Here is a 141,320-nt window from a genome sequence, read left to right on the forward strand (position 1 = left end):
TTCTTAGAAATTAACTATCCTTCAAAGCCCTTGAAAGAACCTTTTCTATTTGCCTAGCTCCTTTCTGCCACTGAAATATATTTTAACCTTCCTGACTGTAAACTTTTGGGAAGCACAGGCTGTTACTGGAGACCATTTCCCTTGGTCCATGATGTGAACCCAAGTGTGAGCCTCTCCCTCCTGGAATGCTACTCCTGCCTTATACTTAGATTGTATCCCCCATAACTCTATAAAATACCTTGCCTGTGTTATATGCTCAACAGAATTTTAATTAAATTAAAATCTTTAGAACAGATGTATAGTAAGTTCCTCCTTCAAACAAGTCTCCTCCTCTAGGATATTATCTTTTTAAAAATTTTTTATTTTTATTTTATTTTTTTCTGAAGATTTATTTTTTATTTATTTTTAAAAATTTTATTTATTTATTTATTTATTTATTTATTTAACATCTTTATTGGAGTATAATTGCTTTACAATGGTGTGTTAGCTTCTGCTGTATAACAAAGTGAATCAGCTATACATATACATATATCCCCATATCTCCCTGCTCTTGCGTCTCCCTCCCACCCTCCCTATCCCACCCCTCTAGGTGGTCACAAAGCACCAAGCTGATCTCCTTGTGCCATGAGGCTGCTTCCCACTAGCTATCTGTTTTACATTTGGTAGTGTATATATGTCCATGCTACTCTCTCACTTTGTCCCAGCTTACCTTTCCCCCTCCCTGTGTCCTCAAGTCCATTCTCTACTTCTGCATCTTTATTCCAGTCCTGCCCCTAGGTTTTTCAGAACCAATTTTTTCTTTTTTTTTTTTTTTTAGATTCCATATATATGTGTTAGCATATGGTATTTGTTTTTCTCTTTCTGACTTACTTCACTCTGTATGACAGACTCTAGGTCCATAGGATATTATCTTCCTTGAGAGAACGGACCTTGTCAGTTCCTGCAAAGAGCTTACATTCTAGAGTAGGGCCACACATTCTCCTTTGGTGCTGTATCTCCAGCACCTAGAACTGCCATGCATATAGTACGCATGCTCATTTTAAGTTATTGATGTATATGCCTTTATATTTCCAGAATCTTTCCTTAGATTTTATATAAATGTTATGATCAGGACTTCTAATTTGCCAACCCCCAATTTGGTTTTTTAAAGGGTGTTTCCATTTTAGCCTAAATACTTATCTTACACTGTTGGTAAAATAACTACCTTCCACATTTTTATGATTTATGTACTATTTAGTATTGGATTTAGGTAATAGTAGTCAACAAGGTACTGGTACTATAAAAGATTTTTATTGCAATGTTTTCAGATTATTTTTCACTTTGTGAAGTATTTTTCTAATCGTAATCATGAGGTTTGGTTAACTGATTAAAGACAAGATAAAATTTCTGGTATATAGAAGGAATTGATTTATAGAAAAATATTAAAATGCATTTAATCAAACAGTCTCTGGAATTGATGTATCTTAAGCTTTAGTATAGCAAGAAGAGCTATAATTAAAGACGATCTGGAAGATATGTGATGTTGAATACTGAGGGCTAATGCCCTAGGAAGGAACATAGACTACAGTCTTTAAAGAACTTCATCATCACTGCTAGATATTACAATAGGGCTAATGACTGGTGAGGCTAAGTAAAGACCTTAATCTAACCAGGGCCAGTTTTCAATCAAGAAAACATTGCTGCATGTTCTTTGATTTAATGCCTGGCAGGGAGAACAAAGACCTGGATGTATGCAAACCCTAACAAAAACTTAATAATTTTCACTCCAATCTTAGAGTTATGAGGAATCATTGTAAAAGGTTGGCAGAAGTACTATTTTGGAACTCTGAGAGTTTTGTGCTTCAGAACAATTCACTTAATTTAAAGGAAATAGATATTTTTTATTGCATTTTTTTATTTCAACAAAGGATATACTTAGGCTGGTGACTCTAATATGGTATAAAAAGGAGAAATTAAGATCAGTGAGAATACAGTAGCAGCCCAGGTTGTCTAATATAAGAGAGAATAGATGGTTGTATTGGATAAACTGATCTGAATAAAAGAGGAAATGAGTAATTCTGTGCTTAGGATGCCTAGACTAGTCAACTGAATTCAGTCACATTAGAGCAAAGGCTGAATTATTAAAATAATACAATTTAGACCTACAGGAATTAACAAAGAGGTTTAAGTGAATTTTAATAAAAATGTAAAAATGTGACCTAAGTCTATACTACTTTGGATTTCTCATCAGCTTTCCCGTGAGAGTTGCACCTGCTCTACTTTGTGCATTTGTTTGTATGCAATTTAATTAAAAAATCCAAGTTGTGTTTATGTTCTTTCCTTCCTCTTTTTATTTTTAAAATAAAAGCATTTGTGAAAAATGCTTTGAAAAATGCTTTGTGTATGTGTTTTAAGAAATTATAAGTATCTGCTTTTTCCTCCGTATCTGGGGTAGAAGTTCTGTTTGTGACAACAGGGATATATGAATATTGATATTACTATTTTGGAGATTTCAGGTCTTTGATATGGTGGAAAGAGACTTAGATGGGGATTGAGGTATTCAGAATTTTGTTCTGGCTCTCCTGTAACAAATTATGTGTCTTTTGATTAAATAACTTCTTTTATCTGGGTTATAGCTTCCTCAAATGTGAAATATTAAACTGCATGATTTCTGTGGTTGCTTATGGTTCTATAATGTGAGTTTTCCATCCTTTTGTCAGTAGTATCTGCAGCAACTCACTTTTTTTTTTAATGGAAAAGGGCAAGTTGCCTAAAAATTTGGTAAATAATATTATTTTGAAGTAGTTTAGATAAAGAGGAGTTAAGCAAAATAAAATTTCATAACACTGTGTTCAGATGAGTATTTTATATCTCACTTATATCAGGAGATGGTATATCATTGGGTACTTAGTAGGTACAAAGAACCTCACTTGCCACAGTGGAAGGAAGAAGATAAAGTTGAATAAGATGTGGTTTTATCTTTAGGAAAAATTTTCTTCTCTGGCTTCAACTCACTATTATTAATTTATGATCAGAATAACAAAGATTTATCATCCATATAATTTACATTTTAGCTAGTATAACTGAAGCCATCACTACTAGTATATTGCCATTTTTGCCCTCCAGGTTCTGATTTGCGGGGAGAAACATACTGTAGAAGTTGATGCAGAAACAAACTACGGAAGATCTTATTTTCATAAAAAAAGTATTCCAGTATGAAGAGAAGCAGAAGAAAGTGTAGTATCAGCAGACTAAATATAATCCTTTCCACAATTTCCATGAGTCAGATGGTGCTTAATGCCGGGTAATTATGGAAAGGCTTCTAAAGACAACTTGCCAGGGGGTTCATTTGCAGCACTAAAATGTCGAGAGGCTAAATTTGGCACTGTCACTTTGTGGTCTCCTTGTCTTGCAAAAATTTCGTTATCTTTAAAATTAAAAGTGCTATTCACTATTAATTGGTGAACATACCTATTCCTTTCCAGACTGCCATTTACTTTGCAAAGACATTATCCAGTTACATATTACTTAAAATATAATTTTAGAGTTACAGAATGCCCTTTAATATCTTCCCACTCCACTCCACCTGTTCTCTTCTTTTACAGAGTAGATGTTTCAAAGTGGAAACTTGTTATTGATACCTAGTGATAATCTCACATAAATTTTGGTTTGCTTCTGAGGTTATAATCATGCCACAAATGGATGAATATCGCAATTGGTTGACATTTTAGTTGTATTAAAAATTAGTCTGTATTAAAAGGCCAGAGTAAGAGAAGACAAACTCTTAAAATTATGTAAAGAAAACTTAGAAACAACTTATGTCTTCACCTATTCCTTCTAATTAGAAATTGACTATGTGTCTTCTATTCCTATTTCTTTTCCTCAGATTAGTTAAGATTTAATCATTATACACGTGGCATTATATTTCTATATATGACTCCAAAGAATATTTGTTGAGATTTCCAGTTTAAATCATGCTACGTATTTGTAAACAAAATAGAAACCCATCCCATTTTTAGAATATTAACCTGATGGAAAAATTTGGAGGTCATCTTTGAAATATGTGTATGTTTAATTAAACAAAAGCAAAATTATTTTAAAATACAATAAGTTTCACTATATTTAACAACATTAAAAAATACTTTGGTATAGTGTTTTTCCAGCTTTATTGAGATATAATTTACATATAATATTGTATAAGTTTAAGGTGTACAACATGATGATTTAACACATGATAATTTTGATATGTGAAATGATTACCACAATAAGGTTAGTTGGTTAACATAACCATCATACTACACAGTTATCTTTTTTTTTTTGTGGTGAAAACTTTAAAAATGTATTCTCTTAGTAACTTTCAAGTGTACAATATGGTACTGTTAACTATAGTCACTATGTTGTATTTTAGATCCCAGAACTTATTAATCTTATAACTGCAAGTTTGTACCCTCCGTTCACCTTCATTCTTTTCTCCCATCCCCACCCGACCCTAGCAACTACCAATCTACTCTCATAATAGCATTTTTAACATCCATGTTCCATTTACAACTTTTTACAGGAAGCTGGAGCAAAGTGACTGGGGGTCTTTCTAGTTTCCTAATATCTCACCTTCCATCTGTAAATGAGAACACCCAACCTGTCAGCAACAGGTGCTAAGATACGGGAAAGCTGAGGTAAACAGTAATGAACTGCCAAGGTCAAAAGTCTTGATGAACTAGCTCTGATGTGTGCCTCTCACCCCCTCTTCTGGCTACCGAAGGGCTGTGAAGGGCAATATGAGAATCACCCTTATATTGACCACTCTTAACCTCATATCCTTAAGAGCAAAAAAGGTTCCTTTTCACATTCTTGGAAACAGCAACTTCCCCTTTATAAACAGGAGGTAGTTTAGGATATGGTTAACACAGTTGACTCTGGATTTGGCCTGCTAGGTTATATCCTAGCTCTGTCACATACTTGTTATTTGATCATGGGCCTGACATTGAACCTCATTTAGGCTCAGTTTCTTTTCTTGCAAAATGAGGCTAAAAACAACCTTAGTGTAATGTTTTGTGGATTAAGTAAGATAATAAGGCACAGAGTAAATTCATAATAGCTATTGATTATTATATTACAAAAAACTTTATAATTTTCAAAGCCTTTCATGAGCCATGACCTCATTTGGTTTTTCCAACAGTCCTTCTAAGTAGGACTGGGTTTGTATTAGCTTTGTTAGAGATGAGAAAAAATAATTTATAGATTAACACAAAAAGTCCTATACCTGGACAAGAACAAGTCAGGTGTTGCAATGAATACATAATATTTGCCTCCACTGAATACTCATCAGTAAGTAGATGTATTCATTGGGAATACTATATTTCCACCTTATTAACTGAAAGTTTAAATCTTCCCAAGCATGTGGTCAATTGTTGCTGTGAGATTTGTTATTTGATGAGTTTCTGTCAATGCATTTTGTACCTTTACCACTTTTTGTAATGTCGCCCGCAGTATCTGGTCAGGGATGAGCTGACTAAGTGGTGAATACAACGAGAATTACAATTTAAGCAGCACAATGACAGACATGATTCAAAGTCCCATCACCTCAGAGCAATCCTGACATATCAGCTAAGGCATGCATCGTGCAAAAAATTTGCTTAAACATTGAAGATCTTTTAAAATCTAAGTATGGTCATCTCATACTTATTTACTTTTGTTATTTCATTTGGTTACAGTTTTGGGCAACAGGTGTTAATTCTTTTGTTTGTACTTGAAACTAAACTTATGGTGGGTTTTACTTCCCACACTTGGCGATTCTGTCATCTGGGCATTATTGCTGGAAGTATCAGCTCTCTGAAAGCAAAGAGTGCTTAGAACCACCCAGGACAGTAGCTTTAATGTTCAGATATCAGCAGTATTTGTGTTTTTGAAAAGGATTTTCATAGAAAATCCATGGGGCTAGGACATCAGGTAAGCATTCCCTCAGAAAATATAAAAGGTTTTATGTCAGAACAACCAAAGAAATGTTCTAAAGAAATAACCAATAAAGCAGGAAATCAGGTTGGAAAACACATTTAAGAAACTGATAAAACTCATTCATATTATTCAGAGTTTATGCAGAGTCAAATATATGGCTAGTAACATAGTATATTATAATATGGAACATAGGTATTAACTGGGATAGTATTGAGGGATTAAATACTATGATTGTAATGACTATAATACTACACTAAAATAGTTCCACTTAAACTTCAGCCCTACTCAAGGTGTAAAGAACAGCTAGATTTCTAATCTCATATGATTTAAGAAAGAAAGTGTAAAATCCAATTAAGTTTTGTTCTTTATCGAGTTTTCAGAAAGTTAATGAACACATATAACAGCTCGATTAATTTCTTTAAAGTTCATTTTCTCTGCTTGAAAAAAGTTTATAACTTATATGAGGTAATATATCTAGAAATATCATTACATGATTAAAAACATCATAATATGAAATGTTTTAATGCACATTTTAATTAGTCTTCTTACCTATTGGGATGAAATTAGATTTTATAAAGTTCTCAAGTTGCATCACATTCTTTGGCTATGTTATAATATCTATAAATATGCACTGATTTCATATTGTTGAATGCATATCATTAAAGCCATTTAAATTCTTTTGCAAAAATATACTTCAGTTCTTTTCTTTGTTCTCTTTCCATTAGGAATGGGCTCTCTGAATGAAAGATAATCTGTTTCTTCTAGATTCATTTAACTTCTCCTTTTTTGGTTTGTGTCCCTTATCAACATCCATCACATCTTTCATTCTACAATGAAATAGTGAAGATGGAGCATATCCCATCTTTACAGAGACTCTCTAGGAGTATTTCCTTCTTTTGCTTAGCTGTACTAGTTCACACTAGCATTAATTCAAGATATAGATGAAAGGATAAACCAGTTTTCAAGATACAGAAAAGCATCACTTCTCTGCTATGAAGAAACAATCAGTTTATTTTTTGGATTTAAAAAGTGATTTTTTGTCTTTTCTTGGAGACTTCTTACCTGCCAAACTAAATTTTTATTTATATACTTATTCTTACTCTGTTCCTTGGGGAAGAAAATTAATGCCTCTTTTCATTACTGGGATACTTCTTTTTCTCCTTTCCAAATGCTTGTAGTCCCAGATACAAAGGGATGATATTGTCTTATAAATCACAGTAAATATAAAGAGGAATAGCTTTGACACTGATTCATATCTCTAGTGTTAATGTAAAATGGGGAGTCAAAGAATAGAGGCAATTGGAATTATTGCAGTGGCTATAATCATGCTTATTGTATAATGTAGTCAGTATGCATCTATAAGATATATTAACTAGTATTGCTGGAGATGAAAATTTTGATTTCCTCATAATGAACTGTATGCATGCAGTCCTCAAGACAGAAAAACATTTACTGGAAGATATGACATTCATTTTTTTCTCCTAAGTGGATATAAATTAAGAATAGTTCCTGGCCAATATTAGATTCTACGACCAACTATTTTCCATATATGACTTCAGTTACCTACTAACTCAAGAGACAATGTCTGTGATGATCTACTTCTACTCTGAAACATAAAATTTCATGTTTAATTGGAATGCTATAAAAATTTGGAATATATTTAATATCATCATATACATCTAAGGGTGATCTGATTCAATATTTATGTCAGGAATATTTTTAAGAATCTACAGTTATACTAAAATAGTCAATGAATTATTTATTTATTGGTTAGCTTGGCTGTTGCAAGTAAACAGCATATTAAATGTCAGCAAGTATTAAGTTAGCAAAATTCAGATTTATTAAGCACAGAAATATTGGCTTAAGTGAAATGATCACCTCCTAGGCACTTTCACCCACTAGTTTTCCATATAAGGCAGGGTTCCCTAGGTGAAGATTTTCAAACTGTCATTCGGACCAATCAGAGCCCAATGAATGAGGAGACGGTGCACATTTGATGGGTCACATTGCCGAGAGGATACAGGCACATCCATAGCGTCATTCTTCCAGAAGCAGATAATCTTTTGGCAGTGGGGAACTTTGATCACAGCAAAGTGTTGACATGAAAATCAATCACATTCTCTTTAGTTCAAGATCAGTATGCAAGAGCTCAAAGACATAAGCTCAAAGCCATATAACTAGCAAGTTTTACAATATTTGGGGGGGGGGTTAGTTTCATTTAGAAGCAACTCACATTCTGAATTAAATAACGTATATATAAATAAACAAGATGACAGTTATAGTCACTGAAACACTTGAGTGCGTAGTTGTCTGCACTGGGATGTCATTTAGTGTGGTATCAAATTTTATTAAGCAAAGCTGGAGGGGGAATTGAATTGCAAAAATCTCTTTTTCAGATGAAATAAAGCAGCTGTCAAATAAATACATCTAGGACAACTGGGTCATCAGCTGTTTTTAAACTTTTGGAAACAAGTAGGGACTAAAACATTCCTTTTGATGTAGCTTTAAGGAAGAGACCCAGTTTCCATAGAGATTTTATTAAAAAAAAAAAAAAAGAAACCACTGGTTTAAATGTTTATAAAATGTATACATTTTGCACTTTGACAATTTAGGGAAAAAAGGAAGCAGAAAACAAAAAGTAGAGCAAATACAGGTTCCAAATATAATGCCATACTCATAATAATTTTAGTGAAATTATATGCTACAGTTTATTTACTTTTTAAATCAAGATTCTCTTCTACCCAAATCCACCAGTTTGCTTAGTAATTCCATTCCTCTCAATGAAAAATATGCCCCTCTGAAAGTTCCTAGTGTTCCCTACTGTTGAAAGATGTTTCAGTGACCGAACAGTTCACCCTTTTCATTACCTTAATGGCAGAGAGGTCAATCTTTTTTTCTTTGGGTGGGGCAGGTGCAGGTGCAGGTTCATGTACCGGGGCAGGCGCAGGGGCAGGGGCTGGGGCAGCAGCAGCAGCAGGTTTCTTCACGTCCTTCTTTGGTGCCATTGTGTTTAAAAGGATGGGTTAAAAAAAGAGAAGGAGAGCCTCCTAAAGAACCTGTCAAACTGATTGCTGGAAGAGGAGTGGTGGTTCGCCTGATCCACAGACCAGTGTCTTGAAGGTGGACCCAGAGCATTCAATGGTATAAGGGCATGCATATATATTTCACTTAGTGCCTAACAGCATCTTGACACTTGAGGCTGGATTGGACAGTTTGCTATTCCAGGGGGATGGCATTACGGCTCAGACTATAAATGGAATCTAAAGGGTCATGGCTTCATCAATTTTTTTAACTCCTCGTGCGCCATTTTTTCCCCCTCCCTCTACCTCCATGTATAAAGGAGAAAGAAGTATGACAAAGCCAGCCAGATTCAGATCCTTTGGTGAAAGTAAAGTAGATTGACTGATCCTTTCTTTCTCTTGGTAGAATTACAGTTCTGCTGAAGTTGTAAATCTTTTTTTCCCCCTGTGCCTAAGAAACTTTCCTGAAGGATTTGATTTCAACTTGGAGTTTTGGCAGGGAGTATCACCAGCTTTCACCCAGCTTATTTGCTCATGCTCCTCCTCCCTTGCCATAATATGCAAGAAAATGTTTGTCAGCAAAGAGGTGGTGGTGTTTAAAAATAAAAAGCAGACGTATAAGGAAAGCCCATTAAGTCTTAAAGTGGCTTCCCTTCTAGGGAGCACAAACTCTGACTCTCTCTCTCTCTTAAATTGTGGTGAATTGTATGCTAAGAAAAATAATTAAAAACTCCTTCCTATCACTTAACTTTTTTCTATAATGAAAAATATCGAATGGGATGGAAATAACAGGAAGATTTACCCTCTTGCCAAACACTTTTTCTAAGAGTTAAGTAACTTTCAATCACAGTAGATATTTATCCATTTGACTTCCTAAATGGAAGTCTATATTAAATAAGTCTAATTATTTATCACCTAAATTTTTTATCCATACTAGGGATATAAGATAAAATTTTAAATTTACCTAAGTGGCCAGAGAGATAAAGAGAGAAAAGGACTTTATCATTAGGTGGAAATTTTGGTGAGTAACTTGAAAGTTTTTCCTTTTCTGTCCTTGGCTTTCTCAGTTTGCAAGACTAGACTCTCATATTAAGAAACATGTGATTAGCCAGTGTGCCACCCTCACTTCTGTTCTGTTAACTTGTGAGATATATGATTACTGAGTAGTCGTTAATCAGTAAAAAACCAACAAACAAAAAGAAAACCAAAAAAACCCAGTAGCAAGTTTGGGATTTTAAAAGAGCATATTTACACATTACATATATAAGAATATATAAACATTATATATATGTTTACTTATACATATAAAGTATACATATATAAGTATATATGTGTAAACACACACATTATATATTCTAATTGTTGAATATAATTGTGTTGAAAGATATAGTTATATTAACCATTTTCTTTTGGTCTGATATAAAAGCATTCCCCAACTTGGGGAAGGTCACTGTTCCTCTCCATACATTATAGCTAAGAGGGGTTAAGACTCATATGAGCAATAATTCGTTAAGTCACCACTGACCCGCAGTTAGTCTGATCTCACATGGTGACCTGATCTACTGGATTATGTTATCCACATAGGTTCAGGAGAAGCTTTTTTATTAGCTCCCTCCCCTATGCTACCCCACATCAAGGGCTCAATCATTACCTAAATTAGCTGCTGATACTCATTTCTGACATGTAAGACAGTCATGAGAATCAAAACATATTTCACCTAAGCATATTCCTTGTCTCAAATTTAAATAATTAGAATTAAAAAAATAATGCAGTGTTTTATAATAGAAACTCTGTTTTTGTAAATAGCAGAAATTTGTCCACCAGCTTGTTTTCCTTTGGATTATCAAAGGAACTACTGAGTGATGGCTATGCTCTAACTTTAACTCACAGCCTATATTAATACTTTGCTCCATGTGCAGACATCCCTTAATATCTGTGACAGGCTTACCAGTAAAAGAGCTTTATGTCTTCTGAGCAAAACGATTTAAAATTGGAACACTTTATTTCATATTAAGGGGGAAATGGCTTGATCTCACTATATGTCTAAATCCTTTGTGTTACGAAATATGTATCATGGATTTATAAATTCACAGAGGAAAAATATGTTGGTGTGGAGTTTTCTTCTTGAAAAGTGGAAATCACAAAGGTACAGTGCCATTCATATCTTATCGAGGGTACATGCTGTCAACATGACATTACTCTTGATATTAACCTTGACCTTGAGGCTGAGGTGGTGTTTGACAGGCTCCTCGTCAAAACCCACAACATAGTCTAATCATGTGAAAAACACCAAACTGAAATTGAGGGACATTTTACAAAATTCCTGAGGAGCACTTTAAAAAATAGTCAAGATTATCAAAAACAAGGAAAGTCTAAGAAACTTTCACAGCCTAGAGGAGCCTAAGGAAACATGATGAGTAAATGTGGTATCCGAGATGGAATCCTAGAAGAAAAAAGGGACATTAGGTAGAAACTAAGGAAATTTGAATAAAGCATGGACTTTAGCTAATATTAGTGTATCACTATTGGTTCATTAATTATGACAAATGTACCATATTAAAGTCAGATGATAAGAATAGAGGAAACTGGGTGTGGAGTACATGGGATCTCCCCTCAACTTTTCTATAAATCTACAACTATCCTGAAATAAATAATTTACTTAAAAAACCCAAGAACTAAAAAAAGTAAAACTAATTCACCCTGAAACTTCAAAGAAAGGAGGTGTAAGATCTCATTCCTACTTAGTCAACAATCTTTATGTTTTGGCCAAGCATATTATAGAAGGAAAGTCTAAAGGTGTACACAATTTATAGCAGTGAGGCCTTTTTTGAAATGGTTAGTCCTATTGGACACAATATATCACTATATGTTACTTTGTTAGGTGTTACTAGTTACACACAGAAACTATATGCAGAGAAAGAAGAATTTAGAGCCTTTCTGCCACTATGATCCTAAGTAATTTAATATAATAATCAGAATCAAAGTGAAATTTCTCTCTTGACCCTTCCTTTTTATAGGCCCATGTGACAAGTCTTACTTGTGAGGAGAAAGAAGGGTAACAGCTGGGGAATCATGTTCTCAGTGACAGCTGATTTGCCCTGTGCTCAGATCTCCAAGTGTTTCTCATGCTTAACTGTACCATTTACTGTATACATTTTTTAGAGTCTTACCAAAGCGCAGGGGAATGGCAGAGAAAGGACAAATTCACTACTAAAGGTGGTTCATCACATTCTACATTCTAATCCCTTTGTATTTTTTTTTTTTACTACATGGTCAAGATTCAACACACATCAGTCTTTTTCTTAAATGATTGTGTAGGTTTTTAGTTTCTTTTTGGCTAAGATAAAATATTTGTTTTCTATTTGAAAAGTTTGGGCCTGGAAAATGAGAGCAAACAGTATTTCCCCTTCACTTCCTTATCACAACCTAACATGCTTATCCACTGACCAGGCAACCACAGGGATTTATTTATCACACATATTGACCACCTATAATACACTAGGCCCTGTTATAATAGCATTAGGCTTACTGGGTGAACAATATGGATTTGGTTCCTGTTCTCTTGGAGTTCTGCTGAAGATTGGGGGCTGTGAAAGACAGTAATCAACTAAATGAAATGATGGCAGATTGTCACAAGTGATAAAGAAAGCCAACCAAGTGTTGTGAAAATATTTATTTGAGATGGGGTGGACACCCACTTTAGATCTCTGGGGAGCTACCATTTTAGCTGAAAAGGAGACCCTTTCCTAGTACTTGGTTTATACTTTTAGATTTTCTGAGACTTAGAGCAGAAGAAGTAATGATAGTACAAAACTTGCAATTATATGGAATTTAACCATTTGTAAAATGAGTTCAAAATGTGAAATGTATATATCCTTCAAGTCAGCAATTCTAATTCTTGACAATTAGTAATGACTCTCTACCCTGGTTGGATATTAAAATTACTTAGGGAGATTTTATTAAATCCCCATGCTTGGGTTCCACTTTCAGAAATTCTGATCTAACTGGTCTGGTTGGGGAGGGGCTGGGGACCATGGGCAGCAGTAGTTTTAAAAGCTCCACAGATGATTCTTATGTAAAGCCAGTTTTGAGAAACATTAGCCATAATGAAACACTCATGCCTATGAGACAGGATCCTGTACAAGGGTGTTACTACAGCGTTTTTTCTAATAGGCATTTTTGTTGTGATCTTTTTCCTGTCAATGAATGCTGGTTAAAATGACATGGTACATGTGTTTTTTTCTATGCAATTCTATGGAATAATGAGGTAGGTAAAAATATACTGATATGGAAAGATCTCTAAGACGTGAAAACAGCAAGTTGCAGAATATGATATATAGTATGACACCATGTATATAAATATACCCACAAAAATCTACATAATTCCATATGCATGTATGAATACAAGTCTAAGTTGGCTACTGTTCAGACAGGCGAGAAAGGAGTTATGGGAACTTCAGAAAGATCCAAGCTGAGTGTCGATCGAGAGATCATAGGGAAAGATTAGGAAGACTACCTCCCATGCTGCATCAGAACACTGAAGCATGATATCATGATTTAGGATATGAATTTGAAAAATGATGTTACTGTGCTTCTCAAAATGCTCATGGCTGTGTATGTTGCAACAGAAAGGTGATAGAATAGAATAAAGGTGATAGATAGAATAAAGGGGCTTGGGATTTGGAAAAAGAAGCTATCAGGACTAACTTTCACATTCTCACTTGTGATGCTCTCTCTTTGATGGCACTGTCCCTTCCTCTCCACTCTTTCTTATTTGTGCCCGAGCTGTGGATCTCTGGGACACATACCCAACACACACACACACACACACACACGCACCCCTATAATGACACACAGACTCACTGACACACACACATACACACACACACACCTTTTTTCAGTAACCAAGTTACTGAAGAATTAGATCATGCTAAGAGCTTCTTACTATTTATCAAAGGAGATGAGTTTTGAGTGCTTATAAACTATAATAGGAGTGAAAGAGAGAGAGGGAGAGACTTGGGAATTTTGAAGTACTAGAGAATGAGATGATAAAAAATTGTGATAAAGGTTGTAGTGAACTAAGTTCTTGGACTCTTGATGTTTTAGAGAACGAGAAGTGAATAAAATGTAGAAACTGTTGTCTAGGCTGGATTTCTTTAATTGTGCCAACACTCAGTGTTGTGGCTGATTTACATTAGATGCTCAAAGTTTATGATGAATAGATAATTTTGGATAATAACATGTAATTGTATTAATGAGTTTTATTTGAAACCACAAGGAAAAGCAAGATGATTTTTATAAAGTCAATTTAAATTAAAAATGTGTCAACTAGCAAGTGAATAAATGGCAACAACTTTTAATAGAATTTTTAGATTCCTCTTTTATATCAGGGCCGTGAGCTAATTTGGTACTCCTATTTCTTAGGTATAAGATAAATCATTGCTAAATTCAGAGTCAGATCTTTCCATAAGCCATGGACAGAGAGTAAAGATTTACTCTATATTCCTGTTTTGGTGATAATACAGGATACAGAGCCTATTGTATGTACTGCTATGACTGAACCAGGTTTAGAGCAAGCTGTTCTTGTTAAAAAGGGATTACTCACTTTAGATGTAGAATGGGTAAAAAGATATTACTTATGAATCTTGAAAAATTATAGTAATGCAAATGTGTAGTAGTTCCTTAGTGTCGACTTATTGAAAGCCATGCACTTAGCACATGCTACATCTGCCTTATAGACAGCACTGAATAAAGGTTGGGGATGCAATCAAATTAGGTAAAAAAAAAAGTATCTGTTGTCTCAGGAAATTTTATCAAACAAACATTTGTTAAATATTTCCATGTCCTGTGCACTGCGCTGGACACTGCAAATACAGTTGTGAGCAAAAACTTGAGCTTATAGTCTGGTGAGGGAGAAAAGCACTAGTGAATCATCACCCAAATCTAAAATTACACTGAGATGAGAATTTGAGAGAGTATATAAATGGGGCTATGAGACCATGAAGTTGGAAAATCTTGAGGGCATCAACGAAGTCCTCCCTGAGGAAAGGATAATTGGGTTCAGAACAGGAAGACAGGAGGTAATAGGTGAAGGGGAGGGGATGAGGATTCCAGCCAATGGGAGCAGCAGTGCATAGGACATCTTAACAAGGGTTGCCATATACAATAAAACAAATAAATATTAAAGCAAATTAGAAAAAATTAAATGGAGGTTAAAATTAAAAAGAGACTGAAAGTGGCTGCATCAATTGCCCTTCATGACAAATCAAAAAGACATTTAAAATTTAAAGATTTGCCTTCTTGGTTGAGTCTGTATCTGCAAAATAACTTAGAAAACCCATCTGTCCAGCAAACTGGGATAAAAAGTAGGTGATAGAAAACTCAGAAAAATCTTGAGAATGCAAAGTGTGTAATGGATTTTACACACTATCTTTCCTCTTGTGAGGAAAGGGGGAGAAGGTAGTATTATTCCGACTTCATAGCTAAGACTTTGAAAAAGATGGACCTTGACCTCATCAGCTCCAGAAACTCAATGTGTTTTTCTTACCCCTTACCAATTATTCTGCCCAAATAATTGAGGTTTGTGTGTGTGTGTGTGTGTGTGTTCCCTGCAGATATATTTCCTCAAAAGCATAGACAGTTATTTTGTATTTCCCCACATATTGGGATCATTAAAAGTTTTCAGTGAAGTCTTACTGAATTAGAATGGAATTTGTTGTCATAACCCCTTTATACATTCCTGAAGAAAAGGAGTTGTTAATCAGTTGAGTACAGTTGGCTCTCCATATCCGTGGGTTCTGAATCCTCGGATTCAACCGTGGATCAAAAATGTTTGAAAAAAAATTCCAGAAAGTTCCAAAAAGCAAAAGTTGAATTTGCTGCATGCCAGCAACAATTTACATAGCATTTACATTGAATTAGGTATTATAAGTAATCTAGAGATGATTTAAAGTATACAAGAGCATGCACATAGATTACAGGCAAATACTACATCATTTTATAGTGGGGATTGAGCATCTGCAGATTTTGGTATCTTTGGAGAAGGAGGGGTTCCTGAACCAATCTCCCTTGGTGACTGAGGGATGACTATGTAGTAAACAATAACTGAAAATTTGAAGTTCTCCATATGAAATGTGTTTTTCATTTGTGATAATTATTTTTTTTTTGGTGCAACAAAGTACTATATAAGGTTTAGAAATTCATCTCAATTTCCTTTGATATATCTCTTTAGGTAAAATAAGAATTAACTTGAATGTGTGAAGAATTAATGTATATATGTGTGTGGGTAAAGAGCATGATGTTAATAATTGTTATTTCTGAGTGGTAAAAGTATGAATGAATTTCGTTTTGCTAATCTATACTTTGTTTTTCTTCTGTGGTTGCCGTTTGCTTATGTAATAAATAAATAATAAAATAATATAAAAAGCCAGCAATAAGGATTCGATATGTGTACAATACACAGAGTTAATGTAAAAGCCCACTTGTTAAACTTTCACTAAAGGTTCAGGATTTTTTCCCTTAACGCTTATATAGCTAAGTTCATGTCTGTGTGATAACTATGTGAAAACTTGCCAGTGACAGGCACTTGGAATAAGTGGGCTTCACATAATTCCATGCCCCAACAGCTACTTCTCTAGATGTTAGCCCTTAGTTGACATATCCACAAAGCCCTAATATTTGCTTACTACAGCTCTTCTATCTCCTACAATTTATTTCCTTGTCTGAGTTGTGTCTATAAATTACAGTCCACATTTGGTGGGTAAGATCTGTGTGGAAATCACATCATCTTATTGTCTTTTCCCACTTAACAAATTGAATAAAAAGTAGAGTTCATGGTTCTGAGTCTCTCAAGCTTTAATGAGTAGCATTTATTAAATCATACACTACTTCAATCACAATTTACCCCATCAGTAATAAGACTGTATCTGTGATTTATTTAAGTAATGACTGTGTAGTTCATATAGCCCAACCTCAAAGCTAAAGCCAGCAGTGAATAGTTGAATTATTTCTCCATGAGAATATTGGCTAGGGAAATCTGGTTTACTTCTAAGGAAGGAAGGAAGGAAGTTACCACTGACAGTTATTTTAGTTTCAGAAAGGCTTAAATACAAAATGAGAGAAATTGATAAGGTAAGATCCATCATCTCTTTTTACTGCAAAGTTCTGTGGTTTTTGCTTGTTGAACAGCATTATTATTAGTGGCCATCTGTTGAGGATTACTGTCTATTATCTCCATCAAAACTTACAATTCTGAGGTAGGGATATATCCTACTATCCATTTTTCAGACCAAAAAACTCAGACAGATAAAGTAATGCACTGGTTACACACAGTAAAAGTGTAAAAAACAGAAATAGAACATGGTTTTGATAATCTAAAGCCTAAGCTCTTAACTATTGCTTCCTATTGGCCAAGAGAAGAATAATTACATGTGAAAAACTATGTGGATTGCACCTCGGCTGTTCAGTTATGTTAGAATTAAATCTTGCCTTGTAAAAAATGATTGATTTGAACATTATGTTTCAGAAGAAGAGCTCAAAGATGGAAGAGAACTACCAGGGGGCTAGAGATGCCAATGGCAGAGAGACCTTGGGAATACTGGAAACCACAAAGTGGAAGAGAGTACACAATAGTGATAGGATCAGATAGGATCATACTCTTGGCATTTACTCTCCAGGGAAAAACATATATACGATCTTTCATTAGTGGAATACATTACCCTATGGAACTTGCAAGATGAACTCCTAACAATGTTCAACAGGTGGATTTGATCTGGTTCCCATCTGCCTCCCCTCACTGCTCTCTTATCTTTGCAGATCAAGCTGTAGTCACACTGACCTTCTCATCTCAGGGCTGTATCCTGTTGTACGTAGGCTGTATCCTTTGCCTGGAATACTTTTCCACACACCTTTTCATGTCTGCCTCCTGAGATCAGTTAGAGTTCAGTCTAAGTGTTACCTCTTCAGAAAGACTTTCCCCAGTCATGTTATCTTAAGCAGTCCCTATCCCAGTCCATTATTTAGGCCAGCATTTGGTTTTATTTTCCTCTTAGCCTTTATAAGTTTCACATTTAAATCTGTCTTCTAATATATTTTAGGAAGTGTGCTCCATGAGATGAGGGACTCATCTGTCTGGTTCTACTCTGAATCTCAAGCTCTCAACTCATAGTAAGTTCAAAACATTTGTTTGTTTGTTTGTTTACTTATTTATTTATGCCTGCGTTGGGTCTTCATTGCTGTGCATAGGCTTTCTCTAGTTGCAGTGAGCGGGGGCTACTCTTTGTTGCGGTACGCGGGCTTCTCACTGCAGTGGCTTCTCTTACTGCGGAGCACGAACTCTAGGTGTGCGGGTTTCAGTACTTGTGGCACGTGGGCTCTAGAGCGCAGACTCAGTAGTTGTGATGCACAGGCTTAGTTGCTCCGCGGCATGTGGGATTTCCCGGACCAGGGCTTGAACCCATGTCCCCTGCATTGGCAGGCGGATTCTTAACCACTGTGCCACCAGGGAAGTCCCAAAACATTTCATTTATTTATTGAATGAATGAATAAATAAATGAGTGGTATGGGTTTTGGTGTTGGTTAATTATAATTAAATGACTCAAGACAATTTGGAGCTCTGATTTTGAGAGCTAGGAAGAACTTGGATAGCTAGATTAGAAGAATGGCAATGAGTAGATAATTGACTACTAGAACCCATTCTGAGATGATAAAGACTTTGGCATTATTTAGTGGAAGGAAGGGAAAACAGTGGCTTAAAAGCAATTTTAATTATGTAAGATGCTACTATTATGAGACTATTCATCAGTGGTTCTTAATATGAGACTAAGTGGGATGAGTGAAGAGATTTTCTGTTAAAAATGAATAATTTACCAACTGGGGATTATGAGATACTCTAAAAGTGTTCTGAGATGTTGTAAACTGTTTCTTCTTAAGAGTAAATAGGTATTTAAGTGCAGGTTTGCTAAGGGATTAGGGGTGGATAATAAAGATAATTTTTTTTTTTTTGATATTTACACTAAGTTTTTAACCAGTGTTATTTATTTAACAGTCAGTAAATCCCACCCTTGTGTAAGTAGAAGCTGGTGTTTTTTTCTCCTTCTGCTCTTAGAGTTACCTTCTTAGAGGTCATGCCCCATCCAGGGCAAGCTGGGGTCAGTGCTTAGGAATCCTGTCTTCAGAGGGAGATGGTGAGCCATGTGGAAACGGAGTCAGCGTGATTCTTTACATGGTTAGCATGCTGCTTCCCTTGGAGGTAGGGTGTAATGTTTCTTAAGGAAGGACATTTATAGTGATTAAAATTGCTCAGAGCTTGCTTCATTGTGTAATTCTGATACTGCAGTATGTGATTTCAGTAAGAGGGGAGTATGAAAGGGACAGAAAATCGCAGAGGGTAAGGTCATGGAAGGGCACATGGTATGGATGCTACCTCAAGCAAAGGGGCTGTGGCAGCAGGAGAACACTCGCTGATCAGACGACTCCCGGTCAGAAATGCCTCATGGTTATCTCCTGAGAAGGACAGCTGAGAACACAGATGCCCAAGGACAAGGACTGTCTGTTAGCTCACTACCATTCTGTAATATTGAGCATAGCTCCAAGAACAAACTGGCCAAAGAGGAGGCATTTGAGAGTTGATGTTTTTCTGGGAAATAAAGTGCAAAGTATCTTCCAGGGCAAAAATGTTAAGAAGAAATTCTAATTATGTGCATACCTTAAAAGCCAGTAGTTCTACTCCTATGCACATGCCTTACAACAATGTCTACATATGTGTGTAAACATTCTTAGCAACATTATCAAAATAGCACAAAGCTGAAAACAATTCAGATGTCCATCAACAGTAGGAAGGATAAGTAAAGTGCGGTATATTCACATAATGATAACATTACACAGCAATAAGAAGGAACAAACTACAGGTACGTATAATAACGCAGATCAGTCTCACATAGTGTTGAGTTAAAGAACCCAGATTAAAAAACAGTATGTAAAATATGATTCCATTTATATAAAGTTCAAAACCAAGTGAAAGTAACTGATGGCATTAGAAGATAGGGTGGTGGTTAACTCTGAGAAGAGAGTGGGGTAGTGATGATGAGTAAAGAGGCCAGTGGTTACATGACTATGTTCACTTTGTGGTTATTCGTCAACCTGTACACTTAAGATTTTTGCACTGTCCCAAATGTATGTTATAACTTAATAAAAGGCTCAATAAGGAAAAGAAGTAATACTGCCCTCCAAAGTAAAGTGAGTGACAGTAGATGGAATCAGAGGGACTGAGGGACCCTGTTTTCAGGTGTGTTTTAGGGGCGTCAGGTGGCATGTGTGTGGCTGTCTCCATTTGGAGGGTGGGCAGCAACTGCAGGGACAGGAATAGCCCGTCGCTGACAGCGCATTTGCTACTTCTCATCCTGGTCAAGGTTTTTTAATTCGTGTCCAGGAGAGTATCCATATCTCCAGGAGGCCACACTGTGGCACGTTAAGCATTCTCTAGGGGCTGGCAGCCTCAGCCCATGCATTTGGAGCAGAAGCGAGGGCAGCACAAAGGGCATGCTGGTCCCACTGTAAACCAGCACCAGGATCTGAAAAATGCCAGACACCTGTTCCCCTGTAATTAGAAATTTCAACATGAGATTTCTGGCTTTTTAATTACCTCATACATTCTTGTATGTCAAATAATTGTGGGCTTTTCTGACATGGGGGAAGTTAGGACCAGGAAAGAAGGCAAAATGGAGCTGCCGGCTTCTTTCTCAGCTTGTAATGAACTATTTGTAGTCAAGACTAAGCACCCGCGTATTGATTCTCATCAAGTGAGATTCTTTAGAGTGAAAGCGTCGCCCGCCCTGGAGGTGAGCCCCATGGGACCGTTCCTGCTGCACTCTTTCAAATGAACAGATTAAACTCCTCATAAGATGCTTCTTCTGACACATCCGCACTGTATATATTAAAATCCCCCCAGTGCCCTTTTGGCAGTTAGGATGCTTGTAAGCTTCAGTGCACTGCAGCTTGTGTACCAGCTGGCAAGGTGATTTTTTTTTATCCTTCCCTGGAATGTGTAAAGGAAGAATTAGATTGCTGTTTGTTGAAATAGACTGTATAGCTCCCAAGTCCCATTTCAATAATCTTCTAGAGATGAGAATGAATTTGGGATTGGAAAGGGCATTACTGTGTGGCTAGATAAATAGCATGAGGCCCCTCAGCACCTGGCCAGCAAGCAGTGCTACAATGTGACTTCCAGCCTTTACATTTCACAGCCTCTTTCTTCAGCAAACAGAGTCTGAAAGGTCTTACAGAGAGACAGAATTTTAAGTCTGAACACTCAGGAAAATTGATCTTCAAACTCCAAAGCTGTCACACAATCCCCTGAGAAGTGCCAGGAACTTTCCAACTAAACTTTTTATGTCTCCAATAATTGCTAAATCCAGCATGCCTTAGGTTTCCCCTCACATTTAGTCTTTTGAGCTGTATACATATTCCTGTACATTTCTCCAGCATTAAGACTGGACTCCACCTTCATAGGGGTATGGAGACCTTCTATAGGGACGTGCATTGATATTGCAAGTCTAGAAATCCAAGATATCCTGGCAGAGGGACAAAGACCTTTGGTTGGGGCTTGGAGGAGTGGGAAATCTGAGTGCTCAAGTTTGATGTGTGGTTTGGTCCCATGTCTTACCTCAGTTTATATTTCTTTAGGTGTGAAGGAGAGGGACCATCTAAAGCAGGCCTTGTGTGTGAGTGGAATTATTTTCATAGTTGAAGAAAAATGGATGAGCTCCTACCTTACCTCGTGTTACTCTCCTCCTCACACATTGGACTCTGGTCATTCTGGCTTTTCAGTTCATTCATTATGTCTCTGTACCTCAGGACCTTTGGGTATGCTATTCTGTCTTCCTGGATTGACCTTCCCAGCTTTCTTTCAGTGACTATTTTTTCCTGTCCTTTAAGTGTTAGATGTCATCTCCTCAGAGAAGCCTTACCTATCGCACTATCTAAAGTATTTTATTTCTCCCATTCCACGTTGCAACACTTCATTTGATGGACTCATGGCACTTAAAAGAATTTGAGTTATTTATTTACTTGATTACTGTGCATTTTACCTATTATAATGTAAATTCCATGAGGCAGCATTCATGGCTCTCTTGTTTAGTGTTGTAGTTCTCTGACTTAGCATAGTGTCTGACATATATAGTATTATGCTCAATAAGTATTTGCTTTTTTTTTTTTTACACACACACACTGTATTTTATTTTTACAAGAGATAAATAGACCGACACCAAGCATTGTAAATGGATGACCACAACAAAAGCAGCAGTGATTGCAAGTACCAAACACGAAACACACTCATACTATGTCATAATATCGACATTCAGTCCAGTAATCCTCCACTGTAACTGCTCCTTTACTTTGCAGTGAAAACTGATTTGTATATTTTTTACCTCTGAGTCCTTGTGGGATTTTTTTTTTTATTCAAACAGAAAGTCACAAAAATTATAATCATCCTCATCAGTTCACTCAGTCCCATGTAATTAATTTTTTTTCATCTTGATCTTTTGTTAGCACTTTTATGAATTCATCAGTTTTCCATTAGAGTTCTGAAAATGCTTATTCATTCAGTTCAGCAGTACAGTCAGTTACCAGAAACCTGTACTTGTCAAAGTCTTTTCCATGGATTCCTTGAAGATGAAACCCCTTTATAGGAACATTTTTACGAAAGCATCAGAGTACACCCAGAACTGTCTGTAAATGACAAAAGACTTAAAAATGACCACAGTTAAAGATTTGATGAAAGTTCATAATAATGCAATTGACAAGGAAATTTAGTTATTTCTGAGATATATATTTTAAAGTAATAACTAGAATTATGACTTATAACATTATACCAGAACATATAAGATTTTTAGAAATTTCATGTAATGTCTGAAACATTTATATTAACATATTTCCATACAAATAACCCAAAGAAAGTTTAGTATTAGTTGTTTTTTATTGTTTGTTTTTTTATACTGCAGGTTCTTATTAGTCATCAATTTTATACACATCAGTGTATACATGTCAATCCCAATCGCCCAATTCAGCACACCACCATCCCCACCCCACCACGGTTTTCCCCCCTTGGTGTCCCTGTGTTTGTTCTCTACATCTGTGTCTCTACTTCTGCCCTGCAAACCGGTTCATCTGTACCATTTTTCTAGGTTCCACATACATGCGTTAATATACGATATTTGTTTTTCTCTTTCTGACTTACTTCACCCTGTATGACAGTCTCTAGAGCCATCCACGTCTCAACAAATGACTCAGTTTCGTTCCTTTTTATGGCTGAGTAATATTCCATTGTATATATGTACCACATCTTCTTTATCCATTCGTCTGTCGATGGGCATTTAGGTTGCTTCCATGACCTGCCTATTGTAAATAGAGCTGCAGTGAACATTGGGGTGCATGTGTCTTTTTGAATTATGGTTTTCTCTGGGTATATGCCCAGGACTGGGATTGCTGGATCATATGGTAATTCTATTTTTAGTTTTTTAAGGAACCTCCATACTGTTCTCCATAGTGGCTGTATCAATTTACATTCCCACCAACAGTGCAAGATGGTTCCCTTTACTCCACACCCTCTCCAGCATTTGTTGTTTGTAGATTTTCTGATGATGGCCATTCTAACTGGTGTGAGGTGATATACCTCATTGTAGTTTTGATTTGCATTTCTCTAATAATTAGTGATGTTGAGCAGCTTTTCATGTGCTTCTTGGCCATCTGTATGTCTTCTTTGGAGAAAGGTCTATTTAGGTCTTCTGCCCATTTTTGGATTGGGTTGTTTGTTTCTTTAATACTGAGCTGCATGCGCTGTTTATATATTTTGGAGATTAATCCTTTGTCCGTTGATTCATTTGCACATATTTTCTCCCATTCAGAGGATTGTCTTTTCACCTTGTTTATGGTTTCCTTTGCTGTGCAAAAGCTGTGAAGTTTCATTAGGTCCCATTTGTTTATTTTTGTTTTTATTTCCATTACTCTAGGAGATGGATCAAAAAAGATCTTGCTGTGATTTATGTCAAAGAGTGTTCTTCCTGTGTTTTCCTCTAAGAGTTTTATAGTGTCCGGTCTTACATTTAGGTCTCGAATCCATTTTGAGTTTATTTTTGTGTATGGTGTTAGGGAGTATTCTAATTTCATTCTTTTACATGTAGCTGTCCAGTTTTCCCAGCACCACTTATTGAAGAGACTGTCTTTTCTCCATTGTATATCTTTGCCTCCTTTGTCATAGATTAGTTGACCATAGGTGCGTGGGTTTATCTCTGGACTTTCTATCTTGTTCCATTGATCTATGTTTCTGTTTTTGTGCCAGTACCATATTGTCTTGATTACTGTAGCTTTGTAGTATCGTTTGAAGTCAGGGAGTCGGATTCCTCCAGTTCCGTTTTTTTCCCTCAAGACTTCTTTTGCTATTCGCGGTCTTTTGTGTCTCCATACAAATTTTAAGATGATTTGTTCTAGTCCCGTAAAAACTGCCATTGGTAATTTGATAGGGATTGCATTGAATCTGTAGCTTGCTTTGGGTAGTATAGTCATTTTCACAATATTGATTCTTCCAATCCAAGAACATGGTATATCTCTCCATCAGTTGGTATCATCTTTAATTTCTTTCATCAGTGTCTTATAGTTTTCTGCATACAGGTCTTTTGTCTCCCTAGGTAGGTTTATTCCTAGGTATTTTATTCTTTTTGTTGCAATGGTAAATGGGAGTGTTTCCATAATTTCTCTTTCAGATTTTTCATCATTAGTGTATAGGAATGCAAGAGATTTCTGTGCATTAATTCTGTATCCTGCTACTTTACCAAATTCATTGATTAGCTCTAGTAGTTTTCTGGTAGCATCTTTAGGATTCTCTATGTATAGTATCATGTGATCTGCAAACAGTGACAGTTTTCCTTCTTCTTTTCCGATTTGCATAGTTTTATTTCTTTTTCTTCTCTGAATGTCGTGACTAGGACTTCCAAAACTATGTTGAATAATAGTGGTGAGAGTGGACATCCTTGTCTCGTTCCTGATCTTAGACGAAATGCATTCAGTTTTTCACCATTGAGAATGATGTTTGCTGTGGGTTTGTCATATATGGCCTTTATTATGTTGAGGTAGGTTCCCTCTATGCCCACTTTCTGGAGAGTTTTTATCATAAGTGGGTGTTGAATTTTGTCAAAAGCTTTTTCTGCATCTATTGAGATGATCATATGGTTTTTATTCTTCAATTTAATATGGTGTATCACATTGATTGATTAGCATATATTGAAGAATCCTTGCATCCCTCGGATAAATCCCACTTAATCAAGGTGTATGATCCTTTTAATGTGTTGTTGGATTCTGTTAGCTCGTATTTCGTTGAGGATTTTTGCATGTATATTCATCAGTGATATTGGTCTGTAATTTTCTTTTTTTATTGTATTGTTCATCTCTGTTTGTTCTTAATTCTTCTAGGTCTTTGTTAAACATTTCTTTCATCTTCTCCACCTTTGCCTCCATTCTTTTTCCGGGGTCCTGGATCATCATTATTCTGAATTCTTTTTCTGGAAGGTTGCCTATCTCCACTTCATTTAGTTGTTTTTCTGAGGTTTTATATTGTTCCTTCATCTGGTATATAGCCTTCTACCTTTTCATCTTGTCTGTCTTTCTGTGAATGTGGTTTTCGTTCCACAGGCTGCAGGATTGTAGTTCTTCTTGCTTCTGCTGTCTGCCCTCTGGTGGATGAGGCTATCTAAGAGGCTTGATGGGAGGAACTGGTGGTGGGTAGAGCTGACTGTTGCTCTAGTGGGCAGAGCTCAGTAAAACTTTAATCCAGTTGACTGTTGATGGGTGGGGCTGGGTTCCCTCCCTGTTGGTTGTTTGGCCTGAGGCAACCCAACACTGGAGCCTACCTGGGCTCTTTGGTGGGGCTAATGACAGACTCTGGGAGGGCTCACGCCAAGGAGTACTTCCCAAAACTTCTGCTGCCAGTGTCCTTGTCCCCACGGTGAAACAGAGCCACCACCGCCCGCCTCTGCAGGAGACCCTCCAACACTAGCCGATAGGTCTGGTTCAGTCTCCCCTGGGGTCACTACTCCTTCCCCTGGGTCCCTATGCACACACTACTTTGTGTGTGCCCTCCAAGAGTGGAGTCTCTGTTTCCCCCAGTCCTGTCGAAGTCCTGCAATCAGTTCACACTAGGCTTCAAAGTCTGATTCTCTAGGAATTCGTCCTCCCATTGCCGGACCCCCAGGTTGGGAAGCCTGACGTGGGGCTCAGAACCTTCACTCCAGTGGGTGGACTTCTGTGGTATAAGTGTTCACCAGTCTGTGAGTCACCCACCCACCAGTTATGGGATTTGATTTTACTGTGATTGCGCCCCTCGTACCATCTCTTTGTGGCTTCTCCTTTTTCTCTGGATGTGGGGTATCTTTTTTGGTGAGTTCCAGTGTCTTCCTGTCGATGATTGTCCAGCAGCTAGTCGTGATTCTGGTGTTCTCACAAGAGGGAGTGAGAGCAAGTCCTTCTACTCCGCCATCTTGGTTCCTCCCTCAGTATTTGTTGAATAAATAAACGAATAAACTCATTTTGGGTGATACAGTTTTCTTTTTACTGTACAGGGTTTTCCTGAGGCAAGTGTCTTAGATGTTTTTCTCTCTTGGAGACTATTAAAGTCCTTTAAATAGAAAAAGTAAAGAGAAACATTTATTACAGGTTTGGAGAAAGGAAGAAGGAAAGTTGGTCTTATTTTCTCTTTCCAACCTTGTATTAGTCATCTATTGCTGCATCACAAACTACCCCAAAATGTAACAGCCTCAAGCAACAATAAACATTTATCTCACATAGTTTCCATGGATCAGGAACTCAGGGCCAGGTGAAATGAGTGATTCTGGCTCACAGACTCTCATGAGGTTGTAATTAAGATGTCATTCAGGGCTGCAGTCATCTGCAAAGGAGCTGGTGGTCCATGCAGGTGGCTAGCTGGTAGGGGCTGGATGGTGACAGGAGGACTCAGTTCCCTGCTATGTAGGTTTTTCTGTATGGCTGAATGAGTGTTTTCACAAGATGACTGCTGGCTTCCAGCAGAGCAAGTGATCCAAGGCAGCAAGCTGAAGTTGCAATGTCTTTCATGTCTTAGCCTCAGGTGTCACACACTTTTATTCTCAATATATTATTTGTTACTCATGTCAGTCTATTACTATTTGATATGGGAGGGGACTACATAAAGTGTGAATACCAGAAGGCAAGAATCACTGGAGGCCATTTTGGATGCTGGCTTCCTCAAATCCCTATGTGGTTGTGTTGTTGGGTTTCTGGGGTTTTTCATCCTGTTTCTCTCCCTCAGTCAGCTAATAGCAACATCAACCCTCTAATAAGGAGATACCTCAGGACACAGAGATAACATAATAGACATCTGTATGCAAGAAAATAACATTGTTTGTGCTTACTAAATCAATTTCTGTATGCACAGAGATCTCACTGTGCCTGCACAAAGAAAAAATACATAGAAGGTTCTCCACTAATATAATTTTTTTGAATGAGAGACTGAAAAAACAAAGGGATCTGTTTTTTTCCCTCATGAACCTGAGGTCTGGTTTTGTGCTGTGACTTACATACACAGTTTCCAGCCTTCAGAAATACCATCAATTTTAATCAAAAAGAATTAAACCTGCTATTAAACTTTTAATTTTCAGAGTCTGGGTAGATGCCCATCTGACTTGAAACCCATTCAACACAAACCAGACAATTCTTTCACTTTCACTCATGAGCAGTTTTATCCCTTTCTTCTTCTCTGGTTTTTAAAAAAAGTATTTGCATTTTGTGGAGTTTATTCTGACCATTAAATTTAATGACTAATACACAGAATGCATATTTTTAATCCTTTACCTACTTGCCTTAGTTATAATCAATCACCAAAACTATGCGATAAATGTTACCCCTATGGACTCGACTACTGTCATTAAATTTACATCCTACTTATTTATAAAATGTTTTGGGGATTAAAAAAATATCTATATTCCAATAATACCTACCCAAGTTATTTTTCCTTAAAAGGCTCAGAGACTGTAAGATCCTTCTTTAGCAATGGAGCATCAAGTGACATTTTATATCATAAGAATACCATTTATTATGATTCTCATTTAAGTGATTTGGTGGCTAGGCTTTGCTAAAGATAATTTTAGAGCACTGCCAGAAAATTAAAATTAGGAACTCTCATCCAGTGCTTGTGGGAGTATACATTTATGGGATAACTACTTGTAGATCAATTTAACAATATCTAGTGGAGTTGAAATTATATATTTTCTATGGACCAGTAATTCCAGTCCTGAGTATATGTATTAGTAACACTCAACCACATAAGCGTGAAAATGTGCATGGCAACATTGTTAGAGTGAAAATTTTGGAAAGTGTAAAAGGTAAAAGCACAAATGGATGACAACAGAAACCATTACAAATATGAAATATTGATATAATTCATACAACAAAATATACTACAGAAGCAAAAATCAATAGTACACACATCAACTTAGTTGAATCTCAGAAACATTACATTGAAAGATAAAAAGCAGGTTGTACAAGCATGCATAGTATATGATTCCATTTATACAGCCTAAAACATGCAAACCAATATTATATTATTTATGGTCTAAACAGACAATAAAAATACAACAATATTAATGAAAATTACAAACCTCAAATTTAATATAGAAATTTTCCTTCTAAGAAGGAGGGGAGGGTAAATAGGATCTGGGGTGGGTAGATAGAGGGATTTAATTGTAGTTGTAATGTTTTATTTCTTGAGCTAGATGGTAGATGAATGAATTTTTGTTTTATTATTTATATTTTGCAAAATAATTCATAATTTAAAAAATTCGAATGAAGTGCTGAAATATTCTGAGAACCATAAGCTTGGTTGCTTAATGGTGAAAATTGAGATAGAGTTATAACAATGGTCAGCATGTGTGCAAACAATATTTTATGTGATTTTTTAAATTGGAGTTTCCATATTTTTATATATACCTCTGCTGCTGCCAGTGTTGATTTCTCCTTTTGTCCAACTGATTACTTTTTGTAAAATCAAATGTACCCCTCTCTCACTTTCATCTGTAAAACTGCATTGGTTGCATTAAGTCATTTTTGGCCTAATGTATAGTTTGGCTGTAATGCTTGGTTTAAGTATAAAAATTTGAATATTAAAAATAAAGACCTTAAGAAATAAATCTAGGTTCGTAAAAGGGAGAATTAGCCTCTTAAAATTTTTTAAACTTCTTCCCCCACATATTCTAAATAATCTTTAAAATATAAACATTTAACAATTATTTGTACTTCTGCTCTTTCTGTTTCCTTTCTAGGGTTGCAGGAGGGCTCAGGAAAAGAAAGGGAGGAAACGATGAAGGAAGGGACACTCCGAGGGTGGCTAGCTTTTTTTTCTGTGTATGGTAGAGTTGCACTTCTATCACCTGGCAAGCGCTCAGAGACTTGAATTTCTGCAAGTGCTTTGGAAATTCCCTCATACAGTCTCTGAGCATTCTACCCTTAGTTGGAGAAATACGGGTTTTGACATGTGGCATTGGCTATCCTGGAATGGCCGTACTATTCTAAGTTCTAATAATCATATTTAAATCTCTATGATCTTAAAAAAAACAGCACCTCAGTATCACGAACTGAAATTTCCAGCATCCTAGCTGTCAGCAATATGGCAAACAAACAATCAAAACAAAAACCAAAACCCCACAAATGAAAAACCTAGGGAATAAGGAAAAATAAATCCCAGAATGCAAAGACATAGTTGTCCCAAGTTTCATTAAATGATTGGTTCTCAACCTTGACTGCACATTGGAATTACTTGGGGAGTTGTAAAAAAAAAAACACTGATGCTTGGTCTCTTTCCCAGAGATTATGATTTATGTAGTATGGATGCAGCCTGGGCAACAGGATTTTAAAGAACCTTCCAAGTGGTTCTAATGTAAAGTTTATGAACTACTGCATTAAATTAATTTTTTTTTTCTCTATGAGAGGGCCTGAAAGTGCGATTCAAAACTTATTGACTCTCAGTTCACATATATTACTAACCACCACTTAATCAGTTTATGCAGATTAAAGGTAACTTATTAAATGAATGCTATTAAGAGCCAGGCCCAATGCACACAGAAATGAGAACTGGCAGCCAGGATGCACGTAAGGAGAAGTAATGTCCATTTTTCCCTCTTATGTGAGTAGAAGCAGAAACTTATTATTAGAGTCCCTGGGTGTTAAGCACCTGTGAAATGGTATCATGAGTACTTAGCAATGCTTTGGACATAGTGAGCGTTGAATACATATTCATTGAATAGACAGATGAATACATGAATAAAAGAAGGGAACTTTAAATACAAGGAATACTCAGTGAAGGCATCACGCTGGTGAGAACTAAAATTACCTAGCGATTCTATAACATTTCTAAAACAAAGTTGAAAGTCCCACGTCTCTATTCTGTTTATTCCCTTGGCATTTGTTGAAAGGAACTGTATCTTTGTAATGTTGATTCTCCCTAATCCTAAACAGGATGGAGATTGCTGGTCATCTCAGTTCTGGTTTGAGTTCACCTATCATTCAGTTCCCTCCCAGGACGCTAGAAAAGGGAAACTCTTCACAGCTGTCCCAAGATCAAGAGGCTCCCAAAATAAAATTAAACACTGAACATTCAAGGACATTTCCCGATGAGATATGCTTCTTTTTCTACTTTCTCAGCAGTACCTTAAGTATTGAAAAGAACATTTGATGAATGATAGTTCTGGGGCTTTTTAATTTCCTTACCAGCTCAAGAAGCCTGTTAGGCTTCCCACTCCCCCAGGCTTGTGCCTGTGCCCTCTGCACCAAACTGCTGTAAACTGGTTCATAGAAGATGGACTTTCGCTTTGAGACAGCGGCTAGCTCCCTTCCATCAATTCTGTTAAAGGGGCTTCATCTCAGGATATTTACACCACTTCAGGTTGAATTAAGTTCTCCTTAACCTTCCCAAAGGAGGCAGGAAAATACTGAAGTGCTTCCCTTAACCCTCTGCTAAATCAGTACTGCACTTGACTGGTTTCCACTTGACTCATTATGTTAGTATGAGAGAAAAAATTTTTTTCAACTAACATCGAAGAGGAGGATTAGACCAAAAAGAAGTACCTAAGTTTGTCAGACTAATAAGGACAGAAAAAAAAAAACAAACCAGGAAATAATTTTGGTTGACTATTTTTGCGTTTTCTATGAGTCCTAATGTCCTGATTCCAGGTTGCTGTTTTCTTGGGGACTCCAATACAAAAGAGAAGAAAGGCATGGGAAGTGTTTGGGTTTATTTACTTTAACAATAGATTTACTGCCAGTCATTTACCTTCGGGAAAGTCTTATTTTTTATGCTAGGCAAAAGTAAAAATTTTAACATGAAAACAATAGTGGGCAAAAGACTCCATGACTCAAGACTCTTTGGGTTAGTTAATGTAGATTAAGAAAAATTTTATTGTTTTTCTGTTTGTAAAACTAACACCTGCTCATTGTAAAACATTTAAATACTGCAGAAGTCCATAATTTAGAAAAGATAAATTTTCCATAATTCCACTCTAAGCAATAATAGTTTAGCATATATTTTTCGCATTTTTTCTATACATAGCCTAACATTAATAATAATAACATGGTATTTTTTATAAAAACAAGATTATATTTTACATATTGTTGTGCAACTTTTTTTGTTTTGTTTCACAATATATCCTAGTTATCTTTTCATCTGGGCTATGTTGTATTGCCAATTTTGGGTCACTTAATTCAAAAAATATGTGTCAAGTTTTCATGTCTCAACTGGATTCGAAACCTTATCCTCAGGCACATGCCTGAGAAGGGATTTTGTCATCATGATTGTTTATTTGCATTATAGAAATAATAGCCTAGTTCCATTTGGAAAGGCAGCACAAGCATTAACTGAACATGTACCATATGTTATGTGTAGGGGTGATGCAAAAATGAATAAATTGTGTTCCCGTCTACTGCAGGTGACAGACGGGTAATTATTGTTTAAAGCCACTGAGTTTAGGTTCCCTAACAGTGGTCTAAGTAAACTTCCTTGGTAGAATAGAGGAGGGAGAAACTAATTCTGACTGAGGGGAATGGGTGAAAATTTGGGAAAGAAGTTTATTTTGCATTAGACCTCAAAGGTTGTATTGGATTTTGGAGAGTGGATAAGGAAAAAGCCTGGCGGGAACAGTGTGACATAAAGCATTTAATCCTGAAGGACATGATACGTTCAAGGAAATGTGAGAGTAAAGTACGTATGCAGAGGGAGGGGTAAAATATAAAGCTACAAAGACATCTCCAGGCTAGATCATGGAGGTCCTTAAATGGAAGGCTAAGGCATCTGGCATTTGACAAAAAAGGAATTGTAGGTCCGCTGATGATCTCTGATCAGGTGGTTGACTACATCTTTCATACATAGCTCAGTTACAGAACTTTCCAGGTTGTGCTGTGATTGTTTGCTTATATGGTTTGTAACTATCTTCCACACACAAAAAATGAGCTCTTCTGGAACAAGAGATCATTTTTTATTCACCTTTATAGCCCCAATACCTGGTAAAGGGACTGTTGTATTGAGCATTCATAGTTGTTAAATTGTTTTCTTAAAAAAAAATTTATTTATTTATTTGGCTGCACTGGGTCTTAGTTGTAGCACCCGGGCTCTTAGTTGTGGCATGTGGGATCTGGTTCCCATGCTCAGAGTGAATTTCTGAATTATGAGAGTGCCTTTATGTTAGAATATACTTATACTAGAAAATTATTTGTTGTTTATCTGAAATTCAATCTTAACTAAGCACCCAGTATTTTTATTTGCTAAATCTTGCAACCCTACTCACATATAGTTAGCCTTCTCCAGTTAGTCCAGCTGATTATCTTCTTTTCCTTTCTTTTGCTTTTTCTTTAACACTTCTAGATGCAGCCTCTAACAGTTTAGATGTGCCAGGAGATACTGTGATTCACTGTGCAAATTTAAAGGGATGTTACTGAGGCTTCTACATTACTTGGTTGCTTTTTTTTTTTTTTTAAGTTTCATTTTTATTTATTTTATTTATGGCTGTGTTGGGTCTTCGTTTCTGTGCGAGGGCTTTCTCTAGTTGCGGCAAGTGGGGGCCACTCTTCATTGCGGTGCGCGGGCCTCTAATTATCACGGCCTCTCTTGTTGCGGAGCACAGGCTCCAGACGTGCAGGCTCAGTGATTGTGGCTCACGGGCCTAGCTGCTCCATGGCATGTGGGATCTTCCCAGACCAGGGCTCGAACCCGTGTCCCCTGCATTGGCAGGCAGATTCTGAACCACTGCGCCACCAGGGAAGCCCTACTTGCTTGCTTTTAATGTTGTCAGACTCGAACCTTTTTTTTTTTTTTTTTAATGGATAACCACGTGTAAATATAAATGCCCTCTCAAGAGATTTTGGTTAACATAAGACCCATTGTGGACTTTGAGTTAACCCTGTGCCTAATATAGCTGCCATGGGGCACACTGAAAAGGGATACCAATTATCTGTTTACTGGTACTCATAATGAAAGTCTTTATTCTGTTTCCTGCCTATACAAATTATAAAGTATTTAATCCATATAAAAATATAGGAACTTATAATAAATTATGCATATACTTCTGTATCTCACTTCATACATTCAAAATTGTTTTTGAGATTTATCCATACTGATACATGTTGCTCTAATCAGTCATTTTTCATGACTGTATAATATTTCGCTGTACAAATACAACATAATTTATTTATCCATTCTCCTGTTGATGCCGTTTGAGCATTCTTGTATGTATGTCTTTGTATACCTGCAAGAGTTTCTTTAAGGTATATAGAATGGACTTGCTAGTCCATAGGATACAGGTATTAATTAACTTTGCTACATATTATTGGATTGATCTCCAAAGACAGAACTTAATTGTACATTCCTATTGTATTTGAGAGTTCCTGATGCTACAAGTTCTCACTAAAACGTGAAAAAAAAATTAGGCTTTAAAAATATATGTTAATCTGAATGGAATAAATTAATATCCTTACTTTAATTAGCATTTTAATTATTAATGAGGTTGAGCATTGCTACTAATATGCTTATTGGCCATTTAGAGTTACCTGTTGTGAACTGCCTGTATATAACCTTTGCCCATTTTATGACTAGGTTTTTTGTCTTTTTCTTATTCATTTGAATGAGCTCTTTATTCTGAATACAAATAATTTTTATATGGTTTGTAAATATGCTCTCTCTGTAATATATCTTTTTATTTATATATTGTTATATACAGGTTTTAAATTTTAAAGTTGTCAATTTTATTAATCTTTTCTTTTAGGGCTTGTGCTTTTTGTTTAAGAAATCATTCTAAAGAAATTTTTTCCTAATCCAAGTTCTTTAAGGTATTTTCCCATATTGTCTTCCATATTTCTGTGTTTTTGAGTATGATGTAAAATAGTGACTTTTTTTAAACATAGGAATAATAAAATGTCTCAAGGCTATGTATTGAACAGTTCTTCTTTTCCCCTACTGGTTTGTAACACTTCCTATAAACAACGTGTCCATATACCTGATAATCTGTTTCTGGAGTTTCTACTGTGCCCTTTTGGTCTTTTCTCTATGCCTGTGCTAAAATCTCAAGGGACAATCACTATAGTTGCACAATAACCATGCAATACAGAAGGATGATTTTCCCACTGAGTCCATTTTGGAGAAATATCATACTCAAGTGTGTTGATGGTTATGTTTAAAGTAAAATACATTTAGTGCTAATTGTATGATCAATAGAAGAAACTGAGCACCTCCTTATTCCCTCCAATTCTCTCATTTTTATATTGTAAAGAAGAAATTAGACTCTGGGCTATAAGATCTCTTTCTCTAAATTCAAGCTTTGCAAAGAGTTCTTAGCATGCTTGAAGTTCACTGCTGATGAACAGCTTGGAATCAGGCTATTAATATTCACAGAACAGGCCTATGCTAAGTGACATGATTGTAAAATATTCTGGAAGCCAACCTTGTAGTGCTTTCTGGTGGCATTAAGTGTTTCCAATAAAATCCCATTAAAGAAGGGAAATTAGTGTCACTAGTATCAACTTTGTATATTTCATCTTCTCACTATAATTTTATTTAAAAATGAATCTAGTGTACACAAACCTTTCTGTCTTTAAAAGTTGATCACATTTTCTTTATTTAATTTTTTGCCTTTTTTTACTACTTAGGAGTTTTACACCCACTGTTGGATAACTTTACATTGAAGATACAAATATACTTCACTATGAATTTTAACAATTAAGCAGTTTCTACTAACTTCCCCCCTAAGAAAGATGAACATTTAAGTACACATTTACCTTCTCCTCATTTCCTAGAATTTGTTGATGTAATCTGGAATTGTAGACCCAGAGCATTATTTATTTGATTATGAATCTTCCTCAAAAAACATTTTGATATTAACAATAATTATTTGCCTAATTCTAAAACTCACTTAAAATTTTGTCTTCCTCTTACTCAAATTATTTTTCATTATTGATCTATTTTAGTTTACTTTTTAAAAACAGCTTTAACAGGCTTAACTGGTATACAAGAGACTGAATGTGTTTAAAGTGTACAATTTGTTTATATGTATATATCTACCTATATCTGTATCTATGACACCATCACCTCAATCAATTTAATAAACATATCCATCACACCTAAGTTTCTTCATGCCCCCTCAAATCTTTATTAGGATTTGAATGGCTCATGTCCTTGAATGAAAATTTCGAAACAAGATTTCTAGCAATTTTACGTAACCATACAGCCTTAGCATGTGGGTTATAGAAAGTTCATGGATCCCCATTCAAGGTAGACTCCGGTAACAACCTGGAGATTCAGGCAAGATCAGGATTCTTCCCACAGTTACTGCTCGCTCTGCTTCTTCTCATTTCCATTTCATCTTCTGATTGAGGGAATTTTAATGAAAACGTCAGGGACAGGAGAAAATTCAATTTTTTCTTCTGGTTGGCTTCCTCCATGACTGTGATAAATAGTGACCAGTGTTGCTTCCCCACAGTTGCTATATTTCCCATGGAATTTACTCAGAATGTCATGTTTTTGGTGGGACTTCCCTCAGAGGTCGTAAGTGTCATTCATATAGTAAGGAAATGCCTCAGGTGTTTCCAGGTTTGGGTAAAGCTGTTGTCAAACTGGATTGTGGGTGTCAGAACTTGAATAGACCTGGCAGAAATGTTTAATGAATACTTTTTGAATAAATAATACATGAGTTCCAACTAGAGTAGGGGAAGAGGGCTAAACCACATCCTAGGGTTTCCTACACTGAGAAAACGCCAGCTCATGAGAAATCCTCAATTCAACTTTGCTGCTTTCCTTGTTGATGGGTTTCTGATTTTAGTGTTTTCTTAATTAATTTCATAATGGTTTTATAGTCAACAGTTGCAGGGTTTTTCTTTAATTAAAATTTAAATATCAGTTTAGTAAATGTTGCAAATCAAATAAGTAACTCATAATAAGAATTAATATGCACCCAGAATGGTTTAAATGTTTTTAAAATTTAGTGCTTTTAATAACTAAATTTAATGACAAATGTTTCTAAAAGTCAGAGGGTCTCTTTGAAATCATTAATACTTAACATTTTGCATGGAATTCTCTGGAGGCTCATGTTTTCTTTTCAATTGGAGCTTTTGAGGCAGTGCAAAGTTCTCTTTCAGATTCAGTACAGTTGCATTTAATTGAAGGCTATTGTAGAATATAATGGGGCTTAAGCTGGTATTTGTGTAATTAGTCCTGAAACACATCTTGTTGATTGTGTGAAGGATTCAAAGGGAAGGGGACAAAACTTCAGCTATGGTATTAAAATGAACACCAACAGAATATTTCTGCACTCTCTTCTCTGAGTCTTTTTATTCTCCATTCCCAGAGATTATGTGAACAATATTCTTTTCTCCTAAGCAGCTCAGAATAAAATGAATGAGGGAAAAAGTCCAAGAAAATGATGCTGGGAAATGTTCATATTAATAAGACATCTGGAACCAGGAAGACTTTCCAACTAGAAATCTAGATGGCTCAAAAATATAGTGTTTTATCTTAAGCACTCTTCAGTGTGGAGGCTATTAAGTGCCTGATCTCAGTGGAATATCTTTTGAAAGCTGATGTCACCCATTTTTTCATTGTTTTAACAAATGTAATGGTAATGTAACTGTAGAATCTGTAACATTTTGTAGTTGCCCTGGCAAGTCTGAGTATGAGTTTTATCAGCAGATATACCAGTTTATTTTTTTTTCTCTCTTCTTTCTTGTAACTCTTGCTCAGACAGATTTTAAACGGCAGAAACTATAAATAATTGACAGGAATGAGTGTCTAGGGTGTGTGTGGCACAGCTGTAGGCTGCAGATGCACACTTGGGTCTTGATGATACTGCATGGCCACTCTTGCTAGAATACTGAGAAATGCTCCAAGCATACATACAACTTATTAGTCTCTAGGGATTTGGTTCTGAATCCCTCTGAATCCCCCTGGTCTTTTACTTTGTCAGATCAATGTGAGTTTTGATGGCTCCTTTTACTCTTTTAAGATTTGATGCAGGTGAAAAGGACCTGCTTCTATTTTCCTTTTGCCTGGGTCTTTATGAGGCTTTGTAGCTTACCTTTTATTGCTAGAGAAGGAGGTAAGGAAACATACAGAAAAACCAGAGCAATATCCTTAACTCCCCAAACAGAACTGGCCTGAACCTTAAGTTTTCCTTCATCTGGTTCTACCAGGCCTTGTCTTGACATCCAAAGTGGGATGGGGGACACTTCCAGGCCCCATTTACCATACCAGCCAGCTGCAAGGGAGAGAGAGGAGAGATAGAAAGAACACCATATAAAGGAGAATTCCAGGAGGAACACAGGTCTACTAGAAAGTGTTTGCTCTAGTGCCTTTCCACTAAATCTTTATGATTTATGGGTTCATGTATATGTGTCTTATGACTCCATTTTGCCCAAGGCTTATATCTAAGCTTCTGCTCCTGGGGAGAAGGGTGGAGGAGGAGAGAATGGGATGTCAGTGTTGATCCTTGGAGGGTCACTTTTATTGCTGTTTCAACAGTCCAGGCTGTGTACTTGAATATGTAATGCAGAACACATATCAAGCCTATTGTCTGTAATTTAATTTTAAATAACTTAAATACTTTAAAACAGAGAATATGATATATATGTATATAGTTTATTTTACTATGTTCCCTAGGAGCAGGAAGGCTCCTTACATCAGTGATTCTTTAGCATTTGAAACTCCGAAGAGTGTGGACTCCAGAGACAGTAAGTCCTTCAGATGTGGCTCTCTGAATCCACATTAGAGAGTTCATTAACTTGCATGAGGGGAGTTAGAGATGCGTTTTCAGTGGTGAATTGAGTGGTGTTAAAGATACGTGGTTTGGCTGGAAATATAGAACAGGCATCTCTAGAAAGGGATTTATAAATATGGAAAAATCAACAATTCCACACCCTTTGGAAGGTGCTCTATTCCAGGGACTGATTTTTTGCCGGTTCCTACAACTTAACCAGGAATTCAGTTGACGGCCCTGATCACAAAATCGATAATCCTTCCTCTCCAGCATCACTGTGTCTGCCTTGGGACACCGTTTTGTGCAAGGTGCTCATTCGTGTGCCTGATGTCCAGTGAGCTGGACTTCACAAAGCTTCCCAGAACGGGCTGTATGCCTGTATGGATGCTTTTGTGACTGCTGATCAATTGATGCATGCATGAATGACAGAATTCTGTCTGAGATTTGCTTCTTCGATAATATTCCAACCTAGTAGCCAGGTTACCAAGAGATTTGGCTCTCACCTCTCTCTTTCACTGTTAGACTGATATCTACCGAAAGGACCAACCAGCTGTGAAGCTTCAATTGGTTTTTGTTTTCCTAATTTTCTTTTTTTATTGAGGAGTAATTTACTTAAAGTGCACAATGAATTTTTACTACCACCTAGATCAAGTTATAGAATACTCTCGACATCTCAGAAGGCCTCCTTATGCCTCCTTGGAAAGCCATTTTGAATGATTTTCAGGTAAAGCTGATTTTCAAGATTTGTTGTCAAGTTTTCTATCTGGTCTCAAATCCTTTAAATTCAAAGGCTTATGAAACTGCTATAGCAGCAGGGATTGGCAATTTCTTGCCATGACTCCAAGGAAGGTAGAAAAGAAGCAGAATGTGAAAGGCACAAACAGAAAGAGAGTGGGATAAAGATAGAAGAATAAACACTGCTCAGCTTTTTAAATTTTTTTTTAAATTTTATTTATTTATTTATTTATTTATGGCTGTGTTGGGTCTTCGTTTCTGTGCGGGCTTTCTCCAGTTGCGGCGAGCGGGGGCCACTCTTCATCGCGGTGCGCGGGCCTCTCACTATCGTGGCCTCTCTTGTTGGCGGAGCACAGGCTCCAGACGCGCAGGCTCAGTAATTGTGGCTCACGGGCCTAGTTGCTCCGCGGCATGTGGGATCTTCCCAGACCAGGGCTCGAACCCGTGTCCCCTGAATTGGCAGGCAGATTCTCAACCACTGTGCCACCAGGGAAGCCCTGCTCAGCTTTTCTTTCTCCTCACTCCTTCCAGAAAGGATATACAGCTAGCTGTCTGTGCCTTTAACATCATGCTCTAAAAGGAAGGAAGGGAGGGAGGGAGGGAGGGAGGAAGGGAGGAAGGGAGAGAAAAAGAAAGAAAGAAAATTCACGGAGTGCTCACCAGGAGCCTGGGGGCCAGGCATCGTACATTATCTTGTCGAACCCTTACAACTGCCTATAAAGTGGAAATCCGTGTCATTGTCCCCATTTTGCATTTGGGGAATCTGAAGTCCCAGAAATGTTAAGCAGTTTGTCCCAAATCACACGACTTGTAAGTACTGGAACCAGGATTGAAATCTTTTCTGCCATTATACCAATCTTCTGCTAGAAATGTAAATGCTATTCCAATGCCAATAGTTCATCTCTAAAATAAAAGATAGACTTATCATTGGTGAAATGACTTGATTGGCATAAGATTTTCTATAGTCAATAGCATGGGTTCACAGTTTATAGCTAACTAGGCAGATAGGAAGAGGGAGAAAACAAAACTAATGGCAATTAGTATTGTTTTCTTTTATTCCATATTCACCTGCCTGTATTTTATTTATTTATTTATTTATTTATTTATTTATTTATTTAGGCTGCGTTAGGTCTTCATTGCTGCACGTGGGCTTTCTCTAGTTGTGGCGAGCAGGGGCCACTCTTCGTTGTGGTGCATGGGCTTCTCATTGCGGTGGCTTCTCTTGTTGCAGAGCACGGGTTCTAGGCACGTGGGCTTCAGTAGTTGCAGCACGTGGGCTCAGTAGTTGTGGCACATGGGCTCAATAGTTGTGGCTCCCAGGTTCTAAAGCGCAGGCTCAGTAGTTGTAGTGCAGGGGCCCAGTTGCTCCGCGGCATGTGGGATCTTCTTGGACCAGAGCTTGAACCCACGTCCCGTGCATTGGCGGGCGGATTCTTAACCACTGTGCCACCAGGGATGTCCCTATTTTCTTTATATATATTTGAGGGCAATATATGAACTTACAAAGAGAAGCTGTTTCATGTCAGCACTGAATCAACTATAACTATAGAAGAAGGTTCCTAGTAACCCCAGAACAATGTCATTTGCAGTTTTTTGTGGTTTTGGGATTTTTCCTGCTATTAGGAATTCCAAGAGGTATCTACACAGGGAAGTAAAGGAGAGAGCTGAACCAATTATCTGAAGATACAAATACATATTTATGTGAACTATATAAAATTGTAGTTTTTTGTAGATCCAAACCAGTAGTTATCGTCAAAGTAATGTGATTCATCTGAATATTACTGCAATGGAGGAAAAACTGTGATTTGTGTAGTAACTCTCTTCAAAGATGAAATTAGGTATTATTCTTAAACTCTAACCTTATACTGTCTCTATAAACAGAGCCAGAGTCAATTTGCCCAAACTTTACATCCCAATCTTGAGAAACACCCTTTAACTCTAAAAATGCACCCAGTGTTCTCTCTCAAGAAGACTTCATAGTTTATTTTTGAAGGGTGATGATTTTAAGCATGTCAAAACAAAGAGATGGCCTCTGTCATGTTGCAGAACAGCTGCACAATTGGTTTGCTGGACCCTGGATGTCCCTCAGGATGAGTATGGCATGTGGTGCTTCTACTTAAGGAAGCTTCTCTCAGTGATAAGGCAGTATGGGCTTCGCCAGTGAGAAAGTGCCAGGCCTTAAAATGGGAGCAAGGGGACTTAGGGACTAAAATAAAACTAAACCAAACGGTGGAAACACGCTCAAATCCTTAATTTATCTGATTAGAGCCAACAGGCGCCACCGTGTAGAACATTTGCTCCCATCCCAAATGCCACTAAAGCAGCAGTGGAACTATTTCTAGGCTTGGCTCCAGATTGATGGGGGATGAACTAACAGTGGATTTGGTTTCAGCCTGGAGTCACTGTGAAATGGCGACAAACTGCAGTCACTGCAAAAGTCTGTGGGCATCGAGTGTTCCCTGGAACACACACCTGCCTGGAGGAGATTCCGCAGCCCCTAAGGAACATTCCTCTAACTCTAATCTCAACCCAACTCCAACTCCTACCCTATATTACTGTGCTTTATTCTCTTAATACAGCTGCATGGTTGCTTAGACTTTAGAGTTTTGCAAAGAGTTTGGTATACTAGGCTAGCTTAATATTTAATTGTCCTTTAAAGTTGCACTATGTTGTGTAAAGGGTCCAAAAAGGGGCAAAGCTATCTTTTACTATTCTGGGATAGTAGTTACCAGTAAGAGGAAAAAGTAGAAGACTTTGTTCTAGGGAATGTATAGAAATCCTGACAACCCTCCTCTGACCTTCAAAGTACTAAAATCAGTACTTTGTATACCTCCACCCCCAATCAATCTGCCACTAGCTGTGTGTCCTTGAATTGCTTAACCTCTTTGGGACTGACCGTTCACACATTTGCAAAAGGAAATGTTCAAAAATCTCTAAGGATTTTGAAAGTACTAACATGCTGTGAGTGTAAATGTAAAAGTACCTTTAAAGATGAAAGGTTTTGTATAGTGAATTGTTATTGTATAAAAATCTTTCCCAAATTAGTCCTTTCCAAGTCTGCTGTTAGGTGACTAATCAATATCATCAACTCCATTTTACAGAAGTGGGAGTCATTTTTCTAATAATTTAATTGAAATGTTTATTGAGCACCTGTGCTAGGTACAGAAGCTTATCCAGGTTTGTTGGAACTGGATCTTCTATGATTTGGGGGACCCACTTTACAAAAAGGCACTTATAAATACAAACTTAGGTGCAAAAGTGAATATTTATTTAGAGTGAGAAAAGAAATCATAACAAGTTACTGAAGCTTAGAGATTTAAGCCCATTTCTTCTGAGCTCTCTATAGGCAATTTACCAGAATTGCTTACGTAGAAATGCTTCTGAATGAAACCTGGCTTTCCCCCTGACCTAGATAGAACATTCAACAACTCCCAGCAACTCTTAGTGCTCCATGGGGCCTGTGCCATTGAGCAACTGTGACGTTTAATCCTCATGAAGCTTCAAAGTAAATCTGCCTCTAGTTCTTTAGGGAATCAAGAAACAAAGGGTAGAGTTCCCAGCCTCAAGATAATTGCAGTGGGTTGTAGCCATTAGACCTTCCAAGAAAAGAGCTATCTAGTGTTATTCACCTAACTGGATCAGTTCCACAGGTCAGCAAGAGGATTCAAATGATGGCAGTTATTTATTTTATTTAAAAATTTGATTTTGAAATAAATTTAGACTTACAGGAAGATTGTAAAAATAGTATGTAGAGCCCCCCATATAGTCTTCATCCACCTTCCCTTCATATTGAACCTTACAATATACAATTACTGACACCAGGAAATTAACACTCTTGCAATACTATTAACTAAAGTACAGACTTTCCTTAAAATTCACCTGTTTTTCACCAGATTTTCACCGCTAGTCTATTTCTGTTTTAGGATGAAGTTCAGGATCCCACACATTTCGTTGTCCTGTCCCTTTAGTCTCTTCCTATTTGTGACAGTCCCTCAGTCTCTCCTTTACTTTCATGACCTTGACACTTTTGAAGAGTACTGCTCAGGTATTTTGTAGAACGTTCTCAATTTGTGTTGTCTGATGTTTTCTCATAATAAGATTGAGGTTATATATATATTTTTGGCAATACTACAAAAGTGATGTGCTCCTGGGTCATCATCCAATACAGGCATACCTCATTTTATTGTGCTTTCGCTTTATTGCGATTTGCAGATATCGATTTTTTTACAAATTGAAGGTTTGTGGCAACCCAGCATCAAGCAAGTCTATTGGTGCCATTTTTCCAACAGCATTTGCTCACTTCTATTGGTAATCCTCACAGTATTTCACACTTTTAAGTTTTATTATTATCATTGTTATGGTGATCTGTGGTCAGTGAACTCTGATGTTACTACTATGACTTGCTGAAGGCTCAGATGGTGGTTAGCATTTTTCAGCAATAAAGTGTTTTTTAATTAAGGTATGTACATTGTTTTTTAGACACAATGCTACTGCACTTAATGGACTAGAGTATGGTGTAAACATAACTTTTATATGCACTGGAAAACCAAAAGAGTCGTGCGATTTGCTTTATTGTGATATTCGCCTTATTGCAGTCGCCTGGAACCAAACCCAGAATATCTCCGAGTTATACCTGTGCTATTATTTTCTTGCTAAACTGTTTCAGCATGTGGCCCTTAGGAGCTGCGGCTCCTGTGTCACGTCAACATTCCTCAACCTTTTTTCAAGCATTTCTTTGCTTCGTGGCACCAAAAGACGTTCCAGGCTCCTCTTGTATTTCCCCTCCCCCGACCCTGGAATCAGTCACTTCCACAAGAAGCCCAATATCAGGTTTTTTTGATTAGTATGTTCTTCTTTTTGTTCTTAAAGTCCCGGGTCTTGGATAGGCTGTTTCCTAAAGCAGCGCAAATATGTGCATTATCAATCACTGAGTGGGCCTATGTATTCCTTTTCTAAGCTGTAATTGTAGAAGAACCTGGAATGTGACTTCTGGCCACACTATCAAAAGCCAGGTGTGCTAGCCTCCACAGGGACTTCCTAACAAGACTCTTAAGGCAGTTACTAAAAAAAATAGGTCATCCTTTACATTTTCCTTCCCTCATCTCCCATGTCCAGCTGACTGCCACCCATCATTCTCACAAGTCCATCCCTTCTGCTCAACCTCACTGCTGCTTCTTGGGTCCTAGTCCTTCCCTGGGGCTTCCCTGGGAGACTCCTGATGGTCTTCCTGCCTCCAGCCTTTCCTTTCTACCACTCATCTTCCATGTGGAGCATAAAGCATCTTTCCATTGGCAAATCCAGCCTTTTCTTTCACTATGCTGAAGATAAAAGAAGATGGTTTTTCTGAAACTTTCATTGGTGATATGGCCCCCTAATATTGATGGCAGTGGTTTTCAAACTTTAGTGTAAATCAGGATCAGCTGGAGGGCTTGTTAAACTACAGATTGATAGGTTCCACCCCCTAGATTTCAGAGTTAGTCGGCCTGTGATGGGGTCCGAGAATGTGCACTTCCAACAGATTCCCAGGTGACGCTGGTGATGCCGGTTCAGATAACCACTGGCCGACAAGATGATATCCAAACTGCTTAACAAGAAACCCAAGACCCTTTCACAATTACATCCTTGGACTTAACCTCCCACCTTACCCTCTCCTTAAACGTGCCGCTCCTTTTCACATCTTTGCGTGGCCCCTGAAGATCCGAATCCCCCTGCCTGGTCTGCCCATGCCTCCTTGTCTTCCATAATTCTCCACATTTTGCGACAACTATCCTGGCTTCCCTTTCTGCAGTTGTCCTTATTCCTCCAGCCTCAGAAGGACTGTCTCTCTTCTGCAGTCTGATGGTACTTGATAATATTTACTGGGAGAATTACAACTTAGTGTTGGATTCGGTTGTTTACTCATTTGATTCTCCCAGTAGTTTATGAGTTCTCTAAAGGCAGGACAGTGCCAAAGTCAGCTTTTACTCTCTAGCACTCAGCTCTCACAGCATTAGCATAGACTAGGCACTGAATAAATGTTGTTGAATGAAACACGACCTTTTCAAGGATGGTGTTATGCTCTTTACAGTAAAGAAGGTGATAAAGAGTTTATAAGAACACTTCAAAATTTATTACTGCTACATTAACAGGTGAAAAGGGTATTGTAAATAAGAGAGTACCCTAAGATACAGAATTAGCTAAATGACTTAGGCACTCTGATCAGTTCTTTAAAACAGGTAATTAGAATCAGTCTAGGCTGGGCTACATGGCACGGAGTGAAACAGATTTGGCAGATTCTTCTGTGATCAGGACGGGTAATTTAGCCTTCATGTCTGCCCAGGCTGTTAATTAGCTAAGAAACTGCCAATCCCGCTTTGCATCCTGTTTTTGCTGTCAACACGTGCCAGTGAGCACCCCTTAGTCCTCTTAACTGCATCATAACCCACCTACTTAACTATAGAAACGGAGTTCTTAACCAGCCCTTGGTGGTCGTTAAACAGATCTGGTGGTCTAAAAACATGGATGGAAAACAATCACGTATTAATTTTCACTAAGTTCTAGCTGAAATTAAACATTTCCCTCAGTTGTTAATGTAGGCAACAAACACAGTTGTGTTTGCACTACCTGAGGCTTTATCATTGATAGAAATCACCCATATTTTTATATTACATGATAGCAGTTATTTCTATTCATCAGTGCTTTAATATTACATTAGTTTTTAGATGAATCACCAGATTTTGTTATTAGATGTCCTGATAAAGAAGCACATGTACTACATCACATTTAAAACTACTTTGTTATCTGTATTTCAATGTAGTTGATTTCCTTTGTAACCCTACATATCAAAATATTATTTACATATTTAAAACAAAAACCTTATGTATTTTATTTTATATATTTAAAATGTTATTCTGAGAAGGAATCCATAGCTTTCAACAGACTGTGAAAGGTGTCCATGACACCAGAAAGGTTAATGCCCCCGTTGTAGAAGGTAAGGTTAGGATTGAATTCTGTTGACATTTACTTTGCAGCATCAATTTGGTAGGAGAAGTTTTAAAAAGCAGCAAAAAAAATATTCAAGTACACTCTGGATGCTCACGTTTCCATTCAAGGACTTCATAAAAGAATAGAACGGTTAATGAGTTGTAGCGGAACGTTTTCTTCTATTAGTATGTACAAACTGCAAGTGAAACATTCTTTGATTTCTTGGGCCACATGCTCACAGTGCAGTAATAGTTAGATTAGTTTCTAATATGTCTCATCTCATTATAGACCTGTGTAATCGTCTCTTTCAATTTAAATTGAGCTTCAGGGAAGATTAAATGCTTAGGTATTTATTCCAGTTTGTATAAATTTTCTGGACCCATACAAATTAAACTTCTTCTGTCTAAATGACCCTAATCATTCTAATTTAACTAGATAGAGCTTATTTCCTTTTGACAGAGCTTGTCATGTTGAATCTTATCCATGGAGATGAACGGCATGCCAAATAGGTAATAAGTATTCCAGATGTTGCCTTGTCACTTTCCAGCAAAGTTATTAACAAAAGTCAGTTGCTTCCTGCCTTTCTTCATCCTCTAATATTGCTGAGAATATAAACTTCCTTTCTCCCCATTAAGATACGGTAATTTAAAAGTACAGTAACTGAGCTGCTGCAGAGGAAGTTGATTTTTATAAAATTACCTGTCTATTGTGCATGGTACATCAGGGACTCTTAGGGCAATTTGAGGCTTGGTGGGACTGTGGGTGGGAGAGAGTAAAGGGGGTTATGAAGAAAATTGTGACAGAGCTCTGAGTTTGACCGTGTGTGTGTGTGTGTGTGTGTGTGTGTGTGTGTCTGTGGGTGTCTGTGTGTATGCGTATTGCAGGGGACTGAGCATCAAGAAATCCATTTCATTTACTTTTGGCTGAGAATAAGCCAATAAAATAGGAAAGCTACCATAACATCCAGTGGATTAGAATGGACCTATCCTAGTTAAAGTGAGGCAGGATGCCTGAAGGACTCTTACTCCACCTTCTACCTAATAATACCTCTGCCCTATCCCTGTGGCAGCCCTGATAGACATCTAAGTAATGACCACCAAAGAAGTCCTTCCGTAGGATTTCATGTATCTGCCCTCAAGGCACTGAAAGGAAGGTGTGGTTGGAGTGCGGAGAGAAGAACACTGGAGGTTGGAAGGGGATAGGAGCCTGGAAAGAGAGTCAGAGGCCAAAAGATAGAAGGCCTGATTCCCATGCACAATGCTAGATAGAGATAGGCCTTCTACGGCTCACTAGAAAGATCTAACTTTCTTAGGTATAAACAAATTGGACATTCAGAGCTAAGAAAAGCCTAATAATACAAATGATAATTATAATAATTTTTCAGTGTGATGGCTTCATCAGTCTCTTTTGGGTTTGATGAATTTTAAGTGAATTTTCCTTCAATTAAAAAAAAATACAATACTTGCGGTTCCCTTTTACCTTGCCCTCTCTCCTTTTAAGTAAAGTCATGGAAAGACCTTTATATTTCTTAAAGTATAAGAGTATGGGTTAATATTACTCTCAAGAAAGAAGAGTGATCCAAATAACTAGTGAAGTGAAATAAAGTCTGATCTTCAGAGCCTCAGCCGGCATCATAACCACATTTATATAATCGTAAATATACAGCCTTGCACTTGCTTCATGTCTCACGATTTTGGCTCTGGTAAACAATAACTTAATGTCCAATTTAAACTGCTTTGAACTTCGAAGTGGAAGAAATTTACCATTAAGGCCATGTTTGTTTTAAAGTTAATACTTGCAGCATTTCCAAGATGCCTGAAATCCTGTGTGGATTTTTTGACGTAGATGCCATTTCCTCAAATGTCAACAACAAAAAAATGCTATTCTGGCTGCAAGTATTTTCTCCCTCCCATCATCTCCATTAATTTTTTAAGTTCATTAACAGTTGAAATTATTAAACTGAGCTCTACTGACATCTGCTGGACAAAATCTTGTTTTTCATTATATTATCAACTCATTAATACTCAGGTTTTACTAACTAGACTGTTACTATTAAATCAATCTAGCAAAGCTGTACTAAACAAAACAGAAAACAGAACTAAGTTAAACATAAGGTCATTAATCAGCATGTAATAAATCTAAGAAAAGGCTTCTAAGTCCATTTCTCCCGCTGGTCGAGCCATATTCAGTTTGGTAAACACGCACTTTCTGAGTGCCCTCTATGTGTCACCCTCTTTATATGCACAGTGGGTTCAGTACTTGGACAGGGCCCTTTGCAAGGAGTGGAGAGTCTGGTGGGGGAAGACATATATCTAAACAGGTTATTTCAGGAAGTATTCTATCCAGAGTGCTTCCTCTTTCAGCAGCAAGACCTATCTATTGTGCATGGTACATCAGGGGGTACCCATGGGGTACCCATTGTACCCATTAATGTGGGTACATGCACAATAGACCTATCTATTGTGGATGGTACATCAGGGGGTACCTATTGTTCCAAGAACATCTTTGTGGAGGGAATCAACCAGAGCAGTATCATTTTGCCCATTAGGTAATAACACAGTGCCTTGGGCCTAGGTATTTTTCATGGGCCTACAGATAGGTGTGTGTGTTCTAAAATACAAGAAAACAGAAAATTGAAACCACTAAATTTTAAATTAAATGTCTACAGAATATATAATGTTAACCTCATTATTTTTAAATGTAATTTTTCTCAAACTTGCCTGTGATCAGAATCACCTGGGGCTGTGAAAGCAGATTGCTTTCTATACCAGCATGTCTGACTTGGTTGGTCTTTGTTGGGTCCTGGAATTTGCATTTCTAACAAGTTCCAGGTAATGCTAATTAACATTGCTGGGCCAGAGACGGCACTTTGGAAACCAACAGTCTGAGAATAATTCACGTTTTTTGACTTGAGCACCCTGGTAGTTAGTAACATCATTAACTGAATTAGGAAACTCAGCAGAAGGGTCAACTTGAAGAAATGACAGGTAGAAAGATGATAAATTTGGCTTTTTCAAGGAAACGGAAGAAAAGACCATCAAAGCCAGACCTACAGAGGTTCTTTTAACATATTTCAATAATGTGTGAATGAAACTAATTTTTAACTGGGCAGGTGAGAACTGGTGAAAGATAAAACATGCTGTCCATTCACTGAAATAAGTGGTAGAAAATGCATTGGTTATGTGTGAATGAAACATTTTTAACTGGGCAGGTGAGAACTGGTGAAAGATAAAATAAAACATGCTGTCCATTCACTGAAATAAGTGGTAGAAAATGAATTGGTTATGTGAGTCATCTAATCTTGGATCAATTCCTAGTATAAAACATGCAGGGAATACGATTATGTGAACAAGAGTATCTGACCAGACTCACTTGTATAAGCCTTTCAGTTTAGGAGTTGAGAACTAATGGGTTTTTCCTATTTCTAATGATGTTTCTAAGCTTCCTGGTTGAGCCCTGTTCTTACGCACTGAAGTAGCCCTGTATAGATGACCTGTGCGGCACTATAGACCCACATCACTTTATGGAATTCTCATTTAGGAAACATGGCAAATGACAGATGATGGCAAGTAAGGGTAAATGACACCTCTGGTGTACATTTACTACTCAGAACATGCTAAGAAAAAAAATTGGAGAAAGAAATGGGATTGATCTGCTTTTGTATTCAAACACCTTTAACAATTGGCTGGCTAATCATGGCTCCTTCTAAATTCTAAACAAGGGCAGAAGGGTCTAATTTTCCTCATACAAGCATTGATTCCAGATGACTCAAATTAATTATTTAGTCTAGATTATCTTCCACATGATTCTCATATTACCAGAAGCTTATGACTCTTCGGATTGAAAGATTCCAAATCCTTGGCAATTTTTCCATTAAAATTATAAACACATATTTGTTCCAAGTCCATTTCTTTCACTTGCTACAGTCACCATCACAGAAAATTGACCACCTCAAGACTGTACTCTTTGCCTTGACATTATCTGGAATTGTGTCACATCAGAAATCAGACTCCAGTCATTCCAGCTCTTTCATGCTCTTGCTACTAGTGCATGTGCCCTTTGATCACAAACATCAATCAATTCTCTCGACTCATCATCCAACTCCTGACTTTCCTTCCTTCTTCTCTACTGAGTCGGGATTCCATGATGCACTGTCTAGTCCCGTGGTATCAAAGGCTCTATGGCCAGCAGCATGGGCATCGTCTGGGAGCTTGTTAGAAATGCAGACTCCTAGGCCCCATCACACTGGCATTTTAGAATCATTTTAACAAGATTCCCAATGATTTGTATGCATAGATGGTGGTGAAGCCCTGACCTCAATGTTTCTTTAAACAAGTTTACAGTGACTCTCACACACTATCTTTCCCCCTTTGATTACTCACTAAAAGCCATCCTGATGAGGTTCCGTATCTCATTGAAATCCCTTGTTTATATTTATCTCCCGATTTCAACAGTCTTTTGTTTGAGTCTTTTGTTGAAAGCATGCATCACCTTATCTTCCTAATCCTAGCTAAATGATGTACCTATCATATTCTAGCAGTACAATTAACATTGTTTGGATTAAAGTTCTTCAAGTTAATTGCTACGTAGGTCATGAACCATTTACTAAGGTGCTATCGCAGATGGATGAACTCTCTCTTCAAAAATACCTGCATTTTTACAGGATTCCTAAAGGAAGTGGATTTAACCTAAATCATTAACTAACCTAATGCTGGGAGTTTTTGAGAAGTCATTCAACTAAGCGCAAGTAATTTTGGGGGCAAGTGACTTTTTGTTCTCAGATTTCCCTCCACCTTGCTCATCACCAAGGTGGTCCACATGAAAGAACTCTTGAGTGCTTCTGCACTGAGTGGCTTTTAAGTGTCTTCTCTCTGAAGGAGTACTGAACTCCAGTATCTGCAAATGCAGCCAGAAAACATGGGTCACAGGAGAGACTTGGATGTACTTGACATTTGTGGAACAAGGGAAAGACTAGCTGGGGAGTTAACTGGGGAGTTAACAGGAATATTAGAAAACATTTCCTTGTAATTGCTTGTCTCTTCACCTGTCTTCTTCACCAGGCTCTGAGCTGTCAGAGTGGGGATATGTATCTTAGGCACACAGAATCCCCTGCCAGGTGTCTCGCATGCAACATACACGTTCATTGAATTTGGGGGATAAAATGGTTTTAAAGCATTGCTCATGGCATTATTAAATAAAATGGCATGTCTGCAGCATATAAACAGTGCCAGCAGTTCGGATTATAATACCAGCAAGGGGGTGATGTTAATTCCTGAATGCCAGATCCTCAGAGAACAATCAATTTTAACCATCAACTTTCACCGTGAGCCGTATCAGGGTTTTTCCGGTTACAAATACCTTTCTTAATATCCCAGCTCCATTAGAGAAGAGAAATTAGGTAACTGTGACACTACTTTATAAACTGATTTATCAAGAGTCCTGCCTTTCCCTGCATAATGACTAAGTGCCTCACAGAACGTTAGCTGCAGGTTTAATGACACCATGGTTGTAATTTGCATGTGGATGAAAAGTTAACATAATGTAGAAATGTGAAATTAAACTGGTTGGCTATGAGCAGCAGTCCTGCTAACATCCATTCATCTATCCTCATTACTTCACCTCTTGGCTTATTGTGTTTGCTGCTTTCTTCCATTACTCACAAAACTGTCAAGTAAGTCCCAGAGGATGCACTAGCACACGGCTTCTAGAAAATAGTGTTTGAAAAGCTTACATAATGGGACCAATGAAGCCAACATGCCCTCCACTGTAAAAAAAGCCCAGTGTTCTCTTGCCTTGTTAATTGACCCTCAGCTTCAGAAGTAAGAGGGCAAATTTGAATGGGAAACAGAATGAGAAAGCAAATTATCAGGGGACTGACTTGTAGATGTTTCTCACTTTAAATGATGCTTCTAAGAGTAGAGAATACATGAGGCTTTATAATGACACTGAATCCACAGTGGGAACTGTCTTGGGAAAGAAGAAATGACACAACAATTATCATTCTATTCAGAGAGTATGAGAAGCAGGGAGGCAAAGGCCTTTTCTAATGCAAAGTTTAGGAAAAAATAAACTACTATAGGTAAGTTGCAGGAGATGAATTACTTCTTCAAGTTTTGTTTGTTTGCTCATGAGGTTACAACTGTGGTGCAACTTAAAGTGCTTGTCATTATTTTTCTTCTGGTAGGAAGATGAGCCAGGGAATGGTAAACCTGAGAACAGAGCTAGCTGTCCTTACCAACTGAAATGTAATCTTGTGCAGAGTTAGGGGGAATGCTCCAAGCATCACTTTGGAGTTTCTGGGTGGCCTCTGCAAAGCCCTGTCCTCTCCACACCCCCTTGCCCACATCTAAAGATGTGATGCCATCATCAATACCTTTACTCAAAGGAGCAAAATAAAAATAACTGTGCATTTATCCTCAGTACTATGAGTCATTCAGACAATAGACAAGGGGAATGAAAGGCATTTTAATCATACGTACCAGGGGACAAAATGTAATATGGGGATGGAAACAAGTATTTTATCATTTGGCAAATTTTGGTGTGCTAAGTGACACTAAATAGCTGTGTCATGAAAAGAAGTAGTACAGTCATGCCAGGTGATTCAGCAGAACTCCCTTCCAACATCTGCACATACACTTTATAATTATGCCCCATTTAATCTCCCCCTCTAGTCAAAGTTCCTTTGAGAACTGGTCAGCAGGGAAATCAATTTCTAGAATGATACCTTTAGTTACTAACTTCAGAATGGATTCTCATATGTATGAGATGGTTGATATACTGCTCTGCTTGAAGCCTAGTAGATTCTTCATAATTCTATAATGATCAGATTTTTAAATATTTTCCTCTCATAAATTTTTACCTTCATGAAGTACTTCAAATCTTGTTTGACCCAACAATGAAGAAAAAGTCAGGGACAAACCCCAGGGAATGAGTGCATAAAGAAAAAGCCATTGAAGAAATATATTTCTTAAGTTTAAACCAAAGCAAACAAGAAGCACATGACAATATAGAGTCCTAATAAAATTTTATTGGGAACCAGTTAAGTCAAATCCTTTACGGAACACAGAAATACATACAATTCCAGCCCTTTCCAGTAAATGGCAATATAACATCGGCGTAGGATCCCTGAATATCACACTTTGTTTTGTACCTGTAGGAGAGAAACAGTTCTTCTACAGCTTAACAATACAGAAGTGGGGTGCTTGACCTATTTAGGGGGAGCAGCAGTGAAGTCAGAATTGAGTATGGATAACAAAGGATTATAGATGAGTTCAAGCAGCCAAAGGAGTAGATGAATTAATGCTTACTCTTCACGTTTTGTATTTCAAACTCAGTCAAGAGAAGGCAGGGCATTATAAGATCAGACAGCAATTAACCTGAGGACTCATGAGCAAAGTATACCTCTCAATTAAGTTATGCAGGGAGGTTGTAATAAGAGAGAAAATGGCCGCTTTTACCTAAAACTCTACCTACCGTGAAGGCTTTTGATGCCAAATAATTGGAAGTGACATCAAAGATGAAAAGAGGGTCAAATGACTGTAAGGATTAAAGACTGACTTCTTGATGGACCAATAGGATTGATGTAAATAACTGATCGTGATGTTCATAGAAACACACGACAGGATAAATGAATACTGCTTGACAAGGTTTTAAGGTTTCACTAGCTAGTCTTTACATGGAGATAAAAGATCCTACTGAGTTTTCTGGGAAGCAGTTTTGCGCAGTTTTTCGTTTTGTTTTCTAACAAAAAGAAAAATATCTGAGGGAAAAATGATGTAACAGAAATAGAACTGAAATGATGCCTCTTCCTTTCAAAACTAAGAAACTAGTGTAAAAAGTTTCAGTTTCTACCATGGTGTTAGGGTATTCGTCTGAGTTTTATAGCCTTTGCCTGAGTTTAAAATCCTATCAAACTTTCTGAGCTCTTAAACATAAATAAAACAAACAATGGAACAAATATAAAATCCTGCCAGTTTAATAACTTAAGAAGCCAAAGAAAAAAATGAAAACTGAATTGTGTTTGCACTGATAAATTTGTTAAGGGATGGCAGTAGCTAAACAGCAATCCAAATAGGAATAAGAATCTTATTCAAAATGTTCTTCTCCCGGCCTTGATGTCTTCCTGGGGTTAAATCAATTAAGCTGCTTGGTGAAGCACTGTGATCAGTCTCCTCCGGTTAAGAGAAAGTGTTTTGTTCTTCTTCCCTTGGTTAGTAACTATAGTAGCTAAAAGCGCAGGTACAGTATAGTAAGACATTTAACTAAATCAAACGGGGTCTATTCTTTCAAGCTGGACACCCATCCAAAGGCAGATCAGCTTTACTGTGGATGCTGACACTGTTCGTGTGACACGTTCACGACAAAGGCACGGCTTGCACACAGCTTGCCAGCAACACTTCAACATCTGAGAGGCACAAGGTTGTCCCCAGCTAGCATGAGTCACAGAGGAATAAGCTAATCCTGGGAATTGAGCCGTGGGCTGTGTTTTAGATTCTACTGTCAGTAGCCTTTAAAGGGTCAGGCAATTTCCAATAATATTAGCTATTTTGGTGCTAAATGGAAAATAATAGGGGATTGCTATCCACAGGAACCAACATATACTCAGTGGGGATTTGGTTCAGAGTTCCAATAAAAATAGCATGTTCTTGTGACCGAGAGAGCCGTGAAATAGGCACATTTAAAATTCTTAGAGCCTGTTTTCTTAAAAGCTGCAAAATGTTTCAAAATCAGTCAAAATGCATAGAAAAGACAAAACAAGCCTGGGAAAGTCAGCAATGGAAGGAGGAGGAATGGGAGCTGATGAGACAAAACAATTTGTATAGAATTTGAAGCACCGGGGATTCTTCACCTACCATATCAGTACCCGATCCTGAGGGCTCAGAAATGGATGAGTGTTAACGCCTAGGCTATGCAAAGAGACAAAAGCCATTTGTTCTAAGAATAATCACTGGATAATACCTTCTCAGGAACCAGCATTTCTATGGAAAGCTTAGTGATTTTGCAATATAGCACCCCTCCCCCCTTTTTTAACAAGTAGAATGCTCTACTATTTAGTGAAAAGATCAACATCTAGATAGATAGGAAGGAAAATATCTTATGGCTTGTACCAAGCAGCCAACACTTTATAAAGCATAGTCATCGCAAAATAAGTAAAACACAAATCAAAATTTAGAAGGTCAGTCAGAAAGGGTGGACTCAAATCCTAGGTCATAATATATTTACACACAGAAATCTCATTTCCTGATCTTACACTAATTCCAAAGAAGAAACAAATATACATAAGTAGTTCCAAAACATACTAGCTTATTAGGAGAAAACAAACTTTTTGTTAGCTTATCTTGAAATAACCTTCAAATCAGAATTTTCATATAACGACCATCACATTTCAGAAGTTTTCGATAAAGATGTTGGATTATAGAGCCTGGATGCTCTACTAACAAAAAGAGGCAAATTTGAAAGCATGTTTATCTCTAGTTTAAATAAGCACTGTGAATTTGAAAAAGGGTGTTTAGGTCCCTAGCCCAGTTGGCAACTCTTTCAATTTTTGTCCTGGAAGCATATAGTTATATTTTTGTCCCCTTTCATAATCAACCACTTAGAGAAAAGCAAAGTCATAAAACTGTCATAAAAAAAATACTAAAGAGAAGAGGTGGAGGTCAATATCCAGCGATAAGCGTGTATTTATCTACATTTAGTTTTTTTTAAACATTTTTAGAACTGTAACAGATGGTTATATTCATAAGCTTGAGTAAGAATACGACTGCCTCCAAGTTCTGAAATATAAGCATATATGCCCTCAAAATACTGTACATATCACCTATCCTCCCTTTAGGATAAGCTGAAGTTAATTAAGATTTCCCTGGATATTTTAAAATAAAAGTAAATAATAAAAAGGAACTGAATTAAAGACATAGTCTGAAAAAAAAAATCAACTAAATCCAGTACACAGTTTGACTCTATTGTTGCTTTAGCCCAGGAATGATACACAGAAAGGCTCATGCAGTGAGTTGCACTGGGGGGGACTCTCCTCTTACAGTTCAAATGCAGGGAACCTGGCTTTCGTGGGCACTAGGAGGTCAGCCAAGAAATAAATTGTTCCAGCCATTCCTGAAGGAAAAGAAAGAGGCAAAAGTTATTACACCAGATGATGATGTATTATAGACTGGCTTCATTTTGTAGCATAAACAACATTATGATATTAATTTAAATGATTTAAATGAAGTGGGCACCTGTTTATATATGTTGCAGCTCATTAGACAAGATCACGAGTCAGAGGCTCAGCCTCTTTACCCAGGTGGAAGACAGGAGGGAAAGCGGAGCCAGACAAGTTCAAGGCACGGCCCTGCCCATTTACCATATGTGAGCTCCTTCACCGTGGCCCCACTTCCCTGTCTGAGCCTCAGGAACCTCATCTGTGACATGAGGATAATAATGTATATTTTTGCTGCAATGATTTATGATAACATCTGCAAAATGCCCAGCACGTGCCTGGCTCCATAAACAGCAGTCACCATAATAACTACCTCTTGGGGCCATGGTGGTCTGCGTGCTAACTGATTTTTAATACTGAGTTATTGTATTAGGAAATAAGGAAGCAGTTTAAGAAATAACTATGAAATTAATTTGTTGACAAAACTCAAATTAAGATACATTAATTACTAAGCAGAGAAGCAGATGCTGATATTATAAGGCGAATAAGTAACGTGTGAAAAATACCTTCAAAGAGGGAGAAGGGGGTGTCTGGTGTTCTGCATCCGTGTTCTCCATAATCTAAGCACCACTCAGCGAACTGAAGATGAGACCAAGTTAAATTACTGAAGCCATTTCTTCTAGAGACCTCTAAAAGTTGACAGAGATTGTCTCTAACATTTACTCTGAAAAGTCAAAAACTATCTTCAAGGCAGGGAGAGGGGCTGATGCAGAGAAATGGATGGTCTAAAAGAGAGTACGAATGAAGCATGGGAGGAACTTAATGGGCTGTCTGAGCCTCATCTCCAAGGTTATCAAAGAAGAAAGAAAGGAACAAAACCACCTTACATCTCCCACCACTCTCCCACCCCCACCACAAATGCTGCTGAGTAGACTTATGTCCTTAAAAAAAAAAAAAAAAAAAAGCTAATTCAACTGAATAGCTTTTTAAAATTTTATTTTTTAATTAAAAAATTTTTTCTTCCACAGCAAAACATTTAATGACACATGGGTAGTCCAAAGTTCTAGATCACCAACTAAGGCAGTCCTGTTTATAGAACTGCCCTACCAATGCCCTCTTCTCTCATTTTCTTTTCTTTTCCTTTTTTAAAAATTTTTATTGGAGTATGGTTGCTTTACAATGTCGTGTTAGCCTCCACTGCACAACAAAATGTATCAGCCATACACATACAGATATCCCCTCCCCTTTGGACTTCCCTCCCATTTAGGTTACCACAGTGCACTAGGTAGAGTCCCCTGTGCTATGCAGCATGTTCCCATCAGCTGTCTATTTCATACATAGTATCAATAATGTATATGTGTCAATCCCAGTCTCCCAATTCCTCCCTCCCCACCCCTTTCCCCCTTGGTACCCATACATTTGTTCTCTACGTCTGTGTCTCTATTTCTGCCTTGCAAATACGATCATCTGTACCATTTTTCTAGATTCCACATATATGCATTATTATATGATATTTGCTTTTCTCTTTCTTACTTCACTCTGTATGACACTCTCTAGGTCCATCCACGTCTCTACCAAATGACCAACTGAATAGCTTCTGAAGGTTTTTCTTAAACTGTTTGTTCTATAGACTTACGGTTTAAAAAAATAAATGAATTAAATCAGATTAACTAGAGACACTTCTACAGCCTCCTGGGTAAAGATGCGTTCTGTCTGGCGGTTCTGACTCCTACCTTACAGGCCCTGTACAGGTACTTCGCATCCTGCGTGAGGTTGTACAGCGACAGGAAGGCGTAGGCATTCCCTGCAGCGCCGTGGCACAGCCCGTACCCCTTCTTCAGCAAGCCATACTGCCAGATCACATCAGCACACTGATAGGCATCACTGAGATACCGTTCCTCTTTGAACACCTGCAGAGTCAAGGGACATAGTTTTATTACAAGGGATAGAAAAGAAACCTCCATTGACCTTCCTTCCTGATAGGAGAGAAAGGGAGACAGGATAAGGGAGGAGACAGGGAGGTGCCTCGGCAAAAAAGGGTAGGAATTCAGAGAGAGAGAGATGTGTTGTATCGGTGGGGACAAATTACAAGAATTCACTAGCGTTTTTTTGTTTTTAAATACATAACTGGGCATGACCTTGTCTGCATGGTGTAAGTTTTATATGTATGTGTGTTTGCGTATGCGGGTGTTATTGGTGAAGTAGCCTTATTTACTTGCAACTTGCTGTTATCATTAGTCACTTTCCAAAGAAAAAACACTGTCTTTTCTGTAACAATGATACCCTTCACTACTAGAAAGTTTCTTTATACACTGGAGAAGAAACTGTTTATAAAATTGATTATAAAAACTGATTTGATTGTAAAACACTATACTTTTCAGAAAAATAGAGATACATCTTTACAATCTATTGTGGCCTCCTATATCTTGATCAAAGGTTTAAAAAATAGTTCCCTGACCAGGGATGGAACCTGTGCTCCCTAGAGTGGAAGCATGGAGTCCCAACCACTGGATCGCCTGGGAATTCCCGACATTTTTAATATCTCATTGCAGTAGAGAAGTAGAATAAGACAGTTTTAAAAGTTTGTGCATTATATTTAACTTCCTGAATGCAAAATTTGATATACTAAATGCTTATTTAGACCATGAGATGCCAGTCCCTATTTAGAGTCTATAGATTTGTAATTTGTAGAACGGGCACCAATGAACATAGATATCTTGGTTTACTTCCATTTTTTTCCCCTCAAAGAAAAACCTTTTCTTCTTTGATTATGGCTCTGTCATAGCGTGCCTTTTAGAAGTGATATTTGAATTTTTTAAATTATGGTAAAATACATATATAAAAGTTACCATCTTAATCATTTAAAGTGGACCATTCAGTGGTATTAATTACATTCCCAATGTTGTATAACCATCACCATTATCTATTTCCAAAACTTTTTCAACATTCCAAACAGAAACTTCATACCCATTAAGCAATAATTCTCACCCTTCCAGCCCCTGGTAACCTTTATTCTACTCTCTATGAATTTGCCTAGTCTAGATACTTCATATTAACCATCACATCATATAAGTGGAATCCTACAGTATTTGTCCTTTTGTATCTGGCTTATTTCGCTTGGCATAATGTTTACAAGGTTCATGCATGTTGTCGTACGGATCAGAAGTTAATTCTTTTTTATGGCTAAATAATATTCCATTGTAGGTATACACCATATTTTGTCCATCCATTCATCTGTTGATGGACACTTGGATTGTTTCTACTTTTTGGCTACTGTGAATAATACTGCTATGGAACACTGGTGTACAAGTATCTGTTTGAAACCTTGTTTTTACTTCTTTTGGGTATATATACCTAGGAGTAGAATTGCTGGATCATATGTTAGTTGTGTTTCATTTTTTGAGGAACCGCCAAACTGCTTTCTACAGTACCTTTACCATTTTACATTCCCACCAGCAATGCCCAAGGAGATTCTTTCTCTTTTTAATTGAGCTCCTGGGATATTTATCTTGGCTCTGCCACTGATGCTAATCTTGGCTACTCTACCTGTCCGTGAAGCAGTCCCCTGTTCTATGAAATAATGTGTGCTGTGGTACAGATGGATACTGTGAAAATGAATTATAATCCATACAGCAAAGTGATTTTAGGTCCAACAAATGGTTTGTCTATATATTGTTCAAGAATTATACAGAAAACTAATTTGAAATTATAGAATTTTATATTATGTTTTCCAATTTATTTCTAAAAACGAGAAAATTCACAGTACCTTATAGGCCTGAATGAGCATGTAGATTACCCCAGGAGAACCGTGGCACCAATGGACTAGCAGATCCCGAGTGTCGTCCACACAAGGAGGGTAATTGCCAGAAGGGAATTTCAGCTGGCAGACGTAGTCTACACTGGGCTTGACCAAACTATATAACTTCCCATGGCTCACTTGAAGGCTGGGCTAAAAACAAGAAAGGGAATTATCAGTTCTGTGGAAACAAACAGACCTTCCTAAGGCTCAGGGATGAGTTTTAAATAAGAAGGAAAACATGACCAAAATGAACTGAAAGTCATTAAGAGGTTCTGGATTCCATCCAATTTTTTCACCTACTGATCCAAACTAAAATTAGGCTATCAGTTAATACTTGGAGCCTTATGTACATATTATTTTTCGGTATTTATTATCTATATACATATAAATAATTTTCCAAAGCCAATGCTTACGAATGTGAGTGTATGAGAAGTTTCCTAAGGTTTTAATACCTTAAATACACTTTAAAGACCACAAAGAGATGCATTAGACAAACCAGGCACAACTTGCATTTAGAGAAGTGACAGGTGATATTTCCAATAGGAGAGGATGCTAACAAGTCGGGAGCCCTGGGATCTAGATCCCGAATTGGTGTGACTCTAGATTAAGCCTTTCTGCAAAAGATTTGGGACTGATACTTATGAAGGATTATTTTGATACAACAATGTGTGGATTTATAGGACTCGTTGCCATATGGCATATGAGCCTTCATTTTTGATAGAATTTTTAGTTTCTCCTTTTGGTCCTGGTCTTAATTCAATGCACCTCACACTTCTTTAAACAACAAATTCAGTGTTGTCTTTGCCAGGCAGGGGGTGAGCACCTGGGATGAGAGGGAGGCAGTGCTGTGAAGCACAGGCAGAGGCGGCAGGGAACAAGGAGATACCGACCATAAGGCACTCACAGATACTGAACACGCAACGAAGTTCTTTAGGGCACATTTAGATTTCACTTTACCCAAAGAATATTGTTCAAGCTCAGTTTAAAATGCTAGAGTTGAATGACTGGATTCTCCTCAAACTTGCAGAAGTTATCCAAAATGGCCTAAAAATAATGTTTTATGCTGATACATAGGCACCTACCAGAATGCACTTTTAGGATTAAAAATTAAATCATTTCAAATAGATAATTATGTGCAAATGGAAAATTCAGTACTTGGGTTTCCAGGTTTCTTACTACAACCAACACATGGAGGCAGAGGGTAAGACACCTCCTGATGGTCTGCTTCAAAGAAAGGTCATGAGGCCATCCAGTCATTAACATGTCTGATTCTAATTCACCTTGAAACTTCAAGGTTTTTCCTCTTTCCTGAAAACTTTCAAGGATCTATATTTACTTCTGGAAATAGAGAGCCAACGAGGGAGTGTGCCAGAAAAGTAAAGGAGTTTAAGTCTGAATTGTCAAAACCCCTAATTATAAGACTCTGAATTGAGAAGTGCAGAATAAATACAAGAGTTGGGTCTCCTACTGCCACTAACATTCGAAGAGTGACTCTGCATTGAAAAGCAATAATAACCTTGTGTTTTTCAGCTTTGTTGTCCTTGTTTAGTTATAGGGAGAGGATAGGTGTGATGTTGGTTTTGCATTACTATAGCCAGCTACTCAACCAGCTATTGGTATTTATATCCAACCACTCTTGTAGAACATATCAGTGAAACACTTTTCTTTATGCCACATTGTACTTTGGAAAGTTGAGGGGGGGCACCTTTTACCATCATTTAAAATTCAATATTCTTTTACCATGAATTCTTATTCTTACACAAAGTGCCTATTTCTCCTTAAGGAGAGTTAAACAAGCCCCTGGAAATGATGCTCTCATGAGAAGCCCTCTTCTGACCTCCCTTTCCGGGTTATGCTTGATGCAGTAAACTCTATTTGCCCTTAGTCTATTTGGCTTTGGCTGATGTCCCCCAATAGTTTTAGATCCGAAGAACTGTTGAGCATGGCATATTCAGCTATTTTTCAGGTAAGTTACACAAAACCCATTGAAAAGGCTCCTTAGTTTTGCTCTCTAACTGAGCTTTAGGCAGCATATTCTCCTTTGTTTTCTACTGATTTTGCTCTTACTCCTGAAATTTGTTTCAATGGGTTGTGCCTTATCGTGTGGAATAATACTAATTCAAGGCATCTGCTGAAAGAGCAGAGCAGAGCAGAGGCACTTCATCTAAAAGAATAGGTCAAAACACTTTAGTCTGCACAAGCGGCACGAGGTGGGCAAGTGTGCTCACCTACAAATCAGTCATCTCAAAGCACACTGGCTTTTATGTTTACACACTCTAAATGCACTCTCACAAGCACTGTCCCTGTTTACCTAGGCCAGGTGATTACCAGGAGAGTGATGCAGTGGTTGGCAGAATGAACAAATAGAGCTGGAGCACCTGTCTTCTCACCCTAGATAGTACAGTCAGGAATCACATTCTAGCTCCATCATTATCCCCTCTTACCTGCATCAGGTAGTAATAAATTCCTGCCAGGCCATGAGCGGCCCCCACGTAATATTCTTGGTACCATTCATACAACAGTGGAGTCTTTCCTGTGAAGTTTCTCTTTCTAGCTAGGTCTTCTCCAGAGGTTAAGACTGTTTCACAAATCTGCAGGGAGAAATCGACCGAAATAAGGGAAGAATTAGAATGGAGCCAAGGAACTTTTTGCTAAGAAGTACTGGAGAACATGGCAAATTCTACACCATCTGATGGCCATGGACGGGCACAGTTTGATTCTGTACTCAGAGAAGCACATGGGATTATTCTGCCTAAAAGAGGGAGAATCTGGAAGATTTTGAACTTTTACTACAGCTCACAAGAATTCACCTGTCAAAGGAAAGCAAAACTCCTTCAGATACAAGAGGAACACCTGCACCTTGGAGGTGAAATCTGGCCCTTATTTTCCTCTGAATGGCCTCTAAACTCCAAATGGAGCAGCTGGACTTCTTACTCCAAGTCACTCTCTACACAGTTTGCAACAGCACTCCAAGTGCAGCTGCTGGTTCTCTGATCATGCCTGACCTTCACAGGTTAAGATACACCTTACCGTCCAGCTACCTGGGATGTGCCAACTAGGGAAACAAAACCAATAGTTTAGGCAGATAGTAGGTGGGATCCTAAAAAGACTCCAAAAAGCACAAAAACGTGGTACCTGCTGAATATGGCTTTGAGGAATCTTTTCCACTCCAAAGTTCTTATTCACAAAGAGAAGAGCACAGATGTAGCCCATTCGTCCATAGAGCATTTCATTTGGAGCGTGGGGATCAATCTTATTTAGGTGAATTAGCCTGGGAATAAAAATACATGCTTAAGAGAATGTAAAAGGGATCAGGTAGAGATATATACGTAAAAATGATATGTTTAAAACACACACAAATATATATAGTTATATATATATACACATATATGGAATTATTATATTATTTTAAATATATAATAAAATATATAAAATAAAATATTTAAATATACTTACATAGTATAACCTATATATTTTTATACTTTAAATATTAAGAGGGCTGGGCCAGACCACAAAGGGTAATCAGGGTTCAAAGATCAACCATCAACTACATTTCTTTTCTTCAGCTCACAATGGAACTGACAAATAAGAAATCCAAAGAATGAAGGAATACTTGAGTGTGGCTGGGACCACCTGCAGCCTCCCTAGCCCCTCATGGCGGCATGCTCTGAGACCAGCAGTTGGGGTCAGAGAAGCCAAGAACTACTGGCTATTATAACATTCAGTCTGAGGAAAGGACTAAGTCAACACTCAAAGGGCCTATTTCCATAAAATGAAATGCCTGCTGCACCCCAGTTATCTCCTTGCTTGATTTATTTCTTAAATGTGTCATCTGGCCTAGCTGAAGTGTTTGTATAGCAGCCTGATTTACCACAAACGGTAGCACAAAGGGATCAGTCAGTCTCCCAGCTCCTAGTCCTTCTTTTTAGAAATAACCATGGTTACCAATATCTTGTATATTCCTAGAACTGTTTTATGCACATACAAGAATACATATACTTATTTATAAACATATTTTCCCAAGTGTTTTGTGGCTTTGTTATTTAACAATACATCTTGACAACCATTCCTTATCATCACATACAGAGTGATCTCATTCTTTATCACGGTTGTACAGTATTCCACTGAATGAATGTATTATAATTTATTAGCTCCCTATTGATAGACTCAGTTCAGCTTCTCAAAAAAAAAAAGTTGTTTTCGGTTCTGGTTCCAGGTAAGGTGGGGTAAGCATATGCCAGCCTGCCTCTCCCAGTCAGTATACGTAGCCCCAAAACCTAGAGAGAATGTGTGAAGCTGCTACTGAGAACCCTGAAAACTACACAGCAGCCGGCACAATGGGGTGACCGGAATCTGAAGTACTGCCACATCAGTGGTGAGTTTACCACATTCTCCCCTCTGGTATTTCCCTGGCCTGAACTCAGTGCCGCCTGAAACCCGGAAGTGGGCATCCAAGTGCTGACAGAGACAGTCCCGGAAAGAGCCCTTTAGTTTTATCTCAAGAAAGACCAGGAAGGGGAACTCTTAATATCAGAGAGAGTGGGTAAAACACCTCATTTTTCTTTATTTTCGTTTTTCTGTTCTTTCACTCCCTAGGCCACAAGCAATCTCATGGTGGCAGCAGAAGCCAAGGCAACAGGAGCCCACAGGAGCCAAAACTCTGAGGGAGGGAGCTGTCCTCACTGACTGGAGGGGCTGTGGTCCCGGGGGTGAGGGGGTGAGGGGATGAGGGGATGAGGGGGGGAGGGAAGGCCCACTGCCTCACTTCTCCTTCTAGCCTCCCCATCACTTGACCCCCAAGATGCAGGCACATTCGTGGGAGGTGTGTGCCTGAGTAGGATAACCAAAGCCTCAGATTTCTTTCCAGAGAACCAACAAGGGAAGTCCCAGGGAACCAGAAAGTAGGTGGAGCTCACAGAGGAATAAGAGCTCAGGGACGCAACTGTACTTGTAGTCTGAACTCTGAGAATGAACCTTTTTTTTTTTTTTTTTTTGGTGGGGGGGGCCGGAAATATGATAGGTAGGGAAAATGTCCTTGCTATTCTACATTTTTCATCACATTTTCATCACATACATTTTTCATGAAATTCTGAAAGCACATCTCAATTATCCTTAAATTATTCTATAAATTCAATGTGAGACCATTTAAATTATTAAAACAATTTAATTTTTGGTGAAACTGGACAAAATGATATTGGTATACTAAAAAAGTATGGGGGGTAGAGAGAGTCAGGGAATTTCTGGAAAAGAGTAGTAATGAGAGGACATTAGCCTTACCAAAAAAATGACCTTGTCACCAGGTAGCTTATGACACTAAACATGCTATTTAATCTCTATACTTTAAATTTCTCATCTATAAAATGAATGGTCCCTTCTGATTTAAAAATTTATTTTTAAAGTAGTTACGTATAAACAATGCCTGTGTATGTATATTATTTAACTTTATATACTAAGAATGGTTAATAAGCATTTGAAGTATCAAAAATCATATCCCTGGAGTGATTGGTTATATTTGAAGTATTCTAGTAAGGAATCAACATTCAGAGAGACTTGGCACTTCAAATAATTTTATCAAAATTTACACCAGAGGATTTGATAAGTGTAGTAAGGAATGTTAGAAAATGGATTTCATTGGTGGAATGAGTGGTGAAGATGGGTGGGACGTTTGGGAGATGGTACGGGCTCTAGCACCGTTTGATGAGTAAGATCTAAGGAGGGTCAAAGGATGATGTGGCTTTCTCTGAGCCACAAGAACAGGGCAGAGGACTAATCGTGTGTGTGTGTGTGTGTGTGTGTGTGTCTTCTTCCTAATAAATGTTTGTACATTTGGTAGTTTGGTTAACTGCTTGTGCCTTCATTTACTCAGTGGTAAGGTGATAGCTGAGAGGGTATATAGCCCCTATCTCTAATCTCTGGAGGCAACCAATATCTACAAACAAGAAAACAAAAACCTAACAATTGCTACCACCAGGCTATACATCAGTAGGCAGAGTGTCCTAACTCTGAAAGGAAGGTACTTGTGAAAGAGAAAACAGTCCTCCTCTCCCAACCCCTCCCTCCCCACTTCCACAAGCCTGTGGTGGGAGGGGAACACTTAGGGTTAAAAATGAAGAAGACACGTTTAAATAAGCAGAATGAGATGATTTTAGTGAGTAAAAAGGGCTGACAGTTATGAAACAATGACTGAGAAAAAGTTATGAAAGCATCCTTAAGGGAACTTACTCCCCAACAGGAAAGAGGGGTTTGAAAAAGCTTGGCTGGTTGCAGTTTCTGACAAAGTTAAATTTGTCTGTATTATACCTCGACAAACGGAGGCATCTCGATCAAATTGGTTAAATATGCAAATGCTGGCTCATGCATTTTTCTCTACGACAAACACAGGCATTTAACTCACAGTGGAACAGTGGTTATGTTAGGAATAGGGACGCAGTGGTCAGAGGTTGCTTTCAATTTTCTTGTAATACCTTGATTGACTTTTTTTCCCCCCAATGCCAACAGTTATCTGGGTGGTTATGGACCAATTTTTTCTACTTCAATACCACACACACACACACTACCCCCTAATATTTTTAAATAACTTAAAAACATTTATTAAGAAAAATTCTATTTTTTTCTCACACCAGAACTGGCAGTTCAGTAATGTTGAGAACTTAAGAAAATAAAATCTGTTACTAGATACAGACTCAACTGTTGTAGTAAACAGAATGAACATCTCAGAGTTTTCATAAGAATTTATTATCGAGTTTTAATACAAATGTATCAAACTGTATAGAATTTAGAGATAGAAAAGCACTCTTGATTTTTGTAAAGGGTATTGAAAGAACTATTCAAAGAGGGAAATGACTATCAATTTTTTAAACAAACACTGCTCTATGGGAGTTACTAAAAACAATTATTGCATATTGCATTAACTCCAGTGATGTTATCACCTAAATAAAATGTGTTTGAACCACTGAATTAGAAAACACCATTCCTTTATTTGCCAATGCTATGACCTTCATTACCACTAGGTGGCGATATATAATTAGCATACCAATTATTTTGCAACCAAACACATTTGCATCTGGGAAGTTGATAGCAAGTACCTTTCAAATACTCGAAAATAAAGTATTGTTCAGTGCATCTCATTATAATAATACTTAAGAAGGAAGTATTCCATTTTTTCTGGATTTGAATGCAATTCATTAAAACTCATTAGTTGCATGTATCTAACCCAGTGTTCATAGTGCACTATTTACAATAGCCAAGACATGGAAGCAACCAAGCAACCTAAGAGTCCACTGACAGATGAATGGATAAAGATGTGGTATATATATACAATGGAATACTACTCAGCCATAAAAAAGAATGAAATAATGCAATTTGCAGCAACATGGCTGGACCTAGAGAATATTATTATATTATTATAATATTATTATAAATGAAGTAAGTCAGGCAGAGAAGGACAAATATCATATATATATGATATATGAAATTAAAAAAAATGATACAAATGAACAGAAATAGTCTCACAGACAGAGAAAACAAACTTACGGTTACCAAAGGGGAAAGGGTGGGGGGAGGGATTAATTAGGAGTTTGGGATTAAAATATATACACCCTACTACATATAAAATAGATAATCAACAAGGACCTACTGTGTAGCACAGGGAACTGTACTCAATATCTTACAATAACCTATAATAGAAAAGATTCTAAAAAAGAATATATATATATTATATATATATATAACTGAATCACTTTATTGTACACCTGAAACACAATATTGTTAAATCAACCGTATTTCAATAAAAATTAAAAACAAAGTCAGAAAGAGAAAGACAAAGGAAAAAAACTGTTGGTATGTTCCCTAAAAAAATAAAAAAACTTACTAGTTGGATCTGACAATTACTAAAAGCAGGACTTTAAACTCCATATTTTACATGCTATATTCTTAAGATAAAATGAAGAAATGACAGCATTTATCAATCAAATGGTTATTTTATATGTTTTCAGAAACTCTCAAACCCGTATCATTGCAGCTCCATTTATTTGTTTTGCTATGTTGATATTAATAGCAACTGATCTTTAGAAGAGGCAAGTCACTGAAGGAAGAAAAAAGACATATAAAAACGGGATAATTTTGTTCCACTCCTAGCAATATTTCCCCAGGGTGTTACTGGGAGAGTTTTTGCCTTTTGTCATCAAAAGTTTGTAACTTTTTAAAAAGGAGTCCTTTTCTTACTCATCACACTACAAAAGAGACAGGGTATAACATTTTCTGACCAGAAAGCCAAAGTTCTTCATCACTCTAAGTGCTGGCCCCAAAGCACGCTATATGCTATAGTCACTTAACTGGGCACAAAACAGGCAATGCTCTTTATTTGTGTAGTGACACCAGCTATCTCTGTATAGAAGGAAGGGAGAAAACAGACACAGTATAAATCGAGCAGTAGGAAGGACTAGTGCTGTTTATTATCTTCCCCAACACTTGCTTCAGACAACTGCAGGACAATTTGAACATGAACGCACACACGTGCACACACACTCCTTCTGGGGAGTCACAGACCCCTCCAAGAAAAGTGTAAATGTTCTCTCCATGTTGAATACAATTTGGGGGTTTTCTATGTACCTCTGGAAGCCCTAAGATTCTCAAAATTCCAAAGCAGAGAACCCCTACCTTAGGGAAACTGATTTCTTTGGATTTCAGTTTGTCTAAGGATTAGACTTTCATTAATCCCAGAGGTCCTTTTGGTTTCTAAAACTCAAGATTATGATTCTGAAAGACCACTATATTAAGCAAATACAGGAATGGTAAGCTGAAATACTATGCTGGCAGTAGAGTACAACACAGACACCACACGGAGAATATGAGTGTCTGTGTGATGTGAGGAAAAAGGTGACGTAAAAAGTAAAACAAGTAAGTAGGTTTATTAAATAATTGATGACATCAAGTAATTTTGGATTTCCTGAAGTTGAACTGAAAAGACTTAGAAATTTTTCCCTTAAAAGGGAAGAGATGTGAAAGTAATTTACAAATAATTCTTTTTTTCTTTCTGGTCTGCCATGAACTCTAGAAATCTAAAAAATTAAATCTGCATCCACAAACAGGCTATTTCCTATCATATATCCGCATTTTATATTTTTAACCTTAGCAAGTCTATAAATAAAATACTGTTGAAATGTAATAAAACAAAAAAAGATATAAAAACACCTTCAATACCAAGGTATCAAAAAAAATAGAAATTTTAGTTTACTCTCTTAAGAGTGTTTTATAATAAACCAGTATTAATATATGGTATTATTCCCCAAAGAGTGTTAGAACAACAGGCCTGAAGATGTCCTGAGGAAAAAGGGTTGCCTACATGACAAGCGTGGCAAATTCTGTTCCCTAGAGTCACCTGGGTTCCCCCCAAGTATAAAAACCAGTGAAGACTCTGAGCAGTCAGTAAAGGCACATATTTAACTTTGTTTAATTAGTGTTTCCCCACTGTGTCTGAATACACAACTCTTGTTTTCATTTAATACCTATTAACATTCTTCACATACCAAACTATTACTATTTGGCTGTACATATTTTGAGAGAGGCTGGCATTATATATAGACTATAAAGGCCACTACAATTTATTTTTATGAAAGTTAAGAGTGATTCATTGAATGAGACTTGCTTGTGAACCTCTGAAGCAGAGAGATCCTCAACAAATAAAATCAGAACTGATAATGCTATTCTAACCGTCATTTATAAGAATGAATAGTGGGAATCAAAAACCATGGTCATCTCAGAGATGATCACTAATTAAAATGTTGCCAGACCCACTTAAAAAATGGGCTAAACTTTAACAGACACTTCACCAAAAAAGATATACAAATGGCAAATAAGTATATGAAAAGATGCCCCGAGACATATGTCATCAGAGAAATGCAAATTAAGCTAACAATGAGATACGAGTACACATCTATTAAAATGGCCACAATCTGGAACACTGACAACACCAAATGCTGACAAAGATGTGGAGCAACAGGAACTCTCATTCACTGCTGGTGGGAATGCAAACTAGTACAGCCACTTTTGAAGACAGTTTATAAGTTTCTCCTAAAACTAAACATAGTCTTACCATACAATCCAGCAATCATGCTCCTTGGTATTTACCAGAAAGAGCTGGAAACTTATGTCCACACAAAAACCTGCAAATGGATGTTTTTAACAGCTTTGTTTATAATTGCCGAAACTTGGAAGAAACTAAGGTGTCCTTCAGTAGGTGAATGAATACATAAACTGTGGTACATCCAGACAATGGAATATTATTCAGCTCTAAAAAAAATGAGCTATCAAGCCATGAGAAGACATGGAGAAATCTAAATGCATATTACTAAGTGAAAGAAGCCAATCTGAAAAGACTACATACTACACGATTCCAACTCTGTGACATTCTGGAAAAGGCAAAACTATGGAGACAGTCAAAAGACCAAGACCAATAGTTGCCAGGGGTTAGGAAGAAGAGAGGAGGGATTAATAGGCAGAGCGTAGAAGATTTTTAGGGCAGTGAAACTACTCTGTATGATACTATAATGTTGGATACATGTCATTACACATTTATCCAAACCCATGAAATGTACAATGCCAAGAATGAACTACAGACTTTGGGTGATTATGATGGGTCAATGCAGGTTTATCAATTGCAGCCAAGTGTACTCTGGTGGAGGATGTTGATAACAGGGGAGGCTATGCATGTGTGGGTCAGGGGGGTGTATGGGAAATCTCTGTACCTTCCTCTCAGTTTTGCTGTGAATTGAAAACTGCTGTAAAAAGTCAAGTCTATTAAACAACAAAACAAAGAAACCTCTGCTGTCATTGCAACTATCTGTGTGTTGGCATACTTATTGGGAGCCTAACAGCATGGCATGCAGAGTTGCATGGCAGCCAGATTTCTTAGTAGAATTCTGAAAGTGTTCAATAAACTCTACTAAAGCAAAAACTGTAGTTTATTTGTACAAAAGTTTCTTAATTCTTCATGATTCACAAACTTCTAGTGGGGTTGCCCTGATTTATATTAAAAATGCAAATCTGGATTTGCATGTCATTTGCCTGTAAGCAAAGCAGTTTTGACTCTGTGTTCCCTTCAGAGGCCTCTCCCAGCCCACTGCAGCACGTGCACCATGTTTCTTCAAATTATTGATCCTGGATAGCACCTTGGATTAGTAATCACATGATTAGGCTTTTGATCTCATTTATGCTAAGGAACTGATGTTTGATCTGGAACATGTCAGTGTCATTATATCTTTTTTTTTTTAATTTTTTAATTTATTTATTTTTTGGCTGCGTTGGGTATTCCTTGCTGCACGTGGGCTTTCTCTAGTTGTGGCGAGTCGGGACTACTCTTGGTTGCGGTGCACGGGCTTCTCATTGCGGTGGCTTCTCTTGTTGCGGAGCACGGGCTCTAGGGAGTGCAGGCTTCAGTAGCTGTGGCTTGTGGGCTCTAGAGCGCAGGCTCAGTAGTTGTGGCTCGCGGGCTCTAGAGCACAGGCTCAGTAGTTGTGGCGCATGGGCTTAGTTGCTCCGCAGCATGTGGGATCTTCCCGGACCAGGGCTCAAACCCGTGTCCCCTGCCTTGGCAGGCGGATTCTTAACCACTGTGCCACCAGGGAAGCCCAGTGTCATTATACCTTGCAATAAAATAAGGATTATAATGGTTGTTCCTTAACTACAACTCAGGAATAATGTGATTGATCAAATGACAGCAGTAAGATTTACTGCTGAGAGAAAAGTAAATTCAATAGTGTTCTTTTGCTAACACACACAGAATTAAGGCATAATGTTTAGATAATAATTCTCAGAAAGAAACATGATTACCGGGTGATGCAGTCTTCTGCCCGCTTCTCATTGTTCATCTTGTGATGCACCACAGCAGCCACTGCCAGGGGACCCCCATCCCCACACAGGAAGGTGATGGAATGCTTGGTCAAACAGTTCAGACTTTGCTTTACATAGCCATGTGCCATCTGTAGGTAGGCAGGGTCCCCAAACACATCGTAGAGGTGTAAGTAAAGCACAGCAATACCTGAAAAGCGAAAAGAAAATCATGTACAGATGAGGAAAGAGCAGTTGACTGTATTATTTTGGTGTACTGTCTACTCAGCAGTGTTGATTTTTGATAAGCTATAACAAATACGTAAATTATCTGGAAGTTCAGATGACCTTAGTCTAGACTCTGCTTTATTACTAAGCAGCTCAAAGAACCGTAGGCAGACACTTCCTTGTTCTCAGTTTGCTCATCATTACAACTCTAAATTAAAATAGGAACTCTAAGAACTGTAAACCCAAGTTTAATATTAATCCTTGTTGCACTCTGGCTATTGTACTGATGTATTTATTCTTTTTGATGGTTAAAATGATAGGTAATCAACCTTTGGTAAATAATCACCTATTTATTTTACAAATAATAATTTACTTAATAATAAACAAGAAATGTTTGTTCTTATGAGTTAAAGAAATTCAAAGACTAGGGAATGAAAAACTAGATTTTTCTTTATATAGAAGATCATTTTTTGCATGAGAAGATAGGTAGAGTAACCAAATCCTCTATCCCAGTATTGTTCCAGGCAGGGGATTATAAGAAAACTATTAAGTTATTTGAGATCTAAGAAAATATACTCAGTTTCCCAATTTTTTTTTTCCACTGTCAGGGACCCAGCCGCTTTAGGAACTATACCAGAAAAGCTGCCAATGCCTTTTGCGTTGGGCTTTACTTGATTTGCTTCTTATCCTACTCTTGAAGCCTGCTATATGTAAGTGAGGCCATGTCTGCATGTCCTCATTCCAAATGCCTGTCACAGTAGATAGAGCCTTTCCTCTGAAGCTGACTAGTCTCAGGGCAGACTCAAAGATGTGGGGTTGGGAGCCTGCCTGCCTGCAGCATTTCCAGAAACTCATTTCTCCCCTTAAAGTACATTTTCCATCTCATTTACCATTTTTAGAAGACACAGAACCTCTGTTTAAATCTAAATTAACAGAGCCAATCTCTTTATGGATTTCAATGCAGTAAAAATGCAGTTTGCAAAATTACTTTTCACTGTACTGAGGACAATTTTAAATTTAGATAGTTTTCTTATCTTGCATGGGTAATTTCCAAAGCTTTGTGCTGTAGACAATTCAATTTCACATGTATATTAAGGCCAAATTTTTATTTTCTGCCAAAGTTAATAACCTTGTCTACTCTTTCAAAGTGACTTGGTGTTAGTAATTCTACAAGCTGCTGGTCAGATGTACCAATACTTAAGCTTTGTAGACATAAGGGTACAAAACCTGTACGTGGGTAAGAAAAAAAATTCTCCTTTTCACAAATGATCAATGTCAAGAGCTTCTTCTAGAATTAGGTCCTTAATAGGCTTCATCTCCATCCATACCAGGCATCTGCAGGCAATCCGTTTAAATTGTTACCCTTTCATTTCCTCCTGTTCCCATCACTGCCTGTACTCCCCTAATTAAGTTATGTAGGCACCGAAGCCAGATAATGACATGACTGAGATCTGAGAAAATAAAAAGTGATTAAATACAAGCCCAATGATTGTTTTCCTTTTCAGACCTTTGTCTCTTATTATCAACAATTCCTCTTGGCCTAAACATTTAACAAACAAAACCCATTAAGGTGTGCAATTTTAAGGTTTGATGCATTTCTCATGAAAAACAGGTAATCATTTCTCAAGTCTCACAATATTTCATTTAGATGAAAATTTTTTTTTTTTTTCTTTTTGATCAGCAGAGAATTAGCTTTCCATCACCTCAGGTTCTATTTCTCTCTGTCTTTTTATTCTGGGCCTCTGTGTCTGCATATTTTGATTAAGCAATCTTCTGTAGGTTGTAGTTTACAGTGCCTACCTTCTTCCCTGCTACAAGACACTAAAGGATGAAAAGGGTTTCAAGTGAGGAGTGCTGCTGCCAAACAGAAAAATCCTCCTGGACAACCTTATTACAAATCAGTCTAGGTCAGGAAAATAAGACAAAATGCCTAAGTCAAAGACATTTAATGCCTCATCAATATTTTATACCCCAGGTGGCCTAATTTAATAATAGAAAAAATGGGGGAATTGCCTGTGACCAAATATCTTGAACTTGATTCTTATGATCTTCTAACCTTTGACAATATTCACGCATATAACAACACCTCTGCATAAATACTGAAGGCTGAGCGATAATTGGCAAGGTGGGAAATAAAAACACAACTTCAAGGGCTCTGCAGGGTAAACTCATCCAGTCCTTATGTGTACTCACAACCCTGGCCTCAGTCCATGCTTTTAAAAACTTTTTTCAAAACGTAATTTTTATCAAAATAAATTTGTCCTTCATGGAAGAAGTCAAACAGCACTATAAGGCTTAATACACATTTGCAGTCTCCTGCCCCAGTCTATTCCTGTCTCCCAGAAGCAACCACTTTCAATCATTTTATCTATTTCCTCTAGTATCTGCCTCCATATTTCTAATAATATGCTATGTACTTTCTCTTGATTTTTCTTTATCAGTTATTTTTGATTCACATTCCACTCTGGAAGATAAGGATTTAGCTCTTATAATAGACACTGCTAAGTGGTCCCCCCAAATCTATCTCCCTCTTCTCTAAACAATACTGCCCTGGATTTTAGCTAGGCACGTGGCAGCCCAGAACAGTCTCCTTTGCAGATGGGTATGGCCATGTGCATGGGTAAGTTCTGACCAATAAGACGTAGTGGGAATAATGGGGGTAAATTCAGAAAATGTTCTTGAAGGGAGGGGACCTGCCATTTCTCCCTTCCTGGCTGGAATGCAGATGTGATGGTGTAGCTGGAGCAGCCATTTTAGACCATGAAGTGGCAGCTCTGTGATGAGGATGGTAAAGCATCAAGTTCAAAGAAGCTTAGAACCCAAAGGACTGTGAAGCTGCCACACACCGATTGCTTTACACAAGACAGAAATTCTGTTGTGTTAAAGCCACTGTTATTTTAGGTACATTCCCCTTATGCTAGTAAGCCTACTCCTAAGGAATACCGCTCTCTTCAAAGCTGGGGAGGTAGGCTGAAGGTAGACCACATAGGGTCTTTATAAACCAGCTCAGGATTTTGGGTTTTATTTGAAAAGCACCATTTAAGAGCATAATTAAATTTGTGTTTTTAAAAGTTCACCGTAATTGAACTGTAAGGTTTGGAAAAGTGTATACAGAACAGTGGATGCAGGCGGAGCAATTTTAGGGAGGACAGTTCAGGAGCACAAGCGAGAGACAAGAGTAGTTGCAGTAGAGACGCCGTGAGACTGAACTGGAAAGATACTTGTCTTGGAAGGTAAAAGTCAACAGAACCTGGTGGGGAACGACTGAGAGGGAAATATCAAGATGACTCCCAGATGCCCAACTTCAACAGCTAGATGGGCAATGGTGCCATCCTCTGAGATGGCAAACACCTCTAGGGGAGGGCCAGGTTTGGGAGGGAAGATTACAGTTGTAACCATTCATAAACTCATCTCCAAATACGATTCCAGTCCCTAAAGGACATTTAATATAATGAGAAAGAATGTTTCTTACTGGCTTCTAGGATAACAACCATCAAAACTGGTCATGAGGCTCAATATAGGATGATGAACGGAGTTTAAACTTTTTAATGTTTTTTTTTCTTTAATCACAGAATGTTACTTAATCAGGAATATTCTTGGGCTTACATTTGAGCAGCAGATAAAATGTCCTTCTATACTGTTTGCTAAGCAAAAGGTAGACTAATCAAGATTTGCTTCCTTCTTTACCCCTTTCACCTCTTCTTCTAGACCAGAAAAGATTGAAATGAGATTTAAAATTGATTGCATTTAATTGTAAAAATATGCTCCAAATTGTTTCAGACTTTAGAATTATTTTGTTAAAAAAATGGAAGACCACCCTACCTTTTATGAATTTGGATGAAGTTTGACATTTTCATTGATATAAAATTTAAGTTAAATATTCTTCTATTTTTTAGCTGGTCCACTCCATGATAATGACTGTCACTAAGCCATGAAAACTAATGCTTTTTGGTCTTAATTTTACTATCTTGTCAGATTTGCTCATATATATGACTTAAACATTCTGACATATTTAAAAAAGAAAATAATCCACCTGAAGAGAGATATGCTGAGAAATCAGTAAAGCAAAATCGAATCCATTATTTTCCCATTAATTCTCAAGTCATTAAAGGTGACTTTACAATAAATATTTGGGATAATATCCTAATTCTGTTAAGTAATGAGTACTTTCCTTCAGGAACAAGAGATTATTCCTACTCTGGATGATGTCTTACTTTATTTCCCAAAGGGTATAGGAAAGTTGTTATAGAGATATCATCTCTATTTTACATGCAAAACCAGACAAATTTAAGTCATATCAGTAAAGCACCATTTAGAATTAAGCATGTGAAGTCAGTCATTGTTTTAGAAATGGTATGTTAATTCCGTAGTTATTCACAGCCTTGGAAGCTGACTTGATGGAGAAGGAACAGACAAGTGGGCAGAGTATCCGCTGTATCCCAGGGGAAAAAAAACACCATAAGGAAGTAGTTATGGGTGGGGTGTGGACTGAAAGGGGAGCTTCACTTGTGGGAAGCCCGAAATGGAGCAAAGGCAGAGAGTACTCCCAGCACGTGGAATTATCTGAGCGAATCCACGTAGACGAGACTAGAGGGTGACCTGGTTAGTAAGGCTGGACTCCTTGGGGGTTCAAATTATTAAAAACTAGACATAGAAATGTAGATCTGATGTTAACCTACTGTCAGTTTATGTAGAGGAGGAGTATTCAAAAACAGCATTTTTCAAAGATAAATGTGGCTATATGTGTTAGTCCAGGTCCTCTAAGATGGGACTGAATATATAAGACTTTATTAGGGACATATATAACATGAAGAGTACTGCAAGGCACCATACCAGCAATTGCATGCTTTGGCTTGGAAGTGACCTCTTCTGGTCCAGGGGGTCCACCCGGAGCCCCTGGACCAGAAGAGGTGGCCTCATCTAACTACAATGAAGTTGAGAGGTCTAATCCTCCCGGGACCCCAGAAGGAGAGTGGCAACCCGATATGGACGAGCACTAGAAGTGCCTAACACGGGGCCTGGCAGGGAGGTGGCAGAAAGAGGGAGCCAAACCTTGGACAGGTCAGGTTTGAGATGTTCATTAGACATCCAAGTGAAGATGTCAAGTAGGCAGCTGGATATATGAGTCTGAGTTCGGGGAAGAGAGGCTGGACAAATGTCCTCCAAAAAATAAAAAAAGAACCTACTTATCTCCTGTGATCTCAGAGGCCGGTAGAAACCCAGATATCTATTACTTTGATCTTATAACTCCTGGAGCCTGTTTGGTTGCTCAGAACTGCAGTGTCCAATGTGACAGACTCTAACCATAAGTATGTATAGAAACTTAAGTTACTTAAAGGTAAACACATTTAAAATTCAGTTTCTCAGTCACACTAGCCACATTTCAAATGCTTGATAGCCACATGTGGCTAGTGGCTGCTGCATGGACAGCAAAGAAACTATCCATCACAGCAGAATGGTCTAAGGACAGCACTGTTTTGAACACCAGGGACAGATGTCATTCTTTATAAGAAGTTCAGAATGTCCGGCACTGCCTCACAGCTCATCCTACGAATCTCTTGGTTTTGAAATGTTGAAAACTAATTTACTTGAAAGACAAAAACAAATAAAACTTTGCCGTAACAGGAATATGTCCTGGCTTTCAGTATGGAAGCTCTGAACCAGATTTTTTCTGTTCTGTTTCCTTCTGTAGCTACAACTCTGGGAAGGGAGGGTAAACTGTTTAGGGACACTTCTAAATCTGCAGTTTCCTTACTCAGCTCCTTATCTCCAGTAGTGCTATAAATATAGCCAGCTGTTGAGAAGTAATTAATACTAAGCCTTTGGATTTCTGAGGGATCATTAGTCCTATTCATCTTGACCAATCAAGACCTCGATGCATCTCAAATGTCTATGGAGATGATACAAATCTCCACAGATGTATGAAGCTCTCAAAGCACTTCTCTGTAATTCTGCATTTTAGAGATTATTCCTTAACATTATTCACTTATTTTACCACCAGCCTACACTGATGTAAAAACCTTTGCCATGGTACTTCAGATCTGCAAGTTATTTCCTTGTAGGTTAGGTGCTTTTGAAGACTCTCTTCATGTACTCTGGTGGGAAAAATCATGTTCAGATTAACGAGTACTGCTGGAGCCACTAGAGATGTTCAGCTAATGCCCAAGAATAGTTTTGAGTGATACGGAGACAAGAACTTCCTAAAGGCGGGGGCATGGGTTGTTCCAACCTAAGTTTCAAATAAACTGTTCCCTAGTTGAAACTTTAAAGGCTCATCAATTACTTAATTTTTTTTTTCCTTTCAGATTAATGGAAATGTAAGAAATGAAAGTTTTCTCTGATTAACCCCATACATCATGATCACCTGCTTTTTAAGCAGGTTGGCACTTTCTAATGTGTTATTCTGTAACTGTCTAAATTTTGTTTGTGTTTTGAGGGTGTGTGTTTCCATTTCTTCAGCTAAACGACAGGGTCTTCAGGGCAGGACTCCCGTTCCTAGTCACTGAAGTCACTCTCCACAAAGCCTGGGTGTAAACACCACAGGGACTAGTGCATCCAGTCAGTCTTCAGATGAAAGCCGGGCACACTGCTGCCTTTCCAAATACTCCAGTACTCTTAATACAGGTAATCTGGGGAGGAAACCAGTTGTGACTCCACACCCTTAATTTAATAATATTGGCCCAAACAAAGAAGTGGAAATGTAACTTAAAAAAGGCAGATGAGCACTCTGAAGATGTGTCTTCTTTTCTCTGTTATCTATTTCCAGAGCTAAACAGGAAAAGAGGTTAAAATTTAAAAAAAGGAGATATATACTTTCCTCCTTCCTTCCCTCAGTGCCCTGCAGTGTACTGCTTTGTAACTGTCAAATTAGGAAGTGCTCCTAGTCTTTTATTCAGACTACCATAATAGGTGATAACTCCTTCAGCATAGTAGTCATTAAGAAGCACGGGTTCAGGAATCACTGCCTGGGATTGAAGCCTAGCTCTGCCACTTCCCTGCTGTGTGATCTTACCCCACTTACTAAACCTTTCTGTGCCTGAGCATCTTTATCTATAAAATGAAAATAACAGTAGCTACTCCCAGTTACTGTACATCATTCTGATCAGTACAATAGTCCCTAGCACATAGTAACTACTCAATAAATGTCCAAACCCCATTAGACTGTGAATCTCCATGAGTGTTGAATGAGTCACTTCGTCTCATCACTGATGCCTGATCTAAAGGGACAGAAAGTACAGAGGGAACCATATTCTTCCTCTTCCCATTTCCTGCCTCTCTCCTCCCTCACTGGCTCCTCAGACTGGGGAGGATTAGCAAAGTGTTCCCTGTACATGTTGCCATCTTGAGCTTTCTGGGAGTCTTCCCGCATCAGGCGCTCTCTCTTCTCAATCCTGTTTCTCATGTCATAACCCATTCTTTGGCTGTCCAGATGTTCTTTGAGTCTAGGGAGGTAAATTCAAATTGGGTGCAATAAGAAGGAAGCCCACTTTATGTCCAGGTCTAAACAGTATGCTCTGTATTCTGCTTTACCAGGTGTAAAGTGAACATTCTGAGCCCTGTCTCATTTCTGAGTTCATGCTCAATTGCATCAGAGGTTGAAGGGAAAGAGATGTGACTGACTCTTTTACATCCTAAAAGACATGAAATGAGTTGGATTCCCACCCTTTCCCCATTCCACCTAGTTATGTTTGTTATTATTTTTAGTTTGCTTAGATGGTAGCTAGAGTAGTAACAGCAGGCCACTCTCCATTCATTCATTCAGTTGTTCATTCAACAGATATTTATTAAGCACCAACTATGGACCTGGCATTGTATTAACTGCTGAAGTTAATGGAATGAAAATGACAAGACATGGACTCAGTCTCCTGGTGCTGTCCGTAGAAGTCAAATGCTTAGATACGTCTTCCTTCTTTACCTCCTCCTACTTCTTCTGATCTATCTTCAAACATTCTCATCCTGCTCTGTGCTTCACCCAAGCACACTGGTGATATCAAAACCCTCCAGCTGTTTCAAGCTTGTGTCTCAGCCATTTAAGATTGCTGACAGCACAGTGATATCAGCACCATATAAAGTGCAGGCACAAAGAAAGCAGGCGACATTCTTGGTGCATTCATCTGTCTAGCAGTCACTGTGAAGAGCTCTAATAGACCCGGTGTAGATCCATGCCACTGATGCCTTCTGTTTGTCCTAGCAGTTTAGTACTTCTCATGAAGGTGAAGGACACTTGGTCAGGGCTCAAATTAGACAATGAAATGCTGGCTCTGATGAAGAGCTACTTATAAGAATATCAAATTGCAAAGAAAAGACACCTGGCCAGTGCAGTTCCTTTCAAACAAGTCTGGTATCTGCAGAAACTAAGACCCACATGCTAAAGCTGTAGCTCAGAGGCTATACATTTGGCAGATCAGAGGAACAGCATCTTGAAACACTTTAATAACTTGCACTTAGTGCGTGAGTTAATATTACTCTAGGGATTATGCTGCATATCCTCTCATTTAAAATGTTATCTAATACTTGAAAAGAGGAAATATATGCCAATCTTAGCCTCATTAACTTTGTGAGTTGGTTATAGAAGATTGGGTCATGTCTTCTAGAACTAAAGTCCCTAGAGTCTTGTGTGTATTTTTAAAGTGTGAGCTGATCATCATTTCCCTTGGGAATTATCATAGTTAAGAGTGGGAAAAAATGAAATTAAATGAGGGCTAGCACTTTCCCTCATTCTCTCTTAAAGATACTAGTGAGATCAGCCATCCCTTGGGTTTACTTAACTTTCCTACTTTGTTATCTGCGAGGGAAGCAATGTCTCCTACTAAATGCTTACTTCAAACACGAGAATACTTCATCTGCTCATTTAATCCTTTATAACAGCAATTCCTCACCAGTGTTTCATGTTTTCCATTTTATAAAGCACTTTAAAATCTTCTCCACCCTAGAACAGATATACTTCAAACAAAACCCAGGTGGCAGGGGGCGTCATGCTTGCTCTCTGGTGAGTCCCCAAAGATCCCTGGACACCACCTACCATCACTTAATAGCTGGCCTTTAGATTTGATCTTAAGGGGCTTCCATGCCTGCTATTTTTCTATACTGTCTGCTATATGCACAGGCATAAAGAACCAAATGGCTTCCCTTAGCCCCCAAACTGGGATCACGCAGCAAAGAATTCTTGAAAATCTACCAGGATAGGATTAAGGCTAAAAAAGAACAACTCAGTGCTTACTGCTGGTGTGTGTCATACATCAATATCATGATGCACTGCACTTCAGTGTATTAAATTTTATAAAGGAGGATTTCAGTGAAAAGAACTGAGACTGTTCATTTCAAACATCGCTTATTAACAGTTGCGAGAGCTACTGATTGCTTTCAGACTAGGGGTAATATTTTACTCAAGAAGATCCTCAACATGCCTTTTCAAATACAAGCAATTATGAGGAAAAGCTTCTGTTTTGGCCGAGTTAATTTTCTATCCTGAAACCACACTGAATATATTAATTCAGGATTAGGAAGGGGAAAAACACATTCTATGGAACAATGCTGGAGATTACACTTTTCTAGTTGCCAATGCCCATAAATCTTTCTAGGGTTTCCTCTATGTCCAGTCCCAAACAACTTTTTCCTGTAGACATTTTAATAGTAATTACTGTTGCGTGTCTAACAAGCCATGTTTCCCTCTAGCTTTCCAAATTCCTGTCATGTTTGAGCAGGGCTTATTCTGATTTTTTTTCCTTAAACACTTAAAATTGACTAGTCATTAGCCATTTCTGAAAAGTTTGTACATCATGAGTATCATCATGTAGGTATCACTCAAATTATTCCATCTTACAGCTTATGTGTAGATCTTCTTCACTTATAAAATGCACGGAGTAAACCAGAACGTAGGAGTGGAGAGTAAACAACACACATACACACACACACTCACACTCTCATGGGGTAAAGAGCACGGCTCTAAAGCCAGGCTTGCTGCAACGAATCTTATCTTTGGCACTTACTAGCTGTGTAACCATGAACAAGGTGCTCAGCTTCACTTTGCTTCAGTTATCTCATCTGTGAAATCAGGATGTGAATGGTATCCACACCACAGAGTTGTTTTGAGATTTAGATGTGTTATTTAATGCAAAGCACTTACATCAGTGCCTGGCGTTAACATTAGTTACTGGCATACATGCACACACTCTCTGGCTCCCGTCATTCAAATGTCAATCCTATTAACATTTTATTAACAAGAATCATGTTTTAATCTTTACTCCTGTCTTTCCACAGTCAAATGATCACAAAACTGCATACTGATGATCCTCATTCCTTTAGGAGCCAAAATTCAATGTATTTTATTATTAAAGTATTGAATTCTTGTTTTTTGAACATTAATGTATAGTAATAATTTGTTAAGTCTCAATTACTAACTGAAAAATGGATTATTCATGACACTTCATTCCTGAATAAATAACAGAGAGGATTTACAGTAATAACTGCTTCATTTGCAAATATGAGACAGCTGTGGGGTTTAAAAAATTCTTCCTTCCTTTCCTTCCGAAGGGTCAAGGCATTTTACCTCTCTGCTGTGAACAAAAAAAAGGTAGAAGCCAAGAATACGGCTTATAAAACTGCACTATGACAACCCACATGTATAAATAAATATGCAGGCTTTGGAGAAGATGATGTCTGAATCCTATTAAAAGCTTATGTTAACCACTCTCATCACTGTATTATATCCTCTGCTTCATTTAAAAATAAAAGCCAAGATAATTTCAGCTGTAAAATAGTTTGTGAAACGAATGTTAACTTTCTAAAGCAATGATTTGCTCCTTTTAAATTTCAACTTAAACTTGTATGTATCACCCTTACCAATAAAGCATTATAGTGTTTTCTAAAGCACATACAACACACAGAGGTGCTCTAGCAGAAATTCCAATAAGTACCCTGTCACTAACTGTCTCAATTTTTGCTGGAAAAAAACAAAAAACAGAAAATGGAAAAAGATGACATGAGTCCAGTTTTTCAGTTTGAAGTACATATGTAACATTAAAAACATATGGATGCTTCCTCTCTTCACTAAAACTCTTTCAAGATCAAGTGAGTAACTGAGACAAATCTAGGCATAGCATGAATGAGGTATGATGAAGTTGGGCAGCCTAGCTCTGTAGTTTTCTTTAGTCATGAACCAGAAACACAGACGCATTATTATGGGGTGTACTATGGATTGATAAATGTTTCAAACAAATTAAGGATTTTGAACTACAATCCTGCAGCCTGTGGACCACATTCACAGAAACATGGACAAGATGACAAGGCAGAGGGCTATGTAGCAGATGAAGGAACAAGATAAAACCCCAGAAAAACAACTAAATAAAGTGGAGATAGGCAACCTTCCAGAAAAAGAATTCAGAATAATGATAGTGAAGATGATACAGGACCTTGGAAAAAGAATGGAGGCAAAGATTGAGAAGATACAAGAAATGTTTAATAAAGACCTAGGAGAATTAAAGAACAAACAAACAGAGATGAACAATACAATAACTGAAATGAAAAATACACTAGAAGGAATCAATAGCAGAATAACTGAGGCAGAAGAACGGAAAAGTGACCTGGAAGACAAAATAGTGGAATTCACTGCTGCGGAACAGAATAAAGTAAAAAGAATAAAAAGAAATGAAGACAACCTAAGAGACCCCTGGGACAACATTAAACGCAACAACATTCACATTATAGGGGTCCCAGAAGGAGAAGAGAGAGAGAAAGGACCAGAGGAAATATTTGAAGAGATTATAGTTGAAAACTTCCCTAAAATGGGAAAAGAAATAGCCTCCCAAGTCCAGGAAGCACAGAGAGTCCCATACAGGATAAACCCAAGAAGAAACATGCCGAGACACATAGTAATCAAATTGGCAAAAATTAAAGACTAAGAAAAATTATTGAAAGCAGCAAGGGAAAAGTGACAAATAACATACAAGGGAACTCCCATAAGGTTAACAGCTGATTTCTCAGCAGAAACTCTACAAGCCAGAAGGGAGTGGCACGATATACTTAAAGTGATGAAAGGGAAGAACCTACAACCAAGATCACTCTACTCAGCAAGGATCTCATTCAGACTCGATGGAGAAACCAAAAGCCTTACAGACAAGCAAAAGCTAAGAGAATTCAGCACCACCAAACCAGCTCTACAACAAATGCTAAAGGAACTTCTGTAAGTGGGAAACACAAGAGAGGAAAAGGACCTACAAAAACAAACCCAAAACAATTAAGAAAATGGTAATAGGAACATACATATCAATAATTACTTTAAACATGAATGGATTAAATGCTCCAACCAAAAGACACAGGCTTACTGAATGGATACATAAACAAGACCCATATATATGCTGTCTATAAGAGACCCACTTCACACCTAGGGACACATACAGACTGAAAGTGAGGGGATGGAAAAAGATATTCCATGCAAATGGAAATCAAAAGAAAGCTGGAGTAGCAATACTCATATCAGATAAAATAGACTTTAAAATAAAGAGTATTACAAGGGACAAAGAATGACACTGCATAATGATCAAGGGATCAATCCAAGAAGAAGATATAACAATTGTAAATATTTATGCACCCAACATAGGAGCACCTAAATATATAAGGCAACTGCTAACAACTGTAAAAGAGGAAATCGACAGTAACACAATATTAGTGGGGGACTTTAACACCTGACTTACACCAATGGACAGATCATCCAAAATGAAAATAAATAAGGAAACAGAAGCTTTAAATGACACAACAGACTAGATAGATTTAATTGATATTTGTAGGACATTCCATCCAAAAACAGCAGATTACACTTTCTTCTCAGGTGCGCTCGGAACATTCTCCAGGATAGATCACATCTTGGGTCACAAATCAAGCCTCAGTAAATTTAAGAAAATTCAAATCATATCAAGCATCTTTCCTGACCACAACACTATGAGATTAGAAATGAATTACAGGGAAAAAAATGTAAAAAACACAAACACATGGAGGCTAAACAATACGTTACTAAACAACCAAGAGATCACTGAAAAAATCAAAGAGAAAATCAAAATATACCTAGAGACAAATGACAATGAAAACACGACGATCCAAAACCTAAGGGATGCAGCAAAAGCAGTTCTAAGAGGGAAGTTTATAGCTATAAAAGCCTACCTCAAGAAACAAGAAAAAGCTCAAGTAAACAATCTAACCGTTCACCTCAAGGAACTAGAAAAAGAAGAACAAACAAAACCCAAAGTTAGCAGAAGGAAAGAAATCATAACGATCAGAGCAGAAATAAATGAAATAGAAACAAAACAATAGCAAAGATCAATAAAACTAAAAGCTGGTTCTTTGAGAAGATAAACAAAATTGATAAACCATCAGCCAGACTCATCAAGAAAAAGAGGGAGAACACTCAAATCAATAAAATTAGAAATGAAAAAGGAGAAGTTACAACAGACACCGCAGAAATACAAAACATCCTAAGAGACTACTACAAGCAACTCTATGCCAATAAAATGGACAACCTGGAAGAAATGGACAAGTTCTTAGAAAGGTATAAACTTCCAAGACTGAACCAGGAAGAAGCAGAAAATATGAACAGACCAATCACAAGTAATGAAATTGAAACTGTGATTAAAAATCTTCCAACAAACAAAAGTCCAGGACCAGATGGTTTCACAGGTGAATTCTATCAAACATTTAGAGAAGAGCTAACACCTATCCTTCTCAAACTCTTTCAAAAAATTGCTGAGGAAGGAACACTCCCAAACTCATTCTATGAGGCCACCATCACCCTGATACCAAAACCAGACAAAGATGTCACAAAAAAAGAAAATTACAGACCAATATCACTGATGAATATAGATGCAAAAATCCTCAACGAAATACGAGCTAACAGAATCCAACAACACATTAAAAGGATCATACACGATGATCAAGTGGGTTTTATCCCAGGGATGCAAGGATTCTTCAATATATGCAAATCAATCAATGTGATACACCATATTAAGAAACTGAAGAATAAAAACCATATGATCATCTCAATAGATGCAGAAAAAGCTTTTGACAAAATTCAACACCCATTTATGATAAAAACTCTCCAGAAAGTGGGCATAGAGGGAACCTACCTCAACATAATAAAGGCCATATACGACAAACCCACAGCAAACATCATTCTCACTGGTGAAAAACTGAAAGCATTTCCTCTAAGATCAGGCACGAGACAAGGATGTCCACTCTCACCACTATTATTCAACATAGTTTTGGAAGTCCTAGCCATGGCAATCAGAGAAGAAAAAGAAATAAAAGGAATACAAATTGGAAAAGAAGAAGTAAAACTGTCACTGTTTGCAGATCACATGATACTATACATAGAGAATCCTAAAAGTGCCACCAGAAAACTACTAGAGCTAATCAATGAATTTGGTAAAGTTGCAGGATACAAAATTAATGCACAGAAATCTCTTGCATTCCTATCACATAATGATGAAAAATCTGAAAGAGAAATTAAGGAAACACTCCCATTTACCACTGCAACAAAAAGAATAAAATACCCAGGAAAAAACCTACCTAGGGAGACAAAAGATCTGTATGCAGAAAACTATAAGACACTGATGAAAGAAATTAAAGATGATACAAAGAGATGGAGAGATATACCATGTTCTTGGATTGGAAGAATCAACATTGTGAAAATGACTCTACTACCCAAGGCAGTCTACAGATTCAATGCAATCCCTATCAAATTACCAACGGCATTTTTTACGGAACTAGAACAAATCATCTTAAAATTTGTATGGAGACACAAAAGACCCCGAATAGCCAAAGCGGTCTTGAGGAAAAAAAACGGACCTGGAGGAATCAGACTCCCTGACTTCAGACTATACTACAAAGCTACAGTAACCAAGACAATATGATACTGGCACAAAAACAGAAACATAGATCAATGGAACAAGATAGAAAGCCCAGAGATAAACCCACGCACCTATGGTCAACTAATCTATGACAAAGGAGGCAAGGATATAAAATGGAGAAAAGACAGTCTCTTCAATAAGTGGTGCTGGGAAAACTGGACAGCTACATGTAAAAGAATGAAACTAGAACACCATACACAAAAATAAACTCAAAATGGATTCGAGACCTAAATGTAAGACCGAACACTGTAAAACTCTTAGAGGAAAACATAGGAAGAACACTCTTTGACATAAATCACAGCAAGATCTTTTTTGATCCACCTCCTAGAGTAATGGAAATAAAAACAAAAATAAACAAATGGGACCCAATGAAACTTCAAAGCTTTTGCACAGCAAAGGAAACTATAAACAAGACGAAAAGACAACCCTCAGAATGGGAGAAAATATTTGCAAAGGAATCAACAGACAAAGGATTAATCTCCAAATTATATAAACAGCTCATGCAGCTCAATATTAAAGAAACAAACAACCCAATCCAAAAATGGGCAGAAGACCTAAATAGTCATTTCTCCAAAGACATACAGATGGCCAAGAAGCACATGAAAAGCTGCTCAACGTCACTAATTATTAGAGAAATGCAAATCAAAACTACAATGAGGTATCACTTCACACCAGTTAGAATGGGTGGGCATCATCAGAAAATCTACAAACAACAAATGCTGGAGAGGGTGTGGAGAAAAGGGAACTCTTGCACTGTTGGTGGGAATGTAAATTGATACAGCCACTATGGAGAACAGTATGGAGGTTCCTTAAAAAACTAAAAATAGAATTACCATATGATCCAGCAATGCCATTACTGGGCATATACCCAGAGAAAACCATAATTCAAAAAGACACATGGGGGCTTCCCTGGTGGTGCAGTGGTTGAGAATCTGCCTGCCAATGCAGGGGACACGGGTTCGAGCCCCGGTCTGGGAAGATCCCACATGCCGCGGAGCAACTGGGCCCGTGAGCCACGATTACTGAGCCTGTGCGTCTGGAGCCTGTGCTCCGCAACAAGTGAGGCCGCGATAGTGAGAGGCCCGCGCACCGCGATGAAGAGTGGCCCCCGCTTGCCACAACTAGAGAAAGCCCTTGCACAGATACGAAGACCCAACACTGCCAAAAGTAAATAAATAAATAAATTTAAACTGCTCTGCAACATACTAATTAAGTCTGGGACCCGATTCTCAGATTTAAAAAAAAAAAAAAAAAAAAGACATGCACCCCAATGTTCATTGCAGCACTATTTACAATAGCCAGGTCATGGAAGCAACCTAAATGCCCATCAACAGACGAATGGATAAAGAACTTGTGTTACATATATACAATGGAATATTACTCAGCCATGAAAAGAACGAAATTGAGTCACTTGTTGAGACGTGGATGGACCTAGAGACTGTCATACAGAGTGAAGTAAGTCAGAAAGGGAAAAACAAATATTCTATATTAATCCATGTATGTGGAACCTAGTAAAATGGTACAGATGAACCGGTTTGCAGTTGCAGAAGTTGAGACACAGATGTAGAGAACAAACATATGGACACCAAGGGGGGAAAACCACAGTGGGGTGGGGATGGTGGTGTGCTGAATTGGGCGATTGGGATTGACATGTATCCACTGATGTGTATAAAGTTGATGACTAATAAGAACCTGCAGTATAAAAAAACAAACAAAAAAAACTACTAATACTAAATTTTCTTTGGGTTATTTGTATGGAAATATGTTAATATAAATGTTTCAGATATTATATGAAATTTCTAAAAATCTTGTATGTTCTGGTATAATGTTATAAGTCATAATTCTAGTTATTACTTTAAAATGTACATCTCAGAAATAACTAAAACAAAACAAAACAAAACAAAACAAATTAAGGACTTTATATCCCTGTAAGAAGCAAACAAGACTTGAGAGGAAGCAGAAGGGGAGGCAGAGAGCTGGTTAATCAAGCTGAGAAAACAATAATGTTTCCCAGTATCAAATTTAGAACCTGTTGTAGCCCCTTTGTAAATTGAAATTACACTTGGCTCTACAAAAATTATTTATGATTTGGCATTTCTATAATACTTCCTTTCTATGGCAGGCTTTATGAAAAGACTATTACTTACTGCAATAAGCAAATGAACTTAAAAATGAGTAAGAAATTTTCAATCAAAATCAAATATCAATTTCCCTAGAAATACAGAGCAGGCAAAATATTGCTTAGCAAATTTCAAATATTTATAGACATTGGTAAAGTTATCCTTATAAAAATTTCCCCGAAGTGGGCAGAAGCTAGAGATCCTTTGGCAGATGAAAAAATTGTGTCTTGCTGTCTAAATACTCTGTGCAAGCACAGGAACAAAAAAGGATCATTTTTTTTGTTATACAGAACTTATAGCAGAGATTGCTAGGTCTTACCCCCAAATCCATGCTCCTCTTTCCTTTAGTAACAGAACCTCAGGTAACAGACTACATTCACCATCCTTTCTTGCTAAGGGGTATGAATATGTGACTATGCTCCAGCCAATGCAAAGAAAGTAGAATTGAAATGCTGAGTGCGACTTCCAGGAAGTCTTTTTAAAGGGAAGAAATGCATTCGTCTTTGCCTCTTTTTACTCCCTGCAGCCTTGAAAAGCCGATGTAATGGCTGGATATTCAGTCACTATTTGGCCGAGGGTTAGAAGCCAGTGGCTGAGGGATGATGTAGCAGAAAGAAAGGAGCCTGGGTTCCTTTTGACATCCTGAGGCCATCATAGCAGCCCTGGACCCCCTCCCTCTGGCTTTCTTTTATATTAGAGGAAAAAAAAAACAAAACAAAAACTTCTATCTTATTTAAGTCACTGTAATTTTGATTATTTTGGGTATATGCAACTGAACCCAATCCTATTCCAAAACCAAGCCTATCTGAATCAGCATAAATATCAGACCATACTTCCACTGGGGAATGAAACTTAACAAAATAAGATGGTAATTTAAGGTTCTAGTTGTAACAGTCATGTAGTTTCTTAAATAAACTATGTGTTGTATGCAAAAGCTTTCATTGCATACTGACAACAAATGCTTAATAAACATGAATGCTGAAGAAGAAAATAAAGTTTTAAAGGATTTCTACAATTAGTATTTCCCAAAGTAATATTATTTTGGACAAGTTAATAACAAGAGCAAATAATAAGTTAATATTTATAGAAATATGACCCTAAATTTGGGGAACAAAGTTAAAAATATATAATCCCCTTTTCCTCAAAAGTATTACTTTTTGAAAGATAATGAAGGCACTTCCCTGGTGGCGCAGAGGTTAAGGATCTGCCTGCCAATGCAGGGGACACGGGTTCGAGCCCTAGTCCGGGAAGATCCCACATGCCGTGGAGCAACTAAGCCCGTGTGCCACAACTGCTGAGCCCACGTGCCACAACTACTGAAGCCTGTGGGCCTAAAGCCCGTGCTCCGCAACAAGAGAAGCCACCGCAGTGAGAAGCCTACACACTGCAATGAAGAGTAGCCCCTGCTCGCCGCAACCAGAGAAAGCCCAGGCGCGGCAACGAAGACCCAACGCAGCCAAAAATAAATAAATAAATAAATAAATTTTTTTAAAAAAAGAAAGATAATGAGGCACAAAAAGTAACATACAAAGCCACACATAATTATGTAAACACTGCTGTGAGACATAACACCAAGTATTTTTATTGTGTTAAGATGTTTGTGAATGTATTTTTGGTAATAAAATAGCAGTTATGAATAGATGATACTTGATAAGACATAATATAATGGGAGGAAAAGGTATTATGATTTTCTGCGGTTGAATCAGCTTTAGTTTCTCATGCAACTCAGAGTTTTATGCTATTCAGATGCAACACTGCACAGGAAAGCATTTTACTTATCAAAACACTGGAGGAGACTCCATTTTATGTGGGAACAATGGCTTTTTAACAGTGCTTGATGGGGAGACATTAGGAACCTTGCCTTGAAAGCCATTAGCAAATTTATCTAGAAAATTTTATGCCACATCATAAAGTAACCAGCAACTGAAGACATCCTAAACTGCTTAGTATGCCAATTGCCCCTAAGAGCTGCTTTCAGGAGACAGCAATGAGTATTATAGATACTGAAGCATAAAAAGTTGAAGGACATGGGCAATTCAAAGAAAATGATGCCAAAAACTCCATAGTGCCAAAAAAATTTAAACAAACTTGCATTTTACTTTGGAGTAACATTTTTTTTTTTCTATTTCCAAGTAAATTTTAACTTTGTTTCTCAACTAGCCCTGCCAATAGAGGAGCTTTTCCTTACACTGCCAAACTATCAATTCAAACTTGAAATCAATCACCACTTCTTCTTCTCCTAAAGCAAGCAAGTACCTTATAATATATAATAAATAATATAAGCTCACCTGAAGCGGGTGAGTTAGAGATTTAAGTCATTCTTTTAACAATCAGTTATGGAATTAAATCTAGCCATCTGTCTCAGTTGTCCTGTTTTATTCAAATCCTCATAATTTAAAATAAAGAACAGTAATGCTCATTAATGAGATTCATCTACCAATTACTGCTCAACTGGGACACAGCAGCTACTCAATAAATGACAGCTGTTGCTATAATGTCTCTTGAAGCAAAATACTTTCATTTTATTCTCACCTTAACATTTCTTGTGTTAAGCTTCTAAGATCTACAAAAATCATAAAACTAAACTATAAAAGGGAGGGTCCAACACTATTTAGTCTATTCCTTTTATTTTATAAAATACTGACCTTAAACGTCCCTGAGAGATTATAATTTTACTGATTGTATCTGCCTTCCCCATCCTCGTAAGAAAGAAATCAGTTGCCATAACTGAGAGGATTGCTAGGAGACTGCTATTAGTAAATTCCTCTCAGAAAAGCTCTCAAAGTATGCTCTAAGGATGACCATCTACATCAAGACCGCTGAGGCTTGCAAACTGCAGATTCCTGGCCTGTTCAAGACTACCGAAGCAGAATCTTGCTGTGAAGCCCAGGAACATGCATGTTTATGATAAGCATCATTGCCTTAAAATCAAATCCAAACTCCTTAAGCTGAAAACCTATTCCTCCTTGTCTGCTTTTCAGAGTAACTGGGAAACACTAAGTCTCTAAATTGTGCTTTCTTCAAGATTAGAAAGCTGTCTATCTCTCTGTATTAGTAAGCTAGCTGCAGTTATTCAACTTTCCTTTGGTTTCTCTCGCTCTCACTTTTTTGATATTTATGTACTATTTCCTCCCAAACTTTCTCAACCCCTCAATGACCAGTAAAACAGTGAATGTACACCAACCAGCAACAACTATACTGGAGGATTAGCTCACGGAATCTATACTCTACCCTGAGTTCCTGTATGGAGCCCTGTTATGCGGTAACGTGAAAAAAAAAAGACAATTCTGGACATGTTTTATTTTCCGTGGGCAAATTCCTCTGTTTCATGCACTGCATTTTGGGAATCTTCCCAACTCTTCCCACTGAAATTCCATCTCTGAATTAACTATGTAATGCTGAACATCAATTTTTCTCCCAAGTATGGCAGCCATCCAAATTTGTGTCAGGCGTGAATTACAGGAATATGCTTACCCTGCCCTAAATTCTGAGCACTGTTAAAGATCCAGAAGATACCCAGGTTAGGCTGAGAGCACAGCATTCTCCCCAGAAGCAATTACTCCCTCTGCAGTTGCAGGAAGCATTTAAGGGTGCAGCATTCAGCCAGACAGCTCTCCTCTACCACGCTTATGCCAGTTCACAGTCAGCACTTCATACCTGCCCAGCCAGTGTAAACAGTGCTATCCCGAGGGTCTGCTGACTTTAGGCCTCTCTCCATTCGCTGAAGAAGCTCTCGAATCTTATTGTTCAGGCGTTGTGAGAACTCAGTAGTCAGCTGTAGGTATTAAAGGGAAAACAAATATCAAAAAATAGGGGGCACTGGGTGTCCTGGACTATATAGGCTATTAAAAATAGGAGGGTACTTCATTTCCACTTAAGCTACATTTTTTTTGCCTAAGAGAACTGGACAATTACTTTATTCTTAAACAAGAACAAATTAACAAAACTTAAAAGTACTACTGTGTTTTCTTACTCAAGTTGGGAAATATTTTTGATGTAACTTAAATGTTTTACATAAAATTTTTAGTTAAATACTAAAATAGACTGCCAGTGATAAACTGGATCATAGTAGTTTCCACCTACTAAGAATCATCTATTATTTAAACCAATATTTTTTATTATAATAAAAGTCATTTTATTAAACTAAGCACAAATCAGAAAATGTCTGCTGTTTTCAAGCCACTGGAGTTTTAGTATTCAAGCAGCAGCAATGTTAATCCCCTAAAGAAACATTCTAATTGCTTCTGTTATTTGAAAAATGAGGATAAACATTTATAAAAAATCCATTTATAAAAAATGTATAAACATTTTAAAAAATTGTAAAAGTAGCATAAGAAAAGCAAAATAAATTCACAGATATCAGGAGCCTCCAGCAGAGTGGAAAGAACATCAGACCAAGTATCAAAAACCCATGCCCAGCACAGTGCCCAGAAGGCTTGGGGCCTCCTAAATACTGCTCAGTGAATGTGCCCGGCTACATCCTTATCCACTATTAGCTGAGTGACCATGTTCAACCCATAACTCCTTTATGCTTCAGTTGCCTCTGTAAAGTCAGGATAATAATACCTGTCCCACCAATTTCAAAAGGTGCATTGAGGATCAAATGAGATTGTGTCTCTCATGTCTTTTGCATTCAGGGATGTAAATGTTGATATTTTTACTATTTTAAGCAGTCCAATGGTCTATAAAGAGTAATTTGGATATAGATTGAAAGCACACTGAGGCTGGGGTGTGGGGTTAGTGACATCCATATAAAGGCCCACATATGTGGCATAAACGGTGAGGCATACCGAATAATTATTTGTTCTAAAAGTAACTGAAAAATATTTTGAAAGTTCTGTATACACTGAATCATGAAGTATCTTAAAAGAGCATTTTAATGTATCCTTCCAATATTTTTAGGAATCTGCTGTGATTCCCAGACTTGGATTTCACAAAGCAGTAAAACTGTGAAATAATGTTGGTGAACATTACAAGGACACAGACATTTCATCACACAAGGACTGTAAAAACAAACCTAACTACTACCTGTTAGCATCATAACCTCATTTTTTAAAAAGGGCATTTAAAAACCGAAAAAAGTAGAAAAGGTGGTATCAGAATTATTAATAATAATAAAAGACATTAAGTTTTACTGGTACTCTTAAGAGTATCTCTGATAAGACAAATCAGACGATTAACCATATCTGGGTTATTTATTCTGAAGCACCACTATGATCCATTATTTCACTCTCTGAAGAATAAACCAGTGTTTGATGGACACACTCCCTTTATTTAACAATGTCTGCCAAGGGGTTAAGATTTCAACAAGCCTTAAAAATACATTTAGTAAGGTAAAATATACTTCAGTATTGATATAAAAGGTCTGTAAATCTCAACTAGATAGAAGAGTGCATCTACATAAGAACATGTCATATTCTGTTCATAGATCATGGATAATTTATCATCTTGCCTGGCCTTACTGTAAGCGACCAAGAATAATGAGAATGCCTCAGCCTTAAGAAGGGAAGTCACTTTCTATTGGGCACATAATTGCATTTAAGAAAAGTGAGCTGCCTAAAAATACTAATTGCTTGTTGCAGACCACAAAATTATTCAAACCTAGGAATAATTTGAAGAGTGTCTAAAAACGCTTTTTTCTGATAGATGCCAGGAAATAGAGCAGTTCCTTATTGAAATCTTTGCGTTAACAAATTAAGGAGGACAGATCTTCAGGGTCCCATCCTTGATGTTCAACATTAAACAATTTTAAAATTGGTAGGTTAATTTCTTTCTGCGATGGGTCCAAAAACCATGTGTTAGGCAATAAATTACACTATTATTTTGGGGCCAGAGGTCAAATTTATGAACATTTTTTTTTCTCCCTTAGAAAGAGTTAAATTTATAAAAAGCATTTACTTTATAAACAGCCTAAATAGTGAGATACATTTTATTGAAGGCTGCTGTCATTAGGATCCATCCTCAAGTGTTCTCTTTGCCAACTAAGCATGAAGCAGCAGGTCTTCCTCCAACAAGACAAGACAAATGCTTCAGCTTCAGGATCTGCAGAGCTGGGCAGAATGCAAATCCAAATAGCAAAAGGAAGCCATCTGACTTCAAGGTAATGATTACAGGCTTTGTTTAGGGAGTTCAATTCTGGTCTTAAAAGAATCAGATTGATTCTGGCTCCATACACACTTTGGCAGCCTTCTATCTTACAGCTCTTCTCCATCTCTTTCATTCCTCCTACCTGCATTACTAACCCAAGTTAATTTATAATGACAAGCGTTTTAAGGAAAGAAACAACAGAATCACTGAAAGCTCACTTGGCAGATATGAAATCTCTAAGGCCCTTACATCACATGCAAAATGCTTTTCATATGGCTGATAAGCTTAGAAGAAATAAACTGGTAAAATTAAAAAAAAAAAATGTGTGCACATTTAAAGATATCACTCTTCCAACCTAACTCACTCTTAGGATTTCTCAACTAGGTATTCTTAAAAAGAACTGTATTCCCTCTTAACAATTATATTCAGAGGCATGAGAAAACACAGGCTTCTGGTATCTCACGTCCAGGTTCTCTTTCTTACACTGACTTGTGAGGTGCTCACCAGTTAAACTGACCAGTTTTATGTATTTATTTATTTTCCAGTTGTGGGGATGTCCTGGGAAGAGTGGAAATGATACAAAGATTTCAGGACTATGTCCCAAATCTCTCTTAGCACTTTCAGTTTAAAGATGTCTTCACCACATTCTGGTTTACTCTCGTCCTTACCCTGTCCGTACTCCTGTTCAATCATAAAACAGTAACACGGCACCCATGAAATACCATCAGGATTTCTCACCTCTCTTTAAAAAACAAACCAAAAGTGATCAAAAATGCAAGAGTACACAGAAAATTGCAGAGCCGCGAATTTTTATAATTTAAATATCAATGTTTGAGACTGTTTCAATTACTAATTATTGTTGATAACATTAACAATGACTCCTTACAGAAGTTCAACATGTTAGAGCTCAGATTGTATATTTTCACATATACTTTATATATTTAAAATATATTTTGTATGTTTATAGTGAAACTCTATTATATTTTTTAAAAAAGATGCTCATCCCTTTCTTTCAGGCAAAACTGAACTTTCCAAACACTCGGGGCTGGAGGTAGGGATGCAGGCAGATATTTCCCAAACTCACCCTCCCAGCAGAATCAAAGTAGCCTTCAGCCAGGGATTTGTTATAATCGGCATAAGGATTCGGGAAGGCCCTTTGCGCCATGATGCCAGAAACGAGCCTGCAGAACAGGAGAAAAAGAAAATCTACGTTGAGATACGGGCCTCGGCCGAGTTGCAAAGGCGGCGGCCAGCGCCCCGGGAACACCTTCCTTCCAGTTCCCGGACCACTGCTTGGTCCTGGCGGTCCGAGCGGACCCCGGGCCCACCGCGGCCCAGCCGCTAGGGCGTGGCACCTCCGCAAAAAGGCTGCCAGGGCCCCGAACCCACAGCGATGAATGGGACCCGTTTCGCACCCCACGTTCGCACTCTCGAGATTCAAAGTAACTACCAGTCCAGGGCCCCTAAGCCCTGCACGGTCTCGGGCCACTCACCCCGCAGCCTCCGGACAAAATCAGAAGCGACGCTTTCACGGCCCACTTCCTGCCAGCTGGACCAATCAGAGCCTGCGCCACTCCGGAGGCCCGCCCACTTCTCATTTTCACTTGTTAAAGAGACAGAAGTGTGGTTTCCAAAGGATGATACAGGGTGATTTAATTCTTGGAGGGCTGGAGTGGGGACATATCTTAGAATAATGTGCAGCTGTACCCAATATTTCCTCCCTTCTCTTTTAAATACTACTCCAGATGATTCATAAGAATTCAATTCAATTTTTTTTTTTTTTAATCTGGAGGAGAAAAAAAGACTGCTTTGAGATCTGAATATATTCATAGTTCTACCGCTAGAACTGAATAAAATTGGGGAGGATTATGTTTCTCCAGAGACTTGTCAAACTTTTTCTTTCATTTCTTAAAAGACAAACAAATGAAACAAAACACCACCACTACCATCAGCAACAACAGTGACAAAAATCTTTGAAGATAATTCATGATAATTTAACCTCAAAGGCTCTTGGTGGATGTGAGTGGCCAAGGGCAAGGTATCAAATAGCAATTGCCAAAACTTCAAGGAAAATAACATGAAAACATAAATCACAGCTCTTAAGAACTTTAAGCTCCTCCTTAGTCTAAATTAGACTATAATACTGTATACCCAAGCCCTTTAAAAAGATAACAACGTCCAATAGAGCAGGACAACCAAAGTAATCAATTTCAATGTTTAACAGTCTCTAGTATTTGAAAAATTTTGCTTCCATTTAAATTTAAATCCCACCTGGTCCACATTAGGCCCATTCTGTTGCTCAGAGAATTTTGAAGTTCTGTTAAATGGTCAGAAAGAGTCACATTCTCTTTTCTTTCCTTCTCTCTTGTTTCAAGGAAGGACCCTAGCCCCAAACCTCTTGTTGAAGCTCGATCCCTACCCCACCCCCACCTTGGCCCAAGCTTGTCCTTCTGTGGCTGCCATCCCAAAGTCTCCTTCTGACCCTGCTCTGGCTCAATTTGTTCTTTTGAACTGCTGCCCTCCTAGGATACTTTTTAGCTCCTTCACCAAATTCATGAAGGTTTAGTGGAAGCCCTCAGTGCATCTTAAGTTGGACACCCTTCCTATTTTAATAGATGGGTATGTGGAGGAGAAACTCATAAGAGAGAAAAGGATAAGGAGTGAGAGGCATTTTTAATTATTTTTCTTTAGTTATTAAAGGCTTACTACCAGTTTATCCTATTCACAATCTTGGAGCAATTAAAATCCGAGTGATACTGGAAGGGCTGCTTCTTTGTTGTGGAAGCTGTCCTGTTCATTGTGTGTGTTTAGCAGTATCCCTGGCTCCTGCCCACTAGATGCCAGTAGCACATTGCCCCCCTAAGTGGTGACAACTAAAAATGTTTCCATACATTGCCAAATACCAAATATCCCTGGGAGGACAGAGGGACAAAATTGACTCTGGTTGTGAACCACTGAGATACCTGGAAGACCATATTCTATCTCAATTTTTCCCTTAATTCCCATTTCCCACCCATTCCTCTCCTCCAGAAGGCAAACACCACAATATGTATAATTTACATAATATTTGGAAAATATGGGTTGTGTAGGTGTGCATTTTTAATAAGTGGAGTAGTGCTATAAATAACTTGTGTTTTATATTTATTTGTGTTGCTCTATGTACACTTGGTTGTTTTAGATAATTGCATACTTAATATTTTCATAGTATGTCTCCACCTCATTTTACTTATCCTTTCCCCTAAGGATGGGCATTGTTTCTAACTTCCACATCACAAATAATACAGCCAGGAATATCCAAGTACATATTCTAAGAAGGATCTGGATGTGACTGTATCTGAGATATATACCAGAAGTGGATTGCTGGATCACAGGACATCCTCATACTTAATTTCCCCAGTACTGTTAGATTGCTTTCCAGAACTACTAAACAAGTTTATATTCGCTCCAATAGTACCTAATAGTTTCTGTCATTCCCGTGTCCTCTACAATACTTGATGCTACCTAGTGTTCTATTTTTTGCAATTCTAATGGACAACATGGAATCTCATTGATTGTTAAACTTTAAGTATTTTTGTAGCTAATAGTGTTGAGTTTTTCTTCATATACTCATTAGACATCTGACCTTTCCCTAAGATTTACCTACTCATATCTTTTACCCATTTTTCTTTTGGGATTGTAGTATTTTCTTGTTGATTTGTAGCAGTTTTTTGTTTTGTTTTTGTTTTTTTGGAGGCAGAGGATATTCTACCTATTAATCTCCTTTGGCTTTAAATGTTGTACATATCTTCTCGTCTGTTAACTTTTTCTAAGGTAACCCTCGTTGAACCACAATTCTTCATTTTGATGAAGGAAAACCCATGCAATTTTAACATTGCAATTTATGGATTTAGCTTCATGTTTAAAAAGTCTTTATTCATTCCTAGGCTGCAAAGATGACTTACATTTTGTTTTATTAGCTTTTTACTTTTAATGTTTAGGTCTTTATCTGGAGTTCGCTTATGAATATAGTGTAAGGCATGGATCCACACTTATTTTGGAAGGGTATAGAGTTGTTCTGAAAGTTCAGACATAGTCAAAGCATGACAAGTCCTCTCTTTGTTAATCAGAAAAGCACAAAGATTTGAAAGACTGGAAATCATATAGAATTCATTTCTTTTGTTCATTTTGTTTTGTTTTGTTTTAGAAGCAACCCAAAGAATTTCTCCTTGGTTCTGACTCGGAAGAAAAGTGATTGACACTGACATACTTGTATTAGCCTTCTAGGGCAGCCGTAACAAAATACCACCAGATTGGGTGGCTTAAACAACAGAAATTATTGTCTCACAATTCTGATGTTGGAAATCCAAGATAAGGTGCCGGCAGTCTTGATCTCTTCTGAAGCCTCTCTCCTTTGCTTGCACATGGTTGTCTTCTCCTGTATGCTAGCATGGTCTTCTCTTTGTATGTGTCTGCTACCTAATCTCCTCTTCTTATGAGGACACCAGTCATATTGGATTAGGGCCTACCCTACTGACCTCATTTCACTGTAATTAGCTCCTTGAAAAACCTACATCTTCAAATTTAGCCATGTGCTGAGGTACTGGGAGTTGGGTTTCAACAAATGAATTTTCGGGGACACAGTTCAGCCCATAATAGTGCTTATGTTTTCATGTATGGCTGTGGTGTCTGCACACATTTGTGGCTAATATAGTTTTGATTGTTGATTATTTTTCAAGGACCATTCCACTTTTGATAAATATAGAATTTTTTTGAAAAGCATTCTAATATTCTTTCTCTTAATTTGTGAATCTGTTTTGTGTGAACTCTTAGGAAACAGACATTGTATTATTGCCTTTAAAAAAGAATACCTCTAGAAATCTGGGAAGGTTTATATTAAACTGAGAAAAGATGTAACATCTGTGAGCTCCTTAGTTCTCTTCTAAGACCTTAATTTCAAAATGCTATAATGTGTATTAGGGTGAAGGCTAAGTTACAGTTATAAAGAGGCTCAAAAACACAATCACTGACATGAATAGAAATTTATTTTTCTCTTACTCGAGCATAGCTTTGCTCCATGCAGCCATTCATGATCACAGGTTCCTTCCATCTTGTTGTTTTTCCCTCCATTAGTGCGCTATCCTCGTCTGCAAGATCCATGCTGGTCCTAGGCATGTTTCTTCCAGCTTGTGGGAAGGTCAGGAAAATACAGAGAAGTACACATCTGATGCCTTCAACCTCAGAGCAGGAAGTGGAATCCATCACTTCCCACATTATTCCATTGGTAAGAATCCAGCTGCCTGGGAGGCTGTGGAATGAAGTCTTCTGCTGAGCTGCTGAGTGCCCAGCTATAATGAAAGAAAGGGAAGACTCACTGTGGTGGACAGTTAGTGGTCTCTAATGCGGAATGGAAGCTCTAGTAACTGATATTGTGTCTCCCATCAAAGGGGCAATATGCTTAAATTTCTGTGGTGTTCCCTTTTCCTCTGACCTCCTAGCAATCACATCATCTCTGTCTCCTCCTGCATATTCCCTTGAACTTTCTGGGTCACTGACTTACGGTAGAAGATAGATTGTAAGACTCCATATTCCTTCTTTTTTCTAGGAAATTCTCCCCTCTCAAAACAAAACAAAATGAAATGCATGCACAAAATCAGGCAGATGGCTATGACTTTTTTTCACTTTTCTCTGAAGTATTACATCTTTGTGGAGAGTACCCTATTTCCATTTCAGCTCAAAGAAGTATAAAGCAAGCATTATCTAAGTTTGAGTTTAATATCTCCACGCTCTTGGTTTAACATCCATCTGGCGCTGTGTAATATTGAAGCAATTTTCTATTTCATTTACAGTACAGAATTCATGGATTGACAGGAGCTATTGCCAGTGGAGGAAACAAGAACCTAAACAGATGTACACCACATGCACTCTGGTACAGTTTTAATTTCCCAGAGAGAGTATTCCCTAAGGTACTGGTAACATTTCCTCCCTCCCTTGTCAGGACTGTTATTAGTGTGCTGACAGATTTCTTTCTCTAAATGTACCTGCTGGGTGAGAGCCTCTATCATGTGAGACAGGTGCACTGGGGTTTTCTTGGGATATTAAAGACTGTGAGTACAGAAAGTTGGTAAAAAGTGTACAAACATTTAAACTGTCTTTTCCTCTCTACACTTAACATTTGAGAAGGGATCTTGATCAACAGTGTTAGTCCATGTCTTTACAAGCAAAATAAAAAAGAGGCTTCGCCCTTTATTGCTGAACATATGTACCTGTACTAGTTGTTAAAATTATGCAGCTCCCCATTTCTCTCTATGCTTTAGATGCATAATGAAGGTAGCAATGGAAAGTGTCCCTAAGCAGAGCAACCTTCTCACGACGATGAATCATTAATCAGGCGGTTACATTTGCTTCCTTCCCCACTCAACCATACAGAACCCACCCATGGAATGAGATGATTTATTATCAAAGCCTTGCAAAATGTTTTCCCATTTCAAGGTGTTCTTTTGGCATATCTGGCAGTCCTATTTCCTGGTGGGGGAAGTAACCAACAGAGAGACATTCTGGCCCATACAGTCCTTCTTTTAAGCTTCAGAATTGCCTCACAGCAGGTATTTTTCAATCATTTAAAAGAGAAACTTTAAAATTTCCTGACTTGCCTGGTAGCCACGTTATTTGTACCTTGTTTTTCCTTTCTATTTGCCATAAGAGGAGAGAGTTCAGATGGATCAGGGAGTAACTATGTGAGTAGATTAGTTTATAACCTAGAGTCTGTCATACAGAGTGAAGTAAGTCAGAAAGAGAAAGATATCGTATATTAACGCATATATGTAGAATCTAGAAAAATGGTACAGATGCACCTATTTGCAGGGCAGGAATAGAAACGCAGACATAGAGGACGGACCGTGTGGACACAGGTTGGGGAAGGGGAGGGTGGGATGAATTGGGAGATTAGGTTTGACATAAATACACTACCATGTGTAAAACAGATAGCTAGTGGGAACCTGCTGGATAGCACAGGGAGCTCAGCTCTGTGATCTGTGATGACCTAGATGGGGGGGGGGGGTTGGGAGGAGGAGGGGGGTCCAGGAGGGAGGCGATATTTGTATACATGTAGCTGATTCACTTCATTGTACAGCGGAAACTAACACACCATTGTAAAGCAATTATACTCTAATAAAGATGTTAAAAAAGAAAAAGAAAAAAAAACACAAAATGTGGGAGGAACTGCTACTTCAGGGCAATATGAACTTTGCCATGCAACTTACAGACTTAGAAGGAAACTTCAAGAATTCAGCTGGTTCACTCTGCTGCTGCCACATGAGATTATCTGGAACTGACCACGTTACTGGTCAGCCAGTGGCTTTGGTACAGAGGAGAGGGCCTGCAGACCCAGGGAGGAGCTGGCTCCTTTGCCATCCTCATAACATCTGGCTTGAACCTCAAAGCCTGGATCCAGAGCTGCTCTTGGAGGCAGCTGAGAAAGCGAGGAGCACATTCTCAGGCTGATTTCCTTACCCCTGAGAGACAGGACTTGGAGTCTAAGGAGTTATACAGAACTTTCCCCCCAGGTAATGGCAAATTCTAGAGCAATCAGTATATTGTGTCACCTTGGAACTTATTAAAAATACAGATTTTCTAACTTCACTGCCAGAGATTTTGATTCAGGAGTTTGGGGTTGAATCTGCATTTTTAAAAAAAGTTCTCCGTAGGATTCTCTTGCAGACTAAAATTTGAAAAATGCTAGAGGAGAGAGTGAGAGAGAGAGAGAATATAAAAACTATGGTGCTAAATGGTAACAAGTAAACTGAACTTTTGTGAATTATCATACTCTCCAATTTATATTTGATGCATCATAGCCCTTAAATATTTCCTGGGACTACTGTTAAAAACCAGAAAAACAACCCCCACCCCCCAGAAAAAAAGAAGAGAAAGGAAAAAGAAATGTCTGTTCACTCTAAGCTAATACAACCTGCACTTAGAGGCAGCTATTTCACCCTAGATCCTTCCAGAAAAGGAGCATTCATAACTTCTTTTGACAGCCAATTAGGGTTTTTAACATCCTTATATTTCCAGGAGTTCTGTCTTAGATCTAACCTACATATCTCTCAAACAGAAGTTTAAACATCTTTTGAGAAAGGTGGAGAACAACCGGTCAGGACAAGTCTTTTTGAAACTTTAGCTTGATTTTCTTCAGGCAGGATAATTGCATTTTACATCTTTGTGTCATGGGGCTATCTAAGAGCTCATTATTTTTAAAAAATTTTTTTTAAATTTTTAATTTTTTCATCAAACCTATCTATTTAATAATTGTGTTTTATGTCTTCCATAATCACATCAAAACATTAGATGATAAGTTACATGTGTGGGTTTTTACTGCATTATTATGTATTGTTGTTTACCCCTCAGGGCAAAAGCTTCAAGATTAGATATGATGGCTAGTAGGTGTGGGGCAACACTGGCTCCACTCTTGATGACCCTAGTGGTATATCTACCCACCTTGCCCTGGATCATCTATGGAGATTTTCCCATCGTTGCTGGTCCTGTTCTCCTTTTGCTACCTGAAACCAGAAATCTGCCTTTGCCTGACACAATCCACAGTGTGGAAAATAAGTGAGTAAACCTTCTAACCATCCCCTGGGAGGGACTGTGTGCTTTGGATCTGTGGGTAAGAATGACAAAACACCTAGTGGGTCCCTCAGAGCACTGGGAAGGCTGAGCCTTGCCTGGGATACTTCCATCTTGGGCCGTTGCCTTCATGAGTGGCAAGGTCATTTCTATCCATTGTGAGTTCCAGTCTAGACTGCAGAAATCCCCTCAGCCCTGTTCTCATTGATAGTTTAGTGCTGAAGAGATGATAATTAGCTCTGTGTGACGGCACATCCTACCTGCCCTCCTGGTGGTATTTCATGATCCTCAGATCCATAAGAGCCTGGGATATAAAAGGGAAACAAATGAAATGGCCAGTAAAGGAATAATGTTAGGAAGATCCCATAGAGTTAAAGATTCTCTTTGGAAATATAATAAAGAAATAAATCTTATGTATGTGCCTGTAAGATTCAGGCAATTTTGCTGCCATAAGTAATGGAAAGATTGAGGATAGGGAAAATAAGAAACTGATAAGATATTTTAAATTAAGAAAAATGGTATATTCGTGATCTAGGGATCCCATAATAAAGTTGCACAAACTGAATGACTTAAACAACAGAAATGTATTGTCTCACAGTTGTATAGGCTGGCAGTCTGAGCTTAAGTTGTTTGCGGGGCCATGCTCCCTCTGAAGGCTCTAGGGAAGGGTCTATTCCAGGTTTCTCCTGGCTTCTGGTAGTTCCTTGGCTTGTGGCAGCATAACTCCAATCTTCACATGGCATCTCCCTGGCATGCCTCTGTGTCCAAATTTTCCCTTTGTTAAATGACACCAGTCATATTGGATTAGGGGCCCACCCTATTCCAGTATGACCTGATCATAATTAATTATATCCACAACAACAAATGTTTCCAAATACAGCAATCTCATATTCTGAGGTACTGAGAGTTAAGACTTCTACATATGAGTTTTGTGAAGGGCACAAGCCAACGTGTAACAGGTGGAGAGTTCCCTTAAGATTTTCAATCCACCTCTTGAGTTTCCAAAGGTGTCATTCGCAGGAGGTCTAAAGAGACCAACTGACAATTGGCAACTTCCAAACTGCTTTCTGGGGTCTGCAGAGTCAGCAGAGCTTTTTCCGGCCTAAGTGTCAATCCCGTGGATTTTATTGGATTGTAAGAAGCTGATGGTTAGAGGATCAGTTTGTACTTGTGCATGGAGGGCACCCAAATTTATTATTTTTTTTTCTGTTTTTTAACGTTTGTTTTTATTTGCTAATTGGCTGGTTGAATAGTTGTTTCTGTTTTGTTTTTCCAGCAAAAAATTCTCAATAAAAGTAAGTGAAAAAGATTCCTACATAAAAGTGACAAAATTTTAATGAGATTTTATGAGCTGACTGGTGAGGAAAAGAAAAATATGAAGAAAAAAATGGGAGTTTTCCTTTATATCTACAAACTAGCAAGGAAATATACAAAATATACAAACTAGCAAGAAAATATACTGGAAAATGGAATCTCAGTTATAATTAATGATTATTTATAATCATTTGTAATTAGTGATGTTGAGAATCTTTTCATGCATCGGTTGTCCATCTTGATGACTTCTTTGAAAAAATGTCTGTTTTGCACCTCTGCCCATTTTTTTTTTTTACCTTTAGTTTCTGTTTATTTATTTATTTATTTATTTTACTGTTTTTCTTTAATAAAGCCCCAAATCATCAAGCTGGGAACCAGGCAGATAGTGCTGAGGGGACCAGGAAGTTGCTGTCACTCATAAACCTGCCAGAGCACTTGGTGTTGTTGATGGGGCTACAAAAAGGCCAAGAAGGACAGATGGGTCCACAGCCCCTTCCTAATAACAACATCTACTGTATACAGGGCCTTTAGTGTGTGCTGGGAAGTTTACTTGAGATATTTGCTTTGATACTCGGAACAGTCTTGCGAGTAGTCACTACTATTAACATCCTGCTTTTGCAGGTAAGGAAACTAAGACTTAACAAAGTTAAGACACTTTTCCAAGGTGGCCCTAGACCTTCCAACTGGAGAGCCAGCATGCTCACACATTATCCCCCTCCTTCAACCCAGGCAGCTCCAGCCCTCAGTGCTTCCGTCCCTGCCCCCTGCTGACATTAGGGCCCCAGTGCTGGCTGTCAGTTGCTCAGACCCTCTCATAACCCCCACCATTCCTTGTAAATTCCTATTTATTCTCTCTGCTCCAAATCTGTGTTTCTCTCACTCTGAATATTTAGAGTTCAAATAACCTGATGCAGATGTATGTGGTGGGAGGTAAAATTTTACACTTGCCTGCAAAAATCACGTATTATCTGTTTCCATATATTTGGTTTATACACAAGTTTGGCCCTGCCTGGATGTATAAGGGCTGGGCCTCTAACATGCCTCCAAATTATACTCTCTGATTCATTTGTTGGTTCTTTTGTTCATTATTCATCCTTTTACTTTTCAAATAGGTATTTCAAGTAGATGTTTGTGGAACGTCTATTGTGTTCTAGGTTTTGGGAATACAAAACTAAAAGGTGTGGTGTCTGAGCTAAAGAATCTCAGTCTAGTAAGAAGATGAACAAGTAAATAGATGAGTACAACCTACATAAAAGTTATGCTATAAGATGTGCAGGAAACTGTGGGAAATCATAGCTGGAGCACCTAACCCAACCTGGGGGAGCCTGGAAGGTTTCCTCGCAGGTGACACCTGAGACGAGTCTAGAAGGAAGTGTAGCAGTGAGCTAAATAAAAGTGAGCAGGGGTGATCATTCTGTACTAGAATGATTTCATTTTCTAGATTATATATATATGAAATTATATGGTATGTACTCTGCCTTCTTTTCACCTGGCATAATTATTTTGAGATTTATCCATATTGAATATATCAATATCCTTTTTATTGTTCAGTTTTATTCTATTCTGTGGATATACCACAATTTGCTTCTTCATTCACCTCTTCATGAACATTTGGGTTGTCTCCAATTATTGGCTATTTACAAATAAAAGTGCTAGAAGCATGTACAAGTCTTTGTAAGGGTATACGCTTTTGCTTTTCTTGAGTAAAAGCCTAAGAATGGAATGGCTGGGTAGTATGTAAAGTGTATGTTTGACGTTAAGAAATGAATGAACTGTTCACCAAAGTGGCTGTACCATTTCTCATTCCCACCATCGTGTATGAGAGTTCCAGTTCCTCCACATATTCATTGACACACGGTGTGTTCAGTCCTTTAATTTTAGCCGTCCTAGTGGATTTGCAGTAGTATCTGATTATGCCTTTATTTTTCATTCTTCCAGTTACTAACACTGTTAAACATCTTTTCATATGCTTACTTGCAAACCATATGTCTATTTTGGTGATGTGTCTGTTCAGTTCCTTTGCCCCTCTTTTTATTAGGGTGTTTATTTTCTTAGTAGTTTTGAGAGTTCTTTATATATTCTGGACACAAGTCCTTTATCAGATATGTGATTTGCAAATGTTTTATCTCAGGCTGTGTCTTGTCTTCTCATTTTCTTAACACTGTCTTTGAAGAGCATCTAATGACTGGTCATTTGGGGGAGTATAAGTGCCCAGAACCCTTGCTTCAATCTGAGATGACTCTGAAGGGACATCTTAGATCCAGAGCTCCCCATGGGATGGGCGAGGGCTTCTATTGTGACTACATTATGGGTCAGCTTCTCAGTCTGCAATCTGCCTTCTCTCTTCTTCACAGCTCTTATTCCAAAGGATACTCTACAATAACCTCTTACATGCAAGTTTCTCTCTGAGTCAGTTTCCAGGAACCACACCTAAAGCAGGGCCTGTGACTGTTTTTGCTTGCTTTAAATCCTTACTCTCTAACTGAATCCTACCCTATACACACACAAAAATGTACACTGAAGCACATCTTTGTTTGTCCCTAGTTAAAATTTCTGGAAATCAAGTCTAACTCAAGAATATACGTAACCTTCTTTTACCCTCTTTTTTCCTTAAAGAAGCTGTACGTTACTTTCTCAGAAGGATCTACTGAACAACATGCCACTCCGCTTGTCTTTCATGTGGCTCCAGGTGTAGTGCCCCCACCTCCAAACCTCCTTCCTGCTAGCCTATTGTCACCTTTCTGACCTTAGCCATTTAGATATTCAGTAGAGGGATATGCATTCTTATGTCTTACAACTAGCTGTACAAATCATGCATGGACCCTAATATACAACAGATTCAATCTGAGTCATTGGAATTTTGTGGCAGCTCTATAATTTGTATGTGGGAGTGGCTCAGGCAGCTGTCTCATGGGGTGGAACACAGAATGGGGTTGTCTGAACCTGCATTTGCAAAAAACTTAACCTAAGAAAGAAAAAGAGTCTATTGTGTGTATGAAGGAATGAACGATGAGGAAGTTGATGGAAATTATATTAATGTTCCTCCAAGCCACCTCTTGGCACTGGCATTCTTTGAGTGACTTGCTGTCTTTATGTTTAAGTTTATCTTAGGCGTTGTTTAGTACATTGAGATGCACCACCCCACCTTCCCACCCCCTTTTTAAAAGCAAAGTCTGATTTCTCTTTTTTTGTTTTCTTTTCCCCACAGTTTGTATTTCCTCATTCAAGTGTTTGGATAGTAAATTTACCTTTACACATGTCTGTACTCCCAGCCATACATATCAATTTCTAAAAAGCCAAATAGAGAACAGCTTAGCACCAGTGAAATGTCAGGAAAATGCCCAGAAGGCACCAATGCAATACTGGAGTTTCAAATTTTGAGAATGGAATTAGGCCATTAAATCAGCTTTCGTGCCTGTGTCAGGGACCATAGGGATATGTCCTAGTTCTTTAAAAAAAAAGGAGCAACTGAAACTCACTCAGTATAACTCATGGGTCCATACAGGGGACCTGTGGGAAACCTTTGGACTTGAAACTAATTGAATCTACATTGAAATGGCCTTTTTCTTTCTTTATTAAATATCTGATTTGCTCGACAACCTTTTGCTTTGGCTTGCTTGCATTATTCTTTTTTGGCTGCACAAGTTGGCTATTCTCCAAGGCTGAAAGAGAAGAAAGAAAAAGAAAAGAAAAAATCGGGACTAAATCATACTGTTTGTTAGATCACAGGTAGAACCTTTCCTTTCGTGTTGGAGGAAAAGACACACCTCCTCTGGTTTAGATGGGAGATGAACTAGTTTTCAACACAAAGAGTTATTATAATGTCTCCAGTGCCATAGTGGAAGCAAAAACATTCTTTCTATTTGAAAAGTGAGGAAGGATGACAACGTATGTCTGGGCCCATCATCCTCATTCAGACCCTTACCATAAAAACCCTGCCTCTGATTGTAGGCTGAATTGCTCAAGACCACATTTCTTTTCCAGGGCTTGACAAATTATGCTTTTTCTAACAGTCTCATTATTAGCATGCTGCCTGTTCCTTCTATCCACTCCTGCTGCCCTGCTGTGGTAGTGATTGTTTTGTGTGTATAGGTACTATTGCCTTCAGAGATTAAGGGTGCATGTGAGCAGAAATAAACCAACGGATCTATTAGTGACTGTACAAATTCTACCCACCTTTCAGACAATAACTGAAAGATCTCTTCTTGGGAAAGTAAAGTTTCCCTTGGGAATTGGGAGTTAAAACTTGTGTTTACAACTGTGCCTACATCCCCTTTCCCACTCCCTCATCCCTTTTACTTTTTTATTTATAATTGCAATTAATAGCCAGAAAAATCATGGAAAGTTTAATTTTTTTTTTATGTTCTATAGAAAAAAAAAGGTGAAAAAATTTGCCCAAGTACGTTTACTGAGATTTTCCTAGCAAATCTAGAAGAAATCTTAGTGGACTGCAGGTTCACACTTTTCATGTATATCCCTCTAATCCTTACTTTCATACAAATCTAGGAAATTAAAGATGCAACAGATTATTAAGAAATATTGCTATTTGTTCATTAGAGAGCTTGGTAAGAAACTTATTATTTTAACATTTGACAAATTGTGTGGTCTAGGCTGCAAATTTATAGAATGATGCGAAAGTTTGGAGGAGGCCTGGATCCGTGCAAGCAGCCCTAGAAGAAAATCTTTAGTCTGATTTACCTTTTAGGACTGAAGAATGTTTATTCCAGGATTTAAAGGGAAAGGGGTCCTCCTTTCCCTCTTTGCACCCAGGGTTGGTTTGACTTGAGGGGTGAGGTATTCAACTGCTGTTGACTTTGCTTTGAATTTCTGGCTACAGAACTTTCAGAGGACAGAGCACATCTCTTGTTGGGTGCAGTATAGGTGCGTGTGTGTTGGCACTGTTTCACTCGCGGCGTATCTCAGGAATGAACACTATCCTCCCTGCACATGGACTCCACAGCAGTGGAGCGACCCAGAAGGAAGGCTGCTGCACTTCACGTGTGAGCAGGAGAGAAACTTCCCTTCCCTGGCATACTTATCTGCTAGCGCTTTGATATTTCCAATGTGGAGGTCACAGGAGCAAGTAAATAAATATTAGATAAGGAGCAATCAAAGATATGGAAATCTAGCTTAAGTCAAACATCATAAAATGGCGAGACAGAGCCATAAACCAATCACAGAACCTTGGTCATACTTTCTTTTCCTTATACTATCCTAAGAGTGAAAGAGAGGAAGGAAGGAAAGAGGGAAGGGAGGAAGGAAGATAGCAAGAAAGGAAAAAGAAGAGAAAGAGAGAAAGAAAGTTTAACTTTATATGTAGCCCTGCTTCAGTTAGGGAGTGATTCAGCTGTTATCAGCATTCTCTGGGCTGTGTTATCAGCACATAACTGTGTTATCAGCACATAACAGTGTTATCAGCATTGTTCTGCTCCTCTGAATAGCATTTAGGAAATCTCTTAGAACTGGAGCCTTATTGCTAGCAGTAATAATTCTCAGAGATATGTATAGACTTACCTCTGACCCACAAACTGTCCCCAGTATAGGTTATAATTGTGCATAAACCCTTCTTTCCTCTCCTGCGCAGCCATGATGGGTTTCTCTATATGGGTTTATGTGACTTTGGTAGATCAGTCTTAGCATTGGTTGTAAGAAAGAATCTTGCACCTAATATGTGCATATGACTTTAATAAGTAAATGGAGACTTACATCCTAAGTGATTGTACAATAGCATTTTTATTGCAGAATTGAAAATTTTAAAATGATGCATGTTAACATCTGAATTTGCCACTGCAACTTGAACTCCTCTTCTGCTTGTGGAGTTAGGCGCAATGTGTCTGCAGAGATAGGATTTCAGAGTACTTGTGGAAGGTAGTGGGGATTAGGGCATTTATTGGCCTAATTAATGGTGACAGGGTATATCAAAAGTGAGAAGAGAGGCTCTCTTCTTTCAGTGGTGAGCCATGGCTATAATCAACAAAAGCTGGATTTCTTGGAAAATTAAAAGTGGGATAGTCCAATTCTTGCACCATCAAACTATCGTCTAAAATGCGGGCCACACAATACATGTGTACACAGTGAACTTCTTGGTCTGTTAATGTAATTCTTAAAGAGCTCAGTTTATATTTTTTCCTGTGTGTCTGAAATAACAATATAATCCACAGAGCCCAACTTGGGATTCCAGTTATGTTTCTACCTCAAGAGTCTGTGGTCTCAGAGAAGTCCCTTAGAACTCCTCCGTCGCTGGATTGCTCATCTATAAGATGCAGAATATTGTGGGGCACAGTTGGAAACCCCCCTTGAGGGCTGTGATGCTCTGGACTGGTGCACCTTACAGTGTTTCCAGAGAGCTGTTTCTAGAGGCGATTAGTTGGTTTATAAACAAATTCTTTTGATGTGAAGGTTTCAATTGTGTATTGGCAGCAATTGTTTGAATAATTGACTTGAATGAGTTTAATTGGTTATAAGAGAGTGCTTTGTTTCTTCGGATGATGTAATTACTGCCTGTGCTGAGTTCCTGCAGGAATGATTTAGATGTCGGATGTATTTGAATTGCATCGGTTGTGCAAGTGTGCACTTGATATCTGTGGGTTTATTTAGTTCCCCTTGGTGTTCTGAGTGTCCTGTGACAGTAGGCAGTTACCAATTCGCCACCACCATTAAGGCACCAGGTATCCACCGATTCCCCCATAAAAAGAGATGTGGGATCACTTCTAGCAGATCTAACAGCCCTGGGGAGTTGTGGATGGCTCCCTCCTAAGAGGAATCTTCTGCAGGGGGCCCTTTTCCTCTTGGAGGACCAGGCCTTCCCTCAAGCCTATTAACCTGAGGACTAGTCATGTCATTCCACTCAGTTCTTCCTCCTTAACTTAGCAGGGCCTTCAGTGGAGATTTAGCGGTGGTAGTAGCAGAGCTTGTGACAGTGCAACGGAGCCATTGGCAGCAACCAACACTATGGTATCAGGAGTTGCTGGTAATGAAGAACCTTGTGGTAGGACTGAAGCCAACAAAGTTGACTGCTACAAATTTAGGGTGAAGCCATTCCAACATGCCAATTGACAAGAGTTAGGCTTCACTATCCTTCCAGAATTCTTTTTCTGTGCTATAGCATGTTATGATTGTATAGCATTCATCATCTGGAATTCTCAAAATATGTTATAAGCAATAGCAGCATTTGATGGCTAGAGAACCTTTAGACATAGTTATATAGTTTAATGACCTACAACTTTTTGCTTTTTACATATAGAGAAGTAGAAGTTCCAAAAGGTTAAATTAATTGATATAGTCCTCTAGCAAGTCACTATAGAATTTGCTATTCATGGGATAAGTACCATGTATGGTAGTGGACAATTTCTTTTCTTTTATAAGAAATGCAAGGAAGGGCACTTCATATCATCGAAGTTTGGTCATCTGCAAAAAATAACTTTAATGTGATATTTGGAATGGAGCATAGAGGTTATCTGCCTTCTTTACCCCACCATGAAGCCAAGAGGGCTAGCCAAGAGGGTAGCAAAGAATCTAGTAGAGAATATTTTGTTCTTGTCTGCCTTGCTGATATGAATTTTAGAATTACACACTTGGGATACATGTTAAGAATACACAAAAGTCTAATTACAATGAAAGGAGAGGTTTATTTCAGGGGTTCTTAAATTTTTTTGTGTTGTGACTGCTTTGGCAGTCTGCTGAAGCTTGTCACTCCTCCTCAGAATAATTTTGAAATGCACAATATAAAATACAAAGGCTTCAGGGAAAACCCATCACACTGAAATAGTTATCAAAATAATTTAAAAATTGTCATAGAGTAATGTGTGTGCTTCTTATTTATGCATTAAATAACAGAATTTAATGGCTGGCCTAGTAATCATCATAAATCCAAGGTAGTGACATGTACAGTATTTCAGTATATCTGTAAAGACTGCAACAAGAAATAGAAATATCAGTATATTCTATCTATAACAAAGTTACATATACTGCTGATACTACGGTGGTTTGGTACCTGCATTTATATTTGAATGAAACAGTAAATTTCAGTTAGATGTTAGTGAAAATAAATGATGTCATTTAATATAAGAAATTCAAGTTCATGGATCCTTTGAATTCCATCCCTGGGCCCTTCTCTGTGGGTCAAAGTGAAGAACTTTTGGGTTTCTAAGTCATCTTTTTTCACCTGCTTCTCTGGGATGGTGTTCAAATAGGGATTCCCAATAAATTTTCAAGTAGGGGGCAAACTGGTGGCTTCATTGGAGGAGAACTGAGTGGAGTTAGCAGAGGATTGCAGTAAGAGCATAGGCTAGATGAATCCTAGATCGAATTATAAAGTAATAAGGTTTTTCTTTTCTGCCCATTCACTGTTCTTTCTACATAATCTTCCTCCAAGTCAGGTGCTCCGTGCTTCTGAGTGATATGAACCATTCAGTTAGATGTAATTGTTAGTGACAATGCTTTAGCTTTTACACGGACATATTAAGTATATATATTTACATATGGTCTACAGGGAGAAGGCACTATTTATTCCAAAGGAATCCAGTGCCGGTGATGGATTTTTGGATTCTTTGGCACCTGGGGAGATGGGTAAAGGGATATATTTGGCTGTTCCTGATACCTTTCAGTCGCTTCCTGTTTGACTATTTCTCTTGACCACTCATAAGCCAGGCATACTTTGGCAAACAGAAGGAAGTAGTTCTTTTGCAGTTTGCTCTTGGTTCTACTTATGCTGGCAGTAACATTTCCCTAGGGGCAGGCAAATACTTCTTCAAGTTGAACATCTCATGTGCAGTGCCGTCACTTGAGGTGATAGTCATTTATAGTTTGTAGAGGAATGATTTCATTCCTATGAGTGAACAGATGGGTTAATAAAGCTGTCTGAGGCTGTAACCTGGTTTACGAGCTATTTTCAGGACATCATGGTGTCATGATCCTGAATTTTGAACCACCAATAGTCTACTAGATTATAAGCACCTTGAAAACCAGGGTTAAACCTCATGTAAACCAGGCCCATATCAACGCGGTAGAGAGGTATGGTTCACCTCTAGGCTTTAAGAGGTAAAGGTGGTGTGCTGTATGTTGCTGTCACGTAGCACAGAGAAAATATTTAAGCTCTGACAATAAATTAACTTCATAAAAAAGAACTAAAATGAGTTTTGTGCTATTTTATTCTAAATGTGTTTTCTTTATTGCCTAACTTCTCTAACTATAGAATGACTTTGGCATCTTGAAAGAAATGATCACATAAGTGCAAGCACACTTTTTAAAGAATTGACGCTTTATGAGTCTTAGATGAAGGCATTCTTTTAAATTTGTTGTTTTAATTATGTTCTCAAGCTCTCCTACTTTTTGTAGTGAGCTTGGTTTTGTTTTATGGTTCACTGCAGTATGCACTGAGACATGTTTGGAAGCCATGTAAGAGGGAAGATAGGGAAGACAGTGGGGGGAGGCTGCCTTTCTGCTGGACCTCTGCTAGGCTCAACTGTCAAGAGGGTACACTGCAGACACCATTGATGCATATACCCTGAGAAAACCATAATTCAAAAAGAGTCATGTACCACAATGTTCATTGCAGCTCTATTTACAATAGCCGGGACATGGAAGCAACCTAAGTGTCCACTGACAGATGAATGGATAAAGAAGATGTGGCACATATATACAATGGAATATTACTCAGCCATAAAAAGAAATGAAATTGAGTTATTTGTATTGAGGTGGATGGACCTAGAGTCTGTCCTACAGAGTGAAGTAAGTCAGAAAGAGAAAAACAAATACCATATGCTAACACATATATATGGAATCTAAGAAAAAAAAAAAAGGTCATGAAGAACCTAAGGGTAAGACGGGAATAAAGACACAGACCTACTAGAGAATGGACTTGAGGATATGGGGAGGGGGAAGGGTAAGCTGTGACAAAGTGAGAGAGTGGCATGGACATATATACACTACCAAACGTAAAATAGATAGCTAGTGGGAAGCAGCCGCATAGCACAGGGAGATCAGCTCGGTGCTTTGTGACCACCTAGAGGGGTGGGATAGGGAAGGTGGGAGGGAGGAAGGTGCAAGAGGGAAGAGATATGGGAACATATGTATATGTATAACTGATTCACTTTGTTATCAAGCAGAAAATAACACACCATTGTAAAGCAATTATACTCCAATAAAGATGTTAAAAATAAAATTAAAAAAAAACAAAAACAAAAAACAGTCATGATGTATTATTCTTAAATAGGATGTGCAACTTTTGGCCTCCTCATCCTTCCTAAAAAAAAAAAAAAAAAAATTGATACTTAATAGCATAAGGCAGAGGTTTTCAGTGCTGGCCGCATGTTAGAATAATATGTGGAGCTTTTAAAACATACCAATTAAGTCAGAACCCCTGGTTGTGGGGCTCTGTCTTTGGTATGTATTAAAACACTCCAGGCGATTCTAATGTGCAGCCATAGTTGAGAATTATTGGTAAAATGGATGTGAATATCATTCTACGAACGCAAATGGGCAAGAAACTGAACTCAAACTATTTTTTATTCCTAACCTCAAGTTCGCTATTAACCTAATCTTTCTTACAGTTTACTTAACCGCGCCCCATAGTTCAAAGTTGTTACATAATGCAAAATTTGGGGGATCAGAGGTACCTCTTTATTTGTAGGTCATCTGCCCTCTGAGGTTACCATTGTGTGTCCACCCTCCCATTAGGATGACACTTGGGGTCTAGTGGTGTAGGACGCTTGGAGCACTTGTGTCTTTCTGTGTTGTGCTTCACCAAGTCACCAGGACTAGGGATAAGGGGGTGCCACAAAATTCAGCTACCACACAAGTCATATTTTAATGCAAAATTCACAAAATCTAAATTAATGCAAAAAATTCATGATGAACAATATCAAAATTTTAAAGAAAGATAGGATCTGTATATCCTTCATCATCAAGCATTCTCTTTGTGGGAAATACAGCTTCTCTAGCAACACAGGATTTTCTTCCTGCCTTTTAGTTGAAGAAATCTCATTTAATCCAAGAAAACTCCTTTTGCCATAACGATTACATATTTGGCTTGCATATTTGATCTCTTCAGGAGTATTTCCTCTTATCCCTATCCCCAAAATGGGCTTAGACTTATGGAAGCAAAATATATGAAGAAAGGTATTTAGTGGGCAACTTTGAATTTTCTTCCATTTGCCACACCTCTCTCTGTCACTGAGCATTGAATTTACTACCTGAGGTATGTGTGAGTGTGTGTGTGTAGTTTGTGTGTGTGTACATGTGTATATGGGGGAATAGGGTACCATAAGTTAATTTCCCTCTTTCTTTATTCCTTCCTCCCTCCCTCCTTCCTTTCTCCCTCCCTCCCTCCTTCCTTCCTTCCTTCCTTCCTGCCTTCCCTCCTCCCTCCCTCCCTCCTCCCTCTTTCTTTCTTTCTTTCTCCCTTCCTTCCTTCCTTCCTTCTTTCCTCCCTCCCTTCCTTTCTTTCTCTCTCCCTTTCTTTCTTTCTCTCCCTTTCTTTCTTTCTTTCTTTCTTTCTTTCTTTCTTTCTTTCTTTCTTTCTTTCTTTCTTTCTTTCTTTCTTTCTTTCTTTCTTTCTTTCTTTCTTTCTTTCTTTCTTTCTTTCTTTCTTCTTTTTCTTTCTTCTCTTTCTTCTTTCAGGCTATTTAAAGGGGAACACCAGACATTTATTTTTCAAAACTTCAGATCCTTGTCACCAAAGTGCCCTGTCTCTGATACCGAGTATTTCTTTGAGTATGTCTTATATAGGTTCCTCACCAAAAATTTCAACCCAGCAGAGCACTGCCAATGCACTAGAGGTGTCTATGGCATCTGCTGCCCCCTTAGATGCTATGATGCACATGAGAGAATACTCAACTTTCCCACGCCACAGTTTACTATTTGAAGAATTTAAAAACCTGTGTATGTCTCTGTCTCCAGGGCAGTTTGGGAAAACAAGTCCTCCATCCATCTCTCAGAAGAACTTTGTGGTCTAGGGAGAGCCACCACCATCTTGTTATCAATATTTCCTGCCTCTGTTCCCCGGGTGTTTGTGAATAAAATGTTCCTCCTCCTCTGGCCACATGGGAATTAAGAGCCCCACGGGAGTTAACTCAGGCAAACTGAGTCCTCTCAAGGAGCCCCTGGGCAGGAATGTCCAAACATCAGCAGTTCGCCTATCTCGGCTTTAAGTTTCACTCTTCTCATTCTCATGCACTCCACCTCCACCTCCTCCATAAAACTTAACTCTAACGCAGGATATATCCAGAATCCTTTCAGTTTTCACCAGCTCAACTGTCATGGCCCTGGCCCCAGTCAGCACGATCTTCCCCCCTGGATAACTGCAGTAGCTTCCTAACTGGTTGCGGGCAGGAGCTGCTAATGCTCATGTAGGTGCATATTCTTCCCTTCTTGGTTGGCACAGCACTTGTCTAATTGGCACCCAGGGAGAGCTGTATGACTGGTTCTCATCATGGGTATGGAAGTAGATGTGGCCAGCCTCCTCAGGTGGAGGAGTGTGTGCCCCCCCCCCACTCTTTCTCTTTCCACATTCTCCAGCTAAATGCAGAGAAGAACACTGAGGACCTGGGGGAGAGCTGGACCACAAGATGGAAAAGACCCTGAATTACTACGTGCCCTGAATTACTATATGGATCAGAATCATCATGTGAGTAAAAAATAAACCTATTGTGCTGATAGATGCTTGACTCCGTGCCTTGTCTTCTCAGCAACACCTTTCCTGGCCACCCCATTTAATTTATGTAATTTATTTACTTTTTATTTTGTTTACTTGGTTATCTTTTTTTTTTAACATCTTTATTGAATAGAGTATAATTGCTTTACAATGGTGTGTTAGTTTCTGCTTTATAACAAAGTGAATCAGCTATACATATACATATATCCCCATATCTCCTCCCTCTTGCGTTTCCCTCCCTCCCACCCTCCCTATCCCATCCCTCTAGGTGGCCACAAAGCACCTAGTTTATCTCCCTGTGCTATGCAGCTGCTTCCCACTAGCTATCTATTTTACATTTGGTAGTGTATATATGTCCATGCCACTCTCTCACTTTGCCCCAGCTTACCCTTCCCAATCCCTGTGTCCTCAAGTCCATTCTCTATGTCTGCGACTTTATTCCTGTCCTGCCCCTAGGTTCTTCAGAACCATTTTTTTTTTCTTTTTTTAGATTCCATATATATGTGTTAGCATACGGTATTTGTTTTTCTCTTTCTGACTTCACTCTGTATGACAGACTCTAGGTCCATCCACCTCACTACAAATAACTCAATTTCTTTTCTTTTTATGGCTGAGTAGTATTCCATTGTATATATGTGCCACATCTTCTTTATCCATTCATCTGTCGATGGACACATAGGTTGCTTCCATGTCCTGGCTATTGAAAATAGAGCTGCAATGAACATTGTGGTACATGACTCTTTTTGAATTATGGTTTTCTCAGGGTATATGCCCAGTAGTGGGATTGTTGGGTCATATGGTAGTTCTATTTTTAATTTTTTAAGGATCCTCTATACTGTTCTCCATAGTGGCTGTATCAATTTACATTCCCACCAAGAGTGCAAGAGGGTTCCCTTTTCTTCACACCCTCTCCAGCATTTATTGTTTGTAGATATTTTGATGATGGCCATTCTCACTGGTGTGAGGTGATACCTCATTGTAGTTTTCTTTTGCATTTCTCTAATGATTAGTGATGTTGAGCATCCTTTCATGTGTTTGTTGGCAATCTGTATATCTTCTTTGGAGAAATGTCTATTTAGGTCTTCTGCCCATTTTTGGATTGGGTTGTTTATTTCTTTGATATTGAGCTGCATGAGCTGCTTGTAATTTTGGAGATTAATCCTTTGTCAGTTGCTTCATTTGCAAATATTTTCTCCCATTCTGAGGGTTGTTTTTTCATCTTGTTTATGGTTTCCTTTGCTGTGCAAAAGCTTTTAAGTTTCATTAGGTCCCATTTGTTTAGTTTTGTTTTTATTTCCATTTCTCTAGGAGTGGGGTCCAAAAGGATCTTACTGTGATTTATGTCATAGAGTTTCTGCCTATGTTTTCCTCTAAGAGTTTGATAGTGTCTGGCCTTAAATTTAGGTCTTTAATCCATTTTGAGTTTATTTATGTGTTAGGGAGTGTTCTAATTTCATTCTTTTACATGTAGCTGTCCAGTTTTCCCAGTGCCACTTATTGAAGAGGCTGTCTTTTCTCAACTATATATTCTCGCCTCCTTTATCAAAAATAAGGGGACCCTATGTGCATGGGTTTATCTTTGGGCTTTCTATCCTGTTCCATTCATCTCTTTCTGTTTTTGTGCCAGTACCATACTGTCTTGATAACTGTAGCTTTGTAGTGTAGTGTGAAGTCAGGGAGCCTGATTCCTCCAGCTCCGTTTTTCTTTCTGAAGATTGCTTTGGCTATTCGGGGTCTTTTGTGCTTCAGTGCAAATTGTGAAATTTTTTGGTCTAATTCTGTGAAAAATGCCATTGGTAGTTTGATAGGGATTGCATTGAATCTGTAGATTGCTTTGGGTAGTATAGTCATTTTCACAATGTTGATTCTTCCAGTCCAAGGACATGGTATATCTCTCCATCTATTTGTATCATCTTTAATTTCTTTCATCAGCCAAACACTAATATACTTTTAAAAAGCTCTCCATGTGATTCTTTTGTGCAGCCAGAGCCTAGACCATTGGTCTTGCTAATGTCTCTCCCAGCATTGACATCTTGTGACTGGGTGGATAATTTAGGTCTTTCTAATTCTATGGAAAATAAAGTCAGAATCACTAGTGATTTCCGGTGATAACTTCTTGGAGGTTATATTACATGCTGCCACTAGATGGTAGTGGCAACTCCTGGGATGGAGGGGATTCTAGTTATTTGGGATTTTTGCTTTCCCTGTGTAATATACTTGAGACACCTAGCTTAGGAAGCTTTGTGGGGACTTGACAATTTAGTTCCTTTCCCTGAGCCAGAGGCCCAGAAGGTGCAGCTGTTTTTCTTGACAAGCTGATAGAGACTCATTAAATAAACCTTCTATTGTCTGAAGGGAGAAAGTGAACCCCTGCATAGATATTAGCTCACATTTTTCTTATTATTTCCAGCAGGTGTATGCTCCTTCCTTGTTCTCTGTTATTTTTCTCTCTCTTTTTCTGTCAATGGCCTCTCTTTTCCTTTCTTTCTCTTTTTTCTTGGTTTCTGCCTCTAACCCCTATGCATAATTTGGTTATAATAACTAATGAGAGAATACATTTTATTTTGCTACTTTTGTGGTTGATAAAAATTTCAGGAATCTAATAATGATTCAGACCCAGCATTCTTAGAAGGGTGAACGTATTCAGGTTACAATGGGGAAATTCTTATTCAGGGGACTTCTTCTGTAACAGCTGCAGCAGCACCAGCCAAATCCAGGAAGAAAGGAAGAATTTTATGTGCCCTATCAGAGAAAAACAGTCAAAATCCTCTTCTTTCTGCAGCACAATTCGGGTGAGGGCCAAAACTCTGGGTGTACATATAAGTAGGGGTTTTGCACAATAATAGGGTGTGCTTCTCCAATGCTTTTCATCCCAAGATCTCAAAGCGCACTTGCTGCTTTATTCTGTATAGCTGCCTCTTTTCCCTGGGCTGTCAAAATAGGAAGATGTGCTGTGATTTTTTTTTTTTTCCCCCAAAGAGATTGCATTCCTTCCCTGGCTTTGTTCCAGCCCAGCTGCTTGTTGTTCAGGGAGATGCTATGCTGTTGGTGCCAATATACCACTGAGCTTTCTTCTTCCCTGAGTGACATATACTGATGGGTCACTGCCTGGAACAGTGGAGCGAAGCATGGTGTGTGTCCATCTGTGAAGAACTCTTGTTGTTTACTATTCTCTTATTTCCTTCTGGCAGCATCAGATACCAATCTTCATTAAAAAAACAAAACAAAACAATCAACCCACCAACTAAAAAAAAAAAACCCAAACAATGCAGAAAACAAAAAATACTAGAAAAAGCCTTTCTTTAAATTAATAGTTAGTGTTTATTGAGTGCTTACTGTATGCCAGGTACTGTTTTAAACACTTGACATATATCCTACCATTTAATCCTCACATCAATGTCATGATCTAGGGTCTATTATTATCTCCAATTTACAGATGAGGAAACTGAGTAAAAGCAAGGGTAAGGAAATTGCTCAATGCCACACAGCTGATAAGTAGATGAGCCAAACTCTGAGCCCAGGCAACCTGACACCAGAGGTTATGGTCACTTAACCCTACATGTAGACTCTGAAGGGTTGGGTATTAGAGTCCCTCAGAAATAAAGGATAGGTTCTCCAATTGAATAGTCATTAGGAAAGGGTGTATTTCCTGTTAACATAACTATATTTTCTTTGGTGTAAGATTGAATAGATGCTCCAAACCCAGTCTTTCCCCATTCTGGAGGAACTAAGTGCATTCTGGTATTTCCACTTCTTATTGGTTAGGCAATCAAAAGGAGGGAAACTTCTTTCTTAATTGTGATTGGCATCATTCAGTGTGTCTACGCAATCTTAAATAAGTTTGAGAAGCAGGCAACTGGGAGCGTTATCCTTGTTTGGTTTTTGCTGACTTACTTCTGCATTACCTGAGAAGGGGCAGAGATAGGGACCAATATATATAAAACCCTAACAGGTGGCATTTGGAAGCTTTCCCTGCTAGCCATACACTAACTGCTTTAGGTCAAAAGAAGTCGAGAGGAGAGACACAAACACAGCCTAGGAGAGTGCATTCTTAGTGTAATTCATGTGTTTTTGGGCATGAAGAGAGCAGACAGTAGTACTTCTCTGAATGAGTGACTTTTGGGGGCATATAATAGTATTATGAATGGAGAATCTAAGAGGAAGAAACTCATAATCTTCGGGGTTTTGAAATCCCTTCAATCAACATATCATGAAGAAACTAGCTACTAAAAAGAGGAAAAGAGCACAGTCCCTGCTATAGAATAATAATGGTCTCAATAGAAGAATCCAAGAGTCATCATCACTGTGCAGACATCCAAGGGAGCTGATAGAGACTCAGTATTCAAAGACCTTCATGACTCCATAAGCAAAGATCGAGGCCTAGAAATAAGCTTACATCACACTGCTAGTTTAGCCACATGGGACAAGGACAATATGGTGCGTGTCTAGAACAACATGGAAAGGCTTTTAGAGAGGCTGTTACCTGAGCCACACTGACTGAGGGTCAATACCAATTCCTTAGTGAGAAAGGACTAGACGAAACTCAAAAGTGACTGACACTTTTACTGTTTGGGGCATATTTTTTTCATTTATACGTTATAGTTTTGATGCTTCTCGACAAACTTATTCATGTCAGTATAATTCTCTAGTTAAAAAATTTCTCTCAGTTTTGTTCTGTGTGAGTCACTGCATCATGAATTATACTGTTTCAGATTCACAGCCAATTGTCCCCTGACCACCCTAATCAAAATTAAAATCACCATCTTTCCCCTAGGCCTCTTAATTTTCCTGGAAACCATATTTCAGAGAATGACAAAACCAGCTACCTTGTTGCTCAAACCCAAAATGTGGTTGGTAGCTTCTTATGCTACTCTCTCACCCCTTCATCCAATCAATCTACAAGTCCTGTAGTTTCCATCTCTTAATGCCTCTTGAATCTATCTTCTTTTCCTCTCTAAGTGCCTTTAAGTTCAAGATCTTGTCGCTTCTCATTTGTATTATTGGTCTTTGCTTCTCCTCTTTGACCACATTCCTTTGTATCCTTCTCTTCGGTTTAATGACTTTTTTAAAAAATGCGTATCTGATCATGTTACTTCTCTGCTTAAACTCCTTCAGCAGTTCCATAGAGCTTTCAGCATAAAGTAAACTCTGCCTTAGTACATGGAGCCCTTGAAGATTTGAACCCTGGCCCCCTCTCTACCTTTATACCCCCGCCTCACCCTTGCATGCAGTTTGTCAGGTAAGTTGCTGTGGCACATCTGTCTTCACACATGCTGTCCCTCTATAAACGCCTACTTTTCCCTCAAAAGTCAGCTCATGCCTCCTCCTCCAGAAAGCCTTGAAATGATAGACCTCATCTGTACAGTTAAGACTTCAATTTTTCTGTTTCTCCAATATTTTTCATTCCTTTCTTTATTATTTCCTTGGTGTCAGGCTTTTCTTCTTTTTATCAGTTACTTATTAAAATATTAGTTTCCTTTCTTTCTACTATTCTTTTATTGATCTCTCTCTTCTTTACCTTTATGCATAGATTAATATATACTAAGTTTTGGTCTGCTCTTTTCTGTGTCCTTTCTTTATTTCTTTACATATTTGCCCTATAATCTTTTGTGAAAAAGGAACTATTTTACAAAGGAATTTTTAGTCCTGCTTTATCAATGACATTAACCTAAGGAAAACCCAGGAAGAAACACATTGAACTTTTCTACCTAATTCCTTTAAATTAGTCTTCTTACTGTAATAATACTGTTCCCAGCAGTTAAAGGTTTGTCTGTATCAAATATTAATACAGTTTATTGTTGTATAATCTTCAAAGAGAGTCTTAAGGTCTACAGACCTTAAGACTAGAACGAGGATGGGTCAGAAGTCCAGGGTGCACTCATGTGTGTGACTTATGGCAAGGTAAAGCTTTCCATTTGTCAGTGATAAGACGGGTAGGCCAAGAGCAGCCCCTTTCATAAATTTGGTCTGGGTCAAATCCAATTCATAGATATTCAACAAACAGAAGTATGAGTTGCAATTTTTCGTGGCCTTGAACTGCCCCACCTCAGATCCTGGGAAATCAATGTGGCTTTGTTCAGCAGTGACTGCCTGAAAGGACCATAAATCAGGAGCTTCCATACAAAACTTTTATTGTCAAAGTAATGGCAAAGAAAAATGATAGCAGTTATTGCACTTGCACAGTTTAGCCTTTTTTTCTTTCTCATTGATGTTTCTTTCCAATTTTCTTTCCTTTTTTTTTTTCAAATCTGACTGATAAGAGCGTGCAGATTTTGAATTTTTTTCTAGAGGACTATGTGATACAAAACAGCACACAGTTCAGAGGGATGTCTTAAATAATTTTATTTGTTGAAACTCATTCTGGCTATGCTTCATTTTGAACTGGTCCACCAAGTGATTATCCAAAATGAGAGTTTTTCATTTTTGATAACTTCAAGCCATCTTTTGCAATTTTGTATCATAATTATATATCAGACTCAGAACATTATACATGCTATCCATGGGATTTGTTCATTTGCCACTATACAAAGTGATTAGTAACTTCATATGGTTGTGCTGTGATAGTTTAACCACCATCAGTGAGGTTCTATGTACTCGTGACGCCCTGACAAGTTGATATGTTGAGATCTGTTGTGTCTTACAAGTAATTGGTCACTAAAGATTGTTAAGATACCCAAGATTGTGAATGATTTTGTTTTATAATTAGATTGGATTCACAGTGATTCTTATGATGATGCTGTTACTGCCACTTTTTTTAGTGGAAGAAATAGTAGTGCTAGAGCCATTTGTCCTAGGTTTTTATGCTAAGTGCTAATTACTACCCAATATCTGTTCACTTCCTTTCCTTAAAGAAGCCATGATTTTTAGCTGAGTATGTGGGTGGTTAGAATAAAGACCATATATCCTAACCATTCTTGTAGATAGGTTGTAGCCATTGACTAAATCCTGGCCAATGGGATGAAAGTAGAAGTGGTATGTGCAATTTATAGGAAGTGTCTCTAAAGGAAGGGGGCATGCTCTTTTGTCTTCTTTCCCTTTTCTGTTGATTGGACTATGGATATGATGGCTGAAGCTCCAGCAACCTTCTTGGGCCACAAGATAACTTTGGGAAAGGAAGTCACTTAAGAAAAGGAACTGGGTGCCTGATTCTGTGGCACCTTCTACCAGACCAACTTCTGGACTTATTGGATAGGAAAGAGAACCATGTTTCTAATTTGTTAAACTTCCACTATTTCTTTTTTTCTGAACCTAATTCTCATTATAATAAATTCCAAACAAAATAAATGTTGAGAATTGAAGTAATGAGCCCATGATTCCTAAATTCCAGACCAAAACTTCTGATTTCTGAACCTTTCCATGTGGATGACCCAAATTTAACTCATTAGCTTCTTCTCCAAATTCGCTCCTATTGTGTTCTTCTTTATCTTTGTTAATTCTAAACTAAACCTTGAAAACATCTTTAGTTCCTTTCCTTCTCATGCCATTATGAGAGAATCTACCACAGTCAAGAAGATTTTCTCCCTGAAATGGTCTTGAAAAATCAGAATACATTCTTCACTGAGTTTCCTGATCAGTTTCTATAGAAAAGTAAATTTAGTTATTAAGTTGTGCCAAGTTGTTACTTGTGATTTGTATATGTACACCATTTTTTTCCCGCATCGTAAATTAATTCTGCCTAACCAGGCAGGGTTGCTATTTAATACTTGAATTCAGTGTCTGGAGACCTGATTGCATTTTGCCTAAGGTGTGACCACTGCTTTCTGAAATTACAAATAAGTTATGTGAAAATCCCTGAAAGATGTAAAGAACTTATGCATCTAAGTTTTTCTATTTCATATTTTTGATGCAATTCTGAAAGTAAAACTGTTTAATCCATCTCTCTAGCATCACTTATAAGCATTAAATTAAGAAAAGTGTTATATCTAAAGTTTGAAGTATTGAAATTTACAAAGTTTTCTTTTCTAGAAAGCGATGTTTAATGAAATGTTAGTAGTTTGGCTGGGGTCTAATCTGAGTAATAGTTGTAGTGGACATCCATCGTTATTTATAGCTGCCCATTATTTTCTAAACGGCTTTTCTGTCTATGGAAAAGCTAATGCATCAAAAGTATTTCCTATTCTAGTTGGATTTTGAACTCTAATTCCCAGCCTTACATGTAGCTGGGTACCAAACATGTGACCCAGGCCTCACTATCAGGTGAACCTGAATAAGACTTCAGTTCAAAAGTGGGCACTACGAGGCATCAGTGGAGTTTGCACTTTTCTGATGCAAGTATTGGCAGAAGTATTTGTCTTTAGGAAGGGGCAGTGAGTTTTGGAAAAATTCCTTATGAAAAAGGAGCACTCTGGTGGTTATAGTGATATTGTCAGAGACAAGTTTCAGTGTGCAGTGTTCAGAGGCAGCAGTTACAGCTGTGGTTTCCTCACTAGCCCAAGTCTCTGTTATGTTCGTGGAAGCATAACACATGTTTATTTTTATATCCTTCAAAACAGTTCTGAGCACTATAAATTATTATTTATTTAGTTATTTATATTTTATCAGTTTTAGAATTTATTTTATCCTAGTTCATGCTAAGATGCTAAAATGGTGATATACGCTGTGGTATTGATTTTGGTTAAACTTATGAGTTTAAAATACCGATATATACATGTAAAACATATATATTTATTTATTTAACAGATTTATTGAGATATAATTGACACCCAATAAACTACATTTAAAAAGTATTTAATTTAACATGTGTTTACATATGTGTAACTGTCACTGCAACCAGATAATGAATATATCCATCACCCCCAAAGTTTCCTCACACCCTTTTGTAATTCCTCCTTCCCACCTGTCTTCCCAGTCAATCCCTGATCTGTTTCAGTCACTATAGATTCATTTGCATTTCTAGAGTTTTACATGAATTTAATATGACTGTCTAGCTTCTTTCACCAAACATAATTATTTTGAGATTCATCAATGTTGTTGTGTGTATCAGTAATTCATTTCTATTCATTGTTGTGTTTGAGTGTTGTTGGGCTTATTTGATCTATGGGTTTATAATTTTAAAATTCAGAAAATTTCAACCATTATTTTTCAAATGTTTTTCTGTCCCTATGGTTCTCTCCTTTGAGGACTCCAACTACTTATATATTAGATCACTAGAAGTTGTCCAACATCTCACTAATGCTTTGTTTATCTGTTAAAAAAATGTTTTTTCCTTCCATGTTTCATTTTAGAAAGTTTCTATTGCTATCTTCAAGTTTGTTGATCTTTTCTTCTGCAATATCTAGTTTGGTGTTATCATCTAGTGGATTTTTAATATCAGACATTGTGATTTTCATCTCCATAAGTCAATTTCTGTTTTTTAGAAATATCTCTCATGTCTCTACTTAACTATTTGAACATATGAAATATAATTATGATAATTGTTTTAATTTCTTTACTGCTAATTCTAATATCTATGTGATTCCTGGTAATTTTTGATTGGATAGCCGACATTGTAATTTTACCTTATTGGGTTCTGGAGATCTTATAATTCCTATAAATATTCCTGAGCTTTGTTCTAGAACACAGCTAAGTTACTTGGTAACAATTTGATACTTTTGGCTCTTGCTCTTATGATTTCTTAGGTGGAACCAGACCTGTGTTTAGTCTAGGGCTAATTATACCCTCCCCTCCCCACCCCATTAAAGCAAGACCCTTATGACACTACCCAATGCACTGTGAATTCTGAATTTTTTTAGTCTGGCTATTCTCGCTGATCTTTTCAGGTTGTTCTTTTCCTGGCCTTAGGTAATTTTTTTGCATGCCCATGCTGAGTACTAGAGAGAGACCCTTTGTAGAGCTCCAAAGTTCTCACTTTGTATGTCTCACTCCTCTCTGACACTCCATACTGAGAACTATAGCTGTATTTATCTCCCCAGACTCAGCTTCATGTCCTTAGAGACAGGGAGTCCCCTGGACTCCCTGAACCAAAACCTGAAAAGTCTTCAAGACAGTAAGCTAAGGCAATCACAGGGCTCATTTTTATCCGGTCTGTCTGAGACCCCCTGATCTAGACTGCTTTTTTCCTTAATCGTGAAAAAGAGTTGTTTCATATATACTGTTTGTTTTTGATTGTTCCATGTGGAAGGGTGTATCTAGTTCCTCTTACTCCATCTTAACCAAAAAAGAAAGTCTTCAAAGGGAATTTTAGTTATAATTTTTTTTGAATTTTATTTTATTTTATTTAATACAGCAGGTTCTTATTATCCATTTTATACATATTAGTGTATATATGTCAATGCCAAACTCCCAGTTCAACCACCCGCCCCCCAACTTTCCCCCCTTGGTGTTCATATGTTTATTCTCTACATATTTGTGTCTCTAATTCTGCCTTACAAACCGGTTCATCTGTACCATTTTTCTAGATTCCACATATATGTGTTAATATCTGATATTTGTTCTTCTCTTTCTGACTTATTTCACTCTGTATGATGGTCTCTAGGTCCATCCACGTCTCTAAAAATGACTCAAATTCATTGCTATTTGTGGCTGAGTAATATTCCATTGTATATATGTACCACATCTTCTTTATCCATTCATCTGTTGATGGGCATTTAGGTTGCTTCCATGACCTGGCTATTGTAAATAGGGCTGCAATGAGCATTGGGGTGCATGTGTCATTTTGAATTATGGTTTTCTCTGGCTATATGCACAGTAGTGGAATTGCTGGGTCATATGGTAATTCTATTTTTAGTTTTTTAAGGAGCCTCCATACTGGCTGTAGCAATAGTGGCTGTATCAATTTACATTCCCACCAACAGTGCAGGAGGGGTCCCTTTTCTCCACACCCTCTCCAGCATTAGTTGTTTGTAGATTTTCTGATGATGGCCATTCTGACCAGTGTGAGGTGATACCTCATTGTATTTTTGATTTGCATTTCTCTAATAATTAGTGATGTTGAGCATCCTTTCATGTGTTTGTTGGCCATCTGTATGTCTTCTTTGGAGAAATGCGTATTTAGGTCTTCTGCACATTTTTGGAATGGGTTGTTTGTTTTTTTGATATTGAGCTGCATGAGCTGTTTATATATTTTGGAGATGAGTCCTTTGTCAATTGCAAATATTTTCTCCCATTCTGAGGGTTGTTTTTTTGTCTTGTTTATGATTTCCTTTGCTGTGCAAAAGCTTTTAAGTTTCACTAGGTCCAAGTTGTTTATTTTTGTTTTTATTTCCATTACTCTAGGAGGTGGGTCAAAAAAGATCTTGCTGTGATTTACATCACAGAGTTTCTGCCTATGTTTTCCTCTAAGAGTTTTACAGTGTCTGGCCTTACATTTAGGTCTTTAAACCATTTTGAGTTTATTTTTGTGTATGGTGTTAGGGAGTGTTCTAATTTCATTCTTTTACATGTAGCTGTCCAGTTTTCCCAGCACCACTTATTTTCTCCACTGACAGTCTTTTATCCATTGTATATCCTTGCCTCCTTTGTCATAGATTAGTTGACCATAGGTGCGTGGGTTTATCTCTGGGCTTGCTATCCTGTTCCGTTGATCTATATTTCTGTTTTGGTGCCAGTACCATATTGTCTTGATGACTGTAGCTTTGTAGTATAATCTGAAGTCAGGGAGTCTGATTCCTCCAGACCTGTTTTTTTTCCTCAAGATTGCTTTGACTATTCAGGGTCTTTTGTGTCTCCATACAAATTTCAAATTTTTTTGTTCTAGTTCTATAAAAAATGCTGTTGGTAATTTGATAGGGATTGCATTGAATCTGTAGATTGCTTAGGGTAGTATAGTCATTTTCACAATATTGATTCTTCCAATCCAAGATGATGGTATATCTCTCCATCTGTTTGTGTCATCTTTGATTTCTTTCATTCTGTGTCTTACAGTTTTCTGAGTACAGGTCTTTTACCTCCTTAGGTAGGTTTATTCCTAGGTACTTTATTCTTTTTTTTGCAATGATGAATGGGATTGTTTCCTTAATTTCTCTTTCTGGTCTTTCATTGTCAGTGTATAGGAATGCAAGAGATTTCTGTGCATTAATTTTGTATTTTGCAATTTTACCAGATTCACTGATTAGCTCTAGTAGTTTTCTGGTGGCATCTTTAGCATTTTCTATGTAGAGTATCATGTCATCTGCAAACAGTGACAGTTGTACTTCTTTTCCAATTTGTATTCATTTTATTTCCTTTTCACCTCTGACGTCTGTCTAGGACTTCCAAAACTATGTTGAATGATAGTGATGAGAGTGGACATCCTTGTCTTGTTACTGATCTTAGAGGAAATGCTTTCAGTTTTTCACCATTGAGAATAATGTTTGCTGTGGGTTTGTTGTATACAGCCTTACTATGTTGAGGAAACTATTCCCTCTATACCCACTTTCTGGAGAGTTTTTATCATAAATGGGTGTTGAATTTTGTCAAAAGCTTTTTCTGCATCTATTGAGATGATCATATGGTTTTATTCTGCAATTTGTTAATATGGTATATCACAATAATTGATTGGTGTGTATTGAAAAATCCTTGCATCCCTGGGATAAATCCCACTTGATCATAGTGTATGATCCTTTTAATGTGTTGTTGGATTCTGTTTGCTAGTATTTTGTTGAGGATATTTGCATCTATATTCATAAGTGATATTGGTCTATAGTTTTCTTTATTTTAGTAGCTTTGTCTGGTTTTGGTATCAGGGTGATGGTGGCCTCATAAAATGAGTTTGGGAGTGTTCCTTCCTCTTCAATTTTTTAGAAGAGTTTGAGAAGGATGGGTGTTAGCTCTTCTCTAAATGTTTGATAGAATTCACCTGTGAAGCCATCTGGTCCTGGTCTTTTGTTTGTTGGAAGATTTTTAATCACAGTCTCAATTTCATTACTTGTGATTGTTCGGTTCATATTTTCTATTTCTTCCTGGTTCAGTCTTGGAATGTTATACCTTTCTAAGAATTTGTCCATTTCTTCCAGGTTTTCCATTTTATTGGCATAGAGTTGCTTGTAGTAGTCTCTTAGGATGCTTTGTATTTCTGAGGTGTCTGTTGTAGCTTCTCCTTTTTCATTTCTAATTTTTTTGATTTGAGTCCTCTTCCTCTTTTTCTTGTTGAGTCTGGCTAATGGTTTATCAATTTTGTTTATCTTCTCAAAGAACTAGCTTGTACTTTTATTGATCTTTGCTGTTGTTTTCTTTGTTTCTATTTCATTTCTTTCTGCTCTGATCTTTATGATTTCTTTCCTTCTGCTAACTTTGGGTTTTATTTGTTCTTCTTTCTCTAGTTCCTTTAGGTGTAAGGTTAGATTGTTTGAGATTTTTCTTGTTTCTTGAGGGAGGCTTGTATAGCCATAAACTTCCCTCTTAGAACTGCTTTTGCTGCATCCCATAGGTTTTGGATCGTCGTGTTTTCATTGTCATTTGTCTCTAGGTATTTTCTGATTTCCTCTTTGATTTCTTAAGTGATCTCTTCGTTGTTTAGTAAACTATTGTTTAGCCTCCATGTGTTTGTGTTTTTCATGTTTTTTTTTCTCTGTAATTGATTTCTAATGTGATAGCTTTGTGGTCAGAAAAGACGCTTGATAAGATTTCAAGTTTCTGAAATTTACTGAGGCTTGATTTGTGACCCAAGATGTGATCTATCCTGGAAAATATTCCGTGTGCACTTGAGAAAAAGTGTAATCTGCTGTTTGTGGATGGAATGTCCTATAAATATCAATTAAATCTATCTGGTCTATTGTGTTGTTTAAAGCTTCTGTTTCCTTATTTATTTTCATTTTGGATGATCTGTCCATCGGTGTAAGTGAGGTGGTAAAGTCCCCCACTATTATTGTGTTACTGTCGATTTCCTCTTTTATAGCTGTTAGCAGTTGCCTTATGTATTGAGGTGCTCCTATGTTAGGTGCATATATATTTATAATTGTTATATCTTTTTCTTGCATTGATCCCTTCATCGTCATGTAGTGTCCTTCCTTGTCTCTTGTAACATTCTTTATTTTGAAGTCTATTTTATCTGATATGAGTATTGCTTCTCCAGGTTTCTTTTGATTTCCATTTTCATGGAATATCTTTTTCCATCCCCTCACTTTCAGTCTGTATGTGTTGTTAGGTCTGAAGTGGGTCTCTTGTAGATAGTATATATATGGGTCTTGTTTTTGTATCCATTCAGTGTGCCTGTGTCTTTTGGTTGGAGCATTTAATCCATTCACATTTAAGGTAATTATCAATATGTATGTTCCTATTACCATTTTCTTAATTGTTTTGCATTTGTTTTTGTAGGTCCTTTCCTTCTCTTGTGTTTCCCACTTAGAGAAGTTCCTTTAGCATTTGTTGTAGAGGTCGTTTGGTGGTGCTGAATTCTCTTAGCTTTTGCTTGTCTGTAAAGCTTTTGATTTCTCCATCGAATCTGAATGAGATCCTTACTGGGTAGAGTAATCTTGGTTGTAGGTTCTTCCCTTTCATCACTTTAAGTATATCATACCACTGCCTTCTGTCTTGTAGAGTTTCTGCTGAGAAATCATCTGTTAACCTTATGGGAGTTCCCTTGTTTGTTATTTGTCGTTTTTCCCTTGCTGCTTTCAATAATTTTTCTATGTCTTTAATTTTTGCCAATTTGATTACTATGTGTCTCGGCATGTTTCTCCTTGGGTTTATCCTGTATGAGACTCTCTGTGCTTACTGGACTGGGTGGCTATTTCCTTTCCCACGTTAGGGAATTTTTCGACTATAATCTCTTCACATATTTTCTTGGGACCTTTCTCTCTCTCTTCTCCTTCTCGGACCCCTATAATGTGAATGTTGTTGCATTTAATGTTGTCCCGGAGTTCTCTTAGGCTCTCTTCATTTCTTTTCATCCTTTTATCTTTATTCTGTTCTGCAGCAGTCAATTGCACCATCTGTCTTCTTGGTCCGTATCCGTTCTTCTGCCTCAATTATTCTGCTATTGATTCCTTCTAGAGTATTTTTCATTTCAGTTACTGTATTGTTCATCTCTGTTTATTTGTTCTTTAATTCTTCTAGGTCTTTGTTAAACATTTCTTGCATCTTCTCGATCTTTGCCTCCATTCTTATTCCGAGGTCCTGGATCATCTTCACTATCATTATTCTGAATTCCTTTCCTGGAAGATTGCCTATCTCCATTTCATTTAGTTGTTTTTCTGGGGTTTTATGTTGTTCCTTCATCTGGTACATAGCCCTCTGCCTTTTCATCTTGTTTGTCTTTCTGTGAATGTGGTTTTTGTTCCACAGGCTGTAGCATTGTATATCTTCTTGCTTCTGCTGTCTGCCCTCTGGTGGATGAGGCTATCTAAGTGGCTTGTGGAAGTTTTCTGATAGGAGGGATTGGTGAAGGGTAGAGCTGGCCTTTGCTCTCTGTAGTAGACTCTTATGATGCTTTTTATATCTGCGGTGTCCACTGTAAAAGTCCTTTTTCATTTCTAATTTTATTGATTTGAGTCCTCTACCTCTTTTCCTTAATGAGTCTCACTAAAGGTTTATCAATTTTGTTTATCTTCTCAAGAACCAGGTTTTAGTTTTATTGATCTTTGCTATGGTTTTCTGTTTCTATTTCATTGATTTATGCTCTGATCTTTAAGATTTCTTTCTTTCTACTAACTTTGGGTTTTGCTTGTTCTTTTTTCTCTAGTTCCTTTAGGTGTAGGGTTAGATTGTTTATTTGAGATTTTTCTTGTTTCTTGAGGTAGGATTATATTGCTGTAAACTTCCCTCTTAGAACTGCTTTTGCTTCTTCCTACAGGTTTTGGTTTATCCTGTTTTTGTTGGCATTTGTCTCTAGGTATTTTTTGATTTACTCTTTGATTTCTTCAGTGATCTCTTGGTTATTTAATAATGTATTGTTTAGCCTTCATGTGTTTGTGTTTTGTATGTTTTATTCCCTGTTATTGATTTCTAATCTCATAATGTTGTGTTCAGAAAAGATGTTTGATATGATTTCAATTTTCTTAAATTCACCGAGGCTTGATTTGTGACCCAAGATGTGATATACCCTGGAGAATGTTCCATCTGCACTTGAGAAATAGTATAATCTGCTGTTTTCGGATGGAATGTCCTATAAATATCAAGTAAATCTATTTGGTCTATTGTGTCATTTAAAGCTTGTGTTTCCTTATTAATTTTCTGTCTGGATGATCTCTCCATTGGTGTTAGTGAGGTATTAAAGTCCCCCACTATTACTGTGTTAATGTCAATTTCCTCTTTTATAGCTGTTAACATTTACCTTACGTATTGAGGTCCTCCTATGTTGGGTGCATATATATTTGTGATTTTGTTATATCTTCTTCTTGAACTGATTCCTTCATCATTATGTAGTGTCCTTCCTTGTCTCTCATAACATTCTTTATTTTAAAGTCTATTTTGTCTGATATGAGTATTGCTACTCCAGCTTTTTTTTGATTTCCATTTTCATGGAATATCTTCTTCCACCCCCTCACTTTCAGTCTGTTTGTGTCCCTAGGTCTGAAGTGGGTCTCTTGTAGATAGTATATATATGGGTCTTGTTTTTGTATCCACTCAGTGTGCCTGTGTCTTTTGGTTGGAGCATTTAATCCATTCACATTCAAGGTAATTATTGATATGTATGTTCCTATTACCATTTTCTTAATTGTTTTGCATTTGTTTTTGTCCTTTTCTTCTCTTTTGTTTCCTTCCTAGAGACGTTCCTTTAGCATTTGTTCTAAAGCTGGTTTGGTGGTGCTGAATATTCTTAGCTTTTGCTTGTCTGTAAAGCTTTTGATTTCTCTGTCAAATGTGAATGAGATCCTTTCCGTGTAGAGTAATCTTGGTTGTATGTTCTTCTCTTTCATCACTTTAATAATATCATGCCACTCCCTTCTGGCTTGTAGTGTTTCTGCTGAGAAATCAGCTGTTAACCTTACGGGAATTCCCTTTTACATTATTTGTCGTTTTTCCCTTGCTGCTTTTAATAATTTTTCTTTGTCTTTAATATTTGTCAATTTGATTACTATATGTCTCGGTGTGTTTCTCCTTGTGTTTATCCTGTCTGGGACTCTCTGCGCTTCCTGGAGTTGGGTGCCTATTTCCTTTCCCATGTTAGGGAAGTTTTCGACTATACTTTCTTCAAATATTTTCTCGAGTCCTTTCTCTCTCTCTTCTCCTTCTGGGATCTCTATAATGCGAATCTTGGTGCCTCTAATGTTGTCTCAGAAGTCTCTTAGGCTGTCTTCATTTCTTTTCACTCTTCTTTCTTTATTCTGTTCTGTGGCAGTGAATTCCACCATTCTGTCTTCGAGGTCCCTTATCTGTTCTTCTGCCTCAGTTATTCTGCTACTGATTCCTTCTAGTGTATTTTACCTTTCAGTTATTGTATTGTTCATCTTTGTTTGTTTGTTCTTTAATTCTTCTAGGTGTTTGTTTTTTTAATTTTTCTAGGTCTTTGTTAAACATTTCTTGCATCTTCTCGATCTTTGCCGCCATTCTTTTTCCAAGGTCCTGGATCATCTTCACTATCATTATTCTGCACTCTTTTTCTGGAAGGTTGCCCATCTCCACTTCATTTAGTTGTTTTTCTGGGGTTTTATCTTGTTCCTTCATCTGGTACATAGTCCTCTGCCTTTTCATTTTGTCTGTCTTTCTTTGAATGTGGTTTTCATTTCACAGGTCGCATTACTGTAGTTCTTCTTGCTTGTTCTGGCTGCCCTCTGGTTGATGAAGCTATCTAAAGGCTTGTGCAAGCTTCCTGATGGGAGGGATTGGAGGTGGGTATTACTGAGTGTTGCTCTGTTGCACAGAGCTCAGTAAAATTTTAATCTGCTTTTCTGCTGATGGGTGAGGCTGAGTTTCCTCCCTGTTGGTTGTTTGGCCTGTGGCGACCCAGAACTGGAATTTATAGACTCTTTGTGGGGCTAATGGCGGACTCCAGGATGGCTCATGCCAAGGAGTACTTCCCAGAACTTCTTCTGTCAGTGTCCATGTCCCCATTGTGAGCCACAGCCACCTCCTGCCTTTGCAGGAGACCCTCTAACACTAGCAGGTAGGTATGATTCATTCTCCCATGGGGTCACTGCTCCTTTCCCCTGGGTCCTGATGTGAACACTACTTTGTGTGTGCCCTTCAAGAGTGGAGTCTCTGTGTCTTCCAGTCCTGTCAAAGTCATGCAATCATTTCCCACTAGCCTTCAAAGTCTGATTTTCTGGGAATTCCCCCTCCCGTTGCTGAATCCCCAGGTTGGGAAGCCTGACGTGGGGTTCAGAACCTTCACTCCAGTGGGTGGACATCTGTGGTATAATTGTTCTCCAATTTGTGAGTCACCCACCCAGTGGTTATGGGATTTGATTTTATTGTGATTGTGCCCTTCATACCATCTCACTGTAGCTTCTCCTTTGTCTTTGGATGTAGCGTATCTTTTTTGGTGAGTTCCAGTGTCTTCCTCTCAATGATTGTTCAGCAGTTCTATAAGTTATAATTTAATTTCCATAAAATTCACCCATTTTAAATGGTGTACAATCATCATCAGTATCTAGTTTTAGAACTTTTCCATCACTTCAAAAAGATATCATATCCATTTGCAATTAATCATCTTTGTTTCCACCATTGGTTCAGAAAACTACTAATCTTTATTCTGTCTCAAAGTATTACCTTTTCTGGATGTTTACGTAATGGAATTAGACAATATTTGCTTTAGCTTCCTTTAGTTAAAATGAGGGGTTTGAGGTATAGCCATGTAATAGCATTTATCAGTAGTTTGTTCTTTTTAAATGACTGAATAGTATCTCTTTGGATGGATATAGCACATCTTATTTATCCAATTAATGGACACTTGGATTGTCTCCACTTCTGGGCTATTGTGAATAATGTTTCTATGAATATCTACATGTTTTTGTGGGGGTAAATGTTTTCATTTCACTTTTCCTGAGTATATATTTAAGAGGGAAATTGTTGAGTCTTATACTACATTTGTGTTTAAGTTTCTAAGAAATCCGTAAAATGATTTCAAAGCAACTGTACTATTTCACATTCCCACAAGCAATGTGTGAAGTTTCCACTTTCTCTGCATTTACTTTTTTTTTTTTAACAACTTTATTGGAGTATAATTGCTTTACAATGGTGTGTTAGTTTCTGCTTTATAACAAAGTGAATCAGCTATACATATACATATATCCCCATAACTCCTCCCTCTTGCGTCTCCCTCCCACCCTCCCTATCCCACCCCTCTAGGTGGTCACAAAGCACTGAGCTGATCTCCCTGTGCTATGCAGCTGCTTCCCACTAGCTATTTATTTTATATTTGATAGTGTATATATGTCCATGCCACTCTCTCACTTTGTCCCAGCTTATCCTTCCCACTCCCTGTGTCCTCAAGTCCATTCTCTACATCTGCATCTTTATTCCTGTCCTGCCCCTAGATTCTTCAGAACCATTTTCTTTTCTTTTTTTTAGATTCCATATATATGTGTTAGCATACGGTATTTGTTTTTCTCTTTCTGACTTACTTCACTCTGTATGATAGACTCCAGGTCCATCCACCTAACTACAAATAACTCAATTTCGTTTCTCTTAATGGCTGAGTAATATTCCATTGTATATATGTGCCACATCTTCTTTATCCATTCATCTGTCGATGGACACATAGATTGCTTCCATGTCCTGGCTCTTGTAAATAGAGCTGCAATGAACGATGTGGTACATGATTCTTTTTGAATTATGGTTTTCTCAGGGTTTATGCCCAGTACTGGGATTGTTGGGTCGTATGGTAGTTCTATTTTTAGTTTTTAAAGGAACCTCCATACTGTTCTCCATAGTGGCTGTATCAATATACATTCCCACCAACAGTATAAGAGGGTTCCTTTTCTCCACACCCTCTCCAGCATTTATTGTTTGTAGATTTTTTGATGATGGCCATTCTGACCGGTGTGAGGTGATACGTCATTGTTGTTTCAATTTACATTTCTCTAATGATGAGTGATGTTGAGCATCCTTTCATATATTTGTTGGCAATCTGTATATCTTCTTTGGAGAAATGTTTATTTAGGTCTTCAGCCCATTTTTGGATTGGGTTGTGTGTTTTTTTGACATTGAGCTGCATGAGCCGCTTGTAAATATTGGAGATTAATCCTTTGTCAGTTGCTTCATTTGCAAATATTTTCTCCCATTCTGAGGGGTGTCTTTTCGTCTTGTTTATGGTTTCCTTTGCTGTGCAAAAGCTTTTAAGTTTCATTAGGTCCCATTTGTTTATTTTTGTTTTTATTTCCATTTCTCTAGGAGGTGGGTCAAAAAGGATCTTGCTGTGATTTATGTCATAGAGTGTTCTGCCTATGTTTTCATCTAAGGGTTTTATAGTGTCTGGCCTTACATTTAGGTCTTTAATCCATTTTGAGTTTATTTTTGTGTATGGTGTTTAGGAGTATTCTAATTTTATTCTTTTACACGTATCTGTCCAGTTTACCCAACACCACTTATTGAAGAGGCTCTCTTTTCTCCATTGTATATTCTTGCCTCCATTATCGAAAATAAGGTGATCATATGTGCATCGGTTTATCTCTGGGCTTTCTATCCTGTTCCATTGATCTATATTTCTGTTTTTATGCCAGTACCATACTGTCTCGATTACTGTAGCTTTGTAGTGTAGTCTGAAGTCTGAGAGTCGGATTCCTCCAGCTCTGTTTTTCTTCCTGAAGATTGCTTTGGCTATTCGGGGTCTTTTGAGTTTCCATGGAAATTGTGAATTTTTTTGTTCTAGTTCTATGAAAAATGCCATTGGTAGTTTGATAGGGATTGCATTGAATCTGTAGATTGATTGGGGTAGTATATCATTTTCACAATGTTGATTCTTCCAATCCAAGAACAGGGTATATCTCTCCATCTGTTTGTATCATCTTTAATTTCTTCCATCAGTGTCTTATAGTTTTCTGCATAGAGCTCTTTTGTCTCCTTAGGTAGGTTTACTCCTAGATATTTTATTCTTTTTGTTGCAGTGGTAAATGGGAGTGTTTCCTTAATTTCACTGTCAGATTTTCATCACTAGTGTATAACAATGTAAGAGATTTCTGAGCATTAATTTTTTCTCTTGTTACTTTACCCAATTCATTGATTAGCTCTAGTAGTTTTCTGGTAGCATCTTTAGGATTCTCTATGTATAGTATCATGTCATCTGCAAACAGTGACAGCTTTACTTCTTCTTTTCCAATTTGTATTCCTTTTATTTCTTTTTCTTCTCTGATTGCTGTGGCTAAAACTTCCAAATCTATGTTGAATAATAGTGGTGAGAGTGGAAAACATTGTCTTGTTGCTGATCTTAGAGGAATAGTTTTCAGTTTCTCACCACTTAGAACGAAGTTGGCTGTGGGTTTGTCATATATGGCCTTTAGTATGTTGAGGTAAGCTCCCTCTATGCCTACTTTCTGGAGGGTTTTCATCATAAATGGTTGTTGGATGATGGTCGCCTCCTAGAATGAGTTTGGGAGTGTTCCTCCCTCTGCTATATTTTGGAAGAGTTTGAGAAGGATAGGTGTTAGCTCTTCTCTAAATGTTTGATAGAATTCGCCTGTGAAGCCATCTGGTCCTGGGCTTTTGTTTGTTGGAAGCATTTAAATCACAGTCTCAATTTCAGTGCTTGTGATTGGTCTGTTTATATTTTCTATTTCTTCCTGCTTCAATCTCTAAAGGTTGTGCTTTTCTAAGAATTTGTCCATTTCTTCCAGGTTGTCCATTTTATTGTCATATAGTTGCTTGTAGTAATCTCTCATGATCCTTTTTATTTCTGCAGTGTCAGTTGTTACTTCTCCTTTTTCATTTCTATTTCTATTAATTTGAGTTTTCTCCATTTTTTTCTTAATGAGTCTGGCTAATAGATTATCAATTTTGTTTATCTTCTCAGAGAATCGCTTTTAGTTTTATTGATCTTTGCTATTGTCTCCTTCTTTTTCCTTTCATTTATTTCTGATCTGATCTTTATGATTTCTTTTCTTCTTCTAAGTTTGTGATTTTTTTGTTCTTTCTCTAATTGCTTTAGGTGTAAGGTTAGTTTGTTTATTTGAGATGTTTCTTGTTTCTTGAGGTAGGATTGTATTGCTATAATCTTCCCTCGTAGAACTGCTTTTGCTGCATCCCATAGGTTTTGGGTCGTCGTTTTTTCATTGTCATGTGTTCCCAGGTATTTTTTTATTTACTGTTTGATTTCTTCTGTGATCTCTTCATTATTTAGTAGTGTATTGTTTAGCCTCCATGAGTTTGTATATTTTACAGATAATATTCTGTAATTGATATCTAGTCTCATAGCGTTATGGTTGGAAAAGATAGTTGATATGATATGATAGCTATTTTCTTAAATTTACCAGGACATGTTTTGTGACCCAAGATATGATCTATCCTGGAGAATGTTCCATGGGCTCTTGAGAAGAAAGTGTATTCTGTTGTTTTTGAATGGACTGTCCTGTAAATATCAAGTCCATCTTGTTTAATGTATCTTTTAAAACTTTTGCTTCCTTATTTATTTTCATTTTTGTTGATCTGTTCATTGGTGAAAGTGGGGTGTTAAGGTCCCCTACTATGATTGTGTTACTGTCGATTTCCCCTTTTATGGCTGTTAGGATTTGCTTTATGTATTGATGTGCTGCTATGTTGGGTGCATAAATATTTACAATTGTTATTTCTTCTTGGATTAATCCCTTGATCATTATGTAGTGTCCTTCTTTGTCTCTTGTAATAATCTTTATTTTAAAGTCTATTTTGTCTGATATGAGTATTGCTACTCCAGCTTTTGTTTGATTTCCATTTGCATAGAGTATCTTTTTCCATTGCCTCACTTTCAGTCTGTATGTGTCCTTAGGTCTGAAGTTGGTCTCTTATAGACAGCATATATATGGGTCTTGTTTTTGTATCCATTCAGCCAGTCTATATCTTTTGATTGGAGCATTTAATCCATTTACATTTAAGGTAGTTATCGATATGTATGTTCCTATTACCATTTTCTTAATTGTTTTGGGTTTGTTATTGTAGGTCTTATCTTCTCTTGTGTTTCCTGCCTAGAGAAGTTCCTTTAGTATTTGTTGTAAAGCTGGTTTAGTGGTGCTGAATTCTCTTAGCTTTTGCTTGTCTGTAAAGGTTTTAATTTCTCTGTTAAATCTGAATGTGGTCCTTGCTGGTAGAGTAATCTTGGTTGTAGGTTTTTCCCTTTCATCACTTTAAATATGTCCTGCCACTCCCTTCCGGCTTGCAGAGTTTCTCCTGAAAGATTAGCTGTTAACCTTATGGGGATTCCCTTGTATGTTATTTGTTGCTTTTCTCTTGCTGCTTTTAATATTTTTTCTTTGTATTTAATTTTTGATAGTTTCATTAATATGTTTCTTGGCATGTTTCTCCTTGGATTTATCCTGTATGGGACTCTCTGCACTTCCTGGACTTGATTGACTATTTCCTTTCCCATATTAGGGAAGTTTTCAACTATAATCTCTTCAAAAATTTTCTCAGTCCCTTTTTCTCTTCTTCTTCTGGGGCCCCTATAATTCGAATGTTGGTACATTTAATGTGGTCCCAGAAGTCTCTGAGACTTTCCTCAATTCTTTTCATTCTTTTTTCTTTATTCTGCTCTGCAGTAGTTATTTCCACTCTTTTATCTTCCAGGTCACTTATCCATTCTTCTGTCTCAGTTATTCTGCTATGGATTCCTTCTAGAGAAGTTTTAATTTCATTTATTGTGTTGTTCATCATTGTTTGTTTGCTCTTTAGTTCTTCTAGGTCTTTGTTAAACGTTTCTTGTATTTTCTGCAT

At 37.7% G+C, this 141,320-nt stretch overlaps 2 protein-coding genes across 6 annotated transcripts in view; both read right to left on the minus strand.

The window, feature by feature from the left end:
- Positions 1–9,081, minus strand: part of MYL1 (myosin light chain 1) — a 23,461-nt gene extending 14,380 nt beyond the window's left edge. Inside the window, exon 1 of one of the 2 annotated variants that reach the window (XM_082467347.1) lies at positions 8,799–9,079. In XM_082467347.1, coding sequence (XP_082323473.1) covers positions 8,799–8,936 — 138 coding nt within the window. In that variant the 5' untranslated portion in view covers positions 8,937–9,079. Of the gene's footprint in view, positions 1–8,798 lie in introns of both variants that reach the window. The other variant, XM_082467346.1, reaches the window with a different exon arrangement.
- Positions 9,082–52,959: 43,878 nt separating this feature from the next.
- Positions 52,960–96,672, minus strand: LANCL1 (LanC like glutathione S-transferase 1). Of its 4 annotated transcripts, none has more exons than XM_082467232.1 (10): positions 96,553–96,625; positions 96,144–96,240; positions 92,630–92,747; positions 71,731–71,938; positions 63,037–63,172; positions 62,346–62,492; positions 59,869–60,051; positions 57,836–58,012; positions 56,669–56,741; positions 52,960–56,059 (listed from the first exon to the last, which is right to left on the minus strand). In XM_082467232.1, the coding sequence occupies exons 2-10, from the start codon at positions 96,222–96,224 to the stop codon at positions 55,983–55,985; spliced, it is 1,200 nt and encodes a 399-aa protein (XP_082323358.1). In that variant the 5' UTR covers positions 96,225–96,240; positions 96,553–96,625; the 3' UTR covers positions 52,960–55,982. The 4 variants fall into 4 exon arrangements, with proteins under 4 accessions (XP_082323358.1, XP_082323359.1, XP_082323360.1 ...); XM_082467233.1 differs by lacking the exon at positions 96,553–96,625 and adding an exon at positions 96,475–96,544; XM_082467234.1 differs by lacking the exon at positions 96,553–96,625 and adding an exon at positions 96,510–96,528.
- Between the last annotated feature and the right edge of the window lie 44,648 nt (positions 96,673–141,320).

Source organism: Balaenoptera physalus (genome assembly GCF_965194825.1).
Source record: "Balaenoptera physalus genome assembly, chromosome: 6".
NCBI lineage: Eukaryota > Metazoa > Chordata > Mammalia > Artiodactyla > Balaenopteridae > Balaenoptera > Balaenoptera physalus.

What these genes read in the sequence shown, in the direction of transcription:
- LANCL1 (XM_082467231.1), bottom strand. Translation starts at nt 96,657, where the DNA reads ATGAGAAGTGGGCGGGCCTCCGGAGTGGCGCAGGCTCTGATTGGTCCA. An exon ending in TGTTTACACTGGCTGGGCAG is followed by an intron (nt 71,939 to 92,629) that starts GTATGAAGTGCT and finishes TTCGCTTTTCAG; the next exon opens with GTATTGCTGTGCTTTACTTA. An exon ending in CCCCTTCTCCCTCTTTGAAG is followed by an intron (nt 56,060 to 56,668) that starts GTATTTTTCACA and finishes CTTTTCCTTCAG; the next exon opens with GAATGGCTGGAACAATTTAT.